This window comes from Chiroxiphia lanceolata, chromosome 2, assembly GCF_009829145.1.
Source record: "Chiroxiphia lanceolata isolate bChiLan1 chromosome 2, bChiLan1.pri, whole genome shotgun sequence".
NCBI lineage: Eukaryota > Metazoa > Chordata > Aves > Passeriformes > Pipridae > Chiroxiphia > Chiroxiphia lanceolata.
In genome coordinates, this window is record NC_045638.1 from 72,194,502 (window position 1) to 72,337,807 (window position 143,306).

The 143,306-nt window shown below is 41.9% G+C and overlaps 4 protein-coding genes and 1 long non-coding RNA gene across 12 annotated transcripts; 3 read left to right on the forward strand and 2 right to left on the reverse strand.

Annotated features, from left to right (window-relative positions):
• Positions 1–12,029: 12,029 nt before the first annotated feature.
• Positions 12,030–29,988, reverse strand: POLR1D (RNA polymerase I and III subunit D). Its single transcript, XM_032679978.1, has 3 exons — positions 29,860–29,988; positions 21,611–21,685; positions 12,030–13,414 (listed from the first exon to the last, which is right to left on the reverse strand). Exons 1-3 carry the CDS (start codon positions 29,883–29,885, stop codon positions 13,129–13,131), a joined length of 387 nt encoding a protein of 128 aa, XP_032535869.1. The 5' UTR covers positions 29,886–29,988; the 3' UTR covers positions 12,030–13,128.
• A 456-nt stretch (positions 29,989–30,444) lies between these two features.
• LNX2 (ligand of numb-protein X 2) lies at positions 30,445–87,903 on the forward strand. Of its 5 annotated transcripts, none has more exons than XM_032680314.1 (10): positions 30,445–30,672; positions 62,787–63,311; positions 70,336–70,574; positions 71,625–71,824; positions 75,388–75,759; positions 77,281–77,427; positions 78,622–78,799; positions 80,519–80,750; positions 82,520–82,678; positions 85,520–87,903. In XM_032680314.1, the coding sequence occupies exons 2-10, from the start codon at positions 62,911–62,913 to the stop codon at positions 85,653–85,655; spliced, it is 2,064 nt and encodes a 687-aa protein (XP_032536205.1). In that variant the 5' UTR covers positions 30,445–30,672; positions 62,787–62,910; the 3' UTR covers positions 85,656–87,903. The 5 variants fall into 5 exon arrangements, with proteins under 5 accessions (XP_032536205.1, XP_032536208.1, XP_032536207.1 ...); XM_032680317.1 differs by lacking the exon at positions 30,445–30,672 and adding an exon at positions 37,617–37,703; XM_032680316.1 differs by lacking the exon at positions 30,445–30,672 and adding an exon at positions 37,725–37,744.
• A 14,928-nt stretch (positions 87,904–102,831) lies between these two features.
• On the forward strand, positions 102,832–106,845 carry LOC116782218. The gene is made up of 3 exons (XR_004355170.1): positions 102,832–102,842; positions 104,256–104,261; positions 106,773–106,845. It is a non-coding gene; the product is annotated as an uncharacterized LOC116782218 (long non-coding RNA).
• An 18,411-nt stretch (positions 106,846–125,256) lies between these two features.
• Positions 125,257–131,694, forward strand: MTIF3 (mitochondrial translational initiation factor 3). Of its 3 annotated transcripts, none has more exons than XM_032679919.1 (4): positions 125,257–125,349; positions 128,289–128,752; positions 129,985–130,130; positions 131,416–131,694. In XM_032679919.1, the coding sequence occupies exons 2-4, from the start codon at positions 128,290–128,292 to the stop codon at positions 131,626–131,628; spliced, it is 822 nt and encodes a 273-aa protein (XP_032535810.1). In that variant the 5' UTR covers positions 125,257–125,349; position 128,289; the 3' UTR covers positions 131,629–131,694. The 3 variants fall into 3 exon arrangements, with proteins under 3 accessions (XP_032535810.1, XP_032535808.1, XP_032535809.1); XM_032679917.1 differs by lacking the exon at positions 125,257–125,349 and adding an exon at positions 125,521–125,712 and having other exon boundaries at positions 131,416–131,681; XM_032679918.1 differs by lacking the exon at positions 125,257–125,349 and adding an exon at positions 127,038–127,057 and having other exon boundaries at positions 128,286–128,752; positions 131,416–131,681.
• GTF3A (general transcription factor IIIA) lies at positions 131,613–136,647 on the reverse strand. 2 transcript variants are annotated; one of them, XM_032679916.1, is made up of 9 exons: positions 136,406–136,647; positions 136,045–136,145; positions 135,427–135,523; positions 135,150–135,238; positions 134,188–134,261; positions 132,914–132,997; positions 132,326–132,555; positions 132,172–132,228; positions 131,613–131,912 (listed from the first exon to the last, which is right to left on the reverse strand). In XM_032679916.1, the coding sequence occupies exons 1-9, from the start codon at positions 136,619–136,621 to the stop codon at positions 131,751–131,753; spliced, it is 1,110 nt and encodes a 369-aa protein (XP_032535807.1). In that variant the 5' UTR covers positions 136,622–136,647; the 3' UTR covers positions 131,613–131,750. The 2 variants fall into 2 exon arrangements, with proteins under 2 accessions (XP_032535807.1, XP_032535806.1); XM_032679915.1 differs by having other exon boundaries at positions 132,172–132,231.
• Positions 136,648–143,306: the final 6,659 nt, after the last annotated feature.

A 143,306-nucleotide genomic window follows, 5' to 3' on the forward strand; every position in this document is an offset into this window, starting at 1 on the left:
AAATATCAGCCAAAGTACTTAAAATCTGGCATATTGGGAAAGCTATAAGGGAAGCCTCCCTTCTATAAATCCAGACATGAAATTTGGCTTTTCTTCTCCTTGAAACATATCCTAGAGGAGACAGTCACCCTGATCTTTTTCCTCCACTGAAGCTCTTATTTATGAGCTTCCCTGACCCAGGGCAGCAGTTTGGTGCAGGTGACCTTTGGCAGTGCCCTTAGCTGCCTGCAGAAAAAGCAAGATGGGGTGGGAGGAGAGAGAGTGCTCTTGGTGACATCAGCACAGTGAGCTTGGTATCAGATCCTGTCTGAAGGATAGAAGCTGCCTTACACAATACCAGATCATTAAAATGCTCCTTCCCTCCTACCCTTCTTCTTTCCCTCCCTCCACCTTTCTCTCTCTCCCCCTCTCACTCCTTCCCCCACAGCGAGATCCAAACTTTTCATTCCTGAATCATAAGAGAGGTTCCAAATTAGACAGGACTTGAAAGCTTCCTTCATTGTTGGTGACTGAGGGAACAGAGCAGAATAACTTTGATGACATCAGAAGGGCTACAGTCTGACTTAGACACACAAAGTACTGGGAAACTTCTAATTCATTGTGCACTCCACCATGTGAACCTGACATTTGTGTAAACCAGACCTTTCTCAATTCTGTGTCCTAGTATCTTCAGGATCCAAATCCTGGTTTGCTGATGAGATGCAAGAAAAGCCAATGAAGACTGCAGTTATCTTTCTACCTACTTTGGAAATGAAATAAAATCACTTGCTTTCACACAGAGACCGAAGCAAAGATATAATACTCAAAAACATCATTAACCAAATGTGGTAGTTCAAAGAGGGATTTTTCCTGCAAGTGGCATGTTATTAATTGATTTGGAATCTGGTCTGTTTTGCTCTTTCATTCCAGAGTGGATTCACAGCTGTGAGATTGGTGGGCACGTCCCATACTGCCACATGAATTCACTTTAACCAGGCTGGAGTGCAACCATGACCATGACCGATTTGAGCTGCTTGACCATGGAAATGCCTTCACTGAGATGGTGTTGCCCACCAGCTGACAGTCTCTGACATTATTCACCCAGCCAAGCCCCAGGAAAGGCAGTACCCTGTGCCATGGGAGCTCTCCAGCTCACCCCATGCCCTTACTTTTTCCTTGCGGGCGCTTTGAAGTCACACCATTAAAAACCAGAATGGGGATTAGGATAACTGGCTACTGGGAAAAATCTCTTTGGCCACATTTATTGCAGGAGCTTCTTTCCCCCTTTCAGAAATAAATGAGTTAAGCTGATGTAGAATAAAGAAAAAAGAAAATATTGTACATTAGGATGGTGGAGTGGCTGATCTTCTTAAGCATGTGTTTGCAATGAACTCCCTGCTTTTGGATTGAATAGTTAAGATTAATATTCAGCTATGTCCCTGAAGCAAACAGGATTGTAGCCCATTGCTACTTCTTTAAATATGTTTATAGACCTGGACCCAGATCACTGAGGCCACAATATCTAAGAAGCCTGAACACGCACATGGCTCATTAAGCCATGGAAGATCTTCCTCAAGGCCAGCTTTGTTGTGTACTGCCCTTCCTACTTTCTGCACTGAAGTGGAAGTTCTAAAGAGGCTGCCCAACATGTGCCCCTCTTCCAATGTGCTACCCCCCAGTGGGTGGGCCGGATGAGGCTGTAGTCCATGACCTGCCTTCTTAGTGCCCATGTCTGCACAAAGCAATACTGTAACCACTTGTAACTAACAACATCACACACAATAAGGCAGGAACATCTGGATATACCACCACTCTGACTGGGAGCAGGGTCTATCTGTCCTAAAAACCCAACGCTGCCCTGAGATAAATCTAGTGATCTCAAAAAGTCTCATGTGCAACCCAGAGGAAGACTTTCTTCATTAACACAAAGCTGTCTACATTCTGCATTCTTGTGACCTCTCTATTTTGCCAATAAATCAAAATTCCTGTTTCAACTCTCCCTTCCCTTGCCCCAAAGAAACAATCCCATTGGGAAAGCCACCATTAATAAAATAAACCGTCATGCTAGCACAGCTGATAATCATAGTATTCTTTAGGTATTTCCCCATTTCCACTACCAGAAATTCTTCCTCTCCCATTACAGCAGGTAGAAAATACTAAGGAGTTGGCAAGCTTTTATTGTGTCCATTATCTACATACAGTGAAATCAGTCCTACTGTTATCAATAGCAGTTGAACATATAAAAAATCATCACAATATAATGAAGTAAGGCTATGATGCTTGGAGATACCCATAACTCCTTGGAGATATTCAGAAGTCTTCTGGAGATGGTCCTGGGCAATGAGCTCTAGGTGGTCCTGCTTGAGCAGGTGGGTTGGACTAGGTGACCTCCAGAGGTCAACTTCAACCTCCCTGTGATGCTAAGTTGAGTGCTGGATGTTATAATATATATATCCAGTCCAGGTTCCACAATTCTGAAAAAAGAAATTGTCTCAAAGGTCAGTCAAACACAGTGATGCATGAAAAACTATTGTTGTAGAAGCCTTCACTTGCAGTCCATTTCACACCTTGCTTACTTATTTGCAGAAGAATTTAATGCTTTTTTTCCACATGGCACTTGATTTGTAAGTTTTACAAATTGAAGCAATTCAAAATACTGTATCTGTATTCAGCTGTTTTCATCATGGTCAGACCTATAAACACAGCTCTGGTCTGGTGGGACCGTGGTCTTTCCTGAGAGTGAGTTGTGATTCACTAGGCAGCAACCTTGCCCTTCTTACAGCATAGGAATTAGGATGGTAGGAATATACATTTGCCTTTAGGTTAGACATATTAAAAATTCAGGGTGTGGTGACCTTTGAAATAGAGAAGTAACATGCCTCTTATATAAATTACCAAATTTACTCTCCCAAATTTACTTACACAAAATATCTACTCAGTTCCAGAACCAAATGATAGGAAAAACTTACTAAAATAATGTGCCACATGATGTAATCCGCTTCTAGGAAGAGCACTGATATGTCTCAGAGCTTGTCTTGAAGGTGGGCATGTCTCTTCGCTACAGTTGTCACATTAAGGTTATTACATGATACCTAAAATACATTGCTGAACAGGGAAAATCAGTAGACTGCTACTGCTTCTCACAACTTGTGAACTAAACAGGGCTTAGAAGCTACTTCCATGATCTTATCCTTTGCAGACAGAAGGTTGCAGTGTGACTTAACTAAACTTCAGTTCACTGTGTATTGCCTCGTCAGGTACTCTAACATAGCATAAGCACAGAAGAAAGGCAAATAAAATCTGAAGCCAACTCCTCCTCCATAAGTTACATAGTGTACAGTTTCGTTGCTGCTGCTGCTGAAGAAAGGTGCTCAGACTAGATGCCTAATGGCACAGGAGAGAGGAAAAGAGCCTGTGCTAGCCATGGCATGGCTGTAGTTGGCTCTGGCCCTGGAAGGGTTAAATGCTTTGTGGTGAGGTGGGACAAACTTCACTTAAACTCAATTCTGTGGCCAGCCTGATTGTTTTGACACCTGCACTATGTGTGGGATGGCATGGTCTCCTTTGTGGTGCATAATGACACATCTTCATTATTGTTCTAATACTCTGAAAAAAAAAAATCCCTAATCTTTCTGTGGTGCCAGTGACTGTAACAATGCCGGGACGTTTTATTTTCCTCCTTGCTCTCTTTCCCTTAACCCACTATTGTTGCCATAGCCACGATGGTGCAGTACTGCTGGTTCAGGGAAGTTTCTGTACTGTACCGCCCTGAGCTTATTGTTTAAATCTGTATTATTCAACTGTTCTGAAGATTTACATTTTTAATGGCTCATTTATGTAATCCCATAAATAAAGTAGCAGAAAAGCATCCCACACAAATGAGTGAATTGGGGTTTGAAAAAAGCTGCTGAAGCAGGTCACTCAGGGTCTCAGCTGCGGGGCCTTGATTGGTATCAGCGATATAACCACTGTGGCAATGGACTTAAGACCACCCAGTCAGCCCCAAAATGGTGCATTACCAGGGAATAGTGGAATGGTGCTATAGTTCAATCTCTCCTATTTAACAGGGAGCAGAGTTCTGCTGCAAAAACCATTTCAGCCTCAGACTCATTTACCTTATTGCTTTGACAGCTGCACCTCTCCTGCCATAAAGTTTAGATGATTAGCTTTTCCCTCCTTGCAGCTGATGGTGATAGGTTTTTTTTTTCTTAACCAGTATATTCCTGAAGCTGATAAATTCCCTCTGTAGAGGCTGTGAATTCAAGCACCTGCCTGAAGAATTTGTTTTACAAACTGAGCACTGAGATGGAGATATGTTCTAACAATCCTAAGCTTCTCCCCCAGTGCTCCTTTTGCTGGCTACCTCCCAACACATAAATCCTTCATGAACTGTAAATCCTTTTGAGCAGCACAAGTGTATTTGTAGCTGTAATGGTGCTAATGAAAGATGATAAAGATATTTTGTTTCCAGTCAGTTCTCACCCTTCAAAATTGATTCTTAGTTGTTAACTCAAAGAACAGCCACACAGCTGCTGTGCATTTGGGGAACTCGTGTTGAGTGCATCTCCTGAAGCACCCTGCTCTCCAGGACAGGTACCAGCAGTCAGCTGCATGGCCCACACCTCACACCTTCACACTACTCGGCAGAGTCAGAGGGAGAAACCCACCTAATTCCAGCCTTGTGACCCTGACACAGCTTTGGCTCCACCCCAGAGAGTGCCCAGGCTCGGCATGGGCAGTCTGCCTGCTTAAAGTACTGCAGCCAGGCAGATGTGAGGCAGAAGCCTCGGGGCTGGAGGACCCCACTCATGTACCTGCAGAGAGCTGGTCCTCAGAACAAGCCCTCATTGCCTGGATAGCCTGGGCTCCATGGGAGCTCAGGTCACAGCAAGGTGGGGGAGCAGGGGCAGAGGGACAAGATGGTACGGCCTGACGAACAGACACAGGACTGACCATTTCTCTTCATTCCCAGCATTTCTGGGGATCTCAGTTGGTGCAGCACATTTGGAAAACAGTTTGCTCTCCTGTACCCTCCAGTGGACACCCTGCCGCTGCACCAGGGAAGCTTGGTGGTGGCATGAGCTGAGACCCCACCATGGTGGGCACCTACCACGAGGGTCTGCCATTTCCCACCTCCCAAACTTGACAGGTAACAATGGGCACCATCCTTTCCCTGCCACAGGACAGCCAGGCCAGGTCCTCATAGCATTGCTCTCACACACCTTCCCTCCTCCCAGGAAGCTGTGGGAGTGCACAGCTGTGGAGACAGTCCCATCCATCCTCCCTGACTCTTCCCAAGGCTGTCAGAACAAGCACCAGCCAAGGCACCGGCTTGGAGGACAGACAAGCCCCACACAATCAGGGCCAAAGCAACGTGACCAATGTCCAGCACCCCAACAAGGTCTGCTGTTACTGACACACCAATGCTGCCCTCCCTATGCACAAACATTCTAGGTGCAAAGGAACAAGGCGTTTCCCCCTAATCCAAAAGCAAAGCAGCTCTTTACAGAGGTACGCTGTGGGAAGCTCCGCTGGCACATAAACCACAGTGGTCTGCAGGCGAGGGGCAGCCGGACAATAGCCCTTCCTCAGTTTACCTGCTGGATCTCGTTCTGCCCGGCTGCACGGAGCTGAGTCAAAGGAAGCTGCTCCGAGGCAGGGAGCAGGCAGCAAAACAAAGGCAGGGAGAATACCAGCCGGCCCAAAGGAACAGTGGGGAAGCTGGTAATTGGGCCGTGTGTGTTTGGCTTTCGCCAGGCTAGCAGGTTTGTTTTTCTCAGGCTGGAGCCTAGACTGAAAGAGACATGGAGCTATTAAAGAACTCAACCTAGAAAGAAGAAAAAAAAAGAAAAAAATGTTGGCAGCGACGGCTGGAGGTGAATCTCAAGTAATGAGAGTGCGGTGGGGGCTCTTTGCTCTTTCCCAAGGGCGGAGATGCCTGGGAAATTATTTTCAACAGGCAAAGAAAAATGAAGTTTAGATGAAATTCATTCCAGTGGACTTTTATTGCTAGTTTAACTAATTTCTCAGACAGCAGAGAGCTTACTGGGCAGGATGCAATGGGTCTTGCTACAGACAGGTAGAGCTGTGCCTTCCTGGTCCCTTCCTTGCTGCAAGTTTCCTGTAGGGATCCAAGTCTAAATGGGACCTGTTGGTGAGGCAGACCTAGAACCACCCTCAGGAAGGGATTCCCCCACAGTGGGGCCAATCCTCAGTCCTTTTGCCGGCAGATGATGCAAGGAACTGCATATCTATCTGCAGGTCTGTAGCACTTCTTGCAGGCAGGATGTGTGCAGGAGCTCAGGGCAGACCAAAAGCCATGCTCATGCAGCACTATGCCTGGGATGCTTTATCTTGCTCTAGCCTAACACCTTGCAAATGCCAGGTGTCAGCATGGAGGACTGTGACTCCTTGTATGTATTTGCAAAGCACATTATAGATATAAAATTTTCAATAAGGTAACCAAACCACCCTATATCTAAGCCTGGTGTTAGGGAGGGAAAATACATTTGCAGACCCTTTCCCTTTTAATTCAGGGAGAACCTGCCTTGAGCCCTGTGGTCTTCACCTGCAAGTAAAGGTGATGTGAAATTCTGCTGCTGGACAGGCAGTCTTGAAGGCTGGGGAAAGCAGCACCCAAATTGTGAGTCCCAGGGGGAAAAATGGGACCAGTAGGAGCTGCTGGTGATCCTACACTGTTCTTCTGGCTTCTCTCCTCCTTTAACCTACATGTCAGTGGCCCAATGGAGACAGAGCGAGGTGCTGAGTGTGTGCCAACCAGTTCAGCTCTGCTGACGGCAGCACAACTTCACTGATTCACACCAGATGAGGGTTTACCCATTGGCACAGTACCATCTGCTTTTCTAGGAGCCCGTGCTTTCTCACAGAGATTCATTCAACCGGAATGGTCTTAGGTATTTGACACGAAGGAGGTCTTCCCAGCAGCCATGCCCCACACAGCATCTTGCGGGAGTCCTCAGGGAGGGCGGTGGAGGGTCAGACCATGGGAAACTTCACTCGCCTCTCCTTGAGGCATCCCCCAACTTAGTAGATTGAGACCAGGAGAGACAGAAGGGCGTAACACTCGGAGTTGAACTCTTTTCTAGACAAAACACACTGTTCTCCAAGGACTTTGCAAATGCCTTCTCTGCATGGAGGAGCATCAGAAACCAGCAATGCCATGAAACCACAGCAACACCACGGTTTTAGCAACGCCATGGATTATGCTGAAAAGTGATATTTTAATTTAGGGATCTGCTGCAGCAGAGTTGTCAAAGTTTAGACATCCAGATTGACGCCAACCATTTTGCTTACCTTCGTTTTGGCTTTTGCTATTACTCTGGTATCTGCTAACGTGGTAGGGAGAGAAAACGGTATTGGAATATAATATACAGAATTAATATGAAGTAATAGCTTGCTTAGAGCCTTGGTTTCCTTCACATGTTATATTTATTTCTTAATATTGTTATTATTGAACTTAACAGCTCATTACAGCAACTGTTGGTCGTTGCTGTTGGATTAGCTGCTTGCTGGCATTTTTCTTTCTCCCTTTCTCATGTTTCCCAAAACTGGACTTCGGTTGTATTTACAAAATTGATATTGAGCTGAGTGTAATATCACTGCTGTAGCACTTTCTGCAGGCTTTTGCCATTCCATCTGTGTGTCCCAGGAAAGCATGGACAGCCTGGCTGGGCTGTGGGTTTCATGGCGAGTGGAGGACCAGGGACATGCCCGCCTGGAGGCAAATGTGGGTGCTCCTGCTTGGCAGGAGGGAGATCTGAAACCACGCTAAGAATACTGCAGCTGCTGATTGTCCAAATAATGACAAAATTGTCATTATTGTCCAGATAATGACAAAACTGAACACCCCCAAGCCAGAGCCTTGCAGTGGCCAACTGGATGGAGGCACAAACCAAGGAAGGATCTCCACAAAGTGAACTTTACTGAAACTGCTAAACATACAACTTAAAAGGATTAATGATTAAGTAGCTGCATCATGTGGCACTTTTTCGGTATTATTCTTATTACCTTATGTTTGTGACAAGCATCAGAATGAACTCCACCAAGTTTCAGGGCTTGTGCCCTTAGCCTTAGCGCTGACAAAAGGTATGGATCTCTGTGATCTCAGCACAGACCCAAGATGGGTCAGAACTGATGAGAGAGCAGGAAAGACTCACTGTGCTGTGTTTGCCACCCAAGGGAACAGGAACTGGGTGCGATGGGGTAATCACAGTTCCTCCCACACAAAGGCGCACTGGTGCAGGTGGGAGGGTGGCAGAGAGCAGCAGGATTTCCATTCTGTTTTGTCAGCTCTTTGGGGTTGTTTAAAGACTTAGGAGTTCAATTAAATCCCCTGTTATGCTGGTCTAGACAGCCTTTTCTCATTCAAAGATGAATTAAAGACCATTACAATTTTACACCATTAAAGATGCCATTGCCTTCACCTTCTGACAGTTTTGATTTTTGCCTTTGTGATTGTAGTGTCATACCCTTGTAAGGCACTTCCCGTGACTGTGTTCCAGCCTGCAATGACACTGAAATGATAGAACACGAGTCTGTTTGTCATGTGATACTCCAGACTGTAACAGTGCTTCATGGGCATACAGAGAGCCTGACGTTATCAACATGAGGTTGTGATATGATTTTCTCAAAGCATCCACCTGTATCTATGCTGGGTAACCCTCTATCTCAAATCCCCACTATAGAGATTAAATTAATCCTGCCCTGCTCACAGCCAAAGCCACGCTTAGCCATGGCTTGCCCACAACCACAGCCAAGGCTCGTGGCACTGGTACCTACCAGGTCCAAAGATGACAGGGCTCCACTAGCCTGTGGGACCTTACCAAACATGGCCACATTGGAAAGCTGATGGCCACCTGCAGAGCAGCCCAACAGAACGGAAAATGGGTGAGGAACACAGCCTACAATACTTATGACCATGCAAAACCTATTCTTTATGGTTCAGACATATCCACAGAGAAAACCTAAGAGGAAGTCATAGATGGGGAACTGAACTCTTCACCAGAAACCTACAGTAGCATTACAGGGGACCATATCCCCTCCCCAGGGCACCACACAATGTTTGTGCAGCTGACCCTACGCGACCACAATATAAAAGATACAAGACGCTCTTGGGAGAGCTATGCAGAACTTGCACCGTTCCTTAGCCTAAACTCTTTGGATCAACATTCCAGTTGTAACACAAGGCTCATCATTTTGGGTAGCAGTGAATATTGCATGAACAGCAATTCTGCATAAATATAGCACATTCTTTTTGTTTCCTCTTACAAACAAAGTTTGTTTTTTGCTGCAGACAGAGAGTCAATGTTTTGAGATTCAATATGGATTTTGCCTTCTAGAAACATTTTATAAGGTGAGGGGTAATGGCCTGAGAATGATAAAACCGCATTTAATAAATTCAGAGTCTAAGCAATACTGAAATGATGTAAAATAATCAAGGAAAATACATCCACAGTCTTCATATGAGACTTTGAGAGGCTGCTAAATATTTGGCATAAAAGTATTTGAGCTTTTTTTGTCTTAAGATTATTGCATCTGAAAATAAGTGTGTGAATATATATTTTTCAGGCTTTCTTTTAATTGGAGCTATGCACTCAACATTTACTCTTGATTATTTCCTATTGACAGTCACTAAAACAAAGAGTGTATATTAATGCAGACAAGAGTTTCATTCATAGATGGTGAGCTACAACAGGATTATTTGCAAGTGCAAAGATCACTCACATGAATAAAGATTTGGTGATCAGTGACTCCACCGGTAAAATGGATAAAATCCTTCTCCAAACACAATCCAGATATGTTTTCTTGCTACTTATCCAAGCAAGTCTGCATTTGTGTTGTTCCACTTTAATTAACTGAAAAGACATAATTGTTAATGAGAGCTCTGACAGGACAGGAAAGGAAACATGCTTCTTGGTGATCAACTTGCAGCCACAACAACAAAAAAACTCCAGTTCTGTGCAGGAAAAGTAACCCCCTCCTGCTACATTATTCCATTGATCTACAAACATTTACATCTCTTTTGTTAACTAGTTTTCTGTAGAAATTTCATGATCAGTAAAGAATGAGAGGACCTCAAGAAACTTCTGGTTTAGACTGATACAGTCTAAAAAAGAGGGTCTGTTTTTGCCTTTAAGTGGTGTTATACGTGAAATCTGTTGGGCTTTTCCTGGATGTTCGTGATTCAGTGTAAATAATTCAAACCGCATTTACAAAGGAGAAGAGGCTGTACAATAAACATAAGAACTGCATGGTACTATATATCTTAAAGTCAAAACTAATGAAAGCATTTCATAAAGGCTACATAAAATGTTTTTTCCTCCTCTCATACTGTTTTGTGATCTACATTCAGTATCAGGTTGATGAAAATGAACATTTGGAAGATTTCTGTCCAACATAATAATAAAGTCTAATAAGCAAGTTGTTCTGGCTGTGGGAAGAGAACAGCTTTATCTGAATAAGCTCTGTCATCCACACTGTGCACTGAAACTAAACAGAGACAACATTGGTAGCTCATAGACAAACAAGAAACACCTGTGAAGTGACACTGCAGGAACACTAAAGGTGCATTCCCCTCCCATGTGAGTAACTAGGCTGCAGTGCACTACTATGGGAAGCCAAGACCAAGAACACATTATTTATTTACGCATTTATACTTAAGGACTAGGCACTTTTACAAGTAACAAGAGTGCTGAGTTACAGCAGTTAGTAACAAATTTCGAAAAGTCACGTCAAGTTTTAATTTTCAGGGTTAAATACTATCTTTAAGGTACCTTATAAACATGATGCTGGTGCTGCACAATATGAGCAACTGCAGACACAATACAAACCTGGCTTTATGCACCCAATTTTTTATTAAAAAATTCATCAGTGGATGATCACTGTGATCTCTTCTAAGTTTACTCATTCTGTGGTTCTATGAAGAGTTGCCTTAAGAACAGTTAATGAGCAGCACAAGATTTTGTGTTTATTAAGTATGCTTATTAAAGACAGCATTAAAGGATGGAATTAACCAATGCAAGATTAATAATTCATGTATATTCTTTAAGTCAGAAAAATGTGGAATTAGATCTGAACCTACCACCATCACCACCAAAACAGGCTTTCTCCAGTTATCTGTGTTGGTCATGTCAGATCTTTTAGTTGAGCATTTCCAGTATGTAAGCATTATCAACAAATCCAGACTAATTTTGAAAGCATACTCTAATCAGTTTCCCTACCTGAAAGTCTGGCATAAATTATTTTAGAATCAACAACAGTCCTTATTCTAAAGAGGTGTTTGAAGGTCTGACTGTTGAAAGCTCTCAGGACAGCATATTATCAGCACAAGCCAGACCAGCAAGAATTCACAAAAATTTGTTCTGTGGAAAATCCCCAGTCCAAATCCTGACCAATGGTGAGAGTAATTCTCTGCTGCAGTTACATCCATCCAGCACCATCACTGCAGCACAGTCCAGCTGGTATTATAGCTGCCATCCTTCCAAAAAGGATTACTAAGGAGTACACAATCAGCTCCCAGCAAAATAAGGACTGCAAACAACTTCAGTTTATTTAAACCAAAGACAGGCCTACATTCTCTAAAGATACTACTCTTTCATTGATCCCACTTGAATTATTATAAATTTTGTGAAAAGCTGGGACTTCTATTCTAGTGCTATAGTTCCTGCAGGGAGATAGAGGAACTGTCCACAGCCCCTCTGTGGAAATGTACAAGTATCCCACTTCATTGGGTATGCTGATCCTGGCAGTTGCTGGTGGGCTCAAAGCCAGTTTAACTACCTTCCCATTACTCAGAAGAGTAATTCCCAGCTCATGCACCAAAATTCAGCCACAGCAGATCACCACTTTGGTCTCCCCATCCCCTAGCTAACAGGAGGAGCTTTCCAAGAGACAGGTAAGTGCGGCAAGGCTAGGTGCAGACACGCCTATAGGTGGCACTCTTGCCCTGACTCAACACGGAAGGACCACGAAGCCCCGGTTCCCTTGGAGCAGAGAGTCAAGAAATGCACTAAAGCATTAATTCCACAAGGCACGTGCAATGAACATTTTCGATTTTATTGTCACCACACTTAAAAACATAAACCTATGTTCAAAACAATTATTTCTGAGAACAGTGAAATACAAAATATTTCACACAGAAGTTTGTTACTGTAACACAAACAGAAGTGAGACGTAGAATATGCCAATGTATATTATTTGTGCTCCCAGTCACAAGTTTAAGAACTGTACCACTACAGAATTGTCACACAGGCTTGGAAAGTGAGCATTTGACTGTTTTTGAGCGTCACCTCTGCATTTCTAGTATTACACATTTACTTTGAAACTTCCTAGCAGTGGACAGAGAATGCAAAAATTTTGTCTTCAGGGTTTGTTTTGAAAGCACCGTGACAACAGACTGTTCAAACTACTTCCTTATAGAAGGAAGTCTAAACAGAGACAATTATTGCAGGTACAGCTTTTTAGGGGTAATGTTTATGGTTATCTATGATAGATTTGTGCATATACAATAACAAGCAAAATCAAAATTTTCCTGATAGTTCCTCCTGAAAAGCAAAGCTGGTGCTGCCCATCTTAAATTTGTTCTTTTCATACTAAAGAAAGCAATCTCTTATATTCTGTAAAAAATGCATGTGCTTGGCCAGGCATTGACCAGCTCTCCCTGCCTCAAGATTCTGTAAAACTAAACTAACCCAAATAAGCAAAACTTTTTTATTGGTTAGCAGCAAAGAAATTCTGTAAACTTCACGCAATGAATAAATTTCTGCTTAATTTAAATCTATTTCCAAAAGAGTGACATGACTAAATGATTTGTACCAGACAGAGACACACGAATCACACTCCATCACCAAGACCCTAAGTTTAGTCAGAAGGGGACAGAGCAATGGAACAAAGGGAAAGGAATGTCTGCTCTAAAACGACTGAAGGATTTATGCTGCACTTTGCTTTTCTCTTAAAGGTCCCAAAGAAAAGTTTTCTAAAGCTACCTCAAGGTTACTTCTCACATAAGCAAGTTGGTTCAAAACTCAGGTTTGAACAGCATCTCTTCCTGAAAAACTGAGACATCCCTCCTGTCCTACACTTAATGACATTCCTGACTTGTACCAGCGTGTATTCGTCACTGTCTTCTCCTCATCGCTTGCTTGATCGCTTTTCATGCTTATCCTTTGTGTGCTGGTTCCTGGTTTGGTGCCTTGGAGGAGAGTAGCTGACTCTCCTTCTGGACTGAAAGCTGGGTGTATATGGGTGAATTCTGCGTTTCTTTGGTTTTTCTTCTTTCCTGCTTTTGTTTGGCTCAGACTCCTTATTGTCTTCCTTTTGCTCACGTTCTTGGTCTTGTTCTTTTTGAGATGGTAATGTGTTTTTGATGGTATTAATAAGAAATCTTTTATTTGTACCAGCAAGAGGACATTTCAACCTGTAAAGACATTTAAAAGTGATCAAAAGACAAGATAAAAACATCCTGAAACAAGTCTGAGATTTAAACTTGTGATTTTTTTAAGATAACTTTGTGATTTTGGCTTTCCTTGCATGCCACCTAGTGTAAACTCTCAGTACAGAAAAACATGTTCAACATTATCTCCATTCTCCTTCTGTCTTACTCTTTATGGGAAGAAAATTATTTTACTTCAACATAGTGAAAATCCACACGATTTTCACAATGTAGTGCGTTCAGGGGGAGACAGGGGATGACAATATAATTTAAGGTTGATGGTGCTTAACTTAGCTATTCAGGAATCAAATATTTAGTAACATTTTCTAAGTCGAATCAGAATGGTTTATAAAAATTACCACCTTCTAAAGTCAGCATTATCTACTGAACTCTGATATTCAGGAAGTGAGATACATATGCACGAAGAACCCAAATAGCTGTAGCAATATAACATATACATGAGGTATATCAATTTTAACATATCTGGCAACTACCAAAGTGTATACTTCTTTTTCTTAAACAGAAAGAATACTTATCCAACTATTTTCCATTTTTTCTAACTGTCTCCTCTCACAGCTTAACACTTTTGCACGCAATTTATCAGTTAGTTTCAGTAAACAAGTATTGTAGGTTTCATTTATCTTGTTGGTATCAGCTGTACTCCTGCCCAGTTTATCACCTTTTAAAGAATGGAATGAGAAAAAACAAGTTTGAATATATTCCTACAGAAAGTAGAAATCACTCTGAAGACTTTGTTTATAGTTGGAGTCACTGCATTGTTTGCCTTTACAACATTTTTGAGAGAAGTTACAGGATTACTTTAAGAAAATCAGAGCTGTTGGAGATCGCAGTGCCACTTACTGAATCAACCACACAGGAATCCTAACACCACACAGTTAAGACCATCTATTCTACTTGCATGTTCTGTGTAAATGTAGAAACCATACCCTATTTAAAAACCTTTGACACCTCTAAACAATCAGAGGTATCAGAACAATAAGCAAATTGCAACAAAGATCACATCTGATTATCTAGTATACTTCATGACTTAACTGGACATGGCATTTACCATGATGTTTTGCTTCAGGTCTGCCTACTAAGAATTCCTGAAAATTGTTCTTGTCCTAAATCCTCAAAGAACTTAGGAGACTAACTGTACAAGTAGTTACATTGAACAGCCATGCTGTTTTATTTCCACTAGTTATTTCCTGAGACATTCCTATAGCATAGCTAGTTTTAAAATTTTCTAAACTTTCTGCATAGAAATCTACACTGTTTTGCTCAAACCCTGGTCCAAAATAATAATAAAAAGTCTAGATCTTTATCTAGTATAGCTGTTTCGTAAATTAGGGAGACAATATTTATCCATTAATTGTATTACTGAGTAAAAACACAAGGCTAATAAATGTCAGTAGAACAGGGTTTCTACTTCAAGCTACATCACCTATGAACATGGTGCTGAACATGCCATGGCACAGGTTACACTGTAGACATAACACAAACCAGCCAACATTTAAGTTCTCCATGCATCTTATGCGAGCATTAAACTGTTGTAACTCAACATTTCCTACTCAGGAATGGAGCTTTCTCTAGGCTGCATTCAGGCAAAAACTATTTCACATTTGTTCTCCTTCCCCTTGCTTTTTCTTAAGAGCTAATGCATTGATTTAAGTGCTAATATATATAGTGCCAGAAGGAGACAATCTGCCCTAAATAAACTCATCTGGCTGAAGTATTTATTTCTTTTTGACACCATGAGTGCTGCCTGAGCTATACTAAGAATGAAAACTGATGAGAAATGCAGGACTTGAGAGTCAGTTAAGAGATGCCATTAGTTCACCATCATACAGTGATAAAAGTGAGCCACTAGGCTTTCACAGAGCAGCAGTAAGTCACGGCACTGAAGAAAAACATTAGCCCTTAGTTTTATTGACCTCAGACTTAAACAAAGCAAATTCTGCCTTCAAGTCTTAAAGGAAATGAGATGTATGGCACATGCTACATTACACACAAGCACATGTTTACATATATCCATGGTATATATAGAACTCTAAAAGTGAACTGTATTAATCCACCAATATCTTTGAGAGTATTTCTAATCATGAGAAAATTGGTACTCTAAAGACAAGCCTTTGGCTCACTGTAGGGTCTGATCCTGCAATGCTCAATTCACTGACAGCTCTGCCCTCAGTGTGAGTTCTGAAGGGCTGAGAGGCAAGTTCAGCCTATGCAAGGTGGAACACAATACTGCTGACTAGTAAATAGTGCCACAGAACTGATTTGAGAAGCTTTTCTTTATAACAAATGACAAAAAAAAACCCAAGACATGCTAAAGAACATTAAAGTTCTGAACCGGAGCATGCCCCAAGCAGGGCTGCAGGCATGACTGAAGCAAGCACACACCCTGCAATGCTAGAGCAGTCTTCTCTACAAAACAGACTCCAGTTCTGTCGCAGTGTGTTCACTCAGCAATAAGGTTCATTTTTTGCTTTGCATGCTCCAATAAGCTAAACCAACCTATTATTACCAAGAGAATCTTGCCTCCCTCCACAGGTAAGTCTCACACACCCCAAAATCTCTCCGCTGTGCAATGACCAAAACAGTGCAATGTACTGTCAAAATACAGTGTTAATGTTAAAATGCAATGGCATTGTATTTTGAGAAAAGAAAAATTAAATCTGTTATTGTGAACGTAGGTCAAATCTTAACTCTACTTTTGACATTTTAAGTCAACTTCTGTGCAATAACACAGAATTTCCAACCAACACCTGCCATCCAGTGAAGCAGTGACATTCAGCACAGAAGTATATATACTATACAAGTTCTTAACAGCAGAAACATGCCAACACTATTTAAGACACAAGAGTACAGTGCCATGCGCCACAGTCTTTTCTCTGCTGAGTAATCGGACATATCAAACAGGTTTGGCACAGCAAGGCTCATCATATAGAGTAAAAGCATATCTTTCCAGGAAACAAAGTTTATTATGGATGAACTGACAAGAACATTTCTACCATTTCCAAAATGCCACGGAAAATACCAAACTTAATAGAAGAGCGACTGAAGGCAAAAAAAAAAAAAAAGGCAGCTAGAGGTTGTTTTGCCAAATCAACTAATCTATGCTATTACCCTTTCACAAGGGACCTCACAGAAAAGGATGCCTGGGAGGACACTGCAAGCTTTTGAATATGGTCTTGGCAACTAGGTACAGCTGGCAGGGCTTTGTAGAACCATAGAATGGCCTGGGTTGGCAGGGACCTTAACAATCATCTACTTCCAACCCTGCTGTCATGGGTTCCTTTCACTAGACCAGGCTTTTTAGAGCTCCATTCAGCCTAGCCTTGAACACTTCCAGAGAGGAGACACCCACATCTTCTCTGGGCAACCTGTTCCAGTGACAACTTGACTCGGGATTAGAACATGTGCTCTGATGACAAGATTTTAACATAGTTACTTTGCAGTCTCTAACTGTGCCCTATTTCTCCTCCTCCTTCTCCTCACATTCAAATGAAAGACACAGGGGAATCACATTGCAGTGCTTCTGCACAGTCACACAACAGCCATTCAAAGACAAGATGCAATACAGCATTTCACAGTTCCGATGCCCTCATCATCATTTTGTATTTTGCTATACTTCTAAAAGATTTGGTATTGAACAGAAAGCTATCTATAGGAATGAAAGCAATTTTAGGATTGCTTTACAAGAAATAGAGTTAAAAATAATTTAATGCTTCCAAAATTTATCTTTTTGCAATTTCATCTGCTCTTATAACGCAGAGCTGAACAAATCATCCAAAAATATCCTGTTTTCTATTTCTTATTTTACATAAGCTTCTCAAGTAAGCCAAGAAGGCTACATTCAGTTTAGCTACCAGCATCTTTGAAGATCAGACCTGCACAACAGAAGAAAAAAAAGCCTCTAGAACTTTTTTCACACAGTAGCTTTTGTTACATTTTAACTGCCTTTCTTAATTAAATGACAACAACTGCTTAAAACGGGACCCAACTACATTGCTGTGGAAAAGCTTATGAATTACGTACATAGCACCAAGAGAAACATTTAAGGAAAGCTGAACTTTTAGCTTTATTTTAATTAGACATACAGTGGAAAACCCCAAATATCCTATACCTTCCATCTATATCCAATAGCTTCTGATGAAACAAGGATAAATTTATCTAACTATTTCAAGTGTTCTCACACTGTTTGTTCACAACTTCTCACTCTGGATCCAGCTGGTCCTTCAAATGTTAGCTTCCAAACAGCTGCTTGGATATATTTTCTTATCTCAGAAGTTCCAGCATCACAGCATCATCACTGAGATTCAGCCACAGTTTCTGCTCTCTTCTGCTCAAGATTTCCAGGATTAAGACAGCTTCAGAAGAGGATTCTCCCTTCCCGTTCTCTGAGACATTTCCTTATTTGTGATTAGCTGTACTAATGCTTGAGCCAGATACATCAGCAGCAGGATCTACATGTGTTATCATAAGGATGTAGGAGACTCCCCAAAAAGAGTCACCATGGCCATAGAGTACATACAAAAGGAACATTCTAGGGACTAGAAAGACTGCACTGGTGAGTGAAATCTACAAATACGAATATTTCTCAGATTCATTTACCATGGATGTAGATACTGCCTATCTGAGCAGTCCTGAGAGTATGGAGACCAGGGAGCTGAGACTCTTAACCAATTAAGAGTTCATGCAGTCCACTGCCAATACTGACAGTTGCTCCATGTCCAGAGAGTCTCTGATAATTTCCCTTCCTGCACAAGCTCTTGCCCAATATCACTGCCAACTTCCCTGTTGGTTGCTTGTTCCAAGCAGGGACAAGCTTTTCTTCTACTAGCCTCTAACCTGTACAAGCTGCATCTCCTGCCCATGTCATCCACACTAAACTTGTAAGACAATGTAGCAGCAGCAAAAAATTCCCCAACTGGAAAAAATACTTGCAACGCTGTCCCATATTTGAAGGCTGAATCTTTGTATGAAAGACTGAGCTAAACGTTGACTGCTTTGTACACTTTTAATGTACCTGTCAGCTAAGCCAGCTTGAATGCCTGTAATTTAGGCTTCAGCAGCAGCTGACTATCCATCTCAAATGATGAGATAGCAAGAAGTTAGGCAGGGGTGCTTGGGGAACTTTTTCAAACAGTGCACTTGAGCTATGGAGAATTAATCACTCCAGATGGTAAAAGAATATCAACTTGAACCTGAAAGCAGTCCCAAAACATTCAGAGGCTTGCTGGCTAAGACTTTGCTGCCACCAAGATCCACCAGGAGACATTACTTTGTAATGGTATGCACAACATAATTCCCTCCCCAGGAATGCCACTTCTCCATACACCTCCCTTGAACCAACTCCTGTCAAATGCCACTGACTCCAGAAATGTATTTCCCAGTATTCAACAGCTGCTGGAGAGCAACATATGCTGGAATCAGTGAAGTATGAGCAGTAGTAGCCTCTGCTTCTCCTTACCCAAAGACAGATGGTAGAACATATCTTTTCTTCATAGTCCGAGTTGCTTCAACTTTGCAGTGCCAATGCAGGACTGATGGCCTTACACTAGATGTCTCCAGGGTTTGTGCATCTCTTCTCCAGGACTCCTCTGACAAAGGGTTGAGGAAATCCCAGAAGTCCTCATGAAACACACCTGTAAGCATTTCGAGTTTGGCAAGGAAGGAAGTTTTTGCATTTCACCTGTTAATGCTGTGCTCTTAGACAAGCTGGTGATGACCTCACCTTTGCTTCTATCAGTTATGCTTTGCAGGATCTGGTCTATTAATACACATTTTCATGAACCAACTTTTCTGCTCATTTCATTTGCTATCCACAAAGCTCTGAGCAGCAGTTACCTTCCTCTCAGTAGTTTACAACCCTGGAAGGTTACATATCAGCCCTGGATGTAATCTCTGAAGCCCTTCAGGATTTACTTTGTTCCAGGATCAGTTACATCTGATGGCATTTTGCTGGAGTGTGATACTCAACCGAGCATAGTTAAATTTCCTTCCAATATCTTACTAATTATATAATTTCTGACATCTATATGCAATACCTATTTGTTGGGCCAGTTCAGAAGCACCAGAGCAGCACAACAGGGCATGAATAATATTAAAGGGATGAGAGCAGTGGCAGCTTGCAGCTGCTGTTCTGTCCATTGTTCTTGCAGAACTAGACAGCAAAGGCTTAACAGGATTCTGCCTATGGGGGGTTTTATACCTTCCTTACAGCAACACATGCCAGCTGTACAGTACCCTATGCCAAACTCTACAGCAGCAGATTTGTGACAACTGGGATTACTACTAGTCTCTCTAAGGATAAATTCAGAAAGGGGAAAGTCCCCAAAGATGCATTACATACAAAGAAATCATCTCTGAGAGCATGATATCCTGAGCTGCAGACAGCCCGAAGCTGGGATAATACCTTGAAGGTACTATAGAGAGTATTCAGAAAGAAAGATATTCAGCAAAGCACTTCCTAGGCACTGGGTATCAGCCACTGATGGAGACAGGGCACTGGAGAGATGGATCCTTTGTTTGATCCAGTATAGCTATTCTCATGTACCTCTGGAATGAAAAGGATCCTTACTTAACAGTCTCAGTTTAGGATATCACCACAACAACCCCTATGTCAACAGTCTTCATCTGCCTGAAGCCTTCTTAACAACCCTCTTCACCTTTAACACAATCCTGGCCTAGCCAGACACTATTTTGCTCTAGTGGAATCTGCAGCTGCTCTGAAGAACAGGTCACCCTTGGCTATCCCATCCCCTGGCAGGTCTTGGGCATCAGCCTTTAGCAAACTGCCCAGTGCCACGAGCTGATCATCACAGCCAGCTGAACAGGTCCACTACTGTTTTACAGACAAGGAATAAGTAGCCAGACCCAGGAGCGGAAGGCTCAGGCACACTCCTGGCAGCTATTCCAGGCTGCACAAGTTGCAGCAAAGTTGCACAAGGACAGTTGATTATCTCCCAGTAGAAATCTTTAGTCTCCATGCCTGGAATTAACTTGCAAATTCACAGTAAATGAATGCATATAACACTTCATGGTGCTAATTATCTGCACTCCTTTACCTGGCCATTTTGGCAAGGCTGACAGAGTAAAAGCATGATGGATCAGTATTGTTATAGCCACTCTAGGGGACTCAACCAATTAAGCTATTTTAATATAAACGGTATGAACTGTATTCCTAGAAGAAATACTGAGTAAAACACACAGAAAAACCCAAACTTGCTTAGAAAACATAAAGAAATAATTTTTTTTTCAACAAGACACTATTCAGAGCTACTAAAATTAGCCGAGAATTTCATTAACAGTGCAGACTTATCTTTTACTACTGTTGGTGGAGGAAGCCAAACCTTATCTACAAATAAGTTTAATGCAGTCAACTGGTGCACTACCTGTGTGAACATCTCTAGATCCAACAGCTTCTTACCAAATAGCTAATCATACACATTATTTTAAGATGAATGACTCTTCTCAGCATGTTATTACTTTTTAAATTACATGCATTACATTCCATTATAATCTAGCTGTAAAATCTGGACTACTGCATTGTATTTCACTTAAGTTTTAAATACTGTGATTCTTTTCCCAGTTGCTATAAAGGTTAGCCTAGCCCCCAGGTTTTAGGGTTTTTTTTTTTAGTATTAAAAAATAGCCATCTTCCAAAACTGGGTTATACTTGAGTTCACTGAGTTTGGTTTTGGCTACAATTTACACACAAATTCTCTACTAAAGGATAGTTTATTACTTTCAATATAAGGCTTTAGGTTTCTTTGTTAAGCTATGAATTCTTTTCACTTAAGACAGAATCTAACCCAGTAATATGTGGACAGTATGTAAGCACATGCACACTTCAGATAGCTGATGTTTTAAAGATTCACGAGCTTCCAACCCAAGCTTTGCAATTCCATCTATTATAAGGACATATTATTACAAAAGATAGTCTCAATTTTCCAATTGCTTTGACTTCAACACATTCAGACAAGCAATTTCATGCAGGCAGAACTTACTTGAACTTCCTACCTAGACTCAATTTTTTGCCCAAATTAATATGTGGATGAAGACAAATTATTTAAACACAAAGCACATAAAAAGGTAGAGACTTCTGTCACGCATTAAATACAAAATTTATTTTGGTATCAGTCAAAGCATTCATTTCCTCTTGGCACAACTTACCAACCCATAGCTCCCATCGTTTCAGCCCTGGTTCTCCCACGTTTTGCCTCTTTAAGTAACTCCTCCACAGCCTTCCTAAATATGAGAAAAAGAAACAAGTCACCACTGGCAGAACACAAGAACTTGCCACTTTATGCACATATGTAGGGAAAGTGGATAGCTTCTTCACTGCAGTGAGTTAAGCATTAAAGAAGCTACCAAAATCACCCTGACTTTAAGATAATTTGGATTCCTACGCACCAAGACTGAAGGAAACATTTTGAAATATTAAAAACAATTAAAGTTGTTGCAAATACAACAACAGCCATACTAAATGAAGAACAGAAATAAAGTATGCAAAACTGGTGTATTACGCTGAAACGCACAGTTCCTGTCACTTCACTTGGGGAATGCTCTTCCCTGCTGTCACTTCGCTTAAGTTCTTCCTGAAGTCTTTCAACCACAGCAAACCTACTTTGAGCACAGCTGAACACCACCAGTAAAATAGCAAGCAGTCAGATGACAGTAAAATCACTGTAACTACAAGTTGTCAAACTGTACTAACTTTGTGTAACAGAGGAAGAAAAGAGTTCATCTTTGTGACTGTGATCTACACATACACACACACACACACACACATATATATATATAAACTGAGATCTGTAGATCTGTGCCAGGCAGGCTTCAAATATTCACAGGTCATAACTTTTTCCTTAAGAGTTCACATTTGAAGGGCTTTGCAGAGGAAAGTGTCCAAGACTTCCACAGAAACAACAGTACAGAAATGCATCAAAAATTGCAGTATTGCTTCTCTGTGCAGTAGTCTATTAATGGCACATTGGTTTAAAGTTCCTCACAGAAGTCTTTCTTACCTAAGGTTATTACTATGGTCTCAGTAACAACTGGGCTTGGGGTACTTCAAATCCTTTGTAAGCAGACATCTGACTGCGAAAACATGTTGCATATCCTGTCATACCACAGGCGTTCATGAAAACCAAGTGACTACCCAGGTAAATTACCATCTGTTAGAGCTGCTGCCCCAAGATGCCAAGTACAGTGTCAGCAACCTCACCAGCTACTGATGCCTTCCCAGGTAGTGGAAGTAGTGTGTGTGGGATGGCTACTTGCAAGAACACCAAAAAAAAGGGTGCAAAACCAGGCTCTACCACGGGAACGTGAGAGATTTTGCATACACAGGTTTTCATGAAATTATAGCAAAATTTATTTTTTCCCCAGACCCTGAATCTGCTATCTGAGCAGCCTAAGCCAGTTTACAGTGATGGCAGCAAGAACATAAGGCATTATAAAAGCTTGCCCTGAGCCTTCAAACAGCAATGTCAGACAAAGGTGAGGAAAGAAAAAAAAGTGTCTGATTTTACTTAGCAATTACCAAACTTGGTGATTCTGTTTTCAGAAACCTGACTAGGAGGCAGATTAAAAGCCTGTCAAAATCCTACAAAAAGCCTACAAAATCTGTCACAATTTATAACTAAAATAATAGAGAAAAGTATCTGAGCTACAAAGCACTAATAAAACACATATATTTTAAACAGCTACAATTCAATTTTAGGGAAAACACCACGGTAAATTAATATGGTGACAGCGATTCTATTAACTTAGGTAGGAATTACAGGCCATTAAGTATTTGAGACTTTTTTTTTTGTAGTATCAAAGATCAGACTGACTTGGCATTCATCTTAGAAGCCTTCTAAGTCCACACCTGCCTTCATTATCAAACACTGTTCCCTAATAACGGTCTTTCAACATCACTCTTATTCACTGCACCTTTACAAAGCCCTTTCAACTTGCACAGGCAAATTAAACACAATGCTCAGATCCTCTTCAAAATAACGTGTTTCCACTCACTGAACTTATATCCTCTACACAAGTAAGCCAAAACCTATGCAAACGAGATTTTAAAATTTGCTTTTAGAGGCCTCGTGGGACTCCACATTCCTTGCTATCTTCATTTTTACAGCTTGGTTACAATACAGTCCCGTGGCTGCCAGTTTCAATTCAAAGAGCAGCAGCATGAGCAAAGGGAATGCAGCATGCAACTTTCACTTGAGAACCACCCGAACCCTAGGGGATTGATAGGAGGAAAAATTAGGGACAGGGGCACATTTAAGAACCCTGTCGTCATTCTGGCATCTTTTATAGCAAGCATCACTTAAAACTTTCTGTGGCAATTCTTTTTGAGCAATCAAACTGCAGAGTTACAGTCACATGAAGGTACAAGCAGTGATATTTTTATCTTCAAGACTATGGTCCAAGACCTATTTACATTTCTGAGGTATTAGACTTTTTCCTCTCTCTGTATTACGAGGTTACAGGCGAAGCTCCCGTTGCATAAATCCTAATAACCTGTATGACAAATGCATGCGCCAAAAGAGTAGGAGAATATTAAAGGCTCCCAAGTCAGGCAAAATGAGAGTTATTTTCTATTCCCCACTCAGGAGAAGAGCTTCATCTTTTTTTCCCAAAAGATCAAATTGACAGACTGAAAAAATGAATAATTGGTAATAGAGGTATGTCTGATACAGTTACAGGCAATGAAAACACCGTGTCATTACAGAGACCACCCAATGTTTGTAATTACAAACGACTGCTAGGAGCAGATATATCGTGCAGGATCTGACAGCCAAGGGGCCAGGCAGTCAAAATTCCATGCCCAGGTTCAACCAGCAGCAAGGCTGAAAATCCACTCCCAGGAGGTAGATGCACACACCACGCACCTACACCGCTAGCCACAGCAATCACAGACAGACACACAGAGTACTCACACCAACAACTTCATCCTGCTCTTGTCCCCAGCCAGGTGTGGGAGCCTCCAAGTCTTCCTCCCAACTCCACTGCTGGTACAGGCCATCCCACAGAGCTGGCTGGGACTCCCTGGTTCCCCAATACCCAATCCAACCCACTGCAGTCTTGCCTGCAGAGACACAGGCCCACATATGTGTCTCCATCTTGACCTTACAGTCTCTCCAGCAGGTGGTCAGGACTCCCTGGTGCCCCTAACAGCTCCTCCTGTGGTCTTGCTCTTGGAGATACAAGCTCACCCTTCAGCTCCCTCCTTATTCACCCACCCACCAGCTACTCCAGTTTCATCTTCACCAGTAGCCACATGCTCCCTCATACACCCATACTTGCTCCAGTACTGCAACACAAACAAATAGGTCCCCAATCCCGTTCCAGTGGCCGACATCTGGATTTGCTCCCTCCATGAAGTGTCCTTGGTAGCTGGCACCCAGTCTTCCAGCCCAGAGTCCCAGCCTAACTGCTGGCATCCAGGCCTTCACTTGTTCCAGTTGCTAACACCATGAACACATGGTCCTTCCTCCCCACAGTTTGACTCCAGTTGCTAGCACTGAGATGTATACCCTCTCCCCTCAGAGTCCCTTACCCAAGAGAGAGTTAGAAAGGAATTTAACAGGAAGACAGGACAGCCTGTGATGATCAGGCACAGGGCACAGCTAGACAAGAGTACCCACCAGCAGCCTATTCACACATGACTAGACTCTTTTACACCCTTATTCCTCTATTTTCCCATTCTTGTTTCTCCCCAAATGACTTGAACTTATCGCTTTCCTTGCCTTTGGTTCCTCCCCTACGCATCCCATAGTAAGCCATATGCAATCTCAAAATGCTCTTCTTCTGCATTCCTTAACCCATCGCACAAGCCTACAGAGCAACACCCTTAAGTCCCAAAGATGTTCCAGCACTGACTTGTCTTGATGGGTGCCATCCCTGGAGACCTAGGCTGTCTCCTGGCATCAGCCCCAGGGGATGGGTCCAAAGATGACAATCATTCCTCTCTGACCTTATGATGGGTTACCACGGGCCACTGTGTCCCCATACTCCTCTGGGCTCATGGCGACAGAGCTCTGATGGACTGGTAACTCCTGGGATGGCCCTGGGAGAGGCCAGGACTGGGTGCTGTTTGGGCTCCCCTCATCCACCATGGTCTCTCTCTTTAGTCCTCTCTGGGCTCTCTGGAAGCTTTCAGCACATAACCTAACAAACTCTGCCGTTTCCACCCATGCCATCATCTCATTACAGACCCTGATGAGAACTCTAATGAAAGTATATCTACTGGAATGGCTTCACAGCACACAATCAGCTATGGAAGCACACAGACATGGAGTAGGAGGGCAGCATTCCTATTCAACACCTCCCACAGCTGGAGAAGGGACATCATCAAACCCATCTTCATTAAAGCATGAATAACTGTTTGCAGTCTATATCCCTACTATCCAAGCTCAAAGGCCAGGCTTCTCAGCTACTGCAATCCACAAAAATCATGCTTAAACCTACTTCCTGAGGCACTCTAGGTCATGACAGCAAGCTGCAAGCCCAGGAAAAAAAATTAGCAATTTTTGAATTCAATTTTCTCCACGGACTTTTATGCTAACTATACAACTTATTTTTTATTTTTAACTGTGCATGGGACTGGAAATAGAAGTGGATGTTGGTATTCCGATTACATCTGAATAATTAATATCAAGACCTTCAGTCAAGTGAAGGACTGAAGACACTGCCAGTGTTATTTATAATTAATTCCTGTGAGCTGGTCTTATCTGCTCACCCTTATTAAGAAAACTGATGAAAAGCAATGTCAAGAATAAAGCCTAAACCACAACATTAAGAGCAAGAATGAAAAAGGCACAAATATGCCACAAACTTCCTAATGTTTGTTCAAAGGCAAATACATTCTACATTGGGTATGTGAATGCTCTCATTCTTGATCGATCAGGTTTCGTACTTATTTAAATATTCTATTTGTCAGTCCTGCGAGTGCTATTTGCAGTACATTTCTGTGCTGATATTCTCACCAGCTTGAGTAGTACTGAACATAATACTCCATTTCAAACACTGACTTTAGCTCGCAGACCACTTTTTTTTTTTTTTTTTACCAGGAATATGGAATATTGAATTCTGACAGTTTGATTTTAACTGTTAAAAACCACAGTAAGAACTATCAGTTTTCTCCAAAACACAAAGATTGCTCTTTAAAAAGTGTAATTGGGATGCCTGTGCAGCAAAATATTAGACTACTGATTCTCAACTCAATTACAGGGCTCTTGTTAGAGGCCTTGTGATTCTGAGCAGCATCTCCTTAGGAAACAGTTAATTCCAAGCAAACGATGCTCCAAACAAGCTTGGCAAGCACTTCTAAAGAAGTATGGTATCCAAGGTTGTGAAATATTTATAGTTATTGAAAGAGAGAACGGATTATGGAAGGATTTGGACACACAGTATAACAAAGCAACTTCCTCTGTATTTGCAGAGAAATGACACTTTTATGTGCTTCAAACACACAGAAACACCATGGAAACAATTCTGGAAGGAGAGGGTGAAGAAATATTTTTTTTAGATAGGAATAAATTGGTGACCTCTGTAATATCCCGGTGGATATTTAGTTGAAATAAAGTAGGAAAAGCACTGCTTCCAGAGGAAACAAACTAAACAGCTCCTACTAAGCCAATTTGTAACTTTTTCTATCTTATTCTTGGGTCATAACTTCACAATACCATTAATTATATGTTAACAGAATTTATATTTTTCTTAGAAGAATCATATGGAACCTCAAGACTCTGGGTCTTCACTGATGCGCCAGCAAATTCACAGGAAAAAAAATCTCAGTTCATACTTCCATCAAAGGTTACTAGGTGAGATGGAGCAAAGGACACAATTTTTACTTACACACCTGTGGTATTTGCAGCTTTTAGAGTTTTAAAATCCAGAGCATGCAACAGCCGCACAGTAACTTGCAAGTTAGTATTCAGCTTTCTAGGAACACATCACATTCACTTCATATTAAAGTGAGGAAAACATCAAATGCAAGATCAAGCGAGAATCAGACACAGTAAAGCTGAAAAATAGTATCAGGAAATGTGGCAATAAGGACAAAATAAAAGAAGGAAGATGAAGAGACCTCTCCTTAGAAAATAACCAAAAAAATAGGATGACTGACTTAACGGATCACTTTTTGGAATACTGGGACACAAAATTTGCTTCTGGCCAGAAAAAACATGCACAAAAATAGTTACACTTCTTTTTTCTCTCATGGTAAATTAAATAAAACCCACATGTACAAAAATATTAAGTTTTTATTTAAGACTTATTCATTGCAAGCAAGCCTGAATAGACTGACTACTAAAGCCTGAAGAGACAGACTACTAAAAATATTCCAGATAAACCCATTTTTAAACACTAAAAATCCACCTAAAATAGTTAACACTGTGGCCACAGAATAGAAATGCCATTATTTGTATGCCAAAGCCATATTATAAAAAGCCTAAAAACCTAACCTACCATCGCTCTACTACTCACAGGAGAATACAATCAACAGGTTATTGAATATGAACCTAAGGAATAATGCTTGTAACCCAAAGGATAAAGGTCTGTGTTAGACTAGTAAGGGATTCGTATTGAAGATCATACAGGGAAGCATATTTAGGGCAAGTAATATCCAAGAATGACACCTAAGTGCACACAGCACAAACTGAATTTAGGGTGCTACTAACAAAGTGAGCTGTTACGAAAACTGAGGGTATGAAAAAGTAACTAATGGCAGTGGGATCCGGGGCAGAAAGTGTTAACTGCCAAGGGCACTATACTGTAGTTATAATGTGTTTGGAGCCAATTAAACACATACAGAGGTGAACAGCAGCATGGATTGAAGATACCAGACAGCTAAACCCTATCTTGTACCACTCAGTAAGTGACACTGAGCTTCATCCTCATTATCTACCATGCTGCCACAGAAAAGGAATAGCAAATCCCAACTCAGACTGAACCTATAAGGAAGGATAAAATTTCAGCTATGGTTCCTGTGAAGGAGAGCACCAGGAGGTGAGCATGGAACAGTCAGCTACAGCCAGAGAACAAGCAGCTGTGCCCCAAACTGCCCAGAGGAAGGACCCCAAGTCCCCAGCACAGCGATAGCAACCAGGAGACAGCATGGAAGAACAGTGACACAGATTCACCTTGCTATGGATAAAAAAGGTTTAAGTTTAGAATGGCACTAGTAAAAATAACATTCACGCGTACATAGAAAGAAGCTTTAATTATTAAACTGATGATCTGAGAGCAGAAGTAGCTTACCAAGAATTAAAAGCCTCTTAGAAAGCATTATGCTCTCTAGCCTTCCACCGCCCCAGTACTATTGCTTTTGGCCCTTGTGAAATATGAGCCAGATATAAGCAGAAAACAGTTATTTTCTGTAAGCACTCAGACATCATTTCTTAAAAGTTAAGGGAGAGATCCAAGAGGAGAACAGTTCAGAAAGCTTCTGGTCATCACTTAACTGTAACAGTTGATTTACACAGCCACCATGAAAACAAACAACTCAGAAACAAACTTGCTAAAAAAGTAACGAAACAACTCCAATCACACCAATAGGACTACTTTGACACCAACTAGTGGTATAAACATGTAAAGTGTATTTCTAAAGCAAGAGAGGCCTACTTTGAGTATCTAAATACAGAAATCTGTATTTTAATCTTCAATGTTTGCTTGGGAACACTGAAACTCACTCTGTGTGGTAAGACGAATCCACTGGTCCCAGCGAAACGCAAAGTAAAAAACAATTTTATTTTCTTGACAAAATAACTGCCAAGCTTTTTGTATTATTCCGTACAACAGGGCAATTTTAACAATTTGTCAACTGGCACATCTCCAGGACTGAAAATTGAAATTCGTAATAACAGAAGGTGGGGGGTTTTAAATTTATTTTACTAAGCATACCAACTCACCAAATTGTAACTGATGAGGGATGAGCAACCTAACACTTTCCAATCTTGTTTCTAAACGGCACCAACACACAGTACAAAAACAAGCTTGTGGCGCTTTTTGGAATATTTTATTTATTTTTATTTGTCTGTTTGTGATTTGTTAAGTAATGAATTTTCCTCATTCTGTAGGGAGATTTATTTTCTACTGGAACTCCAAAGTTGTGTCCCGAAGACACCACGGAAGCGGCTCCAGGCCGCGTCCCCTTCGGGGCACCCCCCCACCGCACAGCCGGGGGTTGTCAGGGGAGAGTGGGCAGAACCCGGCGGGGCTCGGGTCCCCTCCTCTCCACCGCGGGCCACCCGCCCCCGGGCGCCAGGCCCGGGACGAGCCGCCCCAGGGCCACCGCCAGCCCCGAGCGGCCCCAGGCCGGCGCTGCCCGGGCCTCGCGGGGCGACAGGCGCCGCCGGGCCCCGCAGAGGCCGCTCGCTCCCGGGACCGCTCCGCCGCTGCCCCCGCCGCTGCTCGCCCCTCACCTCTCCAGCTCCGGGTCCTCTTCCATGGCTCCCCTGCCGCCCCCCGCCGCGGACCCTCAGGCGCAGGCCGCCGCCATCACCAGCGGGCGGCCGGGCGGGGCGGGGCGGGAGCAGGGGCCGGCAAGGACCCCGGCGGGAGGAGCCGGGGCGGTGCGAGTCGAGCCCCGCCACACCCCCCGGGCACCGGTGGCACTGGCGGCCGCGCCCCCCGTAAAAGGGAGTGCGGGGCAGTGGGCTCCGCTTGCGGGCGGGACCCCCGCGGACCTCTGCCGCCGCGGGGGAAGGGGTGGCGGGGCCGTGATTGAGTGTAGGGAAGGCGGGAACGCCAGGAGGAGGGAGCAGGGCTGAGGCTCTTGGTCACGGAGCCCCCCCCAGGGTTTGCCCCCCGGACACAGCCGCAGGGCTCGGGCGGGCGGGGACAGGTCCGCGGGCAGCGCCGGGCGCCGCGGGGGCAGCGCCCCGCCCGGCCCCTCCTCCGCGCCGGCCCCGCCCGCGCCCCCCGGCGCCGCGCTGCCGATCAGGCGAGCGGCGGGGACACCCCGGTCCCGGGCTCCGCCGCGTCCCGCCCCGGCCCCGCTGCCATAGGCTGCGGGCAGCCCGGCCCCGCGCCCGGGGCCGCGGCCGGACTGGCGGAACGCCGCTGTCACTTGGGCCGCGCCGCTGCCCGCGGCGAGGGGCGGAGGCGGGAGCACTGGCCCGGCTCGGCCCGGCCCGGTGGAGACACGCTCCCCAAGTGCTGCTGCCCAGAGTTTGCCTCCCGTAAGGCGGGGCCGCCGCGGCTGAGGAGGAGAGCGCGGCGCCGAGCCGGCGGCGGTGAGTAACTTCCTTGCCCCGCCGCGGCGCCGGGCGGCTCAGCCCCGCTCAGCCCCCTCCGCGGCGGCGGCGCTGGGGGTCCCCGCGGGGGTGGCGGGGCCGGACTGAGCCGCTCTGAGGGGGCAACAAGTCCGGCAGAGGGGCCAGGGCCCGGGGCCGCCGCGCGGGGTTGAGGTGGGAGCTCGGGAGCTGCGTCCCCGCCCTGGAGCCCCCGCCTCGGCGGCGGGGCTCAGCCTGGTGGCGTTGCCCCTCTGCGAGGCTGAGCGGTAGGCTCGGGGGCTGGCGACCCGCCTGGGAAGCACCTGGTTCTGGGGTCCCCCGATACACCTATGCTGTTCTCTCGCGTGGCTCTGCTAAAGAAGCTGCTGCCTGGAAAGGAGTCAGATTACTGCGTGCGGGGGAGGCAGAGGAACAGCTGCGAGCGAACCCCTGCTGCAGGAGCGGGTTTCAGGTTGTGTGTTTTACAGCTGCGCCAGAGGAACTCGGGGCTGGCTGCGAAATGCCGCTGGAGCCCGTGTGGTTGGCAGCTATTTCCAAACGTCGACTCCAGCCTTCGATGCTCTGACCCACACTCCCCGTTTATCTCCCTCATTTGTTAGCTCTTATTGCTGAAAACGTGGTTAGAAAACTTTAAACCTCGTGTCTTCTCTGCTTTAACAGGGCATACTTTAAAATTATCACTGCTTTTGACGGAACATTAGTACTTGGCCAAGTAATTGAGAAAACAGTTGCTGGAGCTGTGGTAGTGGCGGATCTAGCAGCCCCTGGTGACTTTTCTTACCGTGTTCCTTATAATGCATAGTGCTGATTGTTTACTTCCGTAGAAATCCACTGTTAAGTACGTCCGAGCTTCCTTTAATTCCTCTTTTAATTACATGATATCGGGGTTTGTTTTTTATCTCTGACTGTGAAGTTAAAAAAATGTCTGTTAGGGATTAGCTTTGGGCTACGTTTGATAGTCTTTGGAAGTAAATTTAAAATCATAAATGCTTTTGAGCATCTGTTCAAGAGAGAAACTGTTCTGAACTAGACTCTCATTAAATAAAGACTTTGAATTACTAATTTCATTTTTTATTCCTCTACTCAATTCTTTCTGGCTTTGCAATGCTTTATTGTAAGCTGCAATCCAGCAGCAGATCAAGGAGGCTTAGGAAGAAACATCAGATGGTTTTGGTTAGTGTCCCTACCACTTGGAAAATAAACATGTTAATACCATATGCTGCCCTGACTTTATTAACACAAGTTTCCTCAAAATGGAAATAAGTTATATCGATGTACTTGCTAGAACCATTAAGACTTAGTGAGAGTCCTTCATAATTACTCTTTTTTTTTTTTTTGCTAATGATTAGCTCACTGAGTAAAGAATCCTCTTTTCTGAACACAGTATAACATAAAATTATTTTCTCCAAATTCAGCAGGCTGCAAAGAACACCATTGTGCCCAAGTAGATTTCTTTTTTTAATAAAGTTTGTAATATTATTTTTTAAAGTGCTTGTACTGTTACAATTCTAAAATGTGTGGATATTGGGGAAAAAAACCAGCATAATTTTAAAATGAGAGTTTAAGTACTGAATTTTTAAACATATTGAGTCATACCTTTGCCTTCAATGACTTCAGCAAGAGAGAGCCCCGGGCCTTGGACTCAGGTCTGAGACTTGCAAGTACAGTATGACTTTGTAACACTGGACTCAAATTTTCTGTTACCAAAAAAAGAGCAACTATTTAGGGACAAAACTTTGCAAGAGGAATATAAGCTGGTGATTAAGTGGAAAAGTGCTGTTCTCTTGGGACAGGTTAAAAAATAAGCCTACTAAAAGCTGTCATGCCGAAAATGTTGGCTTTGACATTGCAAGCTTTGGCATTTGCTTGGAGTCTTCTTTCTTGGAAACGCTGACCACCTCAGTGAAACTTTCTTTTTTTGTAACACTTTACATGTACTGAACAGCCTGTCAGCCTCAGTTGTGGTATATATTTATGGGCCTGTATCACTGAAAAACAGCAGAAGTGTATTAGTTACCAGTTAAAACTATACTTGAAAATATTCCAAAATAATCTCTTCTTTTTTTATCCTATTTTTCTGTACTCTTAAAAAATGCTAATATAGTTGAAAGCAGCTGTGAGGAAGTTGTACGAACAATATCAAAATGAAATGTGTAAAGACATGATGTGTACTAGACATTGAATTAATATAAATTATTGCCTTGGATCAGCAAGATGCCGCTTGTTTAAGGAGCTATTAGACATTAGGAATTGTAACTAATAAGAGAACAGCATTCATTCAGTGTTAAAATGCTCCCTGGTGTAAAAGGCACCAGAGGAAGCTGGTTGCCTATTTGATACAGCAGTGGCTTGCTTCTGTTATTTGAAAATTCTTTGTTGATTTGCTATGCAGAAGCATTTTAATGTGACACCATTGAATTGCATGCTGATTAATTGTTTTATTAGGTCAGTGGAGTTTGTTGTTTAGAAATTGTAGTGCCTTTTGAGGATGAAAATGCTTTTAAATATCAGTATTAAGTTATGTAATTGTTGGGTCATTCTGTCTACAGAGCAATAAAAAGTAATAATGTTGTGGGTTGTGCTTTTTGGTTTTCTTGGTCCCAATTCTGTAGATGTTTGTGTTTACATATGTTTAATTTTAAACATCCAAGTATTTCTTTTGGAATTAGTGGGTCTGTTCTTAGGCTTAATGTTAAGCCAGCATGTGAATGTTTTCAGGGTCAGGATTTATGTTCACAAAGTTCGTGGGATAAACCTATCATATGTTTTCATACTGATTGCTCTGTATTCTGCATGAGATAATGATGGTAGCTGACTTCTACTTCTGAGCTGGGGACTGATTTATCCACCAGCACGTGTGGAGGTGCCTCCAGCCCTGCCGCTGCATTACACGCTGTAGCACTGCTGTATCCAAGCTGACTTCATCTTTGCAATGTGCTTTGCAGTGCTACAGGCACCTCTTTCGTTTCTGAAGTACTTTGGTGGTATCAGAGATGTCAATCCTTTATGTTCTTGTAGACTCTTATTTCAGTTGATGTCAGTTGTGGGCTGGAACAGGGGCGAATCTTGTGCTGAGCTGTGCATTAGATGGTGAACACAAAATCTAAAGTGTGCAGTCATTTGATACAAAGTCAGGTAATTTGTGAAAATGCAAGATTTCAAGTTGTTTTGCATTTCTGCAATTTTCTCACTCAAATAATGGGAACTACTTTCATTTTAAAAATGGAAACCTGGGGTAGCATAGCTTAATATTTGCAGTCTCATTTTTGTTTCAAGTAAGCAAGTAGATGTTGCTCTGGCTTTTGGAATGTTGTTAAGAATGTCTAGAATTTTCTTGCTGTTATCACAATAAACCAGACCAAATTGGGTAAGAAAGTAATTGTTAAATTATAAATTAGTCAGATCAGTGTTATATAGAAGTCAATTTTTGCCCAGGAAGAGTTGGTTTACTCTGGGATAGAGTGATGGATGTTGTGTTTTGCCTGGCTGTTCTTCCTTCGTTCCACAGAGGAATCATTGAATCATCATAGAATGGTTTGAGTAGGAAACGATCTTCCAAATCATCTAGTTCCAACTCCCATACCCTGGGCAGGGACACCTTCTCCTAGACCAGGTTGCTCAGAGTCCCATTTTGGAGGAGCTTGGAGGAGGTGATCTTTGAACATTAATAAGCTTTTTTGGGCCCCTCTTCTCTCCATGGCATTATCCCACAATGCTCAAGCAAGCAGATCCCTGAAGAGGCCATCGTCTGCTCTCCTGAAGCCAAGGGTAGTGACCCTGCTGTGCCCCTTCCTCATTCCCCTGAAGTTCTCAAACTCTGCCATTCCAAGGTCACTGGAGCCAAAGCTGCTCTGGAGCTTCACATTCCCCACCAGCCCCTTTTGTTGGCGAGAACAAGGTCCAGCATAGCACCTCTTCTTGTTGGCCCATCTATCACTTGGAGAAGGAAGTGTTTTTATAATCCATTGGAGAGATGTTACGTGCTTAGCCCCTGCTTGATGGGCTGTGCAGAATTTTTGTGAAGAACCCGTGTTTGTAGAACAAAATGCAATGTGATGGAGTGTATCCACTATATGAACTGATCCAGTTTTAAAATGCTGTAAATAGTAGTAATAAATAGTTCTAGATAATGAAGCAGAAGGAACTATGACTTATTTATCCTTTTTCTAGCAGTAGAGCACAATGGAAAGTGGTACACATTAAAGGAGAACCCACGTGTCTGGGCAAAAAGGAGGAACCCAGTAGCTGCAGAAGGGCAAAGTGGGATCAGATTTTGGATCTGGTTGCCTGGAGTGGTATAAAGCTGTCAGATATTATTCAGCAGAGTGAAGAAAACTGAACGACAGGCTTCCTACTTCTGTATTGTACATTCCTTGCAGTGGGAGTGATTTTGGAGTGTGATATAGACTGTTCCCGAGCCCCTGAGATCACAGTGCCACTGCATGTTTCCGTGACCTTGTCTGAAGAGGTTGCACAAGTCCAGTGGGGATGCCAGTGTTGTGCATTCCCAGGGCTGACTGGTTAGCAAACAATTTGAAATAAGCACAGTTTATTATTGGGTTCCAGTCAGTGTTCTTTATGTTGGCATTTTTATGACTCTTGCAGTTGTACTCATTGTGTAGATTTTTTTTTTATTTTCTTTGCATGCAATTTTTGCTTGAACCCAAGTTCTCTACCACAGAGAACCTCTCTTAATGCAGTGTCATTTTCAAAAATTTTGGTCCCGAAAGGCAAACAATATCAGTGACACAGGATTTTAAGCTCTTACCTTCCTGTGGCTTTTTTTGTTCTTCAGATTGGTTCTAATCCTCGTTTCTGAGTTCGTAGATGGGAAGAAGAAAGCTAGTGCAGCAGAGGTTTTTGGCACAACAGAAGCAAATTGAAATTCAAGCAAAGCTAATGGAGGCTGACTTGTGTGCTGAAACCAGTTTGTGGGAAATGATTTTTCATAGTAGCAGTCTTGTGCTTGGACAAGCTGTCGTGTTCTGCCACAGGAATGTTGTGTTTGCTTTGAAGGGACCAACCCATGAGGTTTGTTTTTTTTCTGATAAAAAGCAACATTTCAGAATCCTGGTGTGTCATGATTTTTCTGGCTATCAAGTTTTGGTTGGTATTCCTGAACAAAGTCTTAATTTAAAAAAAACCAAACCAACAACTTCTTAGCTGGTATCAGTGAGCCACCTTTGTTGGTGCATTTTACTTTGTCGTAATGTGAATGTGCTTTTGTCTGCATACCTCATAGTCCCCAGATGAAAGGAGCTGTGTCATACTCTTACGGCAGTAGAACAGAGCCTATAGGGGTATGCCCATGTCATCCAAATCATTGCTCTAATTGACATCACTACCTGCAAAAACTAAACCTCTACAAGGCTCTTAAGCTAGCCACATTTTTACTTCGACACAGTTGGTTTTTTCCGCTACCATCAGTAATGGCCTGTGCAGAATGGTACCATCCAAGTCCATCCTATAGCTGGATAACCTACATCTAGAGCAAGTCACATTTCAAGGAGGATGCTGGAGACATTCTTGTCTGTGTCTGCCTCATGGATAGTGCAATGAATATCAGCAGTACATTAAATATGTAAATATGGGCTGTTAAGTTGCCTCTGTACATTTGGAGGTTAAAAGTTACAGAAAAAAAACTCAATAAAAACTATCGCCTCTTCATGCAGAAGAGGATTGCTTATTATTACCTCCAATAGCCCACCCTTTGTCTTCTTTCCTCTTCTTATTGGTTCTGTTCCCCTGCCCTGTATAATTTTCTCCCCTTTTTTTTTAGAATCAAATTGTTTAGCATTTGTTTATAACCAGAGTGAAATAGCTGTAAGTGAAAGCTGATCGATGCATCACAAGACCTCATAGATCCTAATGTGTTGTGTAATTGTTCTAGTTGTGTTCAGAGAGTTTGCTATAATCCCCATTCCGATTGTACAGCTCTAACTACCCTTGACACAGTATTTGTGCACCACAGCTGTCATCCAAACCCACAGTGCTCCCCTGGGCTGCCCCGACTGTGAATTGAAGTAACTTGTTTTTTAAACTTCTAAGAAAACTTTTTCAGTGAAGCTTCTTCTGGAGCAGGTTGACGAGGATTTCCTTCTGTCTGGCCTCTTTTTCCTGTTTTTATGTCTTGTTTGCTCAAGAGGGGATTTCTCATCCGTTTATTGTTACTAACACAAGCTAATGGAGGCTCACCCAGTGAATTAGTAAAATAGTTCTGTCCTGCATTTACGTTAATTAAAAATTAGTACAATTAAATTCCTGAACTGTTTTTGCAATTAGTGCATTGCTAATCTGTCATTGCTGCTTCTAATGAAGATTGAAGGTGTAAAAATCACAGGGTTTCCTGCCTAATATTAAACCAGTACTGAATGCCTTCAGATTTTAGATTTGCTTCTTAACTATTTTAATTCCTTTTAGATGTTAAAGGTAAAGCTAATCTCAATTATGATAAAAATACAGATATTTTTGTGTATTTGTGGAACTGTCATGCATTTCATGCAAATGTCTTAATAAGACATGTAAGTTAGAACTGTACGTACACATTACAAAGCTTCATAAGATTCAGTGACAACCACCAAATGTATTTCTTTTTGAAATCACCAGTGAAAAAAGGTATCTGTCTACTTCATCTGGCAGAATAACCGCTCTCCATTCTTGTTACCTGGCGGATGGCTCAGCATGTCTGTTTGCTCTAGATACTTTTATATTCTGTAGCTGGAAGTGACATGAGCTGAATTGGGCTTCCCCGCATGTACAACAGAAAATATACCTGTCGTCGTGTATTTATGCAGTGTTGGAATGATCCTATATAAATAATACTTATGGGTTTAGTTGTGTGAAGCATTTTTCCCCCCTTTGAAATCCATTTTGACTGGTAGCTGCTGACTTATATATTGACTGTGGCTCTCCTGCTTTTTGCAGGGAAAATAACTTTGCAGTGAAGCAAAAGTGAAGGTGATTCAGTGGTGGTGAAAAGGAGAATCAGCAGCACATCTTGTCTGAGCACTTGACCTGAGTTGTCTTGCCATGTAAGCAGAAAAAGAGAATCTATGGGAAAATTAACACTAAAGTGAGTGGTAACACAGAATTTTGGGTTACTGGAGTGTGAAATGAAACCGTTAACGGTCCGTTCTTCTGCAGTAAGGGATATGTGCCATTGACTAGAGAAATGTTGTAGAAATGTAACGGTTTCCTAAGTCATATTTTGAAAAGTTTGAAAAGCTGCGAAGCCAGGAAATGGTCGGAAGTGCCGTGCCACTGTGAAGTGGAAGATACTTAATCAAGAACTTTTGGGTACAGCTTGACATGTTACCTCCTACAAACGATCAGAACCATATGGATTTCACAACAGCTATCTTTTGTCTTTGAGTCTCAAGTTTAGTGAAGGCAACTTAATTCACGCAGTGATGTCAACTTTGTGCTGAGATTTATTTATTTTTGCCTCACAGCGTCAGAGAAGAACGAGTTCTGTTTTAGCTGCAATACTGATTTTGAGGATAAAGATGTTTTGTTCTGGGGTGTTGATACAGGCGAGGCTGTGTATATCTTAAAACCTGCTAAGCAAGTTAAGTTGAAATGCAGGAGAGAAGGGATTTCACTTGAATGCACTCACGTGTGCTATCCTGTATATACTGTTTTTCAGATGATGTATCACATGCTGAGTCTTACTTAGCCATCCCTATAGCTTGACTGCAGTGGTGACTCCATGGGGTATTTTGTAGCCGTGAGAGTCCTTTTGCCGGCTTCTGCTCCCAAGGAAGTCACTCAATTCACCACAGCTATGATGGTGTGGTTATAGTAAAGCATCCCTTGTGGCCTTTCTTTGCTGGGGCTGCTTGTACCAGTCTGGTTAGCATTCTACTCGTCATTGATCTTCCTTTACAAATATTTGTGTATATATAAAATTAATTTCTTTATATAAAGAAGTAAAACGGCATAGAAAGGGAAAAAACAAACCCTGTACTTACTATTTTCTTTCAACAATTCTCTCTTTTTTTTTTCAGACCTTAACTTAGAACTACTTCCAAATTTATCTCTAACATCTAAGCTTTTTTATTGAAGAATGAAGCAGAAATACAGTAGTAAAAAACATAGAAATCTGATCCAGTATGTTTTTACCAATTTAATTATTGTTCAGTTCTGTAGTTTTTACCTTTTTAATTGTGAAGTAACTTTATTATTCTAGCGCTGGCAGCAGTTACAGCAGTGAGGAGCTTCAATAATGTATTGTTTAAAGTAGAAGATCTGTACAGATATTATTAATTATCAACATTCATTATAGAAAAGTCATGAACAGTTTATGGGTTTCGTTGAGGGGATTTTTATCTGAATTGCCACACCAAAAGTTTGGAACACAGTAATTGTGTGATGGAAAAGTAGTAACCTCTATAAGATAAACAGAGTTATTTTCTTGATTTTCCAGCTGATGAGTAAAATATGTAAAAAGACATCAGTAAAAGACATTGAAAAACATATGATAGCAAAAGCATAGTCCACAGGCTGTTCTGTCCTCAGTTTTCTGACATAAAATAAGCCTGCTTTTCAAATTTGAAATAAAGTGGAAGCATTTAAAGATGTGGAATAACCAATCATTTAATCAGATATTAGAACTGTATGAAAACATATTTAAATATTTTAAAAATTAATTTAAATATATTGATAACAGTCTTTATTAGAAAAAGTGCTTTGCTTTTACATGAATTGACAAGGATTAGGATTTAATAGTGAATTAATTACTGTTTTCTGTTTGAGGGGGGGAAATATTTTCCCCAAAGATACTGCTTTTAATGCTGCCATCTTTCTTCCCAGATGTTCTCAAATACATTCTACATTGTTTTAAAACAACTCTAATCTTTAATACAATTATCCGTAAACTTCCTTTGTTTACTAAGGGATTTTTTCAGATTATCAAATCATTTTATATACAAATCCTCCTTTTCTTGGTGCATACCATAACTCTCGATTGCATGCCTGAGGCAGTGCCCCAAATGAAACCAGCTGACATCAATTATTGATGATTACTTTCTGCCTGCTGGGAGGTGAAATCAAGTCTCCGATCTCCATTCAGGATTTGTTTCAAACGGAGGGTAATGAGAGCGGGTGCAGGGGGACTCCAGAGCAGGTGCACTGATTTGCAGCATAAGCATAGGCACAATGCTTATGATTATGTGGGATTGAGAAGAGAAAATGGTTGGAGCCAAAGTTTTCGTGTGGTTTCAAAGAATTTGTTCGGTAGTTTCCTAGCAGCCACACATCAAAATGAGAGTGTCTCACTGTGGTAGTATTTCATTGCACTGGAGCCTGGGATAGCACTTAACAGGAGGGGAGAGCCCCTCTGTCCCAGTTCTTCATCCCACCTATATATGGCCTGATATGATTCACTCTGACTCCATCAGTCTTCATAAGCTGAAACTGTACTCCTTATTTCTCGTGCACCAGTAACTGTCTTTCCGTGGGGTTTCCTAAGTGTGAGATCAAGCAACCTAACAGAAACTGGAAAACTGGAAGGCAGTGGGTAAGCTAAAATGTGGCATTTCTTAATTTTGTAAATTAGCTTACAGCCTGAGTCATCATGTTTTAACATTGCTACATGTAATTTTTGGCACTGTCTTTTTAATGCAACAGTTGCAGCAACTTCATTTTTAGTAAACTCCTTATTGTTTATGAGGTTTGGAAGGAGCTGGCAATACTACCTGAACTACAAGACAACTTAGAGACAGGGGAAAACTAATTAGGAGAAAATTAATCTGCTTTCTGGAGGACAAAATAAATTTGGGTCCAGCCAGGTTTCCCCCACTGCAAATTCTTTCCAATGCTGGCAGCCTCTCATGAGCCTACCTGCCTGGGTCTCCCAGCAAAACATTCACTCTTGGGTATTGTATTAGTAAACTGTCTTTAGACTTGCTAAAAAACAGAAAAAAGAAGGGAAACATACATTTTTTTAAGAACCCAATGTGGAATTTCTTGGGACAGAGCAAGTTGTGCAGGCACATGAGCATTTTTCATGTTTGAAATTGTCAGAATCTGTTGTACGGATAAAGGTCAGATGTGAATACAAGAGTATGGCATTTTCTCATCAGGACTGCTCCTCCATCCTCTGAATTCAGTTCTAACGCCAAATGTCGTAGGGAGGAGTAAGTGAAAGAGGATGCATCTTCGAAGGGCAAATCAGTGCAGTGAGAGCTTCCCTGGTTGTCAAAAGCCTGAGTAAGCAGGTGGGGCTGGCAGCATGCCCTGAAGGTTAATGCGTCGGTCACGAAGCTGGAGGGGGAGGTAAAGCCCTCCCTTCTGCTGGGGTTCTCAAGGAAGATGCCGTGAAAAGGCTTCTGGCTCCTGCGTCTCATTCCACCTTGGGTGCAGGGAGAAAGAAATGGTAGCTAGGACTGAGAAAGTGCAAGGCTAAAAAATAATTAGCCAAAAAGTCAGTGTATATAGTATTGGTGGCATTTAGAACCATGTTGGTTTCTTTGGTGGGCTCCAAGCAGCAGCAGGGCCAGTATTTCCTTCCTTTTGCAGCTGAGCTGTCTCAGCGGGCTCAGAGGCTGCTGTCCACCCTCCCAACCACCCCAGCTACCTGCCACACTAGCTGGGGTTTTATGGTGCCTCTGAGGCTATTCCTGGATGGCAAGTCTACGCTGGAGAAATACTGCCAAATTTTTTTTAGCATTAATGCAGGAGAGGTCTAGCTGAGCACAGAGACAGTGATATTGTTAATTTTCCAGGCTGTTGCTATCTTACTCTCAGCTGTCCCTAGACAGCCTCACCATTTTATGTTTCCTCTCTAATGGTGTGAGCCAGGATGTCATAATATCCAAAACCAAATGTACCAGAAAATACAATAAATTAGAGTCGGGCTAGCAGAGTAATTGAAGAATAAACTGAATTTTAAACAACACAGGACTGTGTTATGAACTGATTGCTATGCACAAAATGCACCAGAGGAGTGTGACTTCATATAGATTTACTATTGATGGCAGCATTTCCTAGATTGCTGCTGGTAGTAAAGAAATGAAAACGATGTGAACTTTTGAGTTAGTGCCACAACATATTCCAGTGAAGGAGAAGTACCATTCTAGTTACACTGCAAAGTAATTCCAGAAGAAAAATTTTCTCAGTGCTTTATTTATTTGTTTAAGAGGTTTACATGAATTTAACAATTCTTGAGATTATAAAAGTCACAAAGGGAGTGCACACCTTGGCATGGAAAGAACTAAATTTTACCTCAACTTTTAATGTAATTCTTCTGTAAGAAATTACTTAGTAAATGTGGCAGTAGAGTGAATTCCTCTCAATTCAGAAAATTGAGTCGAAGGACTTTTAGGGTCCTTAAGGAATTTTAATGTTGTTTGCCAGTAAAGTTTTATGGCAGGTAGTCTGCATATTTTTCTTTGAATAAATTTTTCTGGGTTTTATTTCATTAAAAGCAGGTAATGCACATACATAAGACATTTTAAAAATAACCCTCTAGCTGTCATGCTGGTAGAGATGTAGGGACATGGCAGAAGAAGGTGTGGGTTTGTGAGCTACAAGTTACTTCAGCTGAGCCCTGGAAGCTGAGCGTCTGTGTTCTCCCGGTCTCTTGAAATGTGAAATGAGGCAGTGCTAGTGAAAGCCACCCTGAAGATTGCTCATACAACCAGAAGCCATGGGAAAGCCTGTGGAAATGCAAGCAATCGGTAGCAGGTACTTGGTAAAATATAACAGATGTTATTTGAGCTGTGTGGGTTGTATGAAAGCGGGTCCTGTGCAGAGGCTGACCTCTCAATGTTAAAGTAGTCAAACTTGATATGCAGAGAAACCTAAAAAACAGTTTGGGCAATATCTTATTTGCTAATCTTTCTAATTTTGAGAATGGGAAGTCAGTTTTGTAAGGATGAGATTTTTGGCGGCAGTGATTCAAACTCAAGGCAAGACTCTGCTGCTTCCAAAATTACGTTGTGCGGTGGAAGCAAATGGAAGGGCTGTTCAGTGGTAGAAATCAAACATGAGCCTTCAGTGGCAGGGAGGGCAGGAACAGAGAAGAGCAATATTACTGCACTGAAAGAATCTAATTTTGTAGCGATAAGCAGTATGATTTGTTTAATTGAGTGCTTTTAAGTTTAAAGGTTTAAGTTGTATTTCAACATGAAATGATATTGTCTATTTTCATTATCGTTGTAAAATTTAAATAAGGTTCTCTACCAGGAATGGTAATGAAATACTTTGATTTTTGAACTAATTTTACTAAATAGTGAAAAAAGATAGTTCTTGTGAGATAAATACTTGAATATATACAGTAAGCTTTAGCATTATTAAACTAACTCAAAGTGCTGTTAAATCCCTTGATTTAAATTATTTCACTGTGCCATGACCTAGTGGAATTAGAAATTAATCTGGAAGATGCAGTTAATAAACTACCTATATCCCCCATGTAATACTTAAAATTAATTGTTTTTCTGTATGTATTTTGATCACTTAATAACTTTTCTCCTTGCATGTATCCTGTATCTCCATAGAAGTGGGCTGAGGGATCACTGGTAGGCAGGAGGGAGGACTGCCAGCTACTTCATGTCCCTCCAGGCTGCCAGGGGAGATAGTGAGGGCCAGGTTCATAAGCTGCAAACAGCCTTGACTCTGACTCTTCAAACCTGTGTAGCAGAGAATTTGGGAGAATGCTGCTATAAAGGAAAAAAGAATCTTCCTAGCAATAGGGGGGAGAAATAGGCAGCATTTAACCCACTTAAAAAGAAACAAGCAGTACAGGAATTCGTATAAGAAGGTTTTGAGGAAGGTAATCTTCAAGATCTGATATTTCTGCTTGCTTCAACAGCAAGTTCTGATATTTTGTAAAAAATGCAGAGCTCTCCTGTGCTAGTGCTCCTGTTTCTTTTCCTCTGTCCTGCATCCCAGGTGACTTCTGGTGAGTTATAAAGCACTATTTATCTTTGAGAGCTTTCCCCAGTAAAGCACAACACTTGTAACAAGAATTTGTACGATTAAGTTTTTTTCTAGCTGTGGTCAGTCTCTTTTCTAGTGCTTCTTACCTAGTTAACTTAGCACATGAAATCTGTGTACTGTGGATGGGCTCTTAGTGCAGGTACGACCACTCAAGAAACTTTGAGTGCAGTTGTTAGGGAGGAGTATGATGGGTAAATGGAGTTCTTGCTGAGAGTTGTGCACCATGATTTTCTTTCAAAATGTATTTGTGGCATGGAAGAAGGTAAGAATTTCTGATAAAGTTTATTGCAATAATAAACGACAGAAACAAGTCAGTTTGTTTTGGAAGCTGCAGACAATTGAATCATATATTACAATTTAAACAATATGTTTTCTGTAACATTTAGAAGCAGAAAATCTAAGCCATTTTCACAGGGTGAATGCATCTTGGAAACATGCAGCAGTTATCATGATTAACCATAGGAAGACAGCTCCATGTTCAATCCTGCAGTACGATGCCTAAGAGTCCTTCGAGGAAGGTCGCCAAAGGGAGTATTAACAAGGAACCCAAAGGTACTGTAGCTGGAGTATGGGGCACAGGTGGTACTTGGGACCTACTGGTTTCTGACTTAAATGCACATGCTCACACATGAAAGCTGGAAAGACTTTAAAAAACCCGAGAAGTTTACAAAAAAATAATTAGTGGCAGGTTTGTGGTATTTATTCAAGAGCTCTTCTTTACTTGTCTAATTGGTAAGTAGACCACAGTGCATAGTGCATAAAAGTAATGGGAAGTTTCATCATTTTATAAAGACGTTTACATATCTGATGGCATCGCTGACAGGCAGCTAGTACAGCTGGGTATGTCTGGTAATGGTTTGCTACAGACTGAGTAAATATCATAAACACCTAATGATGGAGAAACCCTCAGGAGCAGTAAACATGACTAGTTAATACCACTAGGTAAAGATTTCACTGTTGGATGCAAAGCTGCAGAGATGTGTATTTAAATGTGTACACGCAAACTAATCACTTCAGCAAGGTACATTGTATAGTGATGCTATTGGGATCTGCACTTGATCGTACAAATGGAATGCTTTTCCTGTAGTAGGTGGCAGGGAGCCACTGTTATGTAAGGTCATTAATGTCATTCCACAGCTACTAATAGGGAGGACAGGTGGGATGAGAGATCCTGAGGCCAGCGCACAAGGTAGCCAGATCCATCCTTGTATGCCCTGCTGCTGCAGTGTTGCACTGCTGAGGATCATTTTATGGTATGTTGTTGAATCCTGTAAGGAGAGCCTTGTAGCCTGGCAATCAGCTTTGCAGTGGAGACTTTAATGCTTGAAGAATCTCTTCAGTGTGTCATTTTAAATTATGTATACCCCAAAGCAAGTATAAATCATAGAATACCAGGTTGGGAGGGACCTCAAGAATCATCTGGTGCAACCTTTACTGGCAAAAGTACAACTAGATAAGATGGTCCAGCACCCTGTCCAGATGAATCTTAAAAGTGTCTAGAGTTGGGGAATCCACCACTTCTGTGGGGAGATTATTCCAGTGGCTGATTGTGCCTCTTATGTTCAGTCGGAATCTCCAAAAGGTGACTTGTACGCCTTGTCTTTTCCACGTGTCTCCTTGTGAAATAGTCTCTCCAGCTTCTTTGTAGCCTCTCTTTAAATACTGGAACATGGTGTTAAGGTCTCCCCTAAGCCTTCTTTTCTCAAAGCTGAACAAACCCAGTTCTCTCAGGCTCTCATATGGCAGGCTTTTCACTCCTTTGATCACCTTTCCCCTCTCTGGACCCTCTCCAGCCTCTTCACATCTTTTCAGGATGCTTCTAGTGTGTCCATTAGATAGGGAGATGAACAGCTCATAAATTCAGATGTTGCTTTGTTTCATGTTCAGTGAAATAGACTATGATGGTTGTAGTACTACAACACAAAGGCATTTTGAGTTTCGTGAATGCAAGAAGGAATATTAATTCAATTCAGCTTTATCCCTGAAAAGTCCAATGAGAAAAACAAGGAAGAGCCTTTCATTTATTTTGTTACATTGTTTTCCTACTTTGGTAAGACTGCTTCTCTTCAGCCTTGATAAAGGATGTAGCAGCTGAAAAGAAGCTTTCCTCATGTGAAGAAAAAGGGTGAGAAGTTGCAAAATGAGTTTAGAAGATAGTCAACAGAAGTATTTCATAGGGCTTACAGAGGATCCCTTTTTATGAAAGTGGGAGAACTACAGATATAAACAAAGTCCATACATGAGGCAATAGTTTGTTTGAAGTGGCATACTCCTAAAATGTTGGGGTTTTTTCCTTCCAGCTCTTCTGCATTTCTGAAGAGGGCATGGAAAAAGAGGAGTTCATAAAGGTTAAGACTTTTATGATTGTCAGTGACTTTGAGGTTCTTGGGAAAAGGCATTAAATAAGTGGAGTATACAGTGGCTGTATCATGGCCAGTATGTTGTTCTGTCACACCTTACAAAGTTAAAATGTCATGAGTTCAAAATATGTTTCCTCATATTTATGCACAACACAGAACAGCACAATTGCCAGCTAAATAAACAGGACATTTTCCATTATAAGGTGCCATTACCTTTGTGCGTTCTTGTCATTTATGAAATCAGCGGGTGGTTAATTAAATTACTCCTTTGGACTTTTCTGGAGGCTGCGTATTAATTATATTTTAGTGGTGGTATGCACATTTCTCAACTTTTTAATGAGAGTAAAAGTTGTTTACTGCTTCCTTCAGAAATACGTTTCTGGGTTTGGTGTTTGGGTTTTTTTGAGGTTAGTATGATAAGAGGTTTTGTGGTAGGTTTTCTTTCCCATAAAATCTCATTATTCAGCTGATCATTGCAGTCATTTAGCATGCTTAGTTGAAATGAAATCTTAAAATGTTAAATTTCCTGTTGCAAAGTGCTACTAAAACTGTAGTCTATGTGTTAAACCCAATGTTGTTGAAGGGAATAGGTTGATCACTCAGGAGGAGAACATTCTTCCTTTAGCCACTCAGGTCTTTTGAAGACATGGCTCCTGAAGGCATTTTTGTGGCTCACATAGTGAGTTCTGGTTTAGCCTGTTGGCTGTCCTCCTCTGCTTTCACAGTAGTAGAAACAGTACTGGTGTTTGGGATTTCAGAGGGAGCCGTGTGACAGCAGGGCTGGTCTGGGGGGCAGCTTCCATGTGCCAGAGTAAGGGCTCTGTTTACGCTCCCTTCCTTTGCTGTGTGACTTTTCACATGCTGTTCATACAGCTAAAATCCTCACGTTAAAAATTTTGGTATCTTAGCAAATGCCATTTCTAGCCATGACTTCATTTTAGTTAATGACATATGCATGCTAAAGGAAGCCCTCTGTCAGCATCCCTGACAGAGGAATGCTGTAGCCAAGATAGGTTTATATTGGTTCTCTGTCTGAAATGGTGTATTGCAGGTAAATGTAAAAACCCAAAGAAAATGCCCCTAACCCGGCGTAAATATCATTGACATTGTTGTTTTAGTGCTGTTGGAAATGTCTCTAGCAGAGGTGAAAAATTTCCAAGTGTTCTCTGTTTTTGAGATACCATTACAGGTTTTATCTAGTGGGAAGGAGCAGAATGGGCCTCACTTCTGAGTGGACAATTTATTTAACTGTTCTGGTGGTCTCCCCAGGGTGATGTCTCATCTAGGCCATGCAGCTCTCCTATGAACTAGAAGGACATCAGTCCTATTCATTATTCTTTTTATCCAAGCGTGTTTGTTTAAGACCATGCCAAGTCAAGAAAGTCAAGAAAAACAATTTTGGTAGTTTTTCATATGGATAATTTACTTTGCAGTCATATTTTCTCAAGTGGAGAGTGGTATAAAGACCACCACGACATCTTCTGAAGCATCCACTGAGAGTTCAAACTGAAGCCCTCACCACTGGAGCATACTTGTCTACTGCTGATTTACTGTGGTGTTTGCAAATTTGGGTTGGATTTTTTTCAGCCACTTCATGGAACTAAGTGAAGGGAGAGGATGGTCTCAGGAGTGATATGGTGGTTATCACATTTTGGTGGCTGTAGATACTCCTGTATATCATTTGTATTATGTCAAATAAAAGGGGAAAGTAATACTAAAGTATTCAATTTGCCAGTGGTGTTGTTGAAATCCAGTATACTGGACTTTATAAAAGCTGCTGTGAAAGATAGTAGTTTGTAGTTTGTGAGTCTGCAAATATGCAGTGTATCTAATATTTGAAAAGCCAGGATCTTAGGTAATTTGAAAGAAAAACAATACTCTTTTTTCTCCTCCTATTTTAATTGACAAAAGTAGAGCAATTTCAGGATATAAAACTGACTTTCTTTACTGAATACGGCTGGAGTATTGAGATACTGAATTATAAAACTATACAGAAATTGAGATTTTTTTTCAGAAAGTATGTGCAGTTTTGAGAACAGTTTCAAGATTTCACTTTCATTTCCTTTTTTCAAAAAACCAGAATTTTCTTAAATAGAGGAGTAGAAGAAAGAAAAAGAATGTTATATAATCCAATTTGTTGTTTTTCTTGCAAACATTGTGTTCCTTTACATAATATTTATAGCATATACAGCACATAGAGAGCACGACAGAGACTTGAAACCTCCTGTATGTGTTGTGAAGCCACAATATGCATGGAATTACTGTAAGTATTCCTGCATGTGTGATGCCCACGCACACTCACCGAGTGTGCTTACAAAACTGTGATGTGCAAGATGTAGTAGCAGTGTTTCATTATGCATTCATGAGGAATTGCTGGCGACATTTTAGCTTGCAGTTAATTTTGATATTAGGTTTAGGATTTGAAAAGGACACAGTGTAAGAGAGTGCTTGCAGATCCTTTAGCCTGGCTTCTGCCCTGGCTAATGTTTCCTGAGCCACAGCTATTAGGACTTCACTCATATTCGGGTGAGGTTAGGTGATTAATTTACTGCTTTAAGTAAATCAAACCCCAAGAGCTGCTTGGTGATTATGAGAGGAACTGGTTCTGTTTTAATTACCCACTAGTGAATTAATTTGTGTAAACCAACATGCCAACAACCTTTTTCCTTGAAGTTCTCTGTGATGTGATATCCCCTCCTCCAGGAGGCCAACAGTATATTCTTTTCCTTTATATTGGGCAGGTGTGCTGTGCTCCCTTCTCACCTCCACTGGGATGGAAGGGTAAGAAATGTAGACCAAAAAGGTGAGGAAGAGAAGGAGCTGTCATGGTCTGTTGCAGGTTTTGTAATAGAACCTGGGTGCTGGCTGCCAAGGAATTGTACCAGGATGTTTCTGGGGCTCTGCTCGGCATTTTAAGGCTGCTCCTCTTGAGAGTCTGGGCGCTGGGTGCTTAACTGCAGGTTAGACCTTGTGATGAGAATTACAAACAAGCAATGAAGGGATTGCTTTTGATTCAGCTTGTTTCAATTGCATAGGCTATTCAAACATGAAGTGTAAAGTGAGTCTCTTAAATTAGCTGGTTTGTGCTTTTGTTTAATTTTTTTTTTTTTAAATTTCTCTTTTGGAGGGTTTTTCCTAAATTGTATGTTGTTTTTAGCAGGCTGAATACAAGGGCTCTTTATGGTGAGTTGCATGAATGTGTGTGAATTTTTAAAGATTAAAAAAATGTATCTTTGTGTGGTTGTAAAAATTCGAGTTTAAAAACACCATTTCATGAATTACATGATGTATCTTACATAGTATCCTTGTAGTCAGAAGGTGAGAAAGAAGTAGTGAAATACAATGCAACATTTATGCAGATGGAAGCAGAGGTCAGCATATGTTCTGGCTGAAATTAAACCAGTGTCCTCCTTTCTCGCAGCTATTTGTATTATTTATAATTGCATGAGATGTGTATTGAGAGGGTGGCTGGGAAATAAGCTCTTAAATGCGAAAGCTCTTTGGTCTCCTAGGATACATGTGGAGTAGTGTTCGTACAGTTATCCATAAGGTTTTCCAATGGGCATCCTAGAAACCTTGGTAAACTTCCAGGTAGCCTTCATAACCACCTTGCAAAAAAAGGTTGCTTGTTTTGCTGGGTGCTATGCAACACATGCAGACTTTAAGTAACCCAAGTCCTTTGATTAAGATTTTTTTTAAATCGGAAGAGGATGATATACTCCTGAAAAACAGAATGAGAAACTGAAGATCATTCGGACTTTTGTTCCTTCTTTATTTATTAAATCTATTTGGTTTCAGGACTTGTTGGTGTGTAGGTATTTTGAAATAACTGCACTTAGTATTTTCAGCTGGAAATGTTTATCCCAAAGAATATTTCACATTTTGCTGTTTTTCAGGATTTGAGGAGGGGAAGGAGAGAGGAAAAAAAATGGGAGAGCAAATGAGGCATCAGATCTGGCTGTTAGGAGGATTTTTAGTTGAAGATTTGAAATTGTTGGTGAGGTTCACTGGTTCTGTTGGTGTATTTTCTTACCTTAAGCATACTGTGTATCAATGTTTACAATAATTATTTGGAATACAGTTTTATAGCTAGTTCATTGCATGCTCTGGCTGTCAGGTTTTTGGTACTGGGAATCTCTAAGCCAGAGTATCTTCTCGGTTACATTTGCAAGTCTGAAGGGAGTCTGGAGGGCAGTGGAAAACTTGGGTCTCCAGGCAGCCAGTGCCTCAGCAGATGTGCTGTTCTCCAAATCTAGCATCCAGAAAGAAAACACCTTTTATTGGATATAGGAAAGGTACAGTGATTTATGTTCATGTACTCAGTGGAAAAAACCCAAGACTCTTTGTAAACCCTTTCTGGTTTATATTCCATTTAGTAGTAAGGATTCACTAAAGCTAAAGCAACACAACATACTCTTAACAGCAAAATAAGTATCAGTTGAGAATTTAACTTTATTGAAACCTAATATTCAATTAAACTGGTCCGTGTGGACAAGCAGTAAATCTGAGTTCATAAATTTCTAGTCTCAAAGTTTACAAAGGGAAATTATGCAAATTACTCCCTTTAGCCAAAGTATGCTATATTATTGCAGAAGCTTTCTAGTGTAACTTCTCAGTTCCATGAAAGGTTTTACCTTTTCTATTTTAAAATTCTTCAGCTGGGATGGCCTTTTCATGACTCCATCCTCCCCATGTCTTTTATTTATAGTCACTCAACACATGGAGGCAGCCTAGTTGCCTGGGATATTACTTGTTTCTGTGTTCTCATCCCATATGACTGATATTAAGAGACAGTGTTGCTTGTAGTTGAGTTGCTGCTTTTAAAGTAAAATGTCTCCTTTGAATGAGACTCTCATCGTGTTCTTGTCTGCATTTCTGGTTTTCTCATGAAGTACAGGATAAAGGCTTTTAATTACCCTGTCTGTCCTCATCTTGGTTCACTAAATTGAAATTATTAGCTTTTTAACTGTCAAAATCAGTGAAAATCAAGGCTGTTTTTTATTGCAGTATTAAACAGTTCTTTATAGAAGCATAAAAGGTTGGCTTTCTGACACAAGTGTCTGTGTCTAGCTGGAAACAGGTAACTGTAGAGCAGGCTGCTTTTTGTGGGGTTGATACAGAAGGGACCCTTCTCAGGATTAAGTGTGCACTTCTTTTCTGGGTATTCCTTAGCTTTTTAGCGACTCTGCCAAGTGAAGATGACTTGTGGCATTGTCTTTAAACCCACTAAACCCTGTTCTTGTGAACCATTAGATTGCTCTGAACTTGATGGTAAGTTTGAGCTGCTTCTTACAGGATCTGGAGTTTATGAACAGGGACTTCGCAGGTGAACTTCTGAGTAATTTCTTGAATCCCTGTTGCTGATAGGAGCAGAGAAACTTGGAAGTATGCTATTTCCAAATACTCCATTGTATGGAGCTAACCTGGCCTTGCCAACACAGCTGCTGCTGCTTCTGTATGAAAGGTAGGCAGGTGTCTACAGCAGCACTGGTGTTTGTGTGGCATTTCTGGCATCTCATAGTCTCTTTGCACAGCACTGTGCCTTTTTTTTTGTGAAAAGAAATATATCCCATGGGAATGTGAGTCCTTATCTTGGAGACACCATATTACTTTGGGTTTATTTACACAGCTCCCAGTGCAGCAGGATTGTTGTCTCTGATGGTTTCTGGCTCTTGGACAATATGACAATAAAAAAAAAATGTTTATAAAGTTTGAAAAATGTTTTATCTAAGTATCTGGCATAAAACATGTGAAAGTGTTTAGCATAGGTTGGGAGTAAAAAAAGAAGTGCAGAAATAAAAGAGAAATTGAATTTTTTATGTCTATGAACCTAACCTAACTTGTTGAGAAGTGCTTCGTTTGAGAAAATGGGTATTGTGGTTAAGGAATGCAAAGAAGATGGGTACTCCAGAGGGTGGGTTGTCTGCCTCTTAAAGACCTTTTTTCAAAAGCACTGCTGATGAAGTACTATCCTTCAAAGCAAGACTGGTATTTTAAAAGCTGGCTCTTAGGGGTTGAATGCATAGAATAAATGAGGAAGTGAAAATTGTATCATCCCCCACAGAATCTCAAATGCAAAATATCAGCATGTTGAAAAGAGATTGGACAGGGAGGAGGAGGAGGAAAAGGTTGGCTCCTTCCCAATATAGCATGCCTCTGTTGGCCTCTGTTGCTGCAACCATTTTGACCATGAATACAGAAGAGCGATGCCTAAAGTTAGGAATCTGAACAACCTACCTGGTGGGGCTCTTTAGCGCATTGCTCCTTTCCCACTCTCTTCCCAAAATGTGGTGAATCAGAATTGCCTAGTGACGTGAGTAAATGTCTTGTATATGTTTTGCAAATTTATGATTAAGTATCTAAGAACTGAAATGCATTTTTCTTTCATAATTCTAGGCCTTTTTTTTTTTTTTTCAACAACTCCGTTTTTGTTCGCTAGATGAGCGTAGCAGTTGGGAGCCCTGATGCCTCCCCACCCTAGCAAACTTCTGAGCTTTCCCCTGTTTGCTTGTAGCCTTCTGTGAGGACTTAACTCCCTTGTATTGAGCAATTTTATTCTAGTTTCTTTCTTGATTTATAGTTCTTTGCATATATTATCTGTTATATATGATTTCTGCATATGGCTACCAGTTTGATGTTTTACATAGGTGCTGCCACTTTACTTGTCCTTAGTGTCATTTTTTTTCTTTGATTTGATTTTAATTTGTACTACTCACTTAGATGGTAATGGTTTTCAGTTGCCTGCCTTTGTTTAGGAATGTTATTTTTTCTTAAACAAAGAGAACAAGGCCATCAAGGAAAGTGGCCAGAAATGCTGTAACAGCAATTCAGCTCTCCCTCCTCCACATTATTCATTCTGCAAGGGTGAGTTGGGAGATTGCTGCTTAATATTTAGCCCCTGTCACTCATGTGAGAATAAATACCAGGACCTCTTGGCCTGCTGTGTGTGTGCTGCTGTACATCTTTGCCAGCATTTTCACTTGAATCTTAAAGAACTGTTTTCCAACAGTGTTCCCACTGAAGTAGTTTCTTTCTGAGAGCAGTAACAGGATTCAAAGGACACGCTGTAGCAGCCAAATTTTGCACCTCAGGTGGATAAATAGCTGCACTGTAAAAGCTTCCCTATGTAATAGGTGGTGAAATTCTATTTTTATTTATATAAGTTTGCGTGTGTATTTAACATGCAGTTAGACAAACTTATGGAGAAAGTATTTGAAATAAACAGCTGGCAAACTTGGTTAGGGGATAGAAAAGTGGTTTAGGAAAAATTTATTTTTTTTTTTTTCATTCAGCAAATGTTGTCTCCACTCGTTCTTGGTGGCTCTGTAATTACAAGGGCTGAAGTGGAGAATTTATGATTCCTATAGTGGGACTAAAAAGCAGGCTTTGCTCCATGTTTTTTGTCTCTGTCAAATATGTATAAACAGACTTGATTTTACATAGTCAACTCAACATCCACTTCCCTCTCTGAATCCTGTCTGGAGGCCTCAGATCAAGCACTAGTCTACTGTGTATGTAAATATCTGTTTACATACAAAGTATTTAAATGGTTTTTATTTAAGATAATATTTGTATATTTTAAGACTACAACTTCTAGATCTAACATGTTCTTGTTATGTAAATTCTGATAATGTGTGGAGCCATACATTTTCAGTATCTCTACAGAGTTACATCTGTTGAGGTATGACAGGCAACATAAGCAGAAAGTCTCAATTCAGAGGTTTTTTTTTTCTGAAAAGCATCCTGCAAAATAGTATCGGGGTATTCTGTACAAATATAAAAGAGCATGAGGACAAGTCACGCTCTGCCTTTTCTGTGTGCCCAAAGCTGGGTCAGCCAGCTTTTTACACATACCAGAAAGAAAGTTCTCCCTGGAAATTAGGTGGAAATTAAGTTATGTACAGCAGCAAAGTTAAATTTCTTCAACAGATTTAATAGGGAGAGGCACAGCCATCCCCCTAAAGCATTAAGAATCAAAGAACTTGCCTTTATCATGGAGTTAATTCAAGTGGCAGCTTGTGCATGGGATCCTAATGTCATTCCCAGGCACAAATAGGGACTGCTCAGGTGTGGCAGTGCTTTTGGGATGAGCCACCTGCTTGCCGAGGAGTGGCCAGAGCCAGCCCAGCTTTCCCTGATCCCTGGTTGTGCTGGGCTGCAGACCAAGAGGGGTGGTTGTGGAGGTGAGCCCGTCACTGCCTGCAGTATCCCTGCTCAGGGGCAAGTCATGTCTCCTGGCTAATTTGGCCTGCGTGTAGGTAGTCTGAGTTAAATGCTCCTTTGACTGTGGGCTTAAAGAAGGCTCTTATTTTCTTCTTTTTTTGAGAGTGAGTCCTAATGTGATGATATTTGTTTTCTTTCATTAGGGAGAAAATAAGCAGTTTAGGCAATTGCCTTAGCTCTCCAAGTGATGCTCTTTAGCTGCTGGGGTTTGGCAGGTTGAGGCTGGAGGCCGAAGCTGCAAGCTTCAGACCAAGTCTAGACCATCCTCTGCACTACTCTCCTGTACTTTCAGCTTTCTTCCTCTGGTCATGAGTTCTCATGTGTTCTTTTCAGCCCATGGGCACTCGCTCCTGCAGAGGACTCTGCCTCCTTTCCTGCAGGACAAGGACAGCATGGGGCTTATCATTTATCTGAGCTGTCTCTAAACCGAGTCTTCTTGGCTCTGTCTCACACAGATCTTAGAAATGCTTGTTTAGAGAGAGATTGTGGGGTTTTTGTTAGCTTAGTAGGAGGTAGCTTTGTTTTTTTCTGTGATATGGCTAAGCGAAAAAACTGCTTAGTAACAGCACAGTTTACCTTTGAAAATAGCTTTCCACCATCACTCAAGTTGTGGTTGATGGGGGAAACCAGTTGTAACAAGTTATGCAAGGTGGCATATGTCTGAAGGAAGAGATGGGCTGGCGTTTCTCCTTGAAAATAGTTAAGTCCTGCAATTTAACTATTCAGAAAGTTCTTTTATCCTTTACATCCCTCCACCCCCAGCTTCTCTCTGTCATCAAAGCTATTTTGCGATTAATCCCAGTGTTGTCTCCCTGAATTTCCTCCATGCACACCCGTAGGGCTGGGGGCTGGTTATACAGAAGAGCAGAAAAAGGGAACATAGCTCTCAGATTCCTTTAGTTTCTTTGGATCTCTGCTGCTCCTTAAAATCTGAATTAATCAAATCAAATTCTCTCTGTGCATCTCCAGGAGGAAGCTACATTTAATCTAGTTAAGTGTTTTCTGTTCATCCATGAAAGTCCCCTTTTCAGGGCAAAGTGCGCAGGGGAGGGCTTTCCAGAAGGTTTAGCATCTTGATGGACAGCTTTCTGCTGCCTTCATATCTCCGAACAGAAAGGGTGGCACATATGGCAAGGGCTGGTGGACAGATTGCACGGCAGAAAATATCCATGGCGGATAAGCAAATGTTTTACTCTTTCTTGCCTTTCTCCTCTGCTCCTTCAGTGAGAAGAAAGCTTTACTAATTGTCTCCTTATCGTGGATTTTTGACTCTTGGGGTACTCTCTTTGCTTCCACTGGATATAAAGGCCCACCTGTTACAGCAGGTGTAATTAGATACTGCTTTCCTTATTTTTGCACTAGGAAGGAAATTTGTCTTTGGGTCTCCTGGCAGGTAAGAGTGCATTATTTTCACTTTCATTTCATTTTACTTTTTATTTTTTCACTGCTGCAAAAAACTGGAAACAGGTTTAGAAACTTGAAGGAGGTTTCTTGCAGATCTTTTTATATGCTTAGGCCTAAAAGTTGCCAACCTGCTCGGTTGTTGAGAGACCTGGGTGCATCTTGAGTCGCCAGGTGCTTGTCCCATGTTTAGGCGTTCCTGCAGTGTGGTGGCTTCTGACACCAAGCAGGGTTAGCCTCCAGAAAGAGGCACTTTTCTTTCCACTGAGCAGAAAATTTCATTTACTTACAGAAAGGGGATCTTCTCACAAATTGTAAAGACAGCTCCTGCCTCTCTTGTGAAGTGGGATGGCAGAGGAGGGAGTACTTGTGAGCAGTACTTGTGAGCAATACTTCGCTTAGGCTGGGCAGCAGTGGCTGCCATGCCTGCAGAGGAGAGGGTGCAAGTTCAACTTCATTCTTCTCCAGCGGGGTTCGTGCTTCCTGCAGACCAGGAGTGGCTCTCATCTGGCTTGGCTTGAGTGTCCTGCTTCCTCCCTTTTCAGCACTAATCTTGTTCAGTTGGAATATGGAAAATTTAATCTGTAAATGTATCTTCGTTAAAGATTCATACTCTTACCTCCTTTTCTTCTATTCTGAGGTGATTTATTAGATGTAACTGTATTTGCTACAAAGAATGGATATTTCATTGCAGGGACCTCTGTACAGTCACAGTGCTCATCTTCCCTATCTCATTTGAGACCAATTTGACTAACATAAAGCTGTTTTAATCTCCTGGTCCCAAAATAGAAGCCATTCCATTTGTGCCACGGAAGATGGCTGCAGGATGATCTTTGCATGTTTGAGCAAAACCTTCTGGCCATTTGTTTTATCTTTGGGCACCATGTCCCTCCATTTCCTCCTGTTAAGGATGTCGAGCATCCCTGGGTTTGAGGTTGTGATTTTGGGAGGTGGGCATCATCCATCATCTCTCCTAAGGATGATGGCTAGTCTTGTGCTTCCCTTTGGTGTCCCTGTTCTGTACATCACTTCGTTTCCTGGTGTGATGGTTGCTTGGAACCTCTAAACCTCTGTAGGCAGCCATGGGGCAGAGAGGGCAGCACAGACATTTCCTCTGCTGGTCCGTCCGCGTGGCAGCGTCTCACCCCCTGATGTACAGCGGGGACCCTTAACGTTGCAATGGTAATTAAAGCCCGTAGCCCCCTAGTTGCCATGGAAACACAGCACTCTACAAATATCAAACACAGCTTACAGTCCTGTTAATTTTCCCAAAAACACTTATTCCTCAGATTTAAGCAGGGTTTCATTTTGCATCCTTGAAAAATGCCGTACTGTGAAAATACTCAGCCAGGGGGGTGCATGTGCATGTTTTTTTTAAGGATTGCATGTAAAAACACTTGCTCCTGAGGTGGGGAAGGAAAACTGTCACCTGTGACCCATTGCCTTTGCAGTGATAATGGTGTCATCACCTGGTGTAGGGCTGACATCTTGTCTGTGAGGGCATTCCTTTGATGGAACCAAAAGGCTATCACAGAGGCAAAAAAATAATCTATGGAGAGGTGGTTTTACTGCAAACCTAGCATTGCCTGGTTTTGGTTCAGTGGAACAAAGTCACTATTCAGGTACAATATTATTTATTTTGAATATAAAAGTTCCAGTCACTCTGCTGAACACTTAAAAACATGGAAAAGAGTTGCTGCCTTTTTTTTTTTTTTTTTTTTTTCACCAAAAATAGGTGTATTGGGTAATTGGCATGCGGTGACAGTGTGGCTGCAGCTTTAGCAGAAAACTGCCCCAGGCTAATTGCTGTGCCCTGTCCATATCTGGTAGATTTTGTTTCCTGACTTTGAGCTGACAGGTGCTGTTTTTTGACAACACTTTGATTTGTTTGCATTTTCAAAAGACAAAGAGTCTTAACAGGATTACTGTCTCATAAACTTGGACTAGGATCGAATTGGGGTTTGGTGTCTGAAGGCAGCGCAGCCCTCAGATATCAGTATAATTAACATGGCTATTGTAAAGTCAATACATGTTGCTAGTACTGCTTCACTTGTTTGCTGTATGGCTTTAACATTAAAGCAGAGATTGTATCTAATGAGCTGGGTCACGCTTATGGGAAGATGGGGAATAACACTTTTCCCTTCTAGTGCTGTTCGCTAGCTGTTTATTCTCATTATGTTTTTTATTAGTTTCTTCTATTTTTTATTCTTCCACTCAAGCTAGGGTCTGCTTTGAGAACAGTTAGGAATCATCAGCCTGATGCTGTAATTCCTATGAAGACTACTGGACTGGGAACTAAGAACTAATGTTTAATTAATGTTATGATGTGGTTTTAAGGGATGGATTTAAGCACTGTCTAGTTTCCCTTTCCTGGGGCTTGTGTTGATCCAGTCCTGACTGCTCAGACATCCTGTTCACAACCCTGGCATTTGAATAAGGCAGGGGAGTTTGGGTATCATGGGACCCTTCCTAGCTAGCATAGGTACTCAGGTGCCATTGACCATGGAGAACAGGCTTTGGAAATCTTGTGACATTTTAAAATTAAGCCTGAAATCCAGGTTGATGACCATACTGTTGTTCAGTGTTACTGATCAGTTTGTGTTATGTGTTGCCTTGCAAGTCAAATCTGACTGACCAGGAAAGGATTGCCTGAATTCAGGGTCACGTGAAGTCTTCACCGTAGCTGTCAGAGTTTTTTCTGTACCCTCCCTTTCCACGCTGCAGAGGGATAAGGAAGGGATATACTGAGGCATTTCTGTGCTGCCAGGAGGCAGCAAAATTTTGAGCCTTCTGGGAGGAGAAGAAGCAACAACCAGTACCTGGTGGCCTTTAATCAAGTGGAAATACAGGTGGACAGTTTTTCACTTGCAGCTGGTTTAAACTACACAGTAGCGTAAATTAACCATTGATTCAATGGGGAGATAGATCTCGGTGTGAATATGCCCATTCTGGTGTAGAAAGTTGTTAGGCACAGAACTGAGATTTGCATCCCAGCCATTTTGGGACAGCACAGTCCAGCAAAGGAACAGGGGTGTCGTTCATCTAAGGGTGCTCTTTTGACCTTTGCTTTTGGTTGAGAAAATTGCATAGGGGATTGCAAACAAAATAAGAAATTGTGGTATAGTAAAGGTAATTTTTGAAGAGGTTAGTTGGTAAGACAGCTGTTCTATATAGTTGTTTGCTTCTGGAGAATACTCATGATTTTTTGTAAAATTTTGAACAGTCAGTTAATGGGCTCTAAATCTCTAGGATTTTATTGAGATAATTTAGAAATAGATTACTTAAATCCTGAGAGCATTAATTGCAAAATACATATTTCCATTAACTTCAAACTGGAACTAGTGTTAGTTATTTGTGACTTATGTAAAGACAACCATAGTAAAAAGGCCAAGTTATTGTTACAATTCCAGTTTGCTTGTGGTTTGTTTGGGTTTTTTTTAATAGTGCCTATTCAGATAGAAGGAATAAACATTGTGAAATCTGATGTAGGTATAAAGCCTGACGTCTTATGCTTTTGTAAAATTGTGTCAGGCTTCTCCAGAGAATGTTAGTTGAATCAATAAGTCAGAACTAGAGGAGACCTAAAGATAAGGCTGTCTTTTGCAGCCTAAAAATCGCTCTCGTGCGCACTCCACTTAAAAAAACTAAAATAAAAATTCGCACAGTCAGATGTCCAGTCTTGCCTGGTTTCCAAATGGATTGTGATTTAAAACTGAAAGCAGGGCAGCACCTGCACTATTTGACTACTTTAACGAAGTCCCGGGAGAATTATTTTCTAGGGAATTATATGACTTGAATAACGGGTCTGGCTGGCTCTTTTACCCACTTCATATTTTTTATAATTCTGGCTATTTTTCCTGTTTGCAGCTTTCCGGAGCTGTTATCATCCTGTGATGCTGGTGATCTGCTGTGATAACAGATACAGCAAATAGTATAAGGGATGCAGAAAGAGGGTTGAAGTAGGGTATTATAAATGGCAATGCTCTAATACTGTGGATTTCAGGGGTATAGTGCTTTACATCAGTGAAATTTAGACCTTGCCTGCCATCCCAACTGTTGCTCAGACTACAAATATTGTGGTTTTGGACTTTGAAAATAAGCTGATATTTTGCACTGGGAGCAAATAGTAAAAAGTCTTTAAATTGATAATTAGGCACCACAGTATATGAACAATACAAGTCCTGGTGAGTGATTCCTCAGTGATGGAATGGGCTTGCCCCAAGTACAGCACAGCAGTGAAAAAAGCTGACAGAAGTGTGAAAGTACAGAAATCTTGATTTTTCTATTTTTTTTTTGTTATTTTTTTTTATTTTTGAGGGGTATTTTTTGTTTGGTTGGTTTTTGGGGTTTTTTTGTTGTTGATTAGGGGTTTTTTTGGGTGGTGGCAGTGGGATTTTTTTTTTCGTTTTGAATCTTCATGTTGTAATCCACTATTTGTTTCTTCCACAACTCTGCTGACAGAATGGTTGTGGAAGGGTGATGACGTCAGCTGCAGAAAAGGTGGTGGGGTTACTTCACATGGTATTTATTAATAGTTTAAGCTAACAGGACACTGGCAGCGCCAAGGACTGACTAGAGGCAATGTCAGCTGTCAGCTGCAACAGCCTACCCCTGGCCTGGAGTGGCACCTCTGCAGCAAAGCACAGCATTCAGAAACTGAGGTGGGTCAGTCATAGGAACAGGTGTGTCTGCTCACCTGCTGCAGTTGTGGGCCATAGAGTGACTGCCTGTGTTTCACTGAGGACAAGCTCTTGTGATTTCAGTGAACAGAGCCTGTCTCTGCATATACGTTTCCTAGGAGAGAAGACTCGTTGTGATAATTTTTAATATGGCAGTGAATACCCAATTGCTCAATAACTTTTCTGATTTTACCTTTTGTTCAAAATTTATAGTAAGCTATTAAAAAGAGTTTTTAACACATGCAAGGATTTAATTACAACCTTTTAAAAGAGGGGCCACAAGTATCTTTGACCACAGCAAGTCACACGGGTAAATTATCTCATGAGTATATTTACTGTATGACATTGCCTGGAGTTCTGTCACAGACTGCTGTGTGAGTTATGTAGACTTCAAAGGATAGAAGTGCTAGAAGCCTTCAAGAAGGTGAATTCAGGATGTTCACTGTCAGGGGTCCATAACTGGAGCTCCATAATAGCAGTACACAGAATGGTCCTTGGGTTTTTCTGTAGCCTTGCTGGTGTCAGACTTGGTCCTCTCTTGGGACCTGGGTTACTTGGAGAAGGAGGAAGAGTCCTGGTCGTAGTCAGTGGTAGGAGTGAGTCTACCATTTGGACAATGCACTCGTGAAATGGCTTTTGCTGCCTGTCTTCGTGTCCCTTTCCCTTGCCCTGCCTGTTGGTGTTGCAGGTAACCCCAAGTACAATACGGCACACGCCACGTGTTCCTTTCCTGGTGCCCTGAGTAGCAAAATAATTTGGTAAAGTTGCAAATCAATGCAGTGTTTTTCTAGAACATTTATCTGGTTTATTTTGCATTACATAAAGAACAGCCATTAGATGGTTCTCATCCCTTTTGCATTAATCCAGCAGCACAAATGCAGAGCTGCGGTTTGAGCACATGGACCCCGTGCACTGCTCTCCTTATCTGTCCTCCAATCTTTGAGCTCTTACATAATATGTTTAAGACTGGTTTTTGACTAATCTCTTTTGGGGTCTCATTTTGCATTCTTGATCTCCAGCAAGAAAGAACTGCTGTGCTCTTCTCTCGTGAAATCCTTTCCAGAAGGTGCACATTATCTACTACGAGACAGGGCAACGATGAGCATCAATTTCCACAGCAGAATAGAAGCCTGGATTACAAATTACTATTTAATCCTTTTTGCGTCAAAGGATATAATAATCCTTGTAAAATGTGCTCTAAGTCTTGTGCTTGGCTGTGTGAGGTTAAGGGGCAAAAACCAAAACAGGGAATCTCTTAAACAGTTAGACATAGTGAAACGCATGTGTTGCACATGAATTTCAGAATATATATTTAGTACTACATTTCAGCAGCTAAAAATAAAGGTGATGGGCTGGTACCTAGACTACTAGTTTTCATTTCTCCGTATGCTTGGTGCTACTCTGCTAGAATACAGTAAGTGTCTGTCATGAGTGTTGCCCGCTGAATTGCAATTAAGAATTTAGTCACAAAGTAAGCATTGCTCAAATTTACTTCCCCCACCATCACTGCAAACATTTGCCAAAACTAACAAATATAGAGGTCTCTTAAGACTGTGAGAAAATTTGTTTTATGTTCTAAATCATCCTGTTTTGAGTGTCAAGCAGTGTGATTCCGTAAGGGAGAGAAATGTAAATAAGGTTGGGAGGGATAAGGATTTAGTGTTGGAAATTGCAGACTGACAGCTGCACAATTTCCTGACCAGGCAGCTATTTTAAGAGGGGCAAAGTTTAATAACATAAAAAGTTTAGAAAATAAGTCCCACAGTGACAGGCCTACAGTCCTTTATTGTCACATTAAATCTGCTGTAACTTTGTTAGATAAAAAGAAAAACAGGATTAAGTTGTTTGAAACCAACAGCTTCATATGATTAGTTTATTCCATATTTGTATTACTGGCCTCTCTACTAAATCAGGTGGGGCATATTGGATAGAATCTGTCCTTACTGCGTAGCAACCCACAGAGAGAACCTGAAAATAAGTGGTGACATATATGCAATATTACTAATGGAAGGAACAGGGTAAGCCGTTTGCCGTTATTTTTAATGCACTCTTACTTAGAACTTTACTAATAATGTAATATTCTGTATAGTCAAAATCCTAAAAAGGGAGTGGAACCAGATTAAAATAATAATCTCACATTAAAGAACACATTTAATTACTTGGTCATATAACTATTATTCCACAATAGGGTATTTTTGTGCCAGATGCTAATTATACGCTTCTAGTGTGACATTGCATAATGCGGTGTCCTTGCTGTCACAAACTGGTCATCTTGCAGGTGAAAACTGTGCAGTGCAGCAGCTGTTACAGAGACATTAAATGTTTGTGTTGTAAAAGGAGTCATACTTGTAGATTTTTTTGGTTGCTCTCTTCTATGATAAAGTTAGAGAAAACAGGAATATTCCCTTAATCTATCTAGCTGCTGTGTTATAATAAACCCGGAGTCAAATGTTTTGAAAAGAATTTTCGTATTTCATGCAAAATGAATAATTTATTTTTTTATTTGTTACAGAAAATGACATTTGATTGAAGAGCATAAGTCACCCTGGAAGAAGCTTCCCTTTGAGCTTTACTTGAGCAACCCTCTCCTATGAGGAGGAAGAGGAGGAGGATCCATCAGCCTTTTTAGCTGTAAAATGGGGACTACAGGTGATGACATGGCAGCAGTGGAGCAGAATGCCTCCTTGAACCCTCTGTGCTTTGAGTGTGGCCAGCAACACTGGACAAGGGAGAACCATCTCTACAACTACCAAAACGAAGTGGATGATGACTTGGTCTGTCACATTTGCCTTCAGCCCTTGTTGCAGCCATTGGACACTCCCTGTGGACACACTTTCTGCTACAAGTGCCTAAGGAACTTTCTGCAGGAGAAGGATTTCTGCCCGCTGGATCGAAAAAGACTCCATTTTAAACTCTGCAAAAAATCCAGCATCCTTGTTCATAAACTGTTAGACAAGCTATTTGTTTTGTGCCCCTTCTCTTCTGTGTGTCAGGAAGTCATGCAGCGATGTGACCTGGCGGCACATCTTAAAAACAGGTGAGTGGTGCCAGTGCTTGCATTGCATGTTTCTTACACCCTACTATGCCAGTTTGTATAGCAGTAGAAATTGGTGGCAGGAGGGCGAGAGAGTTAGTGATGGCTTTTAAATTCCCTGTAGAAGACCCTAGGAAATGGTCAGTCTGTGACTATGTATAGCTAGAGCACTGGTAGTATATCACACCAGAAAATAGTGAAGACTGCTTGGATACAGCCATAGGGGGAATGACATGATTCATTAGGAGTCTGAAAAAAATTATTTGTCAAAAAAAAAATAATAAATGAGGGTTGATTATGGTAGGGGAAAAAGGCTGAGGGAGGGGAAAAATTAGAGATGTGCTAAGTCTGTCTGCAAAGAGGACAGAAATAATGCAATAGTAACAAAGAAGATTTGGTTCAGGTTTTAGGGAGAAAAGCTTTTTAATGGTCTAGCACTGGCACAGATTGTTTATGTGGTGATTGTGCATTTCCCACTTTCAGAACATTTATGAACATGTTAAACTAACCTTTATCAGGAATTGTTATGTCAGAATTGATTCTGCTTTGAGATAGGCAGGTGGACAGGGTACCTCTCACGACTGATGGGCCTCCTCTGCTTGCCCTCAGTCTGGTCCAGCAACACTGGTGACCACCCAGGCAGAAAGGTTCATCTGGGAGGTGCATGGGTCTACCCCATGAACTTCTTTCCAAGTCTTGGTCTTTGTCCATTTGGAGACCATCTTTAGGTGAAGGGTGACGTTACAGAGGGAGCTCAAGAGTCAGGTGCAGTGTGAGTGTGCGTGCAGGCAAGTGCTCCACAGAGAAGGGAAAGAGGACAGCCACCACCTGCCTTGGAAACAGTTTGTTCACATTCGTATTTCCAACATGCTGTCTTCCTGCTTCCCCACATCCTGAAGGCTTCTGGGGATTCAGAGCCTGGGAGGACCCTGGGCATACAGAACATTGAGCAGCTCTAGACTGTGATGAGCCTTGGAGCTGCCTGGGTTTTGTTGGTTGTGGTAGTGCAGTGTCCATGTCAGGGAGGTATGGGGGCTAATGAAGAGCCTTTCCCTCTGCGTTTTTTTCTTTTTTTATTTCTCCCTGAAGTTTCCATGTCACCTTAGGCTCCTGCTTGTTTCCTTCTGGCAAGTAATTTCTGATCTATATGATTACTTGCGGGTGGTGAGAAGGCCTAATTGTTTGTTTCATTTATAACCCTAATATTAAACCGATTTGATTTTAATAAAAGGCAAAATGCTAGCAAGACTACTGCTAAATATTTGATTCATCTTCTGGTTTCCCAGTGTCGTATCCCTCACCTCTTCAGTCCTTTTTCCTTGGTTGACATCTCTTTGAATGATATTAGGATTGTTTACAACAGAGTCACGTAATTTTTCTGTACGTGGAACAGTGTGTGTGTCATCTTTAGGTATGCATGAAATATTTGTTTACTTAATGCAAAAGGTTATTATGAAATCTGAGTGAGCTGAATCACTAGCTTTTCCTGTTTGTCGGCTGGAAAAAAGCTTTCAGTTGCAGGAGGCTGCTCATTTTCAATTCCTTCTGTTGTCTTGGGATGCCGATATGCATTTTGAGTATATGGTGATTTACAGTTTTCAATTAAGTTTATTTGCAAACATCTGAACACCTGTAAATTATCATTGCTGCCATAAACGATGGCAGCAACTGCGTAGTTTGAATTTGATTCTGTATGGATTAGTGAATCCAGTAAAATTCTACTACTGATCATTACATTTAGGAAAGAAATATAAAATTCAGTATTATTGTAATTGTCAGCATAGATTAATATAAACCAGTCTGAACAAGCTTTTACATGAGCTGGTTTGTTTTTCTAAGAAGTGTAGTATGGTTTGTTACTTTTCACTGCCTAAAAACCTTCACACTCGGGTTTTTCCGGTGTTGTTTTAATCGGCTCCATTTGAGCATAAAAACTGGAAGAAAATGTCATCATATCCACCAGGTGACTCAGAGTGTAAGGTTACTGCAAGATGCTCCAACAAGGAGATGAGAGGCATGAGACACAAACTTCACAGTCACTAATTGCACTCCGTGATACCTCATTGCATAAAAAAATATTCTTGATTTCTCAAACTCTGAGTTTCCTTACATTCACTTGCAAACTGTAGTTTTCAAAGTTAAACACAATACACATAATCTGATTTTAAAGAAAAAACCCAGAAGTATGGTTTTTCACAGTCAGTTGGTACAGAAAATTTGTTAATGTTTAGTAAAGTAGGTGCCAATTTAATTTCCTAAGTATCAAAGGTAAATTGTGGTTCTTGTCTGCCACTTAACTCTGTGTAAGCTTCTCACGTCCTTGGGTGGGAGAGAAAAGTATGCAACAAAACCAGTCTTTTTTGATTTTCCTGAGTCTTCTCTGATTCACAAACCTAGTTAACTCCTAGTGCCTTGTTTTCTTCTTTTTTTTTCCCCCTTTTTTTTTTTTGTTGTTTTCCCTCTGGCAAAAGACAAACCAAGACCCAGACGCTTAACTTTCCAGAGTAGCACCGGGTTTTACTTGGAATTGCAGTTGTAAATCTTGCCACCAGAATTACTGCTTAAGGTCACTTTGCTAGCAAAGTTTTATGAGCAATAGCAAAAGCATTTGTGTTGCTTCTCTGCAGTCTTTGCTTAAATACGCATCCTGCTTGGAAAATGATTTAGCGCAACTGGTTTGAGGTTATTTAGTGTGTTTGCTTTTATCAAACCTCTAGACTGGGCAGAAGGTGATGGCATAAGTTACAATGAATTCTTTCTTTATAGTAAGTAGTCAGTGAGCAAATATGTTTTTCAAGCTCCTACTGTTATTTCACAGAAATACCCTGTAAACTACATCTCAGTTTTGTATGAAAGCTCTTTTTATCAGCAAAGAGGGATTGCTGCTAGTGTTCCAAGAAGTCAGCTTTTAAATGAGAAATATAGCAGATTTGGCTGAAAAAAAAAAAAAAAAAAAAAAAAAACCTACACCAAAACCAAAACAAACAAAACCACACAAAAAACAAACAAACAAACAAACAAAAAAAAAACCAGAACAACAAAAAACCAACCAAAACCCACAAACAAACCAACCAACCAAAAAAGACCATTTTTCTTCTCTGTCTGATATGAATTAAGAGAAATGGAAGATGAAAGCTATGCTTCATCACCATGCAGAACTGATGTTGAAGGGGGGAGAGGAAGAAGTCGATGAATATAAGCAGAAGCTTGTTTTACATACCGAGAACTGCCCTTCAGACTTCCTGTTAAATAGCCAGCTTTAGCTGGTTGGTTTAGTATCATAGAATAGTTTGAGTTGAAATCTTACTCTTGAGCATCTTGATTCATGAAAGAAATAATTTTTACAAGTTTTAGAAAACATTCCCGCCTTTCTGGCTTCTAGCTAAGATATTCTGGCGTTGTAGATAGATATGAAATGCAGTTCCTGTAAGACATGTTTGTCTCAATTCAGCCCTTACTTATGCAACTTGTTTTATGAGAATGGATTCCTGTACCCATACAATCTTCAAAGCTTGTTTTGAGCACAAGATGCCCATCTGTGTACATAACTTGTTAAAAGATTTAGTCCAAAATGTTCTTTATCCCAGATATTTGACAATAGCAGTATTGGTAACAGTGTGCACCTTTAGAGATTTATTGGCACTTGTTAACTGTTACAACTGCTGTATGGTTCTGCTGTTTGTGAATAATACATTCCTACTGCTAATAAAAATCTTTTCTAAGTTGCAAGTGGAAGTCAAAAATCTCCTTATAGATGTGATTGAATACCAATACTGGGCTTTGCTGCTTGGTAGGAGGCATACGGTGTTTAAAGACCTAAGAACTGGCATCCTGTGAATCAATGTCTCCACTGGCAATGCAGTTGCACTATATCAGGTTGAAAGTCATAGTTTGTTACAATTAGTGATTAATTTGGGAAAGATTCTGGGGGGGTTTCCTCTTTTTTGCCCCATACAGTACTGCACAAAAGGGATTCCACTGAACTGAGAAGGTATGCTCAGAAGGCTCTTTACGTTTCTTGATATTAGCCTTTGAAATGACAATTAAACAATATTGGCAAAAATAAACCTCAAATCTATTTATATTTTGTGTGATGACGTTCATCATCTGCCAGGTAAAAATGGGAGAATGTGTTCTGTGAAGGAGGGTAGAGGAGGACCTGGCTGTGGTTTAGAAGGCTTTTGACAGAAATAGGACACTTCCAGGGCTGAGTTTTCTGCTGTCCTGGTTTGATACAGTTTAAAAAAAATAAAATTGGAAGGTGTGCTTTGCCATCTCCACCAGGCCCTTTGGTTTCCTCAGGCCTTGTGAGCTGGCTCAGTCAGAACCTACAGCACAGTGGTTTGGTAGAAGATACCTAAAGGAGTATGTGGTTTGCTGAAGCAGTCTATAACACTGGACACTGCTGTCTAGGCTCAGTGGGATTGAAGTGTGGTCCTCTGACAGCATCAGTTTTAAATAGTTCATTCCCCTCTTTGCTGAAAAATCCCCACTCCTATAGCAGAGCAGTTCAGGGACAGCAAGGATGTGCAGCTTGGGGTGCCTTTGTGCTAAATTCTTATGGAGCAGTGTGGGAGAGCATGTCTGTCAGAGCTCCCAGTAGACAAGAGATTTCCTCTGCAAGAGCATTTACCTCTTGCTGTGTTGCTGCAGAAGTGAGTGATGGTGGAGATTATTCCTTTTTTTTTTTTTTTTTCCTATTGCCAGAGTTAAGATTTGAGGGAGCATGAGGCTAAGCCATCAAGTTGAAGTATTTTAGAAATTTTGAGGGAAGCGTTTGCATCTCTTCTTTTCTTGTTTTTTTGGGATTCTGGTTTTGAGGTTTGCGATGTGAAATGGTCAGTGTGAGAAATTTCCTGCTGAGTTTTACGTGTCTCTGGCCACGGAACAGATTTCTTAGCTGATCACCGCTATATCAATAGTTTTATGTAGTAAATATTGCTTGGGCAAAATCAAGAAGTAGGGTTGTATTTAATCATTAAAATCAGAGAAAATTTTTCACAAAGCATAACCTTTCAAATAATTTTCATCTTTTATGCTTGCACTTGTCTTCACTTTGAAGAACAAGATGACCAGCAGTTGCTCTGGGGAAAACCCTAAGAATTTTTTTCTGAAATGCGTCATGTTGTTATGTGAACTGTCTCTAATGTATGTTTTTATGCATATTTCAGAGCATATTTGGGTTACCTTTTGCTATTCTTCAAAACATGGGGAAGAAAAAGCTCCAGGAAAACTTTATAGCAAGGGCTACAAGAAAGCTGGAGAGGGGTTTTTTGCAATGGCATGTAGTGATAGGTCAAGGAGGAATAACTTTAAACTGAGAGTAGATTTAGGTTAGATAATAGGAAAAAAATCTTTACTGTGAGGGTGGTGAGGCACTGGAACAGGTTGCCGAGAAAAACTGCGGATTCCCCATCCCTGGAAGTGTTCAAGGCCAGGCTGGATGGGGCCCTGAGCAACCTGGTCTAGTGGAAGGTGTTGGTGTCCCTGCACATGGCAGGGGGTCTTGAACTAGGTGATCTTTGAGGTCCCTTCCAAACCAAACCATTCTATCATTCTGTGCATATTATGACTATATATATATAAATGATGTAATGATTTTTATGTATCTCTCTATATATATCACTTTATGTATGTATAACATGGCTGGAGGTCACAAAAGCTAAGGTGTCTATCAACATTTGGACCTAAAAACTTTGTTATTAGGTTATCTTCAAAATCCCTCATGTTGAAACATTCTAACCATATATTATCAAATCCCCTTCACAGAGTGTCAGAACAGAATTGTGATCCTCAAAATATTCTGGTTTAACAAGTTAGGATATGGTTAGACTTCTGCTACCTTTAACTCTGTTAACTCATTTCTTCTCCCATTGCACAAATAAATAATTGCTTCTTTTGTTATAACAATCTGTCAAGTTCCCAAACAGTGAGTCCTTTCAAGAATGTTTCCTTTTTTTCTGATGCTGCTACAATGTGAGTGTTTTTAGGTGGTCAGCAGCTTCAGAAGCAGGAGCTTTAAGGACATCAAATACTGTAAGAAGTGATATATCAGACACCGGCAAAACTGTCACAGAGGCAGATGTAAGATTGGTGTCCACATCTAATTATCTACACATAAACGCAAGACTATTCCATAAATGAAGGCTTTCCATGAATTTGCAACATTGTAGCCCTTCTTTCTTAAACATAAGCAAAAATGAATATTGCATTAAGAAGAATGGAAATTCACAAAAATGAGTTTATAGTGAAAAGTATCAAATGGTGAGGGAGGATTGCTACATAAGGAAAAGCAAAAGATTTTACCTCCTGTGTGAAGTCAGAGAAAACAGGAGATAGAAGGGGAATGAAACACCTTCTACTGGTCCAAGAGATGATGAGAAGAGCTGTTACTTTTGTTGAACTTCTCATACAAACTCCTAGACAAGCATAATTTTTTTTTAGTATTTTAACAATTAGTGCAATATGGGCAAAATTTTCATCTCTTACCTCCCTCAACCCCAGGAAAATATGATGCTTACTAAGGTGAAAAAAGATTACTTCAGTGGGTCTCCAAACCTGTCTTTGGAAGGGGCTTCTCTTATGTGGCTTTTTTTGCCAGTCTTGTTTAGTCTTTTCAGCAAGGTTGTCTTCCAGAAACTGAAATGTACAGAATCCACCTTCTAGTGCAAGGTATCCCTGCCCATGGCAGAGGGGTGGAACTAGATGATCTTTAAGGTCCTTTCCAACCCAAACCATTCAATCATAGCAAATGAAGTCCACATTCAGAAGGTGTTACAGCACATTTAGTTCATGGCCAAAAAAACTACATAGTAGACATTTGGGGGAAAAGGCAGTATTATCTTGGGGTTCTGTCCACTAAAACATATTTTGGCCTTAAAATTCAATGAGTTTAATATTTATTTTTATGATGAGTTTAAAGCTGTGGCTTTGAAGAAGGCTAATTCCATTCAATGGAGTACTCAGGCATTTTGTGCTACAAACATGGCTGCAGCCTTGAAGTATGGTATAAACCTTGTCTCCACAGGTGTCCTGGGGCTTCTCATCGAAGGGTTGCTCTGGAGAGAAGGAAAACGAGCAAGCTGCAAGCAGAAGCGGAGGGCGAGAGTGGTGTCGGTGGGATGGAGCAGCCCAGCAGTTTATCTCCAGATGCAGATCAGGGAATAGTGCCAGCTGAGCAGAGCTTTACCTCGCCCGCCCTTCCCACATGGACAGACGAGTCCGGCATCGACAATCCACCTTTTGAGGAGAACACAGTAGCAGACAGTATGTCATCACTTATCTTCTCAAGTCTCTTTTATCAGATGTGGAAACATTTGCAGTGTCAGAGCTTGTCACTTACCAACTGCGAATGTGCATCTTCATCTTCGGCTCTTTTCTTTTGCAATTTCTAGAGAAATGTTACTGGGTTTTGGTTAAGTGTAAGTTTACAACTGGGATAAAGTCACAGGAAGGAAAGAAATATCTCAGTGTGTGTCAGATACCATGGTGATATGTATCATGTCGTGGTCATGGTGCAGTAGTTCATGTTAATCTACTAGTAGGACTGGCCTCACAGTGAGATGGAAGGAGTGTAATTTCTGTAAAATTACAGAAGTCATTTTCTAAGATAAGGTTTGTGTTTCCCTCTTCCTCCTTGCCCCCAACTGGATCAGCAACCTTCCTGCACATGAAGTGCTGTCCTACTCGAGCAAAAAGGCAGCTGAGTTACTCCTGCATCCATCTGTACTGAATGAGCAGTAACACCTCTAGCATCTGGGATTTTAGAGAGGAAGTGCTGAGCCTTACCACAGAGGAAGGTCATCCTGTCCCTGTCTTTCTCCTCTGTATTTGCCATCCTTTGGCATTCCACTTTTCCTTCTTTAGTTGTCTCCATGTTTGCTTCAGAAATGGGCTTCTTCCCTTGACCTGGTAACTCAATAGCAGCTCCTAGTGCAATTGTGAAACCAGCTGACAAAGAGGTTACCGTGAGGTAACCCCTAAAATACATTTTTATCGTCATCACCAAATGCAAATCTGCAAGCAACCCAATGTATAAAATTTATTATAAGGGGCAGGATCCAAAGGATTCAGGTATCCTTTTACAATCCAAATGACCCCATTTCAGGAAGCGTGGATGCTACTAAGTCATTAGAGAGCTGTTTCTAACAAGCTAGGAGTTTCATCAAGTAGTGGAACTAATCTATTTGCACTTTAGTTTGTTGTTAAACCACTGCTTTGTGGCCTCTCTTACATTATCCTTTGGTGATTTGTTTTATTGAAAATGAATAAGTAGAAAGGATATTAATCATCTTTCTTTTTTAAAATAATTGGCAGCAAATCAACAGCCACCTGCCCTGCCTGAAGGAGAGATCACTACTATTGAAATTCATCGGTCCAATCCTTACATCGAATTAGGAATTAGCATAGTGGGTGGCAATGAAACACCTTTGATCAACATTGTCATTCAGGAGGTTTATCGAGATGGGATCATTGCCAGAGATGGAAGACTTCTTGCTGGAGACCAAATACTTCAAGTACGGAACCTAATTGTGTATTCTGTCTGCTTGCTTTCCATTCACTCCTTGCAGAACTGCTGTTAAAATGAGATGAGAGATTTTCCTTGTCAGACTATGTTGTGTCAGTGTTAGCATTGCAATTATCAGTTGGAAGGAAAATTAATATTCAGAGCAAAGCCTGTTGTTTTAGTAGTTTTGGCTATCATGCTTTATGTTGTTTCTTGGGCCAGTCCCTGGAATTTTTTCCTCCTTAGCATCTCTTATCAATGCTTAAAATACAAGTTTATTTTTCTGTTTTTAAATGTTGTGGGACTTGGTCCTTGTCTCAGCTTTATGCATGCATTTTGAAGGAACCCAAAGTTATTTCTGGCTAACAAGTTGGCGTAACTTGTTTGTATATAAAAAGCAATTTGTGGAATGTAAGGCTGGCTTCATCTAAACTGCTATTTTAATCTAGCTTCACTGTTATCTTCCAAAAGCCTAGGCAGTTGACCTGCATCTTTCAATATGTATGAAAGAGTCAGTGATAGTCTTCAATGGCATGATTTGAAGCAAGGTGCAGCAAGTATTTTCAAAAAAAAGTAAAATTAAAATATAAGTTGGTTTTGATTGTGTATTTTTGTTATGGTTTTGAATAACTACCACAGACAGTATAAAAAGATCAAATTCTTTTAATTTTGACATTTTAATTTTTATGTTAGGGGAAGGGATTGTTTGTAGGACACTTAAGAATGGCAGTAACTGAGTGCTGCATAAACAGGACAGTCCTCCTTTTTTGTATTTTTAATCATTCCACCTGGAAGAAATATATTACTGTCAATTCAAAAGTACTTCAGTAAAAATGATTGCTTTTGATCTGGCAGCCTAAGATCAGTACAAAAGTAATATCAGCCTTCTTTATTTCACTGTTTTGAAATCAAGCTGATAGAAGTAGCTTAAATACAGTAGTTATGCTTGGAATGAAATCAGTTTGCACTTCAGAAAATAAAGTCCCTTTTGAGAAACATGCCTTTTTCCTCTCCTGGAGTGTTAGCACAGTGTCTGGCCAAGAAAACAACCCAAGAGGTTTCCAAAATGTTGTCTTTTCAACAAGTAATTGCAGACACTGATTGAATGCTGCCTCATTTATTTTGATACTAAGGGCTCCACTTGGTTGACAGAATAGAGAGTTTGAGCTCCAGTGAAGCTTTGGAAATTCCTGCTGTTTGGGTAGGTGTCAGTTACAGTTTCCAAGGCCATAAATGGCAGTACATTGACTGTAAATAGGAATGTACAAACTGCAGTGAGTCTTCCCTATCAACATGCTGGCAGTGGGGCTGTCAGATGCTAGGGGGGTTTCAAAGGGAGAGGTACAGAGGTTAAAAGCCAAACTTTTTGGAAGTTACAATACCTTTATTTCTCTGAATTTACCTGTGCATGTGCTGAGCTGTTTTATTAAAATGACCAGACTCATTCTCTGGCGTCTGTAGTTGGGTACAGTTAGATGCAGCCCACCATGCATGCTTTGGTTTGATATTTCTGAAAATGTCTTTAGGGACTTTTATGAGCAGTAAAGGTCTAAAAGAAAGCCAGAAAGGACTATGAGGTGAAACTCAGCATTTTCTTACCCGGTCAAATGAGAAGTATTACCCTTTTAAGATCTGTGGGAACAGCATTTTGTAGGAGCTACATAAAAGCTTATGTTGTCTGCAAGGTACAGATAGGTGCCTAACATTTTCAAACTGCTCTACAAATTGTCTCTTTTTTATGCTGGACTGTGACTGTAATTCACGTAAAGCATGTCCTAATGAGAATCTCTTTCCCCAGGAAATGCTAAGGCTGTTTTATTCTGAAATTGTGAACTGCCTTGTAGAAAGAAGAATTACATTTTATTGCATGTATTCTTTGTGCCCTTTGAACACTTCTGTATTTTATGTATTTACTTTAGCTAGAGACAGCTAAAAATAAAACTGGACTTAATTTAAGGGCTCTGATGGGTGAGCCATAGTGGTTTTTGTGGGGGAGCAGTTCTAAATGTTATTTCTCCTAGCTATGCCCCTCTTCCCTTTGCCCAGGGTTACAGCCTCTGTCTCAGGGCAGTAGCAGAGCAGGACGTGACCATGGTTTGGTGTCTGAGCCCATGGTGCCGCTGGCAGCAGTGGCTCTGTGCTGGGCTTTGGGCTGGGGGTGGCTCAGTGAGGGTACAGTGCCTCTTCACCGTTCTGAAACCACCACGGCCAAATGGTTTGGCACAGACCTCTCAGAGCCCCCCAGCTCAGATGTGTGATGTAAATGCGGCAGCTGTTGTACATAGATTTCTAGGTCCTTTCTCTTCAGACATTTTAAGCTTTGATATTGCTATTAGATGGTGAGAAACTGCAGGTTTGTATTTTTACTGAGGTTGCAATGGGGAGCATTAGAAGGCATAGGTAAGGCAGATCAGTATAGATCATTTGATGTTAGTATCTCTCTGCTCAAATTGTGGGGCAGGGGTTCCTCCACAAACGCACAATAGTGTGTTCTAAGGGTGAAGCTTTAGTGTTGACTTTGAATCCCTTTTTACAGAACAAGGCAAACACAGCTCTTGTGCTGATTTTTTTGTGGTGTTTCTGTTTTCTGCCAAATCTCATTGCACTGTCAGTTCTTACCTTATTCTGCAAGAAATGACTGAAGATTACTGATCTTTGTATCAGTGGGCCATATAACAAACACAATTCTTAGTTGTAAGGCAGGAAAGTTTAATTCATTTTTCATTTACAACTGAATTTTGAGGGATACAGGTTAGAAGTCTTGAACTCTGACCTAGTTAAAGTCTGTGGAAAATCACCAAAGTTTGCACTAAGACTTGAGAATTAGGACAACCGCCTTTTTCCACAATCCTAATAAACAAATTTCATTATTCTGGATTCTGAGGTTTGTTGTTTGTTTTTTTTCATGTCTTGGAAGTACTGCTTGTTGTAAGACACAAGCTTGCTTCAGAGATTTTTATGTATTCTTTTTATAGCTATTATTTTACAGTTTTAAGTGATGCTGGGCTTGACACTGAAAGCCAAAGTTCTTGGCCTGGAGAACAGTGTTAAAGATCTAAGGAAGACAAGTATAGGAAACAAGGAGAACAAAACCCTTGGCCTGTGATGGCAGAGGGTGTTCACTGCAAGAAAGATGTTGTCACTTTTGTGGGAAAAAGCCTATGTACCAAGTTCAGATTAGATAGGAAAAATTTCTTCACAAAAGGGTTGTTAAGTACTGGAACAGTCTGCCCAGTGAGGTGGTGGAGTCACCATCCCTGGAGGTGTTTAAAAGACTTGCAGATGTGGCCCTTGGGAACATGGTTTAGTGGTGGACTTGGCAGTGCTGGGTTAAGGGTTGGACTTCATGATGTTAAGGGTATTTAAAAATAAATTTTTAAATTGAGCAGCCAATAGGAGTTTGCAGGAGATGATGGAAGGACAAGAGAGGAAGTCTAGTAGGGTCAGATATGTAGGTTACTCTAAGGCTGGTTTTGCAGTGAGTGAATTTACTTCGGAAAGGAAAGGACTTTATTTCCATAACCAGGAACAATATCATTCTGATATATTTTTGTTGTTGTTGTTGTTTTGCAGGTCAACAGCTTTGACATCAGCAACGTGTCTCACAACCATGCTCGAGCTGTGCTTTCCCAGCCTTGCTCAGTGCTGCACCTCACAGTGCTGAGGGAGAGGCGCTTCGGCAGCCGCACACACAACCACGGGGACACCCCCAGCTCCCTGCGGGAGGACAGCTTCCAAGTGACGCTGCACAAGCGTGACTCCAGCGAGCAGCTCGGCATTAAGCTCGTGCGCAGAACAGATGAGCCAGGAGTTTTTATTCTCGACCTTTTGGAAGGGGGGTTGGCTGCTCAGGATGGCAGGCTCTGCAGCAACGACCGCGTTCTTGCCATTAATGGACATGACTTGAAGCATGGGACACCAGAGCTTGCTGCTCAGGTTATACAGGTAATTTGCATTCCCTACCTGAGCTCAGCTTTATTTCTTGGGCAAAGCCTGGGGTAGAGTTTGTCCCAGACAGAATCAGTCATGTAATGCCTAAAAGCCTGTGGCAGTACAAATTGCAGTGGTCTATGTTCTGGAAATAATAGTGCAGAACAGGATCTGCTTTCGCAACTAACAGATGAACATCACCTCCTCAGAAGTGAAAAGTGTGTTAGTCTTCCCTGGCGTGCAGCCTGAAGGTTAGAAGATGGCTCATGTGAGCGAGCAGAGTAGCTTATTGTAGCCTATTGCTTAGCAGAAAAAAAAAAAAAAAAGAGGATTATTTTTATTCTATTTATGTATGTATTGTATTTTAATCTGCCAGTAAGCTCTGTAAAAGTGGGCTTTATTTTGTATTGATTTGCCTGTGCATGGAATTGAGTTGAAACAGGAAAGTAATTGTCAGACTTCTTGCTGTCAACAGGTAGCAGCTGGGAAGTCTAATATAGGTCTTCCATGAGTTCTGCATGGTAAAACTCATTTTTTGAGTGTTCAAAAGGGTTTATTCCCCATGTCTGGCTCTGCTCTGGACACAACTGTTATCCAAGGCTTGATGCAGTGTGACATATGACCCTTCCCTGTTCCCACAGGAAAACCTTTACTCTATGCCTTTCTCCCAGTCTGTAAGGAAACAGCTGCAGCACTTTGCTACTTCCTGCTGATGGGATGTTGGTGAAAATTGCTCTGTTTTTAGGAAAGTTGGAATATACCAGTAGTAGGTTCTTGCAGTGTAGTGCAGTCATCTTTGCCTAACCCAGCACCACATAGAGAACTCTGATACAAATGAGTAGTAAATATTTGTTTCAGGGATAATTTTAAGAATTAAAATTTCCTTTCCTTGCAGTGAAAGGAAAATAACAATGATCTTGGGAGTTGTAATTTCAATTCCCAATTTTTATATAGAGTGGTTGAAATTTAGCATTGGCTAACTTTTATCTATTAAGGTGTGGTTTTGCAGCAATAGAAAGAGTTGATGTTTTATTTAACATCTGGTAACTGAGTCTCCTGGTATTCCCCAAGCTCCAGAATTTGATGGTCTTCTCATGTATAATGTCTTTCTTGGACATGTCTTTGGGAAGTACCAGAGGTGTTCAGAGCTTTTGACCAAAATCTGAAGATCTGGAGCCATCACACAGGCATTTCTTCAATTTATTGCTATGTGTTGCTGAAGTTCATGAAGAATGCAAATGGAATGGGGTGAATTTTAAGGTTTGAAGCTTTGTAACACAAACTGAGAAATGGTCCTTTTGACAAGGGATTTCCACTTGATGTAGATGTAACATCAGAGGTGAAGGAAGAGTGTTAATATCCCCTCCATTTTGGGGAGAATTGCAAAAAGAAGCAAGTAAGGAACTGTGCAGTCTTAAGCAGGAACTGGAAAATAAGTTCTGCTGTTGTCTCATTTCACATTTTTTCATGTTTTCCTCCCTCTCTAATAATCAATATCCTATCAAACTTGATGACTTTGTCTTATGTATCCAACAGGCTAGTGGGGAGAGAGTGAATTTAATCATCTCTAGACCCCTGAAGTCACAGACAGTCAGTATTATCCGAGACACCGGGACTCACAACAGCAACTCACACCAACACCAGTCCCAGCAGCTGTTTCACGGCAGACCTAACTCACATAAGGTTGGTGTTTCTCCTTCTGGGAGGTATAAATACCATTTTACTCATGTGATGGTCCAAGTGTGTAGCAAGGCAAAACTAGAAGAAAGGATTATATCTTCTTTTTTACCTAATGAAAAGACATTGTGATGACTTCCAAGTATTCAGGTCCTGCATCGTGTCTGGATTGGGAACAAGAGACACACAACAGGTTTTCAGTATATTTTGGGATTTGTGGACTGCAGTGAAAGAAGCAAGTTCTATGAGCTCATACAGCTGTAGTTGTTAGACCTTCCTTGTCTAAGACAGTGGTTCATGTGTTATTCCTGCATGGAAGAACTGTCATTCAAGAATGTCACGTTTTTGTTGCCACTGTGCTAGCTTCAACCAGGAAGGACAGGAGGTGTGCTGTCCATGATCCAGCTTATAAAGAGCATGTTGGAGGAATGTGTCATCTCCTCCGCGAGTCAACAGTCCTGGCTGCAAGACGCTGAGTTCTGCATTGTCTCAAGCAGGGAGGGAAAGGCAAAATGAGGAGACTGTCATGAAGCTAATGTCAAATTATCTGGAAGACCTGCAGGAATAAAGCCTCTGCTTGAGATGTTCTTGTAGTTAGAAAAATACAACTTCTCACTGTTAAGAAGTCTGTGCTCTGGAGAGTCTACATACCAGCTGCAAAAGAAAACATGATGTATAAGGGCTTTAAGGGGTCTCTTATTGTCATCATGAAAACACATGTGTGTTCATTTCTTAGGAACTTCTTTGTAGTTCTGGGACATATTCTACTGACAACTTAAGTAATGCTGATGTTCACCATGACACGAAAAGATTTGTTTCTGGTTTGTCTGCAGTCTTTTGACCATATGAATTTATAGCATCGTCCTAAAATTGAGCCTGTTCCAGTGTAGGATGTTAATTAAAACTAGACTGAGATTTTCAAGATAGGCCTTTATAAACTTTCCATCTATATTTAAGTATCTACATGCATGGGGGTTTTGTTGGGTTTTATTTTAGTTTGGAGTTTTTTTAGGGAGAGGTAGTCTGATCTGGAGGAAATTCAGCCAAAGCTGATTTCCACTACTTAGTCCTTCTAAACTGTTCTGTTAAAGTGCTAAAGTGTAGTTCTGGGGTGTATTTAGTTGTGTTTTGTTCTGGAGTTTGTGTTTTGGTTGGTTTTTTCCCTTAGTTTTAACAATGTTATTTGTCCTTATCAAACAGGATCTCTCCCAGTGTGTTACATGCCAAGAAAAGCACATTACTGTGAAAAAAGAGCCACATGAATCTCTGGGAATGACAGTGGCAGGAGGCAGAGGCAGCAAAAGTGGCGAACTGCCCATCTTTGTGACAAGTGTGCAGCCTCATGGATGTTTGGCAAGAGACGGCAGGATTAAACGAGGTGGGGTTTGACTTCCCTGGTGCCATGGGTGACCTCTCATTGCTTTCTGATGACTGCATTCCGTGGAGTCAGGTGGTGTCAAAAAGTCTTTCCGCAGATGTAGGGAAATGCTTATGGATGCTTTTCTTCATGGATTCATAGAAATAGAGTATTTAGTATCGCACTTCCACCTTTTCTAGGAAGGGGATGTTTAGAGTGTGATAGCAGGGGAAGCAGATAAGACCAGGAAATGTCTGGTTAAATTCTTTAAAGCTGGCAGTAATTCCTTGATTACTGGTCTGGTGGGATGCTTTGCTCCGTGGCACACGCATCCTGGTTTTGTGTTTAATATAGTGGGCGGGACCACAGCTCTGTCCAAGAAATCTCTGCTCCCCAGTATAAAATATCTGAACAGCAGAGATGCTCTGATGACAGGCCACAGTTTACCCATGCTAAGTTTACCTCAGAAGCCACATCAGTGTTGATCCTGGTTCCCAAATGCTTTCTCTTGGGTTTCCTGGTCTTCAGGAGTGTTGCAGGACCTGCCCTTATTCCTTGGCTCTGCAGAAGGGAACAAGGAGGTGGAGGTTAGACTCAGCATAGGTGAAGGCAGTCCTGTGTGACTGATAGCAAAGCATTTGATGATTAAAACGTATTGTATGTGAAACAAAGACTGCCTATAATATATCTGCGATTCACAGTCCACAGAATTACAGAATGTTTTAGGAAAGAAATTTAGGAAAAAATTTCACAGATTGTACATTTAAAAAGAACAGTGTGGGAGCATCCTTATATGCTCCCGAGAGAGGGAGATTTACACCCACACACCAGCAGGTATGCTTTCTTTTTCTGTACTATGATGAAAAACACACTTGATAGAAGAAGTACTATTGTTCTTTCATTGTGTAACATTAAAGTAGCCACAGCAGCTACTGGGAGGAAAAACCTTTTAAAAATTGAGTCTCATTCCAAATGTGATCCAGGTGTTCACACTTTTGCTTTGTTTTTTCTGGCTTTCATTGGTGAGACATTGTGTAAAAAAAGGAAACTGTTGCTGCTTCGATAGTTAGTAACATTCTTGTTTTATCCTGAGACTTTTAAAAAATATTATGAAGTTAAATTTTAATTTTAGCAGTTTTTTTAGTGGCTTTGACTCTTTCCATATTATCTTTGTAGAGATGCTCAGTTTCTTTCTTTGAATTAACTGGGTTTTGTACCAAACTTTCCAGTAGATTTTGGATTCCATTTTCTTCTCACAAGTAACAAGTTAGAAAATGGATAACTTAAAACACTCTGTGGAACCCTGCTTATCTGCAAAAATAGGTTACTTTGAGGTGTCTGTATTGTTCCTTCCAGCATTCTTCCTTCAGTTTTAAGGTTAGAGTGAACATAAGGTCCACCACTGGAAACAATTGTCATGACATCTGCAGTAGCAGTTGCAGCCGAGCTGGTGAAATGCTTAGGTAATTCCTATTTCAAATTTTCAGGGCAATATACAATAAAAGCCACAGTATTTTATGTGTTATGGGGAAATAAATTATACCAATCCAGCTTAGTAGCTCAATACATTAACGTTTCAAACTGTCAATGTAAGGCTTCAGAGCTGTTCACGTTCCCAGTCTGTTAGTTCAGACTGTCTCAGGTCCAAAAAATACAGTATGAATGAAACTGTGGCATGGGAGGTGCTGTCAGTAGGAAGGACTGTCAGATTGATGTGGTCTCACTTGTGCCTTTGAACAGGTGATGTACTGCTGAACATCAACGGCATCGATCTGACTAACCTGAGTCACAGCGAGGCCGTGGCCATGCTGAAAGCTAGTGCTGCCTCTTCCATAGTTGCCCTGAAAGCCCTGGAAGTCCAGATTGTAGAAGAACAGCCCCAGGCTAATGAAGAACAATTGAGTACCATCAGTGAAAATGAATATGATGCTAGCTGGTCACCATCGTGGGTCATGTGGCTGGGACTTCCAAGGTATGGAATGAATCAGTAGAGTAATTAGTTAGCTGTTTTAAGCTAAGTCCAAGAGAGATAAAGAAGGAGAGACCTTACTAGTTGCAACACATCTGCCATTATTTCTGCCTGCCTGACTGTATTTCGTTGGCAGTGTGCTTACGAAGCAGACTGTGAGCAGGAGCAATGTTTCCTTGGGAAACTCAAAGGTGAATAGACTGGGTTCGTCCCTTCACAAATCATAGTGACTACCCATGTGGAATCTTCTCATTGAACACAATTCATCATTTATATTGTTTAATCATACAATAACTTTCTGTAAAATACCTAAAACCAGAGTAATCATTAATAAAAATATGAAGTATATACCCGTGTGTCTCTTTGCTAATCTGCTACCTGAATTTATGAGGCCAAATATTTAACTTCAGAATATTGGATTAGGCTTTGGCCGTTCTGACACTCTTGACACATCCCTTGTCAAGACTGTAGCCATGTAACTATAGGCACACAGATGAACCTATAGTTATAAATCCCCATCTTTTTTTTTTTTTTCAAGAATCCACTACCATCTCTTCCAAACACAAAAACTCTTCAAAGTTTGCAGTGAGCTCCCTCCCCTTGAGTAATCTGTAATCTGATGGACATCACCATGTTTCATTTGTACTCTTCGTTTTTCACTCTTATGTGGCTGCAGCTATAAGCTCATTCTGGCATTGCTTGCTATCCAGAAGAGCTTCTGCTACAGCAAATAGTGTTATTAACTTCAGTCAGGGCATGCAGGTTAATTCCTTTCTCTCTGATAGAGTTACCAGGTCTGTACTTTAAGCATAAAATCAAAACAACAACCAGACAGATTGGTAGCAGAATGCAGCCAAAGATAACAGAACTAACTATGCATTGGTCCTCCAGAGATTTCACTTTTTCTTTGTTTAACTGTCAGTTAATTTCTCTTTTATTCAAGTATAAATAAGTTACCTAATCTCAATAAATGACTCTCAGTTCTGGTAAAAGTACTCCTTTCTCTGCTTCAGCAGTGGGTTATTTCTTCTATACCACAGATGCCCGTGTATGGCTTCTAAAGTTATGCTATGCATTGTGCTGCTGTTCTTAAAAACAGTAAAGAACTTGGCCTCTTTTTACTCAAAAGTTAATGTCTGTGTTTTGAGGGGTTTTTTGGTTCTTTTTTTAGTTACGGTCATTGTCAACTTCATTGGCAAGAGTTAATTTTCACTAGAGAAGATACCATATAGCAGGACACTTAGTAAAGCGTGATCTGAATTATTTACGTTCTGTGTAATAAAATGGTTAGTCGTTTATATTTTCATTACTGGTGATGCATCAGTTCAGAGGTAAAAAAGATTGTGTATGGAACTTTAATTTTTACTTAAAGTAGAAAAAGCCTAAACTGACTGGGGGTGGAAGAAAAACACTCTGCATTTTTGACTCTCGATAAACACATCAGGTATCAATTTTCCACCCACACTGTTGCCACCTGCAAAAGCTCTAAAATGCTGTTCTATTACTGTCAGTTTACAGAGTTAACTGTGTTTAAGTAATTGTTCTAGCACTGCGTTATTTCTTTTAAAACACTTTCCTGTCTCAAGATTGTGGGGTTTTTTGGTAATTGGTTTGAATATTGCAAAATTACTCTGGGAACAGAAGTCTAATCACCATCCCTCCCCTTCTCTTGCACACTTAGCACAGTGGTAATGGTGAGACAGCAGATGTTGTACCTACTGTAAAACTGTACACGGCTTTTTCTCTTGCTATCCTGTGCTTCCATTCCACAGCTGCCTACATAGCTGCCATGACGTAGTACTGCGGCGGAGCAATTTAGGGAGCTGGGGCTTCAGCATCGTCGGTGGCTATGAGGAGAACCACACAAACCAGCCTTTCTTCATTAAAACCATTGTTCTTGGGACTCCTGCGTACTTTGATGGAAGATTAAAGTAAGCTAATATAATAGTGGTAGAAATACTAATAGTAATAACAGCAACAAACCACCTTTAAATAGTTACATGCTGGTGCAACTAATTGTTTAAGGAAATACACTATAGGATCTTGTGCTGGGGGATCATGCAGCCCTGTAGTGCTTTGCCTCCCTGATGTGTGGTGCAGGGATTTAACAGGGAAGGGATATCTGTCAGAGAGGATGGTTGTGCTGACATCTCTGCCATCTCCTGTGCTCCTCCCCAGCTGTGGTGCTGATGTCACCTGCTGTCTCCATCTCCCTGTAGATCTCTAGGCCAAGAGAAATGCAATGTATATGTGCAGAACTAGCTAGCTTTTTTCTTCCCAGAGAACAGCTAGAAATGAGAACTTACCTCTGTAAAGTAGGGAAAAATCTTTTGTCCTTTCATATAACTTTCTGAAGCCACTGCTGGAAACCCTGGTACTGAAGATGGGTGCTGCTGCTTTAAGGGAAGGGCAAGAAAATAGATGCAAAATATTTCTGAGAAGATGGTTAAGGAATCAAGTCCCCTTAGCAGTGCCCTGAGAGTCATTAGTTGGCAGGAAAGTCACTGATAAATGAAGCAAGTTCAGCAGAGGCCCCTGAGGTGGTAGGAGCTGGAGCACTTGCCCCACAAGGAGAGGGCTTCAGGGGCAGCCAACAGCCTCTTCCAGTACATAGAAGGAGATTATCAAGGAGACAGAGGCCAAGCTTTTCAGTGATGCAGGGCAAGAGGATGAGAGACAGCAGGCACAAACTGAACAAACAAGGTTGAGACTGTAAGGAGAAACTACTTCCCCTGGGGATAGTCATAAGTTGTGTGGTCTCTGCCTTTAGAGGTTTCTGAGATGTACCTGGGTAAAGCTCTGAGAGTCCTGGTGAAATCTTACAGCTGACCTTGCTTGCAGCAGAAGGTGGACTGCAGACCTCCTGAGGTCCCTTCTAACCTTAAAGATTATATGATTTTACTTACGCGTTATGTTTGGATGCAGCCCCCAGGTCTAGTATCCAGATACAGATCTTAGCCTCGTGTAGGATTAGTTCAGAACTAGGACTTAAAATTCCTATTTAAGTTTCTCTTGTTCATAAACTTGATTTTGTGAAGGTGGCAGTCAAGAATATGCAACTTGAAGTTTCATGGCATGATTTTTACGTGTAGATTTGCTTACAAAGTAGCTTAGGAAAAAATGTGCTTACGCTTAGAGCCTTGACAGTAATTGATTTTTCAGTTCAATGACTAAATAAATAAATGAAAAAATAACTTGGCTGAACACAAAATTACTTTTTTTTTTTCCAACTGTGGAACAGTTTGGATTAAAGTAAAGATCTCAGTTCAACTCAAAGAATTTCAGGTTGAGGACTTAATAACTAGAAGTCTTCACACAAATGGAAATTCAAGAATCATTCCTAAGAAGGGGGGAAGAGTCATCATGATCACATTTAGCCCCTTGTAAAGAATGGGAAAGATGCTCATATGATATTGTGATATAGTACCCTTGGTTAAAATGTACTGTCTCGCTGAGAATATGGACTTAAAAATGGGCCATTAATAAGGGAGAACTCCTTAGAATCTGCATCTTTAGTTATTGTGGGGCAGGTCTCTTTAAAGCTGTTCTGTTTTAAGTTATCTAAATGTTTTGTTAGGCTAGAAGGGAAGGTAGTAAATAACTTTACAGCCGAACAGTTTAGACAGTTTTCTGCTTACATGATCTGTCTAGTGTGATTTTATAGAAGGTGAAATGACTTCAGCAGAAAGGCTGGGTGAGTGAGGTGCCAGTCAGTGAACTGTAGCATTGTGGTTTGGGTGATGTGGTTCCCTTGGTTCTGACAGAGAAGGACTTCTGAACGCACATTTGACTGGTCACACTGCATCCTCTTCCTCTGCTCTAGCCAGGTGGAGGGCACCGGGAGAGTTCAGGAAAGCATCTTTTTGCCACCCATTTCGGTGCCTCCAATAATTGGGAAGATCAGTTTCAGGAAAAGTCCCATTTGATCTCCCAGGTCATGTTCAACTGCTCTGGGGAATGCCAAACACCACACTCAAGTCACAAAGAAGAGATGTCTGGAGATGAAACAATCTCAACATTGGAAGGACTTATCTGCCTTTTTTGAAGTTTCTCTTGAGTGTCTGAAAAAACCAAAACTTAACCCTTTGAGGTCAATTTTCTCAGGGCCAGCAAGCAGCACCTTCCAAAATTTCTCTTCCCTGCTTCAAAACACAGAGATGCTCCAACTTCTCAGTTGAACCATCTGCTGAGGGAGATTTCAAGCCAAACGGTTACATTTGACAAAATCATAAGCCACTGAAAACAAGGTTCTCGGTTGGAATGTGGTTGGTTGGTAACCATAAGTATCTTTACTTACACCTCCTACAGTAAAGGCATGTTTGGTGTAAATGTGCTATAATCCACACAAACAAACAGAAATGCTTCTGTCATGCATGTGCTACCTCATTATCTTCTCCTGACTCCATCAGGTCTTTCCAACTCGCTCTTTTCATGTTTCCCTCTAGGTCTGTTCTTAATACAGAACTACCTTTGTATTAGAATTGAATTCTGGCAGTTTGGGAATTTCCCAGATGAGTTTCATAGAATCCTAGAATATTTTCCAAGTTGGAAGGGACCTTTTAAAGGTCATTTAATCCAACACTCCTGCAATAAGCAAATATATCTTTCAGTAGTAGGACAGACTTAAAATTTGAACCCCTTTGGGTTTTTTTAGCTGCCATTCCAGCCTGACGGAAACCCCAGCAGTGCAGTGCTGTTTGTTGGTGTGTGCTAATTACAGCAGAGCAGGACTCATAATGTCGTTTTTTCTTTTTCTTCTTGTGTTTTTTTAGGTGTGGTGATATGATTGTTGCTGTAAATGGACTATCCACGGTTGGAATGAGCCATTCTGCACTCGTTCCCATGCTGAAGGAGCAGAGGAACAAAGTGACTTTAACTGTGATTTGCTGGCCTGGAAGCCTCATATAGATGTGTGAATCACTTCTGTTCAAAGCAGCATCTTCTTCTAGATAGCTGGCACAAAAATTTCCTCTATCTTTTTTTCCCCTATTAATACAGCTGGTTATAAGCAGGGCCAAAACTGCTGTATTTTCCTTTTTTACAGGCCTCTCAGACTTACTCTATGTATTTTTCCAGCCTTAAATGGCTATTTCTGTTTGCTGTGTCTGTTGCTGACACAAATGCAAATGTACACAAGCTCACAGAGGAACTCCCACTCCAGTATGGTTGTCATTGAGTTTTTCTCATCAGGCTTGTAGAGTCAGCAGAAGAACTTAGCAGTTCTTTGGGTTTCTCTGCACAGTCCTCAAGTTATATATGATATATAAATGTAATATTCACGTGACCGCTGTTCCCTTCAAAGAGAACTTGTGTCAGTTCCAGAATGACACATTTATCTGCTGCTATGAATCAAAACCTGTTTCCAAAGGTACATCTCTTCATTTTCTAAGCCTTTCCAATTTTGATTCCATATTTCAGACTGATTCAAGTATTCCATCTTACTCATCAGAAATTACTTGGTCCCCCAGATTTTTCTTGCAGGGCATCAGTGTTCATAGAAAAGTAGGACAAAAGCCTGATATTACTGGAATTTTTATAAAGTGCAATAATTGGACTCTTTGTTAGGAAACTTTAATATATTACAGAGTTTGTACCCTATAATGACAAGAAATATGGAAGTTATTTCCATTGCAATGCTGGCAAGAATACACGTGCCCAAGGTCGCCTTTGAGTAAATGGCTTGCAGTATTAGACTTTACTTCACAAATGAATGTTTTGCTATGTCAGAGAATTTTGATGAACATTTTTATGAAGATCATTTTTACCATTTCTATTGTAGTTGTCAGCTGTCTTTATTCAAGTGTGGAAACAATACTTTGACTTGTACTTTCTAAATGAGAGAATTATTTCCAGGGAAAAAAGCAAGCTATTAAGAAACCATATGTTATGGTTTACAGGTGGGCAGGCTAGAAGGAAGACTCTTTGATTTCAAGTCCAACTGCAAAGTTCACTCTTACTCTGTCATCTGCTGACAAATGTGCAAATGCCTTGATATCAAATGCTGAAACGACCTCTTTTGCATTTCAGGATATTTTTTTTTTCCCTTTAGAGAGCACCTGCTATTAAGTTGTCGGTAACACTATTTGTCTTGGATTGTATTTAGTATTTTTACAAATGAACCTGTAACTTCTAGACTTTGCCTTTCCATGATATTTGCAGGCTAAGCACACATTTGTGTAAGAAAAGACGGGTGTAGCACAGAAAAGTGTGCTGACCTGGAGCTAACCCTGTGCGTTGTCAGTGTTCTCAGTATTTGCAAAAGAGCTTCATTTATAAACCAGGTTCCCAACCGGAACTGATTTTCTGAATGACCTCTGTATTGTATTATTAATTACCAGAGAATGTATTTGAGAGTCACAGCATATTTCAATTGTGAAGCATGAACTTTATTTTCAGACTTAGCTGGTATAATATTGGGGCATATTATCGCATGTCATTAATTCCAGTAGCTTTGTTTTCAAAAGAAATGAAGTTACTCTTTTGCAAAAAAAGAAAAAGAAAAAAATAGTAAAAATCTCATGTAAGTGAAGTGGGTTTATTCCTCTCTGTAATGTATACTATCAGTTTAATTTCATAATACTAAAATACAAAAGAATGTCCTCTCCAGTATATTACTGTAGTGAGAATCCTTGTTTCTGAAACAAACACCAAATTTATTTGATACTCTAACTAATTTGAGAACAAGTTTTCTCCCGTCCTCAGATGGTGTTTAGCTGTATGCTTTGCCCTTAATGCAGACTTTTTTGTAAAGTACATCTTAGTGTAGACTTTAGGGAAGTTTTTGACATATGTATTAGATTTAATATTTTTTATTTTAAAAATTACACTTTTCATTCAAAATTCTGCGAAGATATTTTTAGATTTTTTTCCTTTTATATGTTATATGTAACAAAAGCATGGGTTAGCTTATACTGTGCAGTTTTGTTTCTGTGTGCTGTAGCTTTTGATCAGAATATTTAGCGATAAAACGTTTCAGAATAAATTCGCTTCCTGAAACATTTTTCCCCTTTTTCTTGTAGCTGATAGTTGGGTTTGGTTTTCTGTGCCTTCTGTTTTAAATTATTTCAAGTTTATTTTTTTTTCCAGATACTGCTATCTAATTGTATGGTATTAATGAAGGATGAATGAAAATAAAAGTTCATTCTACACATTGTAATAACTCAAAGTATTGTCTCACTCTTTGCAAAAGATACGGGTAGCTCAATGCAGACTCAGTTTGAAGGTTATTTTTTTCTGCCATGATTTTTCATAAATTACAGTTAATGAATGTAGCAAAAGGGTGTCTGAGGGCATGCTCATCCTGCCAGGGCAATATACCAGCTGTTTAACTAGAACTCAGAGCTGAGAAGTGTTTCTAAAGTGGAGGTAAGATCTGTGCCTCATGGTACTTTGCCACAAGTAGCGTTTCCTCTTTCCCCCTCAGTGCCAGCTGGTACTGATCAGCTTGAGGATGTTTTCACAGCAGAGATTTGATGCAAGGAGACAGTCCTGCTGGAAACATCAGTTTTACAGCGAAAACTTGAGCCTCCTGGTTATCAGTTTCCATCTCCTGCAGGCAAGTATGCTCTATCTTTAGATGTCTGCAATGCTAGAACAAGTCTAAAAGCAATTTCTTAATGAATTGCAGTAAAGTTGCCTAGAGTCTGTATTCTTACTCCTTGCAGTAGTTAGTGGGTTATGAATAGTTGAGTTGCTTTAAAACAAAACTGTGCCTATGTACAGAAATGCAGAATAAACCAGCCATGTCTGCCAGTAGGCTATGAGGTCTTCTACTTCTGTAAGGTAAGAGCCAGACCATCAGAGGTTTGGTTTATGGACAGATGAATGAGTTCATTTTTGCACCTGGAGGTGCACAGAGCTTTGTGTAAGGTGGTGGACTTACTCACCTGTGTGCTGGATCTTCTTGGGAGGAACAACTTTCCCAAATGACTCTAGGGATCTCAGTTAGGAATGTAAAATGGTTTATTTGTTTCACAACATGCCAGTGAAGTGAAATTTGAAGGTACTTCATTTGCCACTCTAAACTTTCTGTTTAGAGCAACTGAGGGGGGAAATCAACATCACAGAAGAATTAAGAATTCATATATTTGCAAATTCCCTAATAGATTTGGGGTGGGTATAATCAAAATCTAAGCCTGATTCTCAGATACAGTGTGACAGAAGCAAGGCAAATTCCTTTTAGTTAAGAAACTTGATCATTTACTTCTGAGGCAATTTTAATGGATCATAAAAATTTATTAACAAACTAAGGTAGGATCATGCCGAGTTAAAAGTATGTGTATGCCAAGCTGGGCAGGAGTGGTAGCAGCAGAAATGGAGTTAAGGCCACATATGTCTGATGCCACATGGCCCAAGAAGATGTTATAACACCAAGGAAGATCAGTGAATATCGTTATTGCAATTGTCTCAGGCAACTTTTGGGCGAGCTTACTCACCTAAAAAGTGGTTCTCTCTTGACACATAGAAAAAAGAGAGACAGAAGTGACCTTGTCATACCTGGCATAAATCTGTCCAGCTAGTGAAGAAAAATCCTTAGATGACTTATTGCCCAGAGGATGGAGAAGGCTTTAGGCTTCGTAGTTTTGGGACAATTCAGATAACATTATATGAGTAAGAAAGCTTAATCTTGACTAAATGTTGGCGTTGTCCTTCTATTTGTTGCCGTATCACATAGATAGGTCTCATGAATCTTAGCAGTGCAGTATGGATGCAACACCTATGTCAGTGATGCATTGCAGTTGACACAATGGTGATGAACTCCCTTCTGTAGAGTCATGCAGAAAACTTCGGACAACTCAGAAATCAAATTGGCCCAAGAGTCCAGTTAAAGGCAGCCTGCTCTGCATTGGCCATGGCATTCACTGTGCCTGAAGCTGTTTTAGAAGGAGAAGGAATGTGTTTGGGTTTGGGGGTTGTTTTTGTTGTTAAGCTATGCTGGTAAAGGCTGACTGGAGGAGTCTGTGGGTTGCAAGCACAGCCAAGCAGAAACAGCATGCTTCTCAGTAGGGAATGCCAAGTTTGTTTTGCCAAAGGACGGATGAGAGCCAACTGCTCCTGTCACAGGTCACGGAGGAAATGGGAAAGAAATGGAAGGCCACAAGTCTCTTCTGTGACTCCTGGGGACAAATATCGTATCTAAGAGGGGCTGCCCCTCTTCACTCTCCTTCCTGAGTAGTAGTAGCCTCAATTCCCCGCACAAACCTTTCCTACCCTGTCTTAGCCGCAGCAAGCAGCTGTAGAGACCCTGTAGAGACCATGGCTCAGGTTTGGAGAGAAGAGATAATGGTATTGAGGCCACTTTGCATCCCACAGCAGCCTGCCACAGTGGGAAATAGTAGCTTTGGCTACATGGGAATCAGTGGTCCCAGTGGTGACTCAGTCTTGGGGGTCTTGCAGGGAGGTGGTCTGTAGAACAACCACCCCTTTCTTTTTAAGATGCAAATGCAAGGGTTGATGTAAACACATCAGGAACTCTCTCTAACTCTGGTCTTGGAGCTAGGTTTGCTAACACTGTGGATCCATAGCATGCAGAATAATCTCTGCTGTGAAGGGTGTTCCTCTAGCAGCTCTGATTTACTCCCATAGTGTATGACAGTGCAAAACCACCAGACAGCAAGACCCAAAATGCTTTTTTTCTCCCCTAAACAGGCAGGTATTGAACCTTAAGCAGCCTTAGGGCAGGCTCGGCCATCTGACTGGTTCTACAAGCCCTTTCCCAATGAGCAGCTCCACTAAAGCCAAACGAGCTGGGTTTGCAGTTTGGGCACAGCTTTGTATGGTAAGGAATGAAGTACTCAATTAAGGAACCCATTTGGTATTTCATTCGGTCAGGGACAAGCCAAAGTGTGGTGGCTTTGCTCCCAGGTCTTGCTATAAAGTGATTGTGGAAAGCTACTGAAGAGAAACCTTTTAATCAGATTAGAATAGATAAAGAGTATAACCCCTTGGTTATACAGTTGAGCTTTCTAATCATATTAAACTTTAATACTGGCATCAGTGCCATATTGGAACAACAATCGCAAAAAACTGTAAGCATAAAATATTACAGATCCTTAAACATATTACAAAATGTCATCCACTAAAGTTAAGAAATGTTGTTGTGTTTGGGGAAATGTGCCAGCTAAAAAAAAAACAACACCCGGGAGGCTGAAGTCCTATGTACATGTGCAGATTAAATGCAGCACAGCAGAGGCAAGGCTTGACCTTTTTGTTTCTTACATTTTTATTAATTAAATTGCTTCCCAAGCAGCTATTTCTGCCACCACTATTACCCACCTTAGCCCTCATCTACCCGGGTGCTAAGTACACTTAACTCTTTTTGCAATCAGTTAGTGTGTCCCTTGTTGTGGGATGCAGCGAGAGGCAGTTCCTCTTTACTGGTGAAACAAGCCTGGAAGGAAAGAGCATCAGCTCTCTCACCACTCCGCTGCTGCAGTTATGGCTGAGCATCCATTGGTGCTTAAAGCCGGAGAGGACTGAAGCCAAGAGCCGAAAGAAAGGGTATGCTAATGCATTTCAAATGCTAGATTTAAGTGGGTTGATTTTCTGGTATCTGTGTGTTTCTATAGATCCGAGTTTCCTCTGTGAGTCAGGTTTGCAACTGTGAAGGACTCTGCTTGGAATCAGTGGTCTTACACTGCAGCTGCAAGTCCTGCTGGGATGCCTCCAGGCTGCCATGGCTTTGAATCGTAGCAAATGATCATGGCTGTCCCTCCTTGAGTGGAACAGCCAAGCAGTAATTCAAAACTGAAGGTTTTCCTTTCTTCTTTCCTCCAGCTGGAGTTGCCTCTTCCCACAGACATGCTGAAGATGCTATGTGGTTTGTTTTGATTGAGTAGAGTCAAGGTAGCAAAGACCTCGAATTTAAACCACACAGTCCCTTCTGGCTGCAGTGTGAGTGTGGCTGGCAGCTTGGCTTGGGGTGACATGCATGAGGGCAGTCAGGACAGGCCAGGAGCCACCACACTGTTGCAGCCCTCGTCCTATCCTGGGGAGCTGGTCCAAGGATCCTGGGTCAGCTGTCCAACTGCAGTAATTTCATCCTATTTTCATCCCAGGATGAAAATCACACCAACCTGTGTATTATTTTAACCTTGGAGTGAATTTTTTTCAGCTAAATATTTTACATCTCATGGAGTCTTTCTCATCCTTAAACTAAATAGCATTTATCCTCAGATTTTTCTTCCCAAACTTTCCATCATTTTTTCAACCTTTTTACATGTTTCCTGTCCACTGTCCTGCTGCGGTGATGCTTAGCTGCTCCCCTACAACCACCTAAGTGCTGTTTTTTCCAATGCATTTTCCAGCCTACTAATGCCTTCTCCAAGCTCAGGATCTCTCTGCATCATACTCTGACAGGTATGGGGAGGCATAAGGGGTATTTTGGGCTTTCCATCACTGCTGGCACTGATGGCACTGGATGTGCAGCATGGCACTGGGACATCTGCTGGGTTTTCTGCTCCCCACTGCAGGGGAAACATCATGACTGGGTCTTGGAAAGGTCTCCCACCTCTGGTGCCCACCCCAGCACCCCTCACGCTGGTGGCCCCACGTTGGCGGGAGGGGACCTCACTCTAACAGCCTGAGAAGTTTGGCTCTTTGTGTTTCTTTGTGATTGGTGCCCTGGTAATTATGCACCTTATGAAGATACGCGATGCAATCATACCCTTCTAAAAATGCCTTGGATTAAAAGCTTTTCCTGGGTCTTTAGGTGATGGGCCTGCAATTACAGAAAATGAACTGCATTTTAGCTTTCCATTCAAATTAATAACAGTGGTTCTCCAGTTGACTCTGTGAGTAGTTAATGGAACAAACTGGATGCTCCACTACAATAAGGGTTTTAAAGCTATTTGAGAGAGATTCTGTGTTTCAAATAGGAAAATAATTCATACAATGCAAAATTATTTTGTGTTCACATCTTTGTGAAATAATGGCTCTATGTGGCTTCGAGATGTAACTGTTTATCAATAATTATTTCAATGTGTTCTTCCATCCCTTGGTGCGCTGGGAAAGAATGACCTGCAGAGAACTCTGGAAAAAGAAAAACAAGTCAAGGAATTAATAAAGCAGAAAGGAGCATCAGCTGAGCCTGAGCTGCATGAGGGGGGTTTACCATAAACATTGAAAAATAGATTTGTGTGAGTTCATGCAGGGCAGAACATGAAATATTCTGAAACTTGTTGAATTTTAGTTACTCCAGCTCAGCTCAGTTAAGCTCCGATAGCAAATTTTGGAGTGCTGCTGATGGGTTGCAACTGATCTCAGGGAGACAGGAGCCAGCCCCACACTATATCCTAGTTAACTTGCCCTAATAGGCAGGGGCAATATAGCTCACACTTCTGCTGTATCAGCTTCTTTTCATAGCTTCTTGCCTACAGAGTAGAGGTGCATCTAGTGTATCACTTTCCACATTGGTGGAAAAACAAGTGGTCCCTTTTTCCCAGGTGCCTTTTGCATATGAACTGCACAGAAGATGGACCAGGATCCAACTCTGAACCTCTCCTGGTGAAGCCAGTCCCATTGCTCCTCTGCACTGGGGATACTGGAGGTCCAGAGCAGATTCAGATCATTTTTCCCTTGGAGCAGATGTACTGTAAGGCCACCTTGTCTCTCTTCACTATCATCACCCACATGCCACCAGCCCTGCCCACTCCTTCAGTGCCACGGTTCAACCAAGAAACGTCTCAACATCTTTGGCCCCCAGTCAGCAAATCACTGGCTGTTGCAGGGCTGGACACGGAAGGGGTGATAACTGTAGGTCATAGTGCAGCCACTGCTTTCTGGTATTGGGCAGAGTGGTTTTTGAAACCTGTGACCCTGTCTCTTACTCCTCTGCAGACACCATTTCAGTGTCTCCATTTTTATCTCCCATCCGTTTGTGTCCTGTCACTTTGGTGCTGTGATGCTGCAGCAGAAAGGGTATTGAGTGCCACAAGCAATTCCCTGCGATTGACACTGGGGCTGGCTCCCTGATCCTGGCTCCTTTAGCAAGGCAAGAAGAGCCCTGAGCATTCCCACCTCCTGCTCAAGATGTCCTTTCTTCAGGCTTGTCCCCACAGGGTGTGGGGTTGGTCCTCAGTCCCACGCACTGTGTCCTGCCGAGGGCTGCTCATCTGTCAGTATTGCCAGTTTTACTGCCTATCCCCTGGATTATAGCATCATCTATGCGAGTTTCATTACCTTCCCTGACATCAAAAATAGTAGCATTTTCAGGGCATATTTCTCAGCTGTCCAGGGCAACCTGAACTGCAATCTAAAGAAACTGTATTTTGCAAGGAGCTTCTTGAATGAAAGATTTGCTCTTTTTTCTTTTTTTCCCTGTCTCTCCCCCAAAGTATTTGCCAGAAATCCACTGAGACATCGATCACAGAGAAATATTTTTCATCAGCTGAGTCTCCTGGGACTCACACAATCACAGGAAAATATTCCCTCAGTCACTGGCCCTGTACACAAATGTGTACTGAGCTGCCCCCTCAGGTACCCTCCAGGAGGATGAGAGGCACCAATTTCCAGCAACAACCCAAAACCCGTGGCCTGGGCCCAGAGCTACTTTTAACAGCAGTGCTTGCACAAGGACAGGTTTTGGCAACATCCTGCTTCCCTGCCCGGTTGGATGTGGTCAGGAAAGAGGGTGTGTAATCAATCAAAACCTCAGGACATGAAACTGTAGGTAATTTTCTAGCATGTTTTATAGGTATATAACTTTATGACCTGTATATTATGTATTACCCGCATGTTATAATTACACATATAACTAACTAAAACTACCTATATGTTATAGGTAACAAATTACATATAATTACCTAAAAGTTTGCAGCTTTTGAGTGGCCCAGTGGGCAAGACTGAATTTCAGTTGTTCTCCTTCCAGACTTACAGCTCCGCAAGGAAGCTCTGCTTCCTTATGCAGCTGTAAATCAGCCTTAGCTAGGTTTAAAAATCCACTCACACTCAGTTATCCTGTTCTTCCTTCTCTCCTGATTCACCTTCCTCTCATTATTTGTATAGTCTACCTTTCCCAAAAGACCAAGACCCAGGAAGGTCTGACCCCACCACCCTGGGCCAGAACCGCTGCTGCAAGTACAGCCAGGACAGGTGCTTCTACCCCAGGGCAGGCTTTGAAGGCATCCAGCTGCAATGCTTCTGTCTACACTGACTTGATTTTATGTCTGTTGCGTTATTTCTGTTGGCATGGAAGGCGGGAGGAAAGATTTTTCATCAGGAGTGGAGTCAATCGAGAGGCACCGCAGAAGCATCTTTTGGCAGCTGGCTGCTGCTGCAATCCTGCCTTCCATGAGACAGAGAAAAACTTGCCCCAATCTAATGAAGTGTGAGGCATTTGTCTGCTTTTAGAAAATCCTTCTTTAATGGCTGTGATTGGTTAATTCTATTACCAAATAGATCGACTACATCCAATTCTTCGTGTGTGTGTGTTTGTGTGTGTGTTATGGTCTCACGGGCCACGTGACTATGCTACTCATGGATTATCAACAGAAGGTCTCTAATGGCTGTGCCTTAATTCATGCTCTTCTGGCACAAAAAGCCACAGCTCCTCAGCTATTGCTGGTGATCATGGCTGGAGCACTCAAATGCCTGTTCTTTGAGATATAATTACCAAAAAAAGACACTCCCTAAAAAAACTCCTCTGTCCAGAACTCCAAAGCAAATCAACCTTTATATACATGTGCTAGAAACAGGAGGTTTTAGTGCCAATGCTGCCGGTCTCCCACTCAGAGCCACTCTGACAACTGGCCTCATCGTCATGACGCTGCCCAATGTTGGTGGGCTTGTGGGGGCCATCAGCTGCCCCAGGCTGGCCAGCTCTTCTCAGGCACTGACCTCAGCTTCCTCTCAGGGACTCCAGGTAAAGTCAACCAGAGTGAATAAGATCTGAGGCTCACAGCTCATCCTTTGGTTGTTACTTTACACATGAACAGGGAGATGGATGTCTTCCTTGGTTTAGGGTAAATGTTCTGTGAGCCGTACCCTTCAGAAGCTCTGTTACTGTCCCATTGTCTCCCCTTCACAGCGAAGACTAAGGAGGTGCTCACCTGTATTTGACAGCGTTTGTTTACCAATCAAAATGGAAAAGGTACAAACTTTATCTCGAGGGTGGAAGGCTGAGCGAAGAGATACATGTTTGTGATGCAAATTTTCCCTTTGTTTATTGTGCTTCTTCATTGTCAAATAGATAAAAGCTAAGCAGGGAGTAAGGAGGAAACCTGGCATGTTGTGACAGGCACTTGCAAATGACAGATAAAACCTGCCGATTCCAGCTTCAGCCAGGTGTGTCTGACTGTCACTCCATGAGTCTTTGGAAGATTTGAGTATCAGGTATTTTAATTAAAAATGCTCAGCCAAGTCAATACATTTCTCAGTGCAGAAGCAGCAACAGACAAAAAGGATTTTCTTAAAATTCAGCATGCACAGCAACATCCCCAAAATTTAAAAATAAGACAAGAACATCTTTAAAAAAAAAAAAATTAGATATACAAAACAGAAAGAGCAAAGTAGACCTCTGGGGAGACTACAGGTAAGCTTCAGCCCAAACTTGGAAAGAAACATAAGCTTTGGAAGTCTGGAAAGACTCGTTATTGTGTAATTACATTGCACTTGCATACCTTGAAGTAAAACATGGCTGCAGCTGTGCAATCTTTGGGCTACACAGGACCTTCAGGATGGAGTAGAATTTCACCAGACAGGCACCTCTCCCACCAGCTGTCTGGAAGTGAGGCATGAGGATAGAGGTGCTCTGCCCAGGCACAGGTATCTGTCATGTTGATACCTAATGTTTATATCATGGAGCTTGGGCTTCCTTTTTCCTTAATGGAGAGAAATTGCTGCTATTCATCTCATCCTAATGTAGTTGTCTAAAATAAATCAGATGACTCACACTGTGGGCATAGCTTTTCTTTTCCCCTATCTTGAAAGGGAGCGGGGATGAGCAGCTGATGTACCAACTTTTGCACAATCGTGTCTAAAAGTCGGGGAGATAAATCCTACCATAGACAGGAGGAGGAGTTTTCCAAATCAGTCAGATGTAAAGCCCCTGAGAGAGCTGCTTTAAGAGCAGTCAACAAAATTTTAGCAACAAAGAACATTTAATTTCCCCTCATGGGATGCAGGCAACATGAGACAATGCTAAGCACACATGGTAAAATGAAAATGAGTTGCCCAAGGTAGTTCCCAAGGAGTGGATACTCAGAGAGGTCCATGCTGTGAGAGTGATTACCTTAAGCCACCTCCTGTATGGTGTCCCTGGGTTGGAAATTGTGCATCTCAAACAAAACCCAGGTCAAAGCTTGTGGTTTGGGTGCTGTCAGGGAGACATGAGCTCTTTCAGGGTAACATCGGGTATCTCAAGAATGAGCCACCCCCTACAAATGGCTGCACCCCTGCTGGCTGCTGTTGTCAGCTGCAGGGAGCCAGGCAGTGATGCCAACTGCTCTTGGGGCACCCAACTTTGGGGTCCTCAGTTTCATGGAGAGAAAATGCACAGTCAGCTCGTTGGCAGTTGTGGGGAGGGCCCATGTCAGCCAACTTCACCCATTCAGGGGCTGATCATCCCCTCTAATCATGCCTCCATGAGCAGCAGGGAGGCTGGGAAGATGATCCCTCCACATACTTAGGTGTTTGCCCAAACAAAATCTTGGTTGGAGCTCCAGGCCAAAGCCTGGAGGCTTTCATGGCCTCTGACTGATGAGGTGGTTACCTGAGCCCTAAACCTGGCTGAGGGGGTCCCGTCATCACACCATCACAACCAAGCAGCAGTGCTGGGATGTAGATTTAAATAGTAGACAGTTATGTCAGGCATAAGCAGTGGCTGATTTTAAAGTTTAAAATAATGCATTGGTTTGACCATCATGGTAATTCACAGTTTCTCAGAGCCACATGTTGCCTGATAGACCTAAACTGAAGAAGTATCAACTCCCACCTTGAAGATATTCAAAAGCTGGCTGGACATGTTTTTAGAGAACAGGCTTGAGGTGGCCCTGCTGGATTAAATGACCTCCAGAGATCCCTTCACACTTCAAACCCTTTGTGATTCAGTGAAATCTAAAAGTAATGTAAAAGTAATACAGAAATTAAGAATGTTCTCAAATAAGCTTTCCCTGAAGGACAACTGAGATTTTTGAAAATAATTTCATCGCTCAGGAGCCCTTTGTGTTTGAAATTTCATTTAAAAAATATGCTTTTGTGGAAGCCTGCCAAGATCTACAGCTCACCAAGCACTTCCCAGCAGAAAGAGTCATCCTCTTCCCACCTGGCTGGACAGGGGATCATCACCACCACCAGCAGCAAGGCAGCACCAGGGCATCATCCTCTCCCAGAGCAAAGACTCTCCTCCTGGCCTGCCCCTGCTCCTCTGCCACATGATGGGGATGTGGCCTTGGCGCCAGGCATCCCTCCATAGTCACCCCATGGCAGCCAGCCTCATGTCTTGGTCCTTCTGTTTGGATTTTCATGTACACTATGTAGACACTGGTGAGATATGGACACTGAAACCTCATCCCCTTTCTCCCCTTCCATGGTTCTGCACCTGGAGGGAAAGAGTATACTGATGTTGTTTAGATACAAAAGTAAAAAGAAAGAAAAGGAGCAGAGGCAAAATAATTCTTCCCTGATGGAAAGCTCTCCTGTTTATTCAGATCATTGCCATATCAGCAAACCCACATGAAAGTACCGTTAATACTTTTGCAAGACTAATTAGGTTTAAATTGGGGAGAAAATATTGTGCAAATAACTAGCCATGCATAAAATCCTCAGTGAAGTTTAATCAGGAGTGGTAGAAAACAGGGAAAATAGTTTTTATTAGTGCATTTACACCATCTTAGAATTTCCCTGAATTGTGTTTTACCTTGGCTATAAAAATGAAAACATTTAAATTTCTTTAAAATTACATTTGACTTAATTACAGCCAATCCCTAATACCAGCAAACAACCCATTTTGCCTACTTTGCAGCATAAATAGCCACCAGCCTCATCATTTCATAAAGAGTTGTTTTTCTACATGATGTTCTCTATGTGCAGAATGTTAATAGCTACTATAGAGGAATATGAATAGGCTTTGTAGCTCCACTTGAAATATAGAAAAATGGCCCAGACATTAAAAAAGATAAAAGGGAAAAGGGCAGTAATGAATTTAGAGGAAAATGAACATTAATGGTACTAGCATTACCTCATGTTCCACATAACAAATTATTGGAAATCTGTCAAGCACACCAAATTATCTACTCATCTGCTGTTGTGGGGCCCTTTGGAGCCATCCAAAACCAGCAAAAGCAAGACAATTTAAGCTAATTTTACTATTTATAACAATAGAACAGACCATTAAGATAAATTAATGTCATTATCAAGTTTCTATGAAAATGACAAATACCGCTATTTCAAGCAGCTTTAGAAGCTGTTGACTATAATGAAATGTGCTGTACAGGTACTAAAAAGAAACACTCCAAGTAATTATTTTCTAGTAGCTTGTTTGTTTCCTTCACATTCATTTACTTTCACCACAATTAGTTCTGTACACAATATATGGTAACTAAACAGTCAACACTACGCAGCATTAGGACTAATTGGACAATTATGATGCAGTTTTTAGCCTTTTAGATCCTAAAGAGAGCCAGGAGTAAACATTTTAGAGGCAACAATAGCGGCACCGCATCGATTTGCAAGGTTGGAGTTTGAAGGAATACAAAGCAATGCGAGAAATAAAGCCAGGTAAAATGCTTTACACAAAACAGCCCGAATTGAGATGGTTATTAAATGATCTAATTGCTGTGGCTCCAAGCATGAGGCTGGATGTGGCCAACAGAAGCCAGCTGGGGTTAGGATGTTGGAGCGGGCAGCTCCCGGGTCGGCTGAGGAGCTCAGGGAAGAGCAATGCCAGGTCAGCGCTGCAGCCTCCGGGCTGGATCAGTGCATCCAGCTAACCAACAGCCAGTGTTACACCAGGCACAGCCAGAAAAAATACATGTCTTGGGAAGATTTATGTGTATTCTTTCAAAATTTCCTCAACATTGTGTCTCCGGGTGTTTCACATGTACTGTCACATCCCTCTACATCTTCAGCACCACTGTACTAGACAAAAAATTATGCAAAAAGAATATATTTTCTTTCTGCTAGCCTTGCCTTTTGGTTTTGGAGGATAAAGAAAACAGAAGCTCATGGTGCCTCCTTCTCTCTACGACTCACAATTTACCGAAGAGGCTGGGAAGAATACACATGTACTGCAAACACAGCACAGATGCGGCTTGATAGGTGAATACATTCCAGCCAAAGCACCCATGTTCAGCTGCATTAACCAAGCACAATGGAGGTGGTCATGGAAAGCTAGGTGGAGATGTAATACTTTTCCCAGACAGCCTTGTGGCTTTTTCACCCCCAAAGCTTGCTCACACAGAGGGAAAGAAGAGTATGAGGGAACTTAGCATCCCTCTTTGAACTCCTTTTCACTTTCCCCATTTCTGTAGCTGCCAAGCTTTTATCTGTTCTGTGTGTGGCATTTCATGCCAGCAACATAATGAAATAATTTGCATATTTGAACATAATTTCCAGGGAATCATCTCCAACTTTAAAGGCCCCGTATGACTAGGGTGTGGGGTCAATGTGAGATGCAGGGAGAGCTCATTTGTGTGATGCCGAGGGAACAGCAAAGCAAAGCTCTGCCTGCATAACTGCTTGGGGACATGCAGGTTGGCCCAGGAGCCTCCTCCAGGAGCCTCAATCTCAGCAAGAGGTTGAGCTGGAGTCTCCCCAAATTGCTGTGTTGGAAGCCACAATCCCTGTGCTCAGTTCCCTGCTACAAGGGAACGCTCTGCAAGGCAGACTGTGCAGGGGGACAGGCTGTGTCAGTGAACTCCCAAGAGTGTGAGGACAGGTTCCCTGTTCCCAGGGCCACAAGGTCGTCTCCAGGCCAGGAACAGGTGAGGGAGGCACCAAACTCAGCTGCTGTCCCAGCTCCTCTTCCTCCTGGCCATTCCCTGTCCTGCATCTGGCAACACCATCATGAGACAGCGATATCTTGGTTTGGCTGCGATATCTTGGTTTATCAGTTTATCAGTTCTGTACTGATAATAATGAAAGTCAGTCTATAAAAGCATTATCACAATGTTCGTTGCATTTATGACACTATATTAGTACTATCCATCAGGGATTTTTTGAAGCAAAGGTTTTCTTTTTCATTAATTAGACATTTATGAGAGAATATTAAATCTGACAATCCATTTTAGAATTTATTACAGAATAAAGAGACTCCAGCGGAAATCCAGCTTTGGTTTATATGACTGGTTTTGCTCTGAATTTAACAGGAGCTGCATCTACCTGCATCAGTGCAAATTTGACTCAATGTCCCTGTGATGGACTATGCATTCACCAATTTAGGGTAGGCTAAATCATCCACCCTGCTCACAGCTGCTTCTGAAGGCTGGAGATGCTCAGGTTATGTGGGCATGCAAAGGCAAAGGTTCTGTGAACTCTCATACCAGGATGTTTTTTAATGCTTTTTTTACAGTAAATGCCTAAGTGAGTGCTTAAAAAAAGTGCTTAAAAACTGCCTAAACCTCTCTCAGAAGCAGCCAGAACACAGCAGGGGATCAGTGAGCTCAGTCACTCAGACGGATGCCTAAACCCTTCAGTTTGGTTTCTGTTTTGTTACTGTCTTTGGCCCCTGTGCTTTGCTCTGCAAGTATCTGCCCAGGTAACGAAAAATGCATTGTACCACCTCAAAAAGATCCTAAAAGGAATTAAAATTCGACAGCTGAAATGGGTGACAATCCAGCTGCTGTCCCCTCAGCCAGCAGCTGTCAGCAGCACTGAGGCTCTCAGTCAGGGTGTGCAGGATGGGGTGGCTTCACCAGGGGACATCAGGGTCTGGCAGTCTCCTTGGTGACCAGGAGAGCAGCACCTTTCCAGGTGGACCAGGAACAGGTGAAAGGCACAGGACAGCCATGCATTGTAAGCTAGTCTTCTCAGTCTGCTGAGCCCTACAAAGAAAAGGCTTTTGTAGCCCAGAGCCAGATTCAGGGCAGTAGGGAAGGGAGCAGAACTGTAGAACTGTGTCCAAGGAGGGATGAGGAATTCAGGGAAAAAGCAGGAAAACATGTCCCTTATGTGCCTAAAGGGCTCCTGTGGTTCTTGCATGCCCAAATGGGGCTGAAAGGGGTATTTTAACTGCGCATGTTAGTCACCCTAACACTGTATCCACTCCTGGCCTCTGCAATTTTGGAAGCTGTTCTATATTTAAGAAGTTACAGAAAAAAACCCCAACTAAATATTTCAAGACTTGGAAAAAACACTGCTGTGAAAAACCTGAAGAGCTTATAAAGGGTAGTGATTGCTGACCTTGCTACAATTTGTATGAACTTTTGTTCAGAGAGAAAATAGGGGTTGCAAAGGAACTGTGTGATATAGAGTCATAGCAAAATCTGAGGAAGGAAGCTGCAGCCACACAAATTCAGCCTGAAAGTGGAGTGCAGACCTCCACCAGGCAGGGTGTTTAACCATTAACTCTAGTGCCAAAGGCAATAGCTCTTGCCAGCTCAAGTCTGTATTCCCACACAGGTAATTGGGCTCCAGACAGAGGTAAGCAAATGATATGTAATAGCCTGTGATAGACAGGCAGTCAGCCCAGGTGATTTGAGGTACTGTCCTGCCCTTAAATACTGCAAATTTATGAGAAGAATCTGCAGGCTGCAGAGGTAGGTCAGCAGGGAACTCACCTGGGCACGCACTTAAGGCACATAGCAAAAGGGACCGTGATGGAAAAAATGCTTAAATGCCACAACTGTAGCACATTTGCTGATTTTTCCAGACTTTAACTGTAAATAAAATATGCCGTGGGAAATTTCAAGAAAACAGGATTTTCTGTGTGGCCCTCTCCATGCACAGGACTGTGGTGGAGGCAGGAAGGAGAGATTTATCACAGGACCCAGTTACATCCTTAAATACCAGCTCTCCTTGTTCCGCTATAGGCAAATGAAATCCCACAGATATCCACACCCATCTTTGTCTGTGATGAAGACAGCTGGAGGTCAGGTCCAGCTTTGGCAGCCACGGAAACTGCACTCGCCCTCGGCGCAGAAAAGCAGACCCAGCCAGAAAGTGTCAGATGCTCGACAGGCAACACCAGCCCCATGTCTAGCACCTCAGCTGTACTGCCAGGTGCCTGGCTTCTGCTCTTCCCTCAATGGATGCTGTTTAACATTTTCTTTATGCAATAGTAATAAAAATTAACACGTTGTCTGCAAGAAGAGGCCCAAGTAGGGAAATGAATGTGCTTTTTAGATCCTTCAAGCTGGCTCTTGCCAAAACTGCTTTTAATCTGTGTACGTGTGTTAAGGAAAGAGACACAGACAGACAATGGAAAAGCTGCAGGTGCCCTGATGAGGATACAGAGAAAGATAGAACAGAGCTTTTCCCCATTTCTTCATCCTTTAGCAGGAGACTCAAGGCAGCAGCATCACCATGGCTGGCCCTTCCCTCCTGCCCTTGCTTATGCAATACCCAAAAAGTCCCAGCTCACTTGGTGAGTCCCTCTGCCATGGCATACAGCACAGAAAAATTATCAGATTTTCTGTCCATCAAGCTGATGCTTTGCAACAGATCCAGCCTGAATAACCCAGAAAACCATGTGGTCATTGGTTTATGTTGTTCTGACCTTTTCAGAGTTTAAGTTTTCCCTCTACACACCAGAAATACAATCTGGGTAGTGGTGAAGAAATCTCCTCCTCCCACTCCCACATGAATTTTTCCTTTCCCCCTGCTTACAGCAAAATCATGAAGCCCTGATGTAAGCATGCTAAGATCAAGGCAATGAGACTGTTCCAAGTCTGCAGGCAGCCTGGCACAAGCCACTCCAAGGTGTGGGCTAGCACGGTAATTTAAGCAGCAGCAAACTAAAATACAAAGCCATCAATGTACAGTTTACTGAAAATGGAAGTTTGTGAGCATAGAGACAATACATTAATGTACTAGCAAACAAAACAGCACCAAACTGATCCTGTTACATAGTTAGTCAGGGGAATTTCATCGGTGCTCTCTGTTTTAAGAAACAGATGGATTTTCAAGGACTTTTCCACTCAAAGAGCACAGGTGGTAGGAACCTGGTGCAGAGCTGACAACCAGCTCACTGCAGTGCTCAGCAACCTGCAGACATGATGCTAATAGCTGCTTACTACATCTTTCTCCAGACTGGCTGCAGGGACTCAGCCTCTTTTGGAGGAGAAAGATTCACAGTACAGGGTGTGTCAGGCTGTACTAAAGGAAAAACTGTAGTCTCCTTAATTGTCTTTAAGCATCTCTCCTTCCCTCAGGAGAAATTCACCACCATTCCATTCTATAATGGAGAAAAGTGTGTTCCCTTCCACAGCAGCAACTGAAAATTACACCTAGGGAACACAGTTGCTCCCCAGAACAGATTACCTGACAGTAACTACTGTCCCTGCATCGATGGAGCTTTTTAATCCCAACAGTGCTTCTTACTTTCTTCAGTGAAGCCTCCTGAGAAGGCTGCAGAGGTGGGTCCAGTGGCTGCAGCTCACATTTGCTGCCCCTGTGTGAGTAGGTGACCTTGGAGGAGCCTTGCCATGGAGAGTATTTCCTGCCAGGTGGATGACAGTGAGTTACCTTTCCCTTAACACCCTGTGCGCACAGGCAACGATGGGCTGTCTAAGCCTCCCTCCAGTACCCTGTTACAATGAAGAGCTTCTGTGCCTTTGATGGCCAAGCCATGCCCAGAAGGTCCCAGCACTTCACCCACATTAGATGCCACTGGGGCTCTGATGCCCTTAGGGATAGGGATGCTCTCAGAAGGATCATGTCTTCTCCATCTAGCTGTTCTTGGCCTGAGAGAGGTCTAGGGGATGAAACACGCAACCTGTGGGGTGATGTGGGGATTGTATGACTTGTTTCAGCAAGCTAAGGAAAGGAACTGGCACAAAAGTTGTCTAGAGATCCAGATTTCTGATTAACTTGCATGTGGGGAGACAAAGAGCTCCTGCCATGCCAGAGGAGACCTTGACCTGCCTGCTTCAGGGGTGCAGGGGGATCTGCTTGTCCCTACCCCTGTAGAGCCCCAAGGGCATACATGCAGGGTGCAGTCACCTTACCAAGACAGAGGACTCAGAGGCGCCCACAGGCTGTCAACCTCCATAGCTTATCTGTCATATGTGGGGAGGGCTGGAGCATTGACTTATTTTGGCCACAGTGAGGGAGAGGAAGGGCACACACACACAGAAAGCTGCCACGGAAACCTGCTGAGCAACATAGTCTTGTGTCTCATATCCTGGAAATGGCTTTTAGCTGGAGACCAGAGGGAAAGGCATTAACATGAACACATCAGTGTGCCACTATGGTATTTGAACTAAGCATTTTATTGCACAACAGCTGTGGAGTCTATATGAGGGACACAACTACATGTGCATGAAGACTCTCAGGTATCAGGAGCAGCCCCTGATGCTCTGTCTGTGTGCTTGGGCTCCTGAGTAGTAACAGGGGCACACTGATAGCCTGGCAGTATAAGAGTCCAAACAGTCCTGATATCAAACAAATCGGGCCCTCAGGCTACAGCAGCCTCAGGAACAGGCATTCCTCTCAGGAGACAGTCTCTGCTCTGTGGAGCTACCTCCACCATTAGGTGCTTGGTTAGTCAGGAGACAAAGCAAGCTGTCTGTTCACAGCCACCAGCGACAGTTCTGCAACACCTTGGTGACACTGGAATGGTACTGGGATATGCTGCTGGAGCCTGACAGTGTCATCTATCCCACCACTGCAACGTCGATGCCACTGCTGATCATGAATGTCTGCCCTTGCATGGGCATTATCAGAATGACAGTGGGGCAGTGCTGCATGGGCGATCCTGGTGTCTGCACATGAGACATGTGGTAAGACCTTGGGGACACGGAAAGCATAGCCTCCGATTCCATTTCAAATGTATTTGTATTGTGCGCATTTCCACATTGCCAACTAACAAGACAGTCAATCCATATTTCCTCCCAAATCCATCTTCAGCATTTGCTTCTGCTTCTAGTCTGCCAACCAGTTGTGCCACAAAGGGTGTGCAACACAGGGTGACCAGGACCATTGTACTTACTTTGGTGACAAATTTTTGCAAAGTCATTTTTCAGCTGTTTGCCTCAACAGTCATGAAACTGATTGTGCCAGTACAGCACAGGTGGTGGCATGGTGGGTGGGAAAGAAAGGGCAGGGAAAGGAGAAGAGAGCAGTGGCTGATGAAGAACTGTCTCCACGTGAGGCTGCAGCTTTGCGGTGAGCAGCAATGCATCTCTGCCCCCTCACTCCTGCAGCATGTTCCTTTGCCCACCTGATCCTCTTTTACATCATGGCTCTGGAGCAAACATTTTGCAGCCACATTGTGGATCAAGTTAGGGCTTTTGGCTTCACTTCTAAAAAAAGTCTGCAAAATATTTATTTTTAAACCAGATCAGTCTTTCAGTCGTGACTCCCAGCACAGATGTAAGTTTCCATATAATTCAATGGGTGGTATGACACAACATGTAGCTGGAACAAGAGAAACGCAATTTACAGCGGCTGCTGAGACTGCTTCATAGAGTAGCACCACTGAGCACTGTAAGTCAGGACCAAAGTGGGATGTGTGGGTCCACAAAAGACTTCACAACAATAACCACATTTTTCGGCACACACACCACCACCCCCTCCGCCCACACACATGCCCTTTTAAGCCTAGCTAGTGAATCTGCTGAATGGCTAATGATGTAAGGCTCCTTAAAGGAGTTTGGGTTTCTTTTAAGATTGGTATGATAAAAACAAAGGAAGTATGTGATGTACATTGTCACACTTTCCTCTGTGATGAGGACTGAAGAGATTAACATGGAATATAAATTGTTTTGTGATATTGTGGTCCATGAATTTTATCCCCTAAATCAAGTCCTATAAAAAATAATGCTTAATAAATAAATTAATATAATAAATAAGGCTTAATAAATAAATAAATCTTTCCAGCTCCAAGATGGATCTGCTGCTGGCTAAGGCTGAGCCCATCAAACGTGACAGTAATACCTCTGTGATAACATATTTAAAAAAGAAAATAAGTTATTGTGCAGAAATAATTGTGGCCAGAGAAGAGACTGGCCACAATGTGGGAGTATATGTGGGAGAAACGACTCTGCAGACACCACGGTCAGTGAAGGAAGAGGGGCAAGAGGTACTCCAGGTGCCAGAGCTGAGATTTCCCTGCAGCCTGTGGTGAAGACCACGTTGAGGCAGCTATGCCCCTGCAGCCCACAGAGAACCAGAGAAGAGCTGATGCTCTTTCTTCAGTGGACCTATCTACTCACACTGCTGTGCCCTTTCAGCTGAGAAATAAATCCCTTAATAATAATCCCATCATTACCAGGTGCACCAGCGTGATGAACTGCACCCCAGAGCCCCGGTTCCACCTGGGGAGCTCACTGCACTCTCCAGACAGAGCAGTTTGCACATCACCTTTGCCGCTGGCCTGAAGGACACAAGCAAGTCATGACTAAATCATGAAATGGCAGCTTGAATTAAACAGTGATTCACTTTTTTACAGCCCATTAGTAGCAAACCATCTCTAATTGCAATGATTTGTGGTAATAAATGGCAATTAATACCAGATTTGTCTGGGAGAAAGATAATTTGCTATCTAAAATGAGGGACATGAAACAAATTTGTATACAGGTGCTGCTCAAAGATATGATTGGAGTTGCACATGGGGACCACTACAGAAGGTTAGACCAATGCTGTATTTGGTCAGGACAGTTACAGGATAACTTGACAAATAACACATTCAGAGTTGCAATTGCTGTGGACTTTGCACTGACTACTGAAAAGTATGATTTCAAACATAAATCTTAGTGCCTTCTCTAGCCAGGAGACTCTCCAGCTCTGCCAGGACTGAGATTCTTTGGCCACCTGGGAGAACATCCAGCCTTTTCATCCAAAGAGTTGCCTTAGATATTTCATTTCCCACTTTCTTGCATCTTACCTCCAGGTACACCAGGTACAATGAGGTCAGTAGGATCTTTGCTTCACCCACCTTCATAAGTCCTTTTTCCTCTGTGCACAAGGAACTTTGTGCTGTTACTTTTTTTTTCTTTTTTTTTTTTTCCCCAGGAATCTCCCACTCAGGTCCCTCATGAAGACTCTTACAGAAATGGGGCTATCATGAAAGTTCCTCCTATGAAGATTAATGACTAATCTAAAGTGGTTAAAAGACATAAAACAAAAGGTGAAAAAGATAAGACAGTTTTTCACAAGCAGATAACCACTGGGACCTGTGCTGGCCAACATTTTCATAAGTGATTTGGACAAGGGGTGAATAGTGAGGTAACAAAGTTTGCTGATGTTGCAAAATTGTCAGGGAGCAACAATGACAACTGGGTATGAAGAGCTGCAGATGGATTTTATGCTATGCAGTGACTTTGAGGACAAAACAGAAGCTGAAATCCAGCATTGAAAAAATGCTAAGTAATGTGCATGAGGGAAAACAACCCTAACTATGGATGTTCAGTGATGGGCTCTAAATTAGGTATTATCGCCAGGGAAGAGATCTTTGAATAGCTCTCTGAAATAACAGGTCATTACTCAGTGGTGGTCAAGCAGGTAAATATGATGTCAGGAGTTGTTAGGAAACAAACAGAGAAAATTAGAAAACACCATTATGCCATAGCATGGATGTACTCAGACCTTGAATACGGTATTAGTTCTGGTCCCACTACCTTAAAAGCATGTGCTAGAACTGACAATCGATGACATAAGGATATTAAAGGTATGGAATTACGTTTATGGGAAGTGACCACAGATATGAGGATACTGAGGTTTACAAAACAATGAAGATTGATATGTTAAATTACTAATAGCATTGAGAAAACAAAAGAGAAAAGCTATTTGCTGTTTCTCAAAGAACAGGTTTTAAAAGGAACAGAAAATACTTAAATTTGACAATTACCACAAGATATGAGATACATAAAGGCACAGATGAGTCTCTGCTACTGCTTCCTTCTCAGGGGGAGAACTCTTCACACTCTTCCCCTACTCCAGTGTGGGGTCCCTCTCTCAGGAGACAGTCCTCTATGAACTTCTCTGACATAAATTCTTTCACAGACTGCAGCTCTTCATGAACTGCTCCAGCGTGGGTCCTTCCACAAGGTTCAGTCCTTCAGAAACAAAAACTGCTCCTGCATGGCTCCCCTGCAGGGTCACTAGTCCTACCAGGAACCTGCTCCAGCACAGGGTCCCCACAGGGTCACAGCTTTCTTTTGGGTATCTGCCTGCTCTGGCATGGGTGGGCTGTAGGTGGATATCTGCTCCACCGTGGTCTTCACCATGGGCTGCAGCAGAATCTTTGCTGTGGCACCTGGAGCACCTTCTACTGCTCCTTCTTCACTGGCCTTGGTGTCTTCAGAGCTGCTCCTCACATATTCTCACTCCCCTCTTTTCTGGCTGCAATTCACCTCTGCCCAATAACTTCTTTCCCCTTTCTTAAGTTTGTTATCCCAGAGGTGATGCCACCATCGCTGATGGGCTCGGCCTTGGCCAGCAGCAGATTTGTCTTGGAGCCAGCTGGCATTGTCTCTGTCAGACATAGGGGAAGGTCCTAGCAGCTTCTCATAGACCACACCTGTAGCCCCCCACTACCAAAACCCAACACAATATTATGAAGCATATTACAAATTAACCACTTTCCCCAGACACTTACTGTAATAAGTATCTCTAGGCTGAGCCCCTGTCAGGGTGGACCATGCCATCTGCATTTAGAAAATTGCCTATACATTTACTAAAGTGAAATTTACCCGTTAATTAATCCTGTCAGCGTTTTCCCTGGAAACTGTCATTAGCACATTGAGCTAATTACTACAACTAACAGCACTAGGAGTGTATGTCTGTGCAGGGTGGGGAGGAGGAAAGGTTATCCTAACTAAATAACGGAAAGGACACCTCATGCTTACATATATATTAAAATGTAAAGTCAGAATAACATCGGAACAAGACAAATCTGCCATTTTATTTTCCTTCCATATTAGAAACTTTGCTGCAGGGGGAAAAGTATATTCAAAACATGATAGAAATCTCCTGAAGCTGATAAACCAAAAGGAACAAGACACTCTTTTAGTTACCCATTCCTACATAATTCAGTGATGTTCAGTGCGTTTAGACTTAAGAAAAGGAAAATGAATATGTGTAACACTGTTCAGATCAATACTACAGCAATATTACTCAGCTCCTTCAGCACTCCTTGCTCAGGATATTTTCCTACTTGCTTGTGTGACACCAGCACCTGGAGACCCTGACTGGATAGGAGGGCTTGGATGCACCAGATTAAACTTGATCTGCCCAATTTCTTCAGTGAGGTGAGCCAGGGTGAATGTGGTAAACTCCTGGCATGCCAGAACCAATCAACTACATTAACTTGAAACTTTTCATTGAGGTTTATGTTAAAAGATTTTCCTTGTGTGTCCCACAGGTTATGAGCTGGTGTGCAGTCAGGGAACCAGGGCTCAGTTAGTCTTGTTTTATGTCATAGCAGCTGCATCCCTGTGATGAATGTCACTGTATGAACATCAAGTGAAACACAGCGAAAACTCCTTGAGGAGCCTGCTAGCTAACCTGACAGGGAAAATGGCAGTATAAGTAAATGGAATTACTTTTAAAGGTCTTGGAGTAGAAGGAGGCAAATATTAAATCCAGGAATCTTAACTCCTCATTGAGACACTGTCCTGGTTTTGTCCAGGATAGAGTTAATTTCCTTCTTAGTAGCTGGTACCGTGCTGTGTTTTGGATTCGGTGTGAGAATTATGTTGATAACACACAAATGTTTTGGTTGTTGCTAAGTAGTGCTTACCCTCAGTCAAGTACTTTTCAGTGTGGCATGCTCTGCCACTGAGGAGCTACACAAAAAGCCAGGAGAGAGCATGGCCAGGACAGCTGACACAAACTGTCCAAAGGGATATTCCATACCTCGGAACATCATGCCCATCATGTAAATTGGGGAGTGTTGGCCAGGAGCGAGGCTGACTGCAGCTTGGGAACAGGCTGGGAATTTTTCAGTGGGTGGTGAGCAATTGTGTTGTGCATCACTTTTCTTTCTTGGGTTTTATGTCCCTCTCTCCCCCTCCTTTATATTATTATTAGAATTAGTATTATCATTATATTTTATTTCTATTTCAGTTATTAAGCTGTTCTCATCTCAACCCCTGAGTTCTATTTCCTTTTCTTTCATGATTCTTCTCCCCATCCCACTGGGGAAGAGCGTGGGGGGGAGGAGGGGAGGGGAGAGGGTGTATGTGAAGTGAGTGAGCAGATACATGGTATTTAGTCGCCAGCTGGGGTTAAATCACAACAGCCACCTTTCCAGCATACACAGTTGGCCACCTTAAGCATCTCACAAATTTTTCCTTCTTTTAGAAATGCACTGTATGTTGCACATGGCTACAGAGGAAAAAGTATTATTTTAACAAGCCTCCTTCTTCACACACTCGTAGTGCTAATACAGCTGTAACTGCCAATATTGGCTGCAAGTTTTCGACATAGACAGCCCTCCACCTTCAAAGTGGAATCAGTCAGGGAGGGGAATGGGAATCTGCCAGCAAAATACAGCTGGCAGATGAGCACATTATCCAGCTGACAGTTCCAGGGCACGCATGGCTTGAACACTACACAACACCCACACATGTGGGCTTTCCAGAATCACATAGCAAAGAGGGTGGGATCTGAAGACATGTGATGAAAATGAATATTGGGGACATCTTAGAGATTCAAATGTCCAAACTGGTGTATGTGCTGAAAAACTAGGCCAAGCTCCACAGGCCTGCATCCTTGAGGGAGAAGAATCAACTGCTGCTGACACTGCTCCATACATTACACAAGGATGAAAACTGAGAGTCCTCTCTTCTCAAGGTACTGCAGAGAACAGAACATATTTGTAAGCAAAGGACTATATAGGGTCACTGTAAAAAAACAGTCCACCCCAGTTAAACATCATTTGCTTCTACTAATTTCACCGTAGTACAATCCTTGTAACTGTAACTATCTGAATCCCTAAGCAAAGATATGTGCAGGTATTTACCGATGAGCCCATCAGCAGTCCCAGTTCTTCAGCACTCTCTTGCATACACGGTTTTTCTCAAGCCTTTTATCCCTTCAAAGTCAGTAGGACAGTCCCTATGTGTAAAGCAGTTCTTACACAGAGAATCAGACCTTAAGTAATGTTTTGTAAACCCAAAAGCATTTTATGTTTAACAAAGAATAACAAAAAGTGTTTCTTTTTCAACAAGACAAAAATACTTTTACTGAAATCAGGTCTCTGACCTCAAATAGAGAACAGGATTACTTCGTCTTGCTAAGAATTTCACTCAGTCTTTTTCTGATATCCTTCCTTGCCTCCTAATACTGACAGATTTCAGCTGTATTCCTCCAGAAACCAGTGGATTCTCCTGTGGCTAAAATAATAGTATAAATTGGAATGCTAATGTACTCCTTTCAGCTGATTAATATCAAGTTGTAGAGAAGTGAATTCAGCTTGTACTTATATCATAATTTCTATTAACTTCTGCCCCCAATCTCTGTGTAAAGGTACTCTAGCAGAGAAGTAACGTGAAATAAGCACAAGGTGCAAAACAATTCCAGTGTTGAAAAATGAAAAGAAGAAAAATTTAAGGAAGAACTTCATCTGTGTCATTCTTGCCAGATGGCTGCCTATTTAAGTAATCAAGTTAAGCAAGATGTATTTACGGCTATCTTGTTTAATTTGATTATTTAAATGAATAAACTGCCTGTAAGGCAGTCGAGTTTTGCACATATAATCAGGTCACATTCAACTCCAGTTCATATTTGCTGGTTTTGATATGGTTAGTTCACCACTTCTTTATGTAGCTAAAGTGTTTTGCTTACATGAGGAATGTTTTGGATCAGATGAGAATTACCCTGATGCACCAACTGATATTATGTTAATGCCTAGCAGATTAATGCTCTAGAAAATTTGCATATAATGAACACAGATCATAACCCTTTGCTGAAGTGCACATCCCTATGTGCCTGTCCCAGATAATGGGCCCTTTTCCTATCAACAGGGAACCAAGAAGGGAGGAGAAGCAGGTTCTTTAATTCCTCTTTTATGCATTCCACAAAACTACCCTGACAGAGGGATGGAATAGCTACCGCACTGGGAGTGATTATGCAAATCATATTATGCAATTCCAGCAACTGAACTAACACCACCCTAAGACTCTACATTTGTTCAGTCTACAGCAGATATTTCCAACCCATATAGACTTCCACAAAGACAAGTGCTTATATGGTAAATAAACAATGATGTTCTGACCTTTTTTCTGGCAAACTTTGTAAGAGGTTATTATTTAGGGCTTGTCCAAAAATTTTCCACTGAAACTGTTTCTATGGAAAACTTCAAGTTAAAAGTGAATGGCTCATATTTTTTTACTGAAAGGATGTCTCCTGTCTGTGGAATATTCTATCCCTTCTGTCCCACAGCACATTTGTGTCCCAAACAAAGCACATTTCCAAGGGAACATGCCATTTTGAATACTCAGAGGAATGCAAGAGTTGGGATCCTTTGGGCTGGGTGGGTTGATGCACCACAGGCTGGACCAGCACAGGAACAGGTTTCCTAGAGAGGCAGTTGATGTCCCGAGCTTGTCAGTGTTTAAGAGGCATTGGGCAATGCCCTCAATAACATGCTTTTATTTTTCACCAGCCCTGAAGTGGTCAGGCAGTTGGACTAGATGATTCCTGTAGGTCCCTTCCAAAGATACTGATTGCCAACCAAAAATTAATTATTGAATTTCACTGAATATATTCAAATTTGGAAATTTTGTATATTTCTTCTCTTTTTCTTGAAGTCAGTTTTGTGAATAGCTGGGGAAGGCTGCATGGGAACATGGAAAACTAGGTTCACATATCTAACCTGGAGCAATGTGAGGTAAGCAATTTTGATATGAAACTGATAGAGTAAAAACTTGAATCTGCCTTTCACTCCTCTTGAGCAAAGCCTTTGGCTTCTATGAAATGTGACATTTTTCAAAATATGTAATTTTATTGGAAATGTTCCAAAGGATCTATGATTAATACTATTAAAAATAAAGAGAGAAACAGTGGGATAACCTCTATATAGTTATTCATAAGTTTATTACAGTTATTTTATATAAATCACATTGCTTGGCTCATGACTGTTGGGATTTTTTTTACGTAATTAGAAGAAACTGTTTACCTTTTAGGGCACCAGTTAATTGTATTTCAAGCTCACAAATTACAGTTGTTTTTAATTATCCACATATGGAACTGTAAAAAACAAAGCAAATGCTACTGTTATAACATGGCATTCCTCTCCAAAGTTTACAAAAGCAGGGTGAGCTAATGGAAAAAGAACCACTAAATAAAGCACCAGCTGGCCTGGTTTCTAGGCTTGCTTCTAACTTTTTCCCTTTTTTGGCCATTTCAGAAAAGATACTGTGATTTCTCCCACTTTATTTTTAACCAGACATGAAATAGCTAACAATAATTCTTATCTTTGTCACAAACATGTTGAAACATGTTGGTTCAGATTAATAAGTATGAGATTTGTGTGTTTAAAAAATAATTCCGGCTCTGGTGCTCTAGTTCCTCGTAAGCAAGTAGACGAACAAGAAACTTCAGTTTCCCTATGTATGCTCATGCCCTTACTTGTTAGGACCAGGCACAAATTTTATACTACCTTGAAGACAGAGAAATGCTATAAAACTGTGGATTAGTAAATTCAGACTTTTTAAGATACTGTTGTGGTCAATAATACTTACGGAACTTCTCACTAGTACATTTTGCAGAATGATTTTTCTTCGACAAATTTACATAGAATAAATGCATGTGAGCCTTTACAGCATGAATAAATTCTGCTCAGTCTTTCTAACACCATCTATTTTTGACAGTTGCTTGATCCTAGCTGAATATGAGAATTTGTTTGATTCCTGAGTGCAATTCTATATTCTAATGCAAAGCTAGTCTCTGAATTTCTTATCAAAACAATTACCTCCTGCTGTTCTGTAAAGAAAAAATTATGACTCGTTTCTGTGGCTCCACTATCCATGTTTAATTTACTTAAATAACTTATGGTCTGATAGCATGTAAGCATCACTGGCATATGAATCTAAAAATATACATAAACTGTTTGCAATGCAAAGATGTCTCAGCACAATTAAAGTATTTTAAAATTATTAACAAATAAATTTTCAACCCTCTACTCAAATACAGGTTATTTCCTTATATTTCAAGTGGACTGAGCTTGTAGGACTGTAATTGCTTCTAAGGAAATGCATACATAAGGGTCTCCATTGTTCATTAGAATGTAAAAGGGTAGCGTCATAAAATCACTCAGGTTCTGCTGATTCCTGAACTGATGCACAGAGAAGTAAGGTGGTTTTTTCACCCAAGTTGAGGTCATAGTCCAAAATTTTTAGTATACTATTGGAGTAGATGACCCTCCCTGAGGTCCCTTCCAACCAATTATTCCTCCCAATTATTCTCCAATTCTGCACTTCTATCACAAAGTACTAAATTGTCCTTGACAGATGTTTCTCATGAAGCCAAAAGCTTGTTCCTATAACCCTATAGCATGTGGAGGGAGGGCAGAAGGGAAAGGGGAGTGAGACTGTTGAAATTACACATGCACTGGGGGATCTAGAAGCCACGAATGTACAAAGTCTGGGATCAGGCAATTTACGCAGGAGACAGAAAGCTGATACAGCTGTGAGAAGTTTGTCGTAGATGCTGTGTGAGAGCACATATGATATAAAGACAAAGGACTGAACATTGTTGGAAAAGGTGATATGCAAAACACTGGATGATAAGTTTTCCTTATGTATCTCATGGAAAAATCCAGTCTGAATTCTGTTTGGAACAGAAGGAGCTGCAAGGGCAGGTACGGATTGGTGTGTATGCTCTGTTGCTGAAGGATGTAATTTTTTTCCCAAGGGTATAGTAGGTTTTTTTAATAGGATGTTGACATCTTGGACCAGGTAGAGGAGCACATATAGGGAAAGCTGATCTTAGAGAACATACTCAATTTTGCTTAGATCATATTGCAGAGCCAGTGATGCTGGCAGTGGACTCCATCCTTATGGGAATAAAACAGAGTAGATTTCAGAGGTACTGTGTGATTAATTCTGGAGGAGGCTTTGTCCCTTGTCTCAGGCACATGGACTGCACCTACCCAAAGGAGAAAAGTTATGGAAAACCTATCAAAATGAGTAAGATGTATAGAAGCATGTTGGTTTATAATTTACTTTGAAAAAATTAGGCCCAGTGAAGTACTGAAGCTACTGCTGAGATTGCAGGAATAAAAAATATGTTACCAATAATCAGGAAGTATGAAATACCATAAATTATTGTTTTCTGACAACCTAGGGATCATAATTGATGTTTTTTCTTGTTCAAGATGCTATACAAAAAGTAAGCAGTTGGGCAGTAGTCAGGAACCCTCAGTCTTTTGAAGGACTTTTATTTTATTAAGGTTGTCTTTGAAGCCTTGAGGTAATAGGAGAGTCCCAGTTAAGTGCTCAGTGCAGTATTTCTTTAGGGTTCATGCAGACTATATCAATCTGCACAGATGCGTTCTGATAGGCATGGTCCAGGTGTACAATTAGGGAAAGACAGTGCAAGGAAAAAGGGAGATAGGTTTTAAGTGGGTAAAAAGATGAGAGGAAAAGCACAGAGATGAAGAGACTTGTCCGAGGTCACAGGGCATGTCAGTAGCGGCAATGCAGTCAAAATTCACATCTCCTAACTCCCAGTCCAAGAATCACCCAGACAACAGTAGCATGAGAGAAAAGATGTAGCTGAACTTTAGGCTGTGTGAGTCCAGGGCTCTTTGGACTGCTCTTACTTTCCTTCTCTGCTGCTCCATCACTAAAAGTAAGCTATGATTGCTGACTTGTAACAAACAAATAACCTTGTTTCAGTGTGTCTGCAGCCATCACCCTCGCAACTTACTTTGCAATTCTTCTCTCCAAGCTTCCACTCAGCCTGGACCGTTTGATGCCTGCTGCCTTTGTGAAGCTTTTGAAATTAATGCTTTAAAGCCTGTAAGAGCAGCTCAGAAGGAAGAAAAAACAGCAGTTTTACATTTTTAAAAAGATGCTCTTATTCTCCTTACAGCTGAGTTTTGATGGCAGCTCGTGAGCAGAATAGTAAGTGGAAGTTTTTGTTGTGTTTTTCCAGGCCAGTCTGTCTGGGCTGTGGAGATCCATACTTTTTCTCATTTGTTTTTCAGTGCAGTTATGCCACAGCAAGTCATCTCAGCAGAGGCTGCCCCTCTGTGTGTGTGGACGAAAGAGAGGGGATACACAGCGCTCAACTATTAGAGATGGATTGTGCCATTTTCCTCATCTTTGGGGACACGGAAGGCCCTGTGTTTCTCCAGCTCTCTCCTCCCCTTGTCTAGTCCCCATAGCCAGCCAAGAATCTATATGCTTGTCTATACACTAAACCAGTGCAAATACTTCTATCTGTAATCTACACAGCCTTTCTCTAGCTCTGCCAGCTGTGCCTTAGGGAAGAATTCATTCTACACCAAAAACAGAGGTCATACTAACTGATTTCAAACAGAACCCTCCCAGAAATGTTGAAGTGATGACATGCATCGAAAAGGACTAATCCAATCCTCTAGAGAGCAAAACCAGCTCTCAGTCACACAGCCCAACCCAACACTAGCCTGAGCTAACACAAAAGTAAGTGAATTCAAAGTTTGAAGCTTTGGTCCTACTGAGTGCAATGACACCACAAAGCAGGTAAAATTTCTCCTGTGAGCAAATGAGCACTTAAATAACTTATAGTTGAATTGTTGAGGCTTGTGTTGTCAGCTCCCACTGTAATCATTCCCACTGTTCTTCTTATCTTCTACAAGAGACCTACAGTATCAAGTACCAAAATTATAGATCAAAATCACCCCAGCACGTCCCCTATACCTCTCCATTGCCATCAATGTATTCTAGCTCCTTCTCCAATCTCTAGGTTCCCCTCAGCCTTACACATCACCTACGCAGCCCTTGATCAGCTGGCAAGGCAAAAGACACCATGGACTATAGCCAATCATGGTATTATAGAATCATAGAGTGATTTGAGTTGGAAGGGACCTTAAAGACCACTTAGTTCCAACCCCCTGCCACAGGACAGGATGCCACACACTAGATTATGTTGCTCAGGGCCCCATCCAACCTGGTCTTGAACACTTCCAGGGATGGGGCACCCACAACTTCTCTGGGCAACCTGTTCCAGTGCCCCACTACCCTCTTGAGTAAAGAAATTCTTCCTAACATCTAATCTAAATATCTCCTCTTTTAGTTTAAAACCATTCCCTACGTCCTATCTCTATCTGCCTGTGTAAAAAGTCACTCTTCCTCTTTTTTATGAGCTCCCTTTAAGTACTGAAAGGCTGCAATGAGGTCTGATAACACCTGTGTGTTAACCAGGCAGCCCACACACATAAACTGTCTGGTCAGCTGGATGAACTCTTTTGCTAGAACAAGACATCGGTTTGAATGTTTCTCCACTGTTTAAACACTGGTTTTCACAAAACTTGTTAAAAATACATATAGTTATTATAAATGTACAATATCTTTGAGGCTCCTATCTCTTTGTCAAACTGGGCTGAAATGTCCAAGCAATTAAAACTGCTGAGAGAACTTGCAGAGAAACAGATGGATAGGAAGACAGGATGATAATATTAGCTTTTTTTTTCCTTTAGGAAAACATGTTAAAAAGAAAAATAAACCTATCAAAATGCAGTTTGTACTTATGAAATGTTATCAGACTTAATTAAATTCTAATTTCAGTTCTATACTTTGTACAAGGAAAAATTAACAAAAAAATACTGATCAATTAATTCTGATGAAAAAATGTTTGGCAGAAGATGATCTGTTGTGTATAAACGTGAAAAATGCCACTGAACCTCTTGAAAATTATATTTCTTCAATAATTTTCAGAAAGATTAAAACTTTCCTCATCTTTGCGTTCCAAGAACCTGATTGAGAACTTCACAGTGCAGCTACATTGAGTGTGTTTTGTTGGTTTTGCTTCTTCACTACATTGGGAGGAAAAAAAGAATCAGAAAACCTAGCATTATGCATTATACACTAAAATATCTTGAAGGTAGATGATGAAGACTGTTGTTAAAGGCATTTGACTGATAATCTTTAGAGGGAGATAAAAAAGAAAACAAGATTACCTTGGGAGAAAGTACATACAAAGTCAGATTGTAAAGCTTCCAATAAAACACTACTCTTGGCAAGCTACATGGGGGAGGGGGGGGCAGAAAAGCAGTTCCTCCGTCCATAATGTGTATTTTTTTTTTAACATTTACAAATTATTTTTGACTTAGCCACGCAGGGAGCCTACTTTCAACCCTCAATTTGAAAATCATGGAGGCTTTAAAAAGTCTTCCACCTGCATCTCTTTTTTGCATCACAGTTCTTTATTCTCTAAAGGATGAAAACCCTGGCATATAAAAACTTTGTTAAGCTGTCACTATCAATAGAGTAAAAAAAAAATAATGGTCGACAAAGAAGAAACAAATTGCATCTTCGAATAAGTTTCCTTCATGCTCTTGTTAAAAGCTATAACCTCTGATGTTAACTAAATTTAACCCATTCTGACCCTTGCGGTGGCCCTTAACCTTTTCTTTATTCTGCTTCCTGTGGTTGCTGAAGAAAACTGGCCCAGTCATTGGAAAAGCGCTCTCTGTTGCACACAAAGCCCCAGCCTGGCTGCTAGTCTGTCAGGAGGGATAGAATAGACAGGGAGGTCAGCACCTGTGCTGAGAAGCAGGTGACAGGGAACTGCTTGGACCATTCTAGGGCAAGTTGTAATAGTTTCTACCCTTTAAATATCGCACTGTAGTTTCGGGTATTCAAGGCAGAGAAGTTCACGTTTTCTTTGTGAATGCAGACTTTAAACAAATTAATCTATTGCTGTTCAACTGACTGTAAAATTAGTAGATTTACTGTTGCAAAAAAAAAAAAAAAAGAAAGGAAAAAAAAGAAGAGAGCTTTCACTTCCCCTTTAATAAGGTCACGGATGTGTCCTAGGCTGCCAACAAAAGCAGCTTTTAAAATCTTCACAGCTGAACCCAACAACTTGCAAAGGCTGTAGAACAATGTCTTCAATGTACAGTGGAAACTCCTCTCCCTACAGTCAAGATGTAAAACTAGACAGTTAAAAAACTTTCTATACTGCTAAGTTTTAACTCTAATTGCATCTCGCCCCAGGAACTCACAGGCTTGCTCTATGATTAACATTTTAATAAATTCAGTCAGCCTTGCCTTTCAGGGAGTAAAATCGGTTCTTTGCCTGGATTCAGTAAATCAGCCCAAGCAATTTAATGGCAGAACATGCATCTTGAAAAGATTTGTTTTAATTCCTACAACGGGGCAGATCTCAGAAATCAAACAAAACTTTATCTGTTTTAACTATATTTGTATATTTTGTGCAGGGCACCAGTTGGCAGTGACCATTTACCACTCACTACAACAGAATTTTTGGGTTTCCTTTAATATTTTGCTGTCTCTTGCTAGAGTAAAAATAGACAAGTTTGTGTAGGAAGCAACTTTCAAAAGCTGTGGATGGAAAAGGAATAAATGAGCTACTGCAGATCCAGAAACATGGACCTACTACATACCCAAAATTACTCTGTCCTTTAAATACGTGTTTACTCTCACGTGTTCTCTGCCATATGGCAATGCTCAGCTCAGCACAAGGGAGTGTTCCATCTGAGTTCTGTGTGAAAGTCTTTTATAAACCCTAAGGGGAGAAGGAATACTAAGGAGTGTAAAGGGGAGGCTACAGCCCCTCACTGAACCAGGGGACTTCAGAAGCACACGGCCATGGTTATAACCAGCAGGAAGGTGGAAGGGGGGCCATGCCAGCTGCTGCTGAAGAGCAGGAGTGGGGAGGAGTAAGAGACTCTCTCCAGGTCTTTCCCCAAGCCTCCAGCTGAAACGCCCTGTGAAGGAGGGAGTTACACAGAAAAAACAGGAAAACAGAGTTGCACAGGGTAAGCAGCCCTCCAGATGCTCAGAACTTTAGTAAGCACAAGTGTGCAGGAGACTAATCACAGATATAGTAATAAGACTGAAAAAACCTGCTGTCCCACCCACTGCTACTGGTCCATGTCCAAGGTCCCAAGGCGCTGCAGAAACCCAACAATATCAGTAATAAATTCCTGATGATCTTGTTTGGCACTTCAGATTTTTTTTACCAGATATTGAGAGCTCCGGCTTAGGAAGCAGCAAGATATTCACTGTGGACCAAAGACTAGTCCTCCACCCAGTGCCAGCAGGTAAGAAGTCCTCGCAGGTGTAAGGCACTTCAGCTTGCTTCCTGCTCCCACAAAATGAATGATGAAGTTTGAATGAAAGTAAACTGTATCCTTGGGTCTCCAGGTGAACACGTTGTCATCCAGCTAAGGGCATTCTCACTCTCTGCTGGGAATTATGAACTGCCTACTATACCCAGAAGGAACAAATTTGGAGGGAGATTTTAGGGGTGATTATGGTGGTGCTAGGTTGATGGCTGGACTAGAGGATCTTGAAGGTCTCCTCCAACTTTGATGATTCTGTGATTCTTTGATTTTGAGATTGACCCCAAAATACAGAAGGACTGGAACCAGTTTCTAACATCCTCAGGGGACAATGAAATCATACCCCACAGATCAGTTGTTAATATGGAAGAAGATTCCCAGTAGTTTCTTGAGTCTTGCATTAATTAATAACATTAATAACATCCACACTAGCAGATCACTACACTGTTCTCGTGTGAGGGCAAGAAATCCCTCCATCCACCATTCCTTCCCCTTCTCACATATTTGCATTTAAAATTAACTGGGGAATGAAATATCTATGGTTTGGCACAAGGCCTAGCAGAACAGGCCTTGATATGGCACAAAAAATAATAAAGTGAAAACAACAACTTTTCTAACCAGCTTGGGAAAGTAAACATCAAATGAAAAAAAAAAAAAGACAGATGAAGATTTAGGAATTAAAAAGCAAATAAATTACTGAGAGTATTGTCAGGGGTAGGCAGAGGATGATGTGCATCAAGCAAAATAGAAGGGAGAAAGTTATTATTAACTGCATTTATTATGATAGTGTCTTTCAAATAATTAAGACTGCAGTTCCACCATGGCAGGTACATATAAAATCATGGCTCCAGGACTATTACAGTGTAAACAGACATGAGACAAAGAACAAGGAGAAAGAGTACAATGAACCCCCAGAAAGATCAAGTTAATTGAGGACAAACAGCATGAGAAGGTTGCACTATTTCTTGGCACACTAAATTTAATTAGAAAGGCATGAAGTAAAACAAGCATTAGGTTTAAACTTAACAGAATTAAATAAAAGGAAGAGAGAAGGAATGCAAGTTGTATGCTCTGAAGTACCTTGCTTTCATGCAGGTAGTTTTTATCACAGTGAAGAGGATTATTAGCTTTATTGCTGCTACTAACATTGCTGAAAATTATCTGTCTTATGGGGATGGTTCTCAGAGTGGCAATAGTAGCTAACTGCAAGCAGGGCTGCTGAAAAGCTCTCCTCTAATGCATATTGCAGAGCAGACGATGGAAAAAATATCTCTTCAGGCTTCAGTTCTGCCAAAATTTCCCTTCATGGTTTTTCAAATTCCACACTTGATTTCCAGACCATGAAAAGAGCAGTAAAAACCTTTTTTGTCTTGCCTTTTCTTATTGTGGAATATTTCACTCTCCACAACTGGATACTGTAGAATTTCAGTAATTTATATTTCAAGAGATCAAACTGAGATCCAGTTTTCTTAGGCATTCTACTGGTGTAAGTGATGGCAATCCCTGTTCCCAAAGAGCTTACAACTCTAAAGGTGTAAAGCCTGAGTGAAATAAGAAAAATGCACAGAAGAGCAGGATGGAAAAAACAGGCTTTATTTGCATATAATAGTTGTCATTCAGGCTCCTAACACAGCTCACCATCTATTTGGCTAATTCTGTTATTGGCACTTTTCCAAACTCATTACGGCAAGTGAGGAGTTTTAATGAGGATAAGGTGATATGAATGAACTTCAGATTGCGAACTGATTTAGTAGAGTTTTCTGGTTTTGCACACAATTACCATACGATGTCTTCTGTGAAGATGGAGAGCACAAAGAAATGACAGACCTCTCCTTACATGTGTGTACCACAATGACAGCACAAAACCAACAAACCCATGAAATGAAACCATTCTAGGACCACAGTTAAAAACAGAAAGCTTTCAACCCAAAAAGATAAAGCTCAGATTTTCATTGCATTTCTTCTTCCTGGGCAGAAAATGGGGAGAGGAAAGAGGGGTCACATAGCTGGCCTAAACCATATAAGCTAAAAAGTTCTGATTTTTTTAAATCAGGAAGAACAGGAAAAAAGGCCTCCCTCCCAGCTGCTTCACATAGCTTCATTTTGTACTTAATTATGAACACAAGCACACTTTCAGTCTGAGTGTTGTTCTAGCTCACACCCAGCTGGCCAAACAGCATCCCTCGATAGACAGGAACACCAGGGCTTCTGAAAAGACCTCAGCACATGCTGCCCCTCCAGAGCAACAGAACACCAAACTCCCATCCTGTTCAGCGTTTGACTCTCTTAGTGTGTTACAGCTGGGGACCCAACGTTTGCATATGAATTTCAGCTTCTTTGTCAAAGGTTTCTGTCTCCAAACTGGATGGAGGAGCTCACAAACCCAAGGCAGATCTGCCTACCAAAGACGGTAACAAATCCAAACATCCAACACACTTGCGGTCGGTCTGACTCACGGAACAACACAATCGCACACGCTGCTGACCCCTGCAGACACAGCTCGGCCGTGCAGTGCCCGCGCCCCGCACACACACGCACGGCCCCGCAGTCCGGTCCCGCAGCCCTAGGAGTGGGGACACAGGGACAGACGTACTATGGTACACAGCCCCGTGGAGTGCTGCATCGAGCTCTGGGGACCTCAGCACGGGAAGGACATGGGCCTGCTGTAGCGAGTCCAGAGCAGGGCCACAAAGATGCTCAGAAGGCTGGAGCACCTCTCCTATGGAAACAGACTGAGAGAGTTGGGATTGTTCAACCTGGAGCAGGCTCCGGGGAGACCTTATAGCAGCCTCCCACTGCCTAAAGGGGGCCTGTAAGAAACATGATAACAGACGTTTTAGCAAGGCCTGATAGGACAAGGGGTTATGGTTTCAAACTAAAAAGAGGGTAGATCTAGACTAGATATAAGAAATGTTTTACAAGGAGGGTGGTGAAACACTGGCACAGGTTGCCCAGAGAGGTAGTAGGGGTCCCATCCAAGTAAACATTCAAAGTCAGGATGGACAGGGCTCTGAGCAACCTGATCTAGTTGAAGGTGTCCCTGCTCCTCCTGCTTATTGCAGGGGGGTCGGACCTTTAAAGATCCTTCCAACCCAAAACATTCTATGATTCTATGGCTCAAGTATGCACCTCAACCCACAACACACACAGAAATCACTCAGCACCCACATAATCCCCGCTCACAGCCACAAAGTACCCTCCTGGGATGGCCCCTGAGCACAGTGAGGACCATCTCCCAGCCGTGGTCCTTACACCCACAGCAGCTCCCACAGCAGAGCAAAGACACTGAAAATCAACAGAACAATGCAGCCCCCTGGGTACACCCAGGAAAACACCGCTTCCCAAACAACTGCACACACAGAACCAGGCACACCGCACATGCATCAGTATGGAAATGTGGGAACACAGGATGAATGCACAGATCCCCGCACAAGCGCACGCATCCATCCAGAGGCAGAAACTGTAAGAAACACGAACTGCCAAGTGCCGAAACACGTCTGTGTGTACCCAAGATGCACACAGCACACAGGTACCGGCAGGAAGGGGGGCGGGGAGGACCAGTGCACAGGCCAGTGCACAGACACACAGATACATACAGGCTGAAGTCCAAGCACACACAGACACACATACACCAGAGCACAGGCACTCGCACACACGCAGAAACCAGGGCACAGGCACACACATACCTGTGTACAGGCACAGAAAGACACACACACACACAGGCTGGTGTACCGGCATACACAGACCTGGAGCACAGGCACACACGGACCGGGGCACGGGCACACACACAGACACACACGGACACACACACGGACACACAGACACAAACGGACACACAGGCACACACGGACCGGGGCACGGGCACACACACGGACACACAGACACAAACGGACACACAGGCACACACGGACCGGGGCACGGGCACACACAGACACACACACACACACGGACACAGACAGAGACACAGACACACACACAGAGACACAGACACACACAAGGACACACACACGGACACACAGGCACACACGGACACACAGACACAGACACACACACACGGACACACGCGCCCACCACGGCGCGCTCACGCACGCGGGCACGCGCGATCGCGAGGGGCGGGGGCAGGAGGCGGAGGCGCGGGAGGAGGAAGAGGAAGAGGAAGAGGAGGAGAAGGAAGAGGAAAGAGAAGAGGCGGGACATCCCGGAACTTCCCGGCGGCTCGGGCAGGTCTCTCGGCTGCTGCGGCGGGCCTTGGCCCGGCCCGGCCGGCAGGTAAGCGCGGGCCCCGCGGAGCCGCAGGGTCACACACACAGTCGCGCCACGGGCACACGCACAGTGACCTCCGCGACACGCACAGCCGGGAACGTGGACACAGCAGGGCGCCGTCACACCTCTGGCACCTGCAGCCAGACACGTCCTGCCAGCACGGGAACCCCGTGGGGTGCTACCGCAGGAACCACGGCTGCTCCTGCGGTGCCCAGGATGCCCGTAGCTGCCCGCTCATCAGAGCTCCCTTCCCGCGGAGTCAGCCGTCCTTGCCGACACATGGGCTGCGTAACAAAGCAAAACACACGTATCTGCCATGTTACACGAAGATAAATCCTTCTATACAAAGGGTTATTTCCTTTCAGACAGGTAAGACTGTATTTACTGGATTTAAATAGCAACAGGAAATGAAGGATAATAAAGGCAAAACCATGTATTTAGCAGAGCGAGATTACCATTTCTTTAAAATAAACTGCTATTCCGTTGCTGTGATCGTGATACTTAGTTTTAGAAGTCAGTAGCTGATAAAGGCAATCCAGGCTCTTCTGAGTGGAAGATCAATTTAATTATATCATTTTATAATGCAGCAGCAATGCCCAGCGTACAAAGTATGCAGTGCATGATCCAGAGCTGGTTTATGAAACCGTCTTAAAAATAAAGATGTCTTGGCTTTTATGTAGCTGCACTGATGATGCAGAAAGATAGTTGTGTGTTGGCAGTGAGTGTTTAGTTGTAGGGCTGTTGTCACAGCCAAAAAAAAAAGCTGTTTTCACAGAGGTCATGTTTCTGGTCTGGAATTGGCAGAGGCAGAGCCCAGGGCAGGAAGGTACAGTAGCTCTGTCAGTTGTTTTTAGACTCTGCTGTGGATATCCTGTTATTTCTCTTCTGTGCCCTGTGGCTAGCTTGAGTTTGGGATTGTGCACAGCTGTATCTTACTACCCTGTTCATGAACTGATCTGGCAGCACCGTCAAGCAGTTTATATAGACTTTGCCCTTTCTGCTAAGATATAAAGTCCATTCCAGGCTCCAAACTATCTCCCTTTTCAGACTAAGTTTATTCACAGGAAGGTCAATTTACTTGTCCCACTGCTTGGAATTATAAATAGCTCCTTATCCTTGCTGATAGTTTGCACCTTTTCCATGTACATGTATGCACATGGATAAATGTTTACACAATGTCATATATGTAGATATATATATATGTGTATGCATGTATATATTTACACAATGGAGTCATATTCCTTCCTTGGCAAAAGAGGTCACACTCTTGCCAACTCCTCTGGTATGACGTGTTTGGTTTCCTGTGTCATCTTTGGCTTTTCCTTTACTTGCTCCCTTTTAAACATAAAATACTAAAACTGCAGATAATACTCACAATTTGCTCTTTATATCTAATGTTTTTTGCAGCTGTTAGAAAATGACCAATTTCTGAAGTTTTGAGTAAAATGGAAGTAATGCTCAGCTGCACCACAATTGCCAGGAGTATTCCACGAACCAGGGAAGAAGGGGAAAAAGAATATGATGAAACAAATGTTTCAAAGATCAGTTTCAATAGTCTTCAAGCACTGATATATTTTGAAGCTTGTTTTGAAAGTTTATAGCTTCATGATTACCGTGCCAGGATAGATGCCTGTAACAATTTATTTAAATTTTAATTTGCAAATGTGGATCTTGGACACATGAACCTTGTTCTTCCTTGCCAGCCTCTGTATTGCAGTCAAGTCATAGTTCTGTCTGGTTTTCTCTTTTTTCCCCCACAAGCTTTTTTTATCATTCAAGAAGAAAAACGTAAGTGTTTTTATTTGCTAGTTCTGGTGAAACAGGTACATGCTTTCTGTCTGTAAGATATATAAATAATTTTTATAACTGGAAAAAGTCAGCTCACCATCAATAGGAATGTGCCACCCTAAATTTAACGTTTGTGAAAAAAAGGGAAAGTCATCCATACTTTAAATGTCTGATAAAACAGGTTTAAAATGGTCCTTGTGGGTCTCTCCCAACTCAGCAGATTCTGTGAAATTCAGGCACTGTTTCCACTTTTGAAACATGACTGAATCAGTAGAACTTGAGCTTAAAAGACAGTAAGGAAACTTTTTTTTCTAATTTTTTTAAGGTTACTGAAATAATATTAGTGCTTAATCCATGTAAAATCAAGTAACTACCAGGATTACTTTCACAAAATGACATTTGGAAAACTGGGAAAAATACACAATTCGGGGTCAGTGCTATGAGAAGCAAGGTGCATGCTAGCTATGGCAGAGTTTTTAACCCTGGGATAAACCATGTTTTCAAGTATATTAGTGGTTACTTTGTAATGCTTTAATGCCAAGGTGAAGGTTTTGCATGACAGTCTTAATCTGTATGGTCAAAGCTGTGAAATTCCAAAACCTTACAAAACATAGAAGAGTCAGACTGTAGATGTTGGATGTTGTGCAAATTGCAACTTTATTCACTGTTTGATTAGAGCGGTCCGGAATTAGTGTGGCTTAAATAAAAAACTTCCCAAAGAAAAGTATCAACCAGGAAAAAAGTTCTGGTGTTCAGATACTTTATGAAAAAATGTGGACTGAAAATATGAAAAGTGTGACATGCCTTTTTATTTGACAGCAAAATCTCCCTCTTAACCATTGGCTAATCTCTCCGTACTCAAACAAGCTGTTTAAGAGTAGATACTCCTGTGAGGAGAAAGGAACTACAAGTACTGGATGCTTTTAAAGGAGTTCAGGCTCAGATTTTAAGATCCTGAAGATAACATCAACTCCTCACAAATTTTGCTCCTTAGTCAGACTTTCTCTCTGGGTTAAATCCCTCTGTATAGTAACACCATGCATCTTTTCAAAAGAGTAGTTTCAAGGACTAGGGTTTACTGAACTGGAGTCAAGTCTTCCTAATATAACTAGAAGAATGTGACTGATTGGGGTAACTTGTTTTTATTTCTTCCTCAGAATGACTGCCTTGTGCACGATGAAACACTTATGTCAAGCAACCAGAAATGAGAACAGATACGCAAAAAGGTTCTTTGGTACTCTTCTGACACAGACACCACAAAAGTGGTTCTTTTTTCCTTTCTGGATAGTGGTACCTGACCCTAGAAAGTCAACTGTGTTTGCACTTACTCAGCCATTTTGTACAGTTGAAAAATCTCAGACAGAACCAAAAAGGAATACAGCATTTGGAAGTGTTGGGCGAAGAATTCCCTATCGTATTTTGCATGTAATCAACCAGGATGGAGAGAGCTTAGGAAACATGCATCGAGCAGATGCACTCAAACTTATGGATCAACATAACCTGAAACTAGTTCTCCTTAAAGAGAATGTAGAACCTCCAGTGTACAAACTAATGACTGGGCAGCAGATCCATGAAGAACAGCTTAGACGTGCAGAGAAGAAAAAAGCAAGTCCAAAACCAGGTATGTACATTGTACACACTACAACACTGAGCACTTTGAAAAATGCTGCATTAAAAATGGTTCCAGCAGATTAAATCCTCTTACTTGTATTTGTGTAAATCCAAAGCAATGTCACTGCAGTCCACGCTATTAAGGATTTGCAGTGGTGAAAATAAAATTTTGGATTAGTCTTCCATAACGAAGCCTTCTATTGCCTTCTCGGGATTTCTATTTTGGCATCTGCTGACTTTTTAGAAAAATATTTTTATTTAAGTGAATATAACTAAACTCTGGTTCTGTGGCAGTCAAGGAATTTCTGTTCTTTTACTAAGGCATAGTGACAGGCTCTTCTTACAAACTGAGTGCCAGATACACCAATATAATAATATAATTTGTCACCAGTAGTCATGAAACACTCTCTTCCTCATTTCCTGCTAGGAAGACAAAGTCTGGAGCCCTTTCTTGGACAGAATAAGAGAAAACTTTATCAATATTGAACACTTCTGAGGTTTCTTTTTCTTAAGACAGGCTGCTCCAGCAGGTTAACAAACTGAGTTTGGCAAAGAGATTTTACAAAAGGCATGTGACCTTGTATCCTCTCTTCTTATCCTCAGGCTAACAAAGACATCTATGCTTTGGGTAGAGTTCTGATTATAACAGAGAGCACTATTGTGGTAGCAAGTTGCTCTGTTCAAGAAACTACAAAAAGATGGTTCAAATGGTAACTACTTTAGATGAACTTTAAGGAGGAAGAGACCACAAAATGTTCAAATATATTACAAGGCATCTTCATGCTTTCAGTTGAATATTGCACTTCAGCATTCAATGAAATGGGCTCAAGATGAAGAGCTATCTCAAGTCAAAGCTTTTACCTTCAGCTGTGTTATGTGCTATGTAGGAGTTTGCACACTAAGACTTTAATTCCAGATCCAATGCTCACCTGTTTGTTAGACCTACAATGTGAGTGGTATGAACAAGACTGTAATTAAAAATACCTTAAGTTTTCTGACCCTGAAGAGATTTCCCTGTGTGCCTCACACATACACTCAGTCTCCCAGTTATGGCAGAGAGTGTGAGAATATCAAGTAGCCACCTAGAGTGGTGCATGTTGAGACAATGAGATCGGGATGTTTTGAGAAAGCAGGATGGGAGGAGGGAGTTAAGGAGACAAAGCATCATGAGCTGTTAAAAGAGCAACTGACACAGGTTCGTCAAATATTCAGCCAACACAGTTTCAGTTCTGTTTTAAACAGGAGTGGTTCAGAAGGAGCTATCCTTTTCTTCAGCTATTGCCAAAAATGACTTGGAGATCAAGACTAAACAGATAGCACAGTGGATTGACAAGAAATACCATGTTAAAGTTACCATCCGGCAAGCAAAAGGTAGCAATACGGACATGGTGAGTGAACTCCTGAAAATTGGACCAATCAGTTTCATTAAATAGCTGTAGTTGTATTAACCTGCCTTATTCAGTACTGCCACAATTTTTTGTATCTCATGTACTGCTAAAGTACATAAAGGTCTGGGTCCTGTGCAAGTAATGGGTGCCCACCTTAAGTTGCTTCTGTACAAACACTGCAGTTCTAGAAAAGTAGTCCCACAGAGCCAGTTCAAAGACCATGCTTTATTAAGAATGCAGTTACAATACTGGCTTACAGTCTAAGCAGTCTATGCAGCACACCTTATTAACTGGGCTGGTCAAATTTTCCCATCTATGCCTTAAGCCAGCTCACTCACTTTTAACAGTGAAGTTTGAAAAAGTTCTGCTGTATTTTATCTTGATTATTTCAGTAATGTAACTGTTCTTCTACAGATACAAGTGTAGCTAAGGTGGCTAAGGTTAGTTGTCCACTGCAGCAGGAAAAACTATTGGAATGGTGTTCCAAGACTAGCAAAGTGAACATCTATAAAGATGTTAGGGAGCTGGTGGCAACTTACTACTATAATTGCAGGGCCTTGAGACTTCATTGTCATTTGCACAAATGGCTTTTTTATAGATTCCATGTAAGATTTTTTTACCCCCCCTTGTAATGTCTGTAGTGAATTAAGTTTCCTTGATGGTTGTCTCAACTGAGTTGGGGGAAATTGTGTTATCACTTCATCCAAAAGGAATAAAACTTTTTATAAGACGTTAAATCCACAGGGAAAGGGTAACACGAGGAACTGATTATGGGAGGGAACAGAACACTTCATGACACAGTCTAGATTTACATTGTCCTTAAATTTAAAAGTTTAAGTAGGAGCTTAGGAGTTCACTGTGTTACATGAATGCACTGTTATCACTCAGTTCAATACAATCAGGTTCTACTAACCTTAAGAACAATACTGCTTCTCAAGAGGAAAGCCTCATAATAACGTGTCTGAATCTAGTGGAATAGGAGGATGGGGGGGGGAGCCAGATGCAGACCACTCTCATGGACACCCTTAAAGAGCAAAACAAGATGAGTTAGGAGTTCAGCTTGAAGGCTAGGAGATGGCTTAATCCCTCCTGTGTGACCTTCCTAAACCTGCTTATGAGTAAAGAACAAACAGTTAGGAAAGGACAAGCTGAACTGCTCAAACTAGGACTACCAAATAGGTTGTTTCAGCTAACAGCTAAACCATAACCATTACAGAACAGCTGGAAATATTTTTCTGCCCGTATTTGTGCATTGATTTAGTCCTATTTTTCTCCTCCTTTTTAGTCCATGCTTTTTGATCAAATTTTGGAAACTGTGTCTGAGAAAGCCACTTATCTTTCCAAGCCAAAAGTTACTAGAGAAGGAGTGAGTGCCTGTATTTTGAGACACATGTCTGACAAAGAGTTGAAAGCACACCAGAAGATGGAAAACCAGAAAAACAGTACAGTAAAGAAAGACGAAAATGAAAATCTGAAGTCAAATGAGTTGCATCAGTGACTTTATGAAGCAGTGTAAACAATACTAATTTATTAAAATATAAAATAAAAATATTAACTTGATAAAGTTATTGTTAAGCTTTGCATTGGTCATTCCATGAAGTATGTTGTCTCAGTTAACCTTTACTGCAGAGTCAGAATTTCAACAGTTGGTATTTCATTTTCCACAAGCTTATTCATTGTCTTGCTTTCTGTCACAACTGCATCCTTTCTCGACTGTGCTTTAGGAGGAATGTAGCCACTCAGACGCGAGGCTAAGCTCCTCTTAGGACGAGAACGCTTGGCCTGGCAGAAATAAATCCAGAATTAGTAAAATTTACGTATCTATGGAACAAAGACTACTAATGTGGGGGGGAAAGAAGAAATCAATGAGTAGGCTACCACTGTAGTAGCTAAAAGAGCTTCAGAAATTAAGAGTCTCACAAATTAACTGGATAGTTAACCTGTTTTTCTGCTTCAAATCACATTCTAAAACACGTAACATTTACCCTCCTCTGCATTGACATGGTAGGGTTGAGAAGACTTTTTCAAGAGTATAACTTACTTTCAAGTTCAGCTTTCTCTTTTCAGGATCATGTACAACAGCGTGCCTTGCTAGGCTCTGCTATAGTTACAAAGAGCAGGGGAAAAAAAAAAAGAGTTAGGTTTATAATTTCCGATTATGTAATTCAGATAAAAACAGTTTAAAAAGTACATACTTTCATTGCAAACACTCTTCCACAGCCTGGATAATCACAAGAGAATGGTTTTTTCTCCTCATGAAAAGAGAGGATATGGCTTTGAAGGTTAAATAAAGTTGTGTAAGTTCTTCCACATCCTTCTCTTGGGCATCGGCAGACTTCCCTCTCCACAGCATGTGTTTTTTGATGCTGCTTGAGGTAATCTTTCCGTTTGAAAGTTTTGTGACACTCACTGCAAACTATTGGCTCTGAGTGGGAGAGAGAAAAAGGCAGAGTATAAACAGTTTCTTACAGAAACTCAGAATCAAATCCTAGTAGTTCTCCAGAACAATGCTAAAATCCACGTGAAATGCAAGGAACTCAGAGACTGGAAGAGAATAATGTAGTATGAATTATCCAGATCCTAAATCCTGCATTAAACAATTTCTTCTTAACTGGATCGTAAAGCAAAGTCAGTATACAAAGCAGCATTTTCATCAGACAAAGATCTAGCCAGAGTAACAACCAGTTTACCAATAAAGTGTTAAGACAAGTTTGTACACAATGACAAGTTGATGAAATGAGTTCAGCACCGACTCCTCTTCAAATTTAGCATTTGGAGTTTACCTGCATGACTGACTTTATTGTGTTTCAGAAGCTCTGTCCAAGTTTTTGCAGTATATGAGCAGTTTTCTTTCTTGCATGCATAGCCTGTTGGACAGGACAGATGTTTAAAGTCACAGAGGGTCTGGCAAACACAGTCCAGTTTTACAAGGGGGAACTCCACTTCTAGCATTTAAAAATTAAAGGCCAGTAATTCCTTCTCTCATACTGCACAGGAATGGGACAAGAGACAACAAACACAAGACATGAGAAGATCCTAACAGGTTTAAGAAAGAAACCTTGTATCACTGACTCAAGTTGTCCAGAGAGGCTGTGGAAGCCTTAGCCATGATAACATTCAAAACTACTGGATGCAGCCCTCAGCAACCTGGTGTAACTGATCCTGCCTTGAGCAGGGAGCTGGACCAGATGACCTCCAGAGGTCCTTTCTGACCTAAACAATTTTGAGAAAGTCTCTCTCCTTGCTTCAGTAGAGCTATTTCTTTCACTCAAATGGATAAAAATAATTAATAACATATAATATTCCTATATAAGTATTTGTATTGCACATTAAAAAAAATATTGACCATACAGTAATATTCCAGGTCTAGAGACTCTACCATTCTATCAAGCAAACAGGAACCACAGAAAATCAACCCTATTAAATCTCAGGACTGGAAAGGTCAAACAACTATGAACAAGAAAGGAACACACTACAAATCGCATCTTTCTATATATTCTTCCTAGTCTGCTGAGTTGGTTTGATTTGGGTTTTTTCTATCACTAGAAAGCTGGTTAGCTGTCAACAGCACTGAAAGAATGGACAGGAGGGTAGCAAGATTAGCTTAAACATACATGGCCATGTCATGATGATTTCACTTAAAAACCTTTCACATGGGTTCATTAATAATTAAAAATGCACATGGTTTTGCCAAGGCTCTATATGAAATTTGTGGCAGAACTGGCAATTGATCCTAAGCTCTGGAGGTCTAGGCTAGCGCCTTAACCATTAGCCCATCTCCAAAGATGGATTATTGATAAGGAAGCACCTCAGGAGAAGAAATAACTGAAGGAATCATGAGCTCTGTTCAGTCTGCCACAAGTGCACTGAAACTGACCAGTGCCTTGCAATTGTATCCCATTTGACTGTTCAAAACGGGTCTTCTGGTTTTTCTGTCTAGATCACTAGGCCCAGAATACTTCCACATGTGTCACACATACTTGCATACTCTCTGCTGGAAGAAGCCATTTTTCCTTTTCTGAAACGTGACTGAAGCAAGAAGAAAAAGCTATTATACCTTCATGTGTCTTCTCATGCCGCTTTAGTCGACTTGGAGTAGAAAAGCCCTTTCCACATCCTTCTTTATTACATCTACGTATAAAATACAGTGGTTTAATTTCTTTCACTGTATCCACATATTTTTATATCTTTAAGTCAAGAACAATCAAAGTGAAGAAAATAATCCAAGTTTCCCCTTGCCTAGAGATCTGTGTATGTCCCCACCTTGTAAAAGAAAATCCCATAATATTTTTCTAACAGAGGACTCTTTAACGCTTTTGAGAGTTAAAACTATCGAGTCAAGTCTTCTATCATCCCTACACAGTAGGCTCTTCAAACATAAGAGAGAGAAAGTGGAAAGTTTAACTGGCTTGTACAAATCCAGCAGACAGAGCAACAGCAGAGCACTGATTATTTTTGTGTCTGTCACCCAGCCATACTCACAAACTTCACTTAAGTGGAATGAACACTCATGTTAAGTGTGTTCCACCTGTAAGAAATACAAAACTAAACTCTGCTTTCATCAGATCTATACTCATGTGTTATCTCCATGGAGTTGCGGTGCACAGCTTCTAAGACTGGTGTTCAAGTCTCTCATCTTTTTGAAGGTACTACTCACTTCAATGTTAGTCAAGTCACTGTTTCTTACTGGGTAGCTTCATTTTTCATTACTGTGCAAGCTCTTATACTTGATTTCAGGCTTTGTGAACTAAAAGCTGGGGGGAGTTATTTTTCCTGTGAACCTGTAATAAACCATAAGAATGCTGGAATTGCTGGAATGCCAGTTACAGACCACCGACTGTTGCTCAAAACAGACTACTGAGCAAAGGATTAGTACAAGAAATATACTTGCAGCCACGACTACAAATTGATTCCATTTTTTAATGCCACATTAACAAAAAGGCTAAGAAAAGGCACCTCTTTTTATCTAGAGTGTTTAAATGGAATTGTTGAAGTTCATTATTAAAATTATCCACCTACTTGAAGGGAGGTTCATTGGTGTGGTGACACTGATGAACTTTAAGTTGTTGATGTTTCCTGAAAGACTTGTTACAGCCTTCAAAGTTGCACTATTGAGGAAATTAAGTTATCATTAGAAGCCAAATAATGACAGCTCAGTTCATGTGTTTGCTGAAATCCCAGTCACAGTCTTTGAACTTATACATGTACCACATAATAACAAGTTGAAGTATTTCACTAGATACACAAAAAGGAGCTTGTTTAGTCTCCAGTATGCAGTGCAAAGGTAATTACTCACCACATATTGCTTTTGCTGATTTTGATGCTTGCGCTCAATGTGCTTCTTTAAGTTTGATTTTGTTCCAAATTTCTCATTGCATCCTTCAGCTGTGCACCTGTAGATGAACTGCGTTTTTTATTACAGCTCTCAAACAGTGGTTTGTTCCCTAGGCAGATACAGAAATCATTGCACAAGAGGAACGCATGAGGAATAACTGAAACTCAAACCTCAAATATACAAGTTTGCTTTAAAGTCATGAAAAGCCAGAGGCTGTTAACAATCGACAATCACATGAAACATATCAGAAGATACTTTTAATAAAACACATAGGAACTTCTAGCTCCTAATCCATGACATGCAGCTATTTAGGGCTCGATAATAGGAGATAACCTCCCTTACTCCTTTAATAATGTATTCTAGGGAAAGACCTGCCTATGCCCTTAAGCATCTATTATAGATCACTGCCAGACAGGAGGCTTTTGGGCTAAGGAGATCTCCATGTCCCGTGTGCACATGTTCTGGCAGTGCTCACGATACAAAAGCTAAGCATGCATGCCCTGTGCCACCCTCAGTTATAACTCCCTTTCCGTACGGACAAGTGCACTGCCGCTTAAGGAGTAAAAACTTGGGTCTTACTCAAAGGGTTTTTCCCCGGTGTGCGTGAGGAGGTGTCGGGCGCGGTGGAAGTCTCTCGTGAAGCCTTTGCCGCAGCCTTCATAATCGCAAACATACGGCCTCTGAAACACAGGGGCTCTTGAGAGGAGCTGTCCCAAGGGGGCTCGGTTGCTCCCGGGATTCCGCCGTCAGTGGGATGCCCCGGCAGCACCGGTCCCGGCCGCGGACACAGCCCCGCAGCGCCCGCGGTGTCCTGCGACTCCGAGGCGGTGAAGGGCTGCCCGGTGCCCACGCGGGGGCCAATGCCGCCCGTCTGCGGGGCCCCAGCGCGGTGCCCCCACTTCGGTCACACAGCCCCCCGCCCCCAGCCGGGGGGGCTCACCTCGCCCGTGTGCCGGCAGAGGTGGGCCGACAGCCGCCAGGCCTTGTTGAAGGTGGCGTCGCAGCCGGGGAAGGAGCAGATGTACGGGTGGGCGAGGAGGGCGCTCCCGCTCCCCTTGCCAGCGTTTCCCTTCCCGGAGCTCCCGCTCCCGCCGCCGTTCCCGTTGTTCCCGCCGCCGCCCCCCTGTGCGGTGCCCGCCGCCCGCTGCCCGGCCATGCCGGAGCGCACGTGACCGGCCTCAGCCGGGGGGGACGGGGCGGCGCGTGCGCGGTGTGGCGGGCCGGCGGTACCCGGAGGGACTGAGGGAGCGGAGCCGGCCCCGGAGCCGAGCGACGCACGGAGTCCTCACACTGCTGCACGGAGTCACAGAAACACGGAGTCGGTTGGGTTGGAAAAGACCTCCGACATCATTGAGTCCAACCTATGGCCGAACACCACCATGGGAACTAGACTATGGCACTGAGTGCCACATCCAGTCTTTCCTTAAGCACCTCCACGTACGGTGACTCCACCACCTCTCTGGGGAGCCCATTCCAGTATCTAATCACCCTTTCTGTGAAGAATTTCTTCCTGATGTCCAACCTAAACATCCCCTGGCACAGCTTGAGACTATGTCCTCTTGTCCCATCACTAGTTACCTGGGAGAAGAAACCTACGCCCACCTGGATACAACCTCCTCTCAGGGAGCTGTAGAGAGTGATAAGATCATCCCTGAGCCTCCTCCAGGCTAAATAACCCCAACTCCCTCAGCCACTCCTCATAGGACTTGTGCTCCAGCCCCTTCACCGGCCTCATTGCCCTTCTCTGGACACAGTTATGCAGAGATCCACAAGCCTAATTCTGTGTTACTGCACATCCAACAAGTTTCCCGCTGTTTTAGGGACATAGGAGCTCTGCTGCCTCCCTTGAGAAGCACTTCATCATTCTTGAAGGTGCCAGGTGATGTTCTGCAACAAGGGATCGCCAGACAGGTTTGGTTTGGCTCCCTGCTTTGCCTGAAGATGGGTCTGCGTGATGCTGGTCAGCCTCTGGTCCAGACCAGGGCAATCTCGTGGACCGACATCAGCCTCTGCTGCATGCTGCCTACCACCTGCCCCAAAACTCGAGTTTGCAATCCGAGTTGAGGTGTCCCTGCTGTTGAGGATCCTGTGGCAGATGGCCTGTCACCTGTGGTCCTGCTGTGTCCCCAAGCCACCTGAGATCAGAGCTAGAGGAAGAAGACGTGGGTTTGAGCTGAGCTGAGAGACTGTGATACCTTGTGCAGCACCTCCCTGGTACATGACTTGCAGCTGAGGGAGCTGGGGTTGTTTAATCTGAAGAAAAGGAGGTTCAGGTAGGACCTTATCACTCTCTGCAACTGCCTGAAAGGAGGTTTTAGTGAGGTGGGGGGTCGACCTCTTCTTCCAGGTAACAAGTGACAGGACCAGAGGAAATGGCCTTGAGTTGTGCCATGGGAGGCTTAGGTTGGATATTATGAAAAAATTCTTCAGGAAAGGGTGGTCAGGCATTGGACCAGACTGCCCAGGGAAGTGGTAGAGTCACCATCCCTGGAGGTATTTAAAAGACATGTAGATGTGGCACTTGTGGATGTGGTTTAGTGGTGGGCTTCACAGTGCTGGGTAGATGGTTGGACTCAATGATCTTAGAGGTCTTTCCAACCTAAATAATTCTATGATCACATTGTCTGCTTTGTTTTGCACTATTTGAGCTGTAACCCAAGCTTTATTTTAGGTGACATCCTCCATCTGCTGCAATTCTCCCCACAGAGTGAGTGTGAGGGACAGGGTAAGAACATGATTGTGACAAGGGAACCATCCTGTGGAGAAAAACTCCCAATCCTTCTTCCCTGTTTGTGTCCCCTGAGCTTTAAAACCTGAGCAGACGGTGGTGCTTGGAGCAGGCTAGGAAAACGGGGGAGGAAAGACAGGGGGAATAAGGATCAGGAATCAAGTATGTGGGGGCTGGGTCGGAGAAGGGACACATGAAGTGAGGTGGCATAAGTGCCAAAGGACAGGGTGCCTAATGGCTGTGCAGAGCACACTCTGGGGAGGGAAACTGCTGGTCAGAGGGAGGAGTTCCTGTCTGCCAGAAGCAGATCCCCATGGCCCTGGGCAATGTCTCTTATCTCACTCATCTGTAGCAGGATTAAGGGGAGGGCTGAATCGGTCAAACCCTCACAAAGAGGGAAAGAAATCGCCTTCTTTTTGACAGGGAAGTCAGTTTAAAAAAGGTCTCAGCTTTTAACAAATGTTAACGAAAACACTTAGAAGAAAAAGCTTCTGTGTTTTTTGGTTGGGTTTTTTTGGGGGGTTGTGGGGGTTTTTTGGTTGGTTGGTTGGGGTTTTTTTGTCTTGGAACTGCAATAAAAAACAAACCTGAAAATAAAAAAGAAGTTATAAATATTGCTTTTTGAAACGTTGCCTGTGACAACATGATATTGCCTCAGGCCTCTCCAAAACAGTTAAGGAAATAGCATGCAGGGGAGAAAACTTTCAGAAAATGTTATTACTGGCTACACAGAGAACAAATATTCTTCACATTGGGTTTTGCTCTATGCCATGCCATTTAAAAATTTCAGCAGAATTCTCTGGAAATTTTAATCCAATTTTGGAAGTATATAAATAGAAGATGACTCAAGGCCAAAGGAATTCTCTTGTGTTGCGCTTTAGATGTCTCCTGAGTTGACTACAGAGGGAGGATTTTGAAAAGTCCTCTACTAGAGCTGGAAAGACAGTGGATTCACTTTCAGAGTTGATAGTATCGTTTTCTGCTGTGGGAAGTGGAAGGTAAACCTTCAAACAGGTAGACATATGCAACGGAGAAAAATTAAGTCTGAAGATCTACATTTCCAACACAAGGTCTACACTTCAACTGGTAAATGTTAATAATGTGTAAACTGAAAGGGAGCAAAAACCCAGGAAAATGAGGTAGTTCATTCCCTCAAGAAAAAAACAACACAGAACTCCCTCACACGCACATGAAATCCCCACAGGGCAGTAAATCCCTCAGACTCTGATTAAAATGATTTCTTTAAGCTAGCAGGATCTACTCAGAATTAAGTATCAATCAAGGAAAGGCTTCACATGGTGCTGTGAATACTCATATTCCTCTGAAGAACTACTGAGTGAATGGACCACGTATCTTCTACGACAGGTTGTTTCATTTTCACATCCCAGTGTTCTGCTGTAAGTACTGGTATTTACTTCATCTCCAAACAGGAGTAAGTGTTTTCTCTTTGTGCAACACAATTGAGGTCCAAAGTTCTTGTGTTTATGAACATTACATAAAAATTATTTGAATGTGTACTAAAATGCAGATAAATATGTTTAAATGTGCCTTCATAGTAGCTGTGCGATTGCAGAAATTATTCCCCTGCATGAGAATATTTGGAAACCGAAAGATACTTTTTCCTATAGACTTGTTGCAAATTGGATATTATCTGCTTGAGGCACCATGTCTAAGGTCTTTTGGCTTGGTCCAGTGGAGGTGGGATGCAGAGAGACTAACTTAAGAATGACACTAACTGCTATTTATGTATTTTGAACTAGTCCCTACAAGTTTTGGGCGCCTGACTGCAATGGTGGTTCAACAGTCCTGCAACAAGACTAGACACATGTCTAAAAAAACAAAAAGGCTTTCTGCTTTCCAGAGTAAGTGGAGAAATGACCCTGAGATTAGCTCAGTTGGTTAGAGTATGGTGCTAATAACACCAAGGTTCTGGATTTGATCCCCATATGGCCCTTTTTCAACTTAAGAGTTGGACTCAGTGATCCTTGTGGGTCCCCTTCCAACTCAGAATATTCTTCAATTTCTGTGAAATTGTGTTGAGAAGCTCAATAAAGTTGGCAGTAGTTGTCAGGAAACTTCCTGCAGTTTGTGGAGAAGTCCCTCAGTTATGCATGGTAAACTATCACATGGAAGGTAGGGTGGCAGTGAAATGTAGCAAAGAAGTACTTTTAGCATTTTTTATACAGGTGAATCCCTGAATGTGGATGAGAAGAGCAGGGTTTGGGAGAAGGGCCCTGGTGGTTGTTCGTATCGAGAAGGGTCAGCCCAGCCAAACTGAAAGTACTTCCTGCATGTTTGGTATTACTGCTCTAATCTTCTCTGCCATTTCCCCCTGCTCCAGTTTACTGACCTCTTTTCCTCATGACAACGGCTTTATTCCTTCCTTCATCCAGGTTTGGGCTCTTCCTTTTTTTCCTAAATCACAAGCTTGTCCCACAGCTAAGGGAGGGTAGATGAAGTACATGTGAATTATGCAACCTGCATGCTGGAGATGAACTGCAGTCAGGATAATGCTTTCTTCATCTCTCTGTTTACTGAATTATAGCTAGCTTGTAATGGTGCCAGTGTCCTCAGGAGCCCTTTCTAGGGATTTCTGGGAACCACAAAAACATGTTAGGAAGGGGATGGAATTAATCAGTTGGGCTTTCCTGCTGCTATATTCAGCCCAGCAAGCCGCCTCCGACAGATGTTTCTGCTTTTAGGCCACAAGGAATATTATTGACTGGCTTTCCCTGCATTCAAGGAGCATGTAAAGCTATCAAAAACTTGTTTTCCATAAGAGCATTTTCTTGTCAGGTGATGTTTTTCTATCTTGGGCACAGTGGATTTTAATGAATTTCTCCATAGACTGATCCCTGAAGAGAAGAAACAGGAAATCTGCATTACCTGATTCCCTCCTGTCAGTGGGAGACATGGGATGTAAGCAATGGTGAAGTTGCACAGCAGATCTGTGGGGAGCAGCACCCAGAGCCCTCTGCTTCCCATCAACCCTCCCATCAATTATCCTGACCTGCTTAGTTTGAATAAATCTTCTGAATGTTCTGTGGTCATACAGACCAAATTAGAGCCAAGTCCCAGGTGTTTCTTGGAGAGTTTGAAGCCAGTCAGTTCATATTGCTGCCTGGGTCTTGGATCTCTACCTATTTTCCATGGCTTGCTGGAAAAGAAGGGAAAACTCCGACTTCGTTAGCTGGCTCACCATGAGCTCTTTCCAGGTGGGGTGGAGGAAGGGAGGACTTGAGCACAGCCTCTCTGTGGGCTGTGGGGTAATGGAGGAGCCCTCTTCTAGAAAACACCTCTTTGTACCCCATTCCTGTCCCTGTCTCACTGCATTCACCCTGAAGGATTTGCATACCTGTGCATTCAGCTCACACAGCCATTAGACAGGATCAGACAGGATTAGGTTAAAACAAAATGGTCCCAGTTTCCCATTTCACCGTTGTAGTCCCCTGAAGTGAGCAGAATTACTCCTCTGTCCCCCAGCTCAACTCTGGGAAGGACCTGCCTATTGGAAGGACATTGTGCCAAGCAATAGGATAAGAGGCAATGGGCAGAAACTGATGCAGAGGAAGTTCCACCTGAACATGAGGAAGAACTTCTTTACTGCACATGTGACTTAGCACTGGAACAGATTGCCCAGAGAGGTTGTGGAGTCTCCCTCTCTGCAGATATTCAGGAACTGTCTGGATGCAATCCTGTGCCATGTGCTTTAGGATGGCCCTGCCTGAGCAGGGAGATTGGACCAGTTGGTCCCTTCCAACCTTATCCATTTTGTGATTCTGTGATTGATGGGGTTATCCTCCCTGACTCATGGCACAGCCAATTTTCAGAAGGGACATGACGCCCAGCATAATGTCTCCCCTGAAAACGGTGCCTTTCCTAATAAGTCACAACTATGTGTGCTTGCAGCACTGGCCTCTCAAGGCATCACATGACATGGGTCAATAAGGACTGCAGTTATCCTTCTGACCAAAACTGCAGATGCAAAATTATGCCTGCAGCTGTCTGAGGCCATGAAAGCAAGGCATCCTCCGAAGGTCAGTTGCAACAGAAGCTGCCACACAGTAGATCTATGGGTCCTTCCTCTCTCAGCCAGGCCCCACGGGATGCTTCTCTGGCTCGTAGTCTATTCACTCAGAAGGAGAAACACAATCATACCCATCCTCTCCTGGTAGCAGTGGCTAGGAGGGATGGTTGTTTTAGTGAACCGTAACATTATTGTAATAATTTTTTGATCCTTCATCAGACGGAATTATTAGTCTGTCTGTAATGTGTTAGACAGCAACACTTGTCTCAAATGCCTGTTAATTATCTAAATAAGCAAATTTGCTTCTTTTCCCACCCTGGTCACCAGTGCCTTGTATCATTTGTGCAGCTGAAGCTGTGATCTTTCAAAGACCCCTGCAAGGGTTATTACAAGGGTTGTGTTCTCAAAGCACAGCAGCTGCCCATGTGAGGAAGAGATGCCAGAGTAGTTCCTCAGGACCTGATTCAAATTCTTTCGAAATCAGTAGAGAAATGCTCCCAGTGTTTCTTGGCCTTGGATTCTATCCTCAGATAGTAACCTTTTCCAGGCAGGAATTTTGCTTCAAACATCCCTTGAATATGCTTGAGAGATCTGGCAGTCGATAAAATACTCAGCCTGAAGCCAATACAGCCAGTGAAGGCCCTGAATATACTGTATCTTTTTTCAACAGTATGTTTTTTTTCCTGGGGAAAGCAACAACTTGATCTGCTTGCTTGTCCAGAGTCAGACCTGCAGTAGGTTTTTAGTTACTTGGAGACATCCAAAACATGAACATGTGGCTTTTAGTGTAAGGGTTTGAGATGGCAGTCATCCACAGGGCTTCAATGCATGTCCTCTGCCTGCCACACAGCCAGGGTTCAGTGTCCTCTTCTTTAGAGACCAACACGCTGCTCCAGCAGGCAGGGCTGCCTGCCTGCCCTACCTTACGGAAGCCAAAATCCCAGGAGAGTGTCCCACCACCACTGATGGGATGACTTCCCTGCGACTCACAGCCTCCATTGCCCCAGACCTTTCCCCAGGCTGCTGTGCAGATGCTGTGGCAGCCAGCTCCCTGTCCCTGAAGAAGAGCATCTTCAGAAGGTAAAT

Bases quoted from the DNA above. Each gene is read 5' to 3' on its own strand.
- MTIF3 (XM_032679917.1), top strand. From the start codon at position 125,660: ATGTTACACGAAGATAAATCCTTCTATACAAAGGGTTATTTCCTTTCA. The intron at 125,713-128,288 runs GTAAGACTGTAT...TTTCTTCCTCAG, and splicing joins GGTTATTTCCTTTCAGACAG to AATGACTGCCTTGTGCACGA. The intron at 128,753-129,984 runs GTATGTACATTG...TGTTTTAAACAG, and splicing joins AAAAGCAAGTCCAAAACCAG to GAGTGGTTCAGAAGGAGCTA.
- POLR1D (XM_032679978.1), bottom strand. From the start codon at position 29,885: ATGGAAGAGGACCCGGAGCTGGAGAG. The intron at 21,686-29,859 runs GTGAGGGGCGAG...TCTCATATTTAG, and splicing joins GAGGACCCGGAGCTGGAGAG to GAAGGCTGTGGAGGAGTTAC. The intron at 13,415-21,610 runs GTAAGTTGTGCC...ATGTCTTTACAG, and splicing joins ACGATGGGAGCTATGGGTTG to GTTGAAATGTCCTCTTGCTG.
- LNX2 (XM_032680314.1), top strand. From the start codon at position 62,911: ATGGGGACTACAGGTGATGACATGGCAGCAGTGGAGCAGAATGCCTCC. The intron at 78,800-80,518 runs GTGGGGTTTGAC...GCCTTTGAACAG, and splicing joins AGACGGCAGGATTAAACGAG to GTGATGTACTGCTGAACATC. The intron at 82,679-85,519 runs GTAAGCTAATAT...GTGTTTTTTTAG, and splicing joins TACTTTGATGGAAGATTAAA to GTGTGGTGATATGATTGTTG.
- GTF3A (XM_032679915.1), bottom strand. From the start codon at position 136,621: ATGGCCGGGCAGCGGGCGGCGGGCACCGCACAGGGGGGCGGCGGCGGG. The intron at 135,524-136,044 runs GTAAGACCCAAG...GTTCATCTACAG, and splicing joins ACCGGGGAAAAACCCTTTGA to GTGCACAGCTGAAGGATGCA. The intron at 132,998-134,187 runs GTATAATAGCTT...CCTGTCCAACAG, and splicing joins GCATGAGAAGACACATGAAG to GCTATGCATGCAAGAAAGAA.